The sequence below is a fragment of the Balaenoptera borealis genome (genome assembly GCF_965194805.1).
Source record: "Balaenoptera borealis genome assembly, chromosome: 13".
Taxonomy (NCBI): domain Eukaryota; kingdom Metazoa; phylum Chordata; class Mammalia; order Artiodactyla; family Balaenopteridae; genus Balaenoptera; species Balaenoptera borealis.
The window spans coordinates 41,818,436-41,945,396 of record NC_138870.1 but is presented as its reverse complement, the minus strand read 5'-3'; the positions used below and the strand labels follow the sequence as shown (position 1 = coordinate 41,945,396).

Genomic DNA, 126,961 nt, shown 5'->3' with positions numbered 1-126,961 from the left:
CTTAAAAAAAAAAAAAAAGAGCCAATGTTCAGAATATCTGCTATGCCTGTCATAGCGTCCAACCTGTTTTCTATACAGCAGTCAGAGCGACCTGCTTCTGTTTGTCTTTGCTGGACCTCGAATATGGGGAGGTGCAAGCCACCTCTCTTGTTTTATTCTGTCAATCCCCCTTTACTCCCTGTCTGCTCTCCCCCATAGACACCACTCTAATGTGACTGATGTAAGTTCTTAACTATGCATGTGTGCTTATAAAATATGTAGGGTTGTATATTTGTTTCCTATTGCTGCTGTAACAAATTGCCACGAATTTAGTGGCTTAAAACAATACAAATTTATTCTCTTACAGGTCTGGGGGTCTGAATTCTAAAATTTGGTCTGGTTCCATTCCTTCTGAGGCTTCAGGGGAGAATCTGTTCGCTTGCCTTTTTCAGCTTCGAGAGGCTGCCGGCATTCCTTAGCTTGTGACCCCTTCTTCCATCGCTCTAACTGTAACAGGGAAGAACCTTTTGTATTCTATTACAAGTTAATCACTAAAGGGATGTTGCCTATAAGCTTAAATTATACATAATGGCCCATCTCTGGGAACCCTGCTCCCCAGGTAATGAGCATTAAGCTAAAATACCTTTGTTTAGCTCACAGGAAACATCTTGACCAGGTCCACCTGTGAATGACTGCAGGGAGGAAGAAATGAACACATTCCCTCTGGAGGCAGATGGGAACCAGGAAGCGTTTGACTTTACTCCCTTCCCTTTTAGTATAAAAGGAGCCTGAATTCTAACTCAGGCGAGATGGTTCTTTGGGGGCACAAACCCACCATCTTCTCAGCTTGCCGGCTTTTTGAATAAAGCTGTTATTCCTTGCCCAACAACTCGTCTCTCGATTATTGGCCTGCTGTGTGGCGAGCAGTACGAGCTTAGCCTTGGTAACACAACTTCTTGCTTCTGTTATCACATATACTACACGCTGTGATCTCCTGCCTTCCTCTTATGAAGACCTTGTGATTACATTGGGCCTACCCGTATAATCCCAGATAATCTCCCCATCTCAAAGTCCTTAACCACATCTGCAAATCTTTTTTGCCATATGACGTTAACATTCAGAGGTTCAGGGGCTTAAGATGTGGACATCTTTGGGGGTCCATTATTCTACCTACTACAGGTTGTTTAGTGTATAAGTTTTTAATTTGCATAAATGGCATTGCCATATGATTTTTTTTTTTTTTTTGCCATGCTGAATGGCTTGTGGGATCTTAGTTACCTGACCAGGGATTGAACCAGGGCCGGCAGTAGAAGCGCTGAGTTCTAACCACTGGACCACCAGGGAATTCCCTCCATATGATTTGTTTGTTTGTTTGTTTTTTATTTATTTATGGCTGTGTTGTGTCTTCATTGCTGTGCGCGGGCTTTCTCTAGTTGCGGTGAACGGGGGCTACTCTTTGTCACGGTGCGTGGACTTCTCATTGTCGTGGCTTCTCTTGTTGCAGAGCACGGGCTCTAGGCACGCAGGCTTCAATAGTTGTGGCACGTGGGCTCAGTAGTTGTGGCTTGCGGGCTCTAGAGCTCAGGCTCAGTAGTTGTGGCGCACGGGCTTAGTTGCTCAGCGGCATGTGGGATCTTCCCGGACCAGGGCTCGAACCCATGTCCCCTGCATTGGCAGGCGGATTCTTAACCACTGCGCCACCAGGGAAGCCCCCTCCTCCATATGATTTTATTTTTACTTTTTTTTGTCAACTCTGTTTCTAAAATCCATCCTTATTGCTATATATAATCTAGTTCATTGCTTTTAACAGCTGCATAGGATTCCATGGTAGGCATCCATCATACTTTGCTTATTCATTCCCTACTTCTACAAACAATGCTAGAAAATTATCTTATGTTGCCCCCTGTGAACATGTTCAAGAATTTCTCTGGGACATATATCCAGGAATGGAATTTCTGGATCATGAAGTTTATGCAAACTTAATTTCACTAAGTACCTCCAGATTATTTTTCAGAAAGTCTGAAGCTGTTTGCACTCTTAACAATGTTACTTGAAAGTTATTACCTCTATCCTCTCCAACACTTGATATTATACAACTTTCTAATGTTTACAATTCAATGGGTATTAAGTGGACTCTTGGTTATTTTAAAGTACATTTCTCTGATTACTAGTAAGTTTGACTGTTACTTCATATTCTTATTAGCCCATAGAACTCTCCTTCTGTGAAATGCCTACTTGTATACTTTGTGCATTTTTTCCTATTGGTTTTCCTGTTGACTTATAAGATTCCACTGTATATTCTGCATATTAATTCCACGTCCGCTTTAAACATTGCAAATATATCCTTTAGGTCTGTAGTGAAATATAATTGATTTTCTATCTGACAACCTTAATGAACTCTTGGTTTTCCTAGTTTGTCTACTGATTCTGTTGGGTTTTCTATAGACATAATTAATGTCTTCTGCAAATCAAAACAGTTTTATAAATTCCCTTTCAGTTTCAAACTTTGTTGAGTTTTTCGTTGTTTTGTTTGATTTTGTTGGTTTTTTTCTTACATCATTGTGCAGAACTTCCAACATTATATTAAACAGTCACAGTGCCAGGGGCAACCTTGACTTATGGGAAACCATCTACAGTTTCTCCAAAGACCAGCCTGTTTTTTCTCACTTTTTTGTGTGAAACAATCTCAAACTTACAGAAAAGTTGTATGAGTAGTACGCAAACCCTTTTCTCTTAGCCATTTGAGAGTAAATTGCCAATATGTTGCCTTATCTTCCCCCAGTACTTTAGTGCATATTTCCTGCTAACAAGGACATTCTCTTACATGACCACAACACAACCATCAAAATCAGGAAAAGAGGAACTTCCCTGGTGGTCCAGTGGGTAAGACTCTGCATTCCCAATGCAGGGGGCCCGGGTTCGATCCCTGGTTGGGGAACTAGATCCTGCATGCCACAGCTAAGAGTTCGGATGCCATAACTAAGAAGTCCACATGCTGCAACTAAAGATCCCACATGCTGCAACTAAGACCTGGCACAGCCTAAATAAATAATAAATAAATATTTTTTTTAAATCAGGAAAAGAACACCAATACACTCCTGCCATCTAACCCTCAGACCCCATTCAAGTTCTGCCAGTTTTCTAAGTGATATCCTTTATAGCAAAAGGATCCGGTAAAGAGTCACGTGTTGCATTTAACTGTCATGTCTCTTTAGTCTCCTTCAATGTGGAACAGTTCTTCATTCTTGACTTTTGTGACCTTGACACTTTTGAGGATTACATGTCAGTTATTTGCAGAATGTCCTTCAGATTGGGTTTGTCCTGATGTTTCCTCATAGGGTATGCATCTCTGGCAGGACTGTCACAGAAATGACACTGTTTTCTTTCTACTGCGTCCTATCAGGTGGTGGTGCCTGTTTCCATTTTTCCTGTAACTTTGATTACTTGATTAAAGTGGTATCTGCCAGGTTTCTTCACTGTAAATTACTCTTTCCCCTTTGTAATTAATATTTGGGGCAGAGTACTTTAAAATTATGTAAATATTCCATTCCTCATCAAACTTTCACTTTATTTACTTAATTATATCACCATGGATTCATAAATACCTATTATTGATATATTCAGCGAATTGTTATCCCATTACTAATATTATTCATTCTGATACACAAGTTGTCTCTGGTTTGGTTTTCCACTGTATCCTTTCAGCATGTCTGTATCCTTTAGCATTCATCATTTTTTAGCATTTTTTTTCTTTCTGGCACAGAAACATGTTTCAGGCTCAATTTATACTTGCCCTGCATCAGCTCTGGAATCAGCCGTTTCTCCAAGGAGCTCTGGTTCCTTTAAGAGGAGAATGTATTTTAGAAACCACGAGCTGGACACCAGCTGTGCTCATTGCTATTAGGGTATTTCTGCCCCTCAGGCCCTCTCAGTAGACAGAGCTGGGGCATGTAATCTACACACACACCCACACACATACATGCACAAATTCAGCACATTTACATCCGTATTTCTATATCTAAATGTATTGAAAACCATGAGTTCAAGACTGGCATTTATAAACTATGGCATTTACCTGCTTTAAAATACATCAAAGTCTTTCTATTGTCCTTACCAAATATCTTAGGAACTTGCCAAAATAAGGTAGTCTCTCTTCTCTTTGCCAGACTCCAAGTAATGAATCGAGATTTAAAATTTTGCAATAAAAAGAGACAGAGATCAGCCAAAAAGGATTTTCTATAGTTGCTTTATTTAAAAATTAATATACCCAAGTGTTAAATAATTATCAGACATAACCTACAGTGGTTTCTTAGCCCTCTGGTGGTGAGGTTTAGTCTTTCATTTCAAATATTTGAGACTCCTTTGTCTTAAAAGAGGTAACAAAGAGACGTTCATTTATGGTCACGTTCTATGGACGTGCGTGGCCTGGTAACTGTTTCCTAGAAGAAGGGTGTTAGTATTCCCCTTTTATAATCTTTGCTAGCACAGAAATGACTGACAATGATGACAACCATTTGCAACTTTTCCTTCCTCGTTTAAGAAGCAAGCATTTTCTAAATCAAAACTACAATGAGATACCACCTCACACCAGTCAGAATGGCCATCATTAAAATGTCTACAAATAACAAATGCTGGAGAGGGTGTGGAGAAAAGGGAACCCTCCTAAACACTGTTGGTGGGAATGTAAATTGGTGCAGTCACTATGGAAAACAGTATGGAAGTTCCTTAAAAAACTAAGAATAGATTTGCTAGCTATCCTACTCCTGGGTGTATATCCGGAGAAAACTCTAATTTGAAAAGACACGTGCAAGACAATGTTCATAGCAGCATTATTTACAAAAGCAAGACATGGAAGCAATCTAAATGTCCATCAACAGACGACTGGTTAAAGAAGATGTGGTATATATATACAATGGAATACTATTTGGCCATGACGAAGAATGAAATAATGCCATTTACAGCAACATGGATGGACCTAGAGATTATCGTACTAAGTGAAGTAAGTCAGAGAAAGATATGATATCATTTATGTGTGGAATCTAAAATATGATACAAGTGAACTTATTTACAGAACAGAACAGACTCACAGACATAGAAAACAACCTTATGGTTAACAAAGGGGAAAGGGGGTGGGGGAGGGATAAATTAGGAGTTTGGGATTAACAGATACACATTACTATTTATAAAATAGATAACCAACAAGGTCTTACTGTATAGCACAGGGAACTATATTCAATATCCTGTAATAAACCATAACGGAAAAGAAAGGGGAAAAAAGAAGCAAGCATTTTCTATTCTCTAACAGAAATCTTTAAAAGTAGCAAGTATACTAGTCTGGGCAAGAGATAAAAGAATTCTGTTGTATGTTGTAAAATGTATAAATTATCTTTTGGACTAGACAGACCTTAATCCAGTAAGAGGGGTGATACTTTATCAGTCCATTTCTTCTGCAGAAAAGGAAACATTGTAACACGGTTTATTCTAAAGAGACCTTTGCAGTTGCAGTCAGAATCAACCAGTTTTTTCAGAGTATCATGGTTTACAAGGTCCTGTATTGTCTCCTGCCCTTCCTCCTCTCCAACCGCATCTCACACCTCTCTTCTCTCACTGTGATCCAGCCACACTGGCTGGATCCACTAGGAGAAACTCCATGTAACAGTGGCTTAAATGAGATATACATTTATTTATCTTTCACTTGAAAAATCCAATACTACACTGTGGTGCAGGATGTCGATTGTGGTGGAGGTTGTATTGTGGGGAAAGGGAGTGCTATGGAATGAATTGTGTCCTCCAAAATTCATATGTTGAATACCTAACCCCCCATGTGATGGTATTTGGAGATGGAGCCTTTGGGAGATTAATTAGGTTTACATGAGGGCATAACGGTGGGGCTCTCATGATGAGGTTAGTGTGCTTATAAGAAAACACATTAGAAAACTTGCTCTTTCTTTCCCCCATCCCATGTGAAGCCACAGTGAGAAGGTAGCTGTCTACAAGCCAGAAAAAGAGCCCTAACCAGAAGCTGACCATGCTGACACCTTGATCTTGGACTTCTCACCTCTGGAACTGTGAGAAAATTCATTTCTGTTGTTTATGCCACCCAGTCATAGTATTTTAAAAGGATTTGGCACCTTTGTCAAAAATTAATTGACCATTGATGTATGGGTTTATTTGTGGACTCTCAGTTCTATCCCCCTGGTGTATATGTCTATCCTATGTCAGTATCACACTATTTTGATTACTTTCGTTGTAGTAAGTTTTGAAATCTAGAAGTGTGAGTCCTCCAACTTTGTTTTTCTTTTTTCAAGATTGTTTTGGGACATTTCTGGTGGCGCAGTGGTTAGGAATCCGCCTGCCAATGCAGGGGACACGGGTTCGAGCCCTGGTCTGGGAAGATCCCACATGCCGTGGAGCAACTAAGCCCATGCGCCACAACTTATGAGCCTGTGCTCTAGAGCCCGCGAGCCACAACTACTGAAGCCTGCGCACCTAGAGCCTGTGCTCCGCAACAAGAGAAACCACTGCAATGAGAAGCCCATGCACTGCAACGAAGAGCAGCCCCCGCTCGCCCCAATTAGAGAAAGCCTGTGTGCAGCAATGAAGACCAAACGCAGCCAAAAATAAATAAATTAAATTAAATTTTAAAATTTATTTAAAAAAAAGAGATTGTTTTGGCTATTCAAGGCCCTTGTAATTCCATACAAATTTGAGGATCAGCTTTTCCATCCATTTCTGAAAAAGACTTTTACTAATGCTTTTCCTTCTCCTGTCCTGCCTTCTTCTTCTTCTTTTTTGTTTTTAATTCTTTTGGCCATGCCGCGTGGCATGTGGGATCTTAGTTCCCCAACCAGGGATCGAACCTGCACCCCCTAGCAGTGGACGCGTGGAGTCCTAACCACTGGACCACCAGGGAAATCCCTCTTTTTACTTTTTTTTTTTTTTTAACTTATTTATTTATTTTTGGCTGCGTTGTGTCTTCGTTGCTGCACGCGGGCTTTCCCTAGTTGCGGTGAGTGGAGGCTGCTCTTCATTGCGGTGTGCGGGCTTCTCATTGAAGTGGCTTCTCTTGTTGCGGAACATGGGCTCTAGGCGCGCGGGCTTCAGTAGTTGTGGCACGCGGGCTCAGTAGTTGTGGCACACGGGCTTAGTGGCTCCGTGGCATGTGGGATCTTCCCGGACCAGGGCTCGAACCCGTGTTCCCTGCATTGGCAGGCGGATTCTTAACCACTGCGCCACCAGGGAAGTCCCCCTCTTTTTACTTTTAAAGTCAAGTTTATCTTCTCTCTTTCACAGACTTGGCTTTCTTGAAATATTTAGTGATTCTTAATTGTGTGCTTACCTTTGTAACTGTTATTACTGGTTAGACTGTCTTCCATTTCTCTTAAAGAGCCCACAGGGGGTGAGGAGGGTGCTGCTTCACATGCTAATTTCACTGTTAGCCTATTTTCAGTGAAAACAGGGAAGGAGCAGGACATGGCTTCCATCACTGCTGCAGGGGTCAAGCCAATGGATTCTTGCTGCTTTGATTTAATCATCTTGTTTATTGCTCCTGGTCTGCTGCTTCTAGCATTCACCCTTTTGGGCACGGAACATCCTTTGTGCTACTCCTCATCTCCACAGAAGAACTCTTCTGTCAAGAGCTCTGCACTGTAGTTTACCTTTCCAACTAATCAGTGCCTGTGGCAGAAAGCCTCTAAGATAGGCAACAATTATCCCTGCTACCTGGTGGACGTGCCCTTGTGTAATCCCCTCCCCTTTAGGGTGGCTTGGATGTAGAATATGACGGAAGTGATGGAATGCCACTTCCAAGGCTAGGTCATAGAAAGACTGTTGTTCTGTCTTGGGTGCTCTCTCTTAAATAACTCACCTTTGCAGGGAGATCAGCTGCCAGGACAGGAAGCCGCCCTGTGAATTCTGAACTTGCCTAGCAAGCCCCTGCAACTGTAGAATCTAATTCCTTGCAATAAGTCTCTTAATATCTATCTCTTACTGGTTCTGTTTCTTTGGTTGAACCCTGACTGGTGTAGATTTTCATGCCTGAAAATGGGTGTTATTGTAACAAATACCTAAAAATGTAGAAGTGGCTTTAGAATTTGGTTATGGATAGAGTCTGGAAAAACTGAGGAGCATGATAGAAACTCTGCAACAGGCTTCAATATCAGGGTTGAAACTGCTGGATAAATAAACTATTTATTAAAAATGGGGGGAGTTCCCTGGTGGTCCAGTGGTTGGGACTCTGTGCTTTCATTGCTGAGGGTGTGGGTTCAATCCCTGGTTAGGGAACTGGGATGCCACGCGGTGCCTGGGGGAGAAAAGGCGGGGGTGGTGGGAACCTAGCTTGTCTTGAACAGACTGTTAGTAGAAATATGAATGTTAACTCTCTTAGCTCAGAAGGAAGCGAGGAGCACGATGGAGAATACCTATACTACCTTAGAGAATATGTAAATCATCACAAAGAGACTGTTGGTAGAAATATGAACGTCAAAGGTGCTGCTGGTGTTGAGGGCTCAGAAGAAAATGAGGAACATGCTGTGGAAAATAGAGGAGAGGGGATATTTTTTATTTAGTAGGAGAAAGCTTAGCAGAATTGAGTCTTACATTTATGCGAAAAGCAGAATTTGTAACAATGAACTTGGGTATTTATCTTTGCTGCCAAGTTTTGAAGGTGGCGTCTGGTTTCTTGTGGCTTACAGTAAAATCTGAAAGGAAAGAGATAAATTGAGGGAAGAAATGTTAAGCGAAAAGGAATCAGAACATGGTATTTGGGAATTCTCACCCTACCCATATTGCAAAAGATGCTAAAATTAGGTCATTCACTGTCAGGAAAGTGTGCTCTGAAGAGAAATCCAAGGATGTACCTGGGCAATCTTTTGTTAGTGCCTAGGAAGGATCAAAGGTCAGAGTATTCAATCACACAAAGGGCTATTTGGAGAGATTAGCCCTGCGACTCGTGGACCTCCTTAGCCATCTGAGCAGAAACCAAGCATAGAAATGGGATTATCCAAAAAGATTTATAAAAGATCCTCTTGTCTAATGGAGTAAATCCCAGAGACATACACAGGAAACACACACAGTTCTTAAGGATGTCCTACAAGCAGAGACACTGCCAGCTTGTAGTGAAAGGGACAGAGAGAGAGCAAAATTAAAGAAAGCTGTCAGACTCCCAGAATTATACAACCAGGAAACGAACAGATGAAAACACATGGAAAAGGAAAGATGACTCCAAGGGCAGGGCAGTGAGTCCAGAAGGTGGAGCCAGGAACCAGAAAGGATTATTCCCAGGCCTTGAAACCTAACATTGTTTTCCCAGCTGGATTTTTCATTTTGAATTTTATTTTAGTTTAGTTTTTCATACAGCAGGTTCTTACTAGTTATCTATTTTATACATGTTAGTGTATACATGTCAATCCCAATCTCCCAATTCATCCCACCACCACCCCCGCCCACCCCCGCTTTCCCCCCTTGGTGTCCATACGTTTGTTCTCTACATCTGTGTCTCTATTTCTGCCTTGCAAACCGGTTCATCTGTACTATTTTTCTAGATTCCACATATATGCATTAATATACGATATTTGTTTTTCTCTTTCTGACTTACTTCACTCTGTATGACATTGCTTCAGAAACTTTTTTCTTTCCATTTTCTTCCTTTTTGAGTGGGAATGTCTATAACTGTTATCCTATTCCTGTCTCACCATTGTATTTTAGGAACAAATAACTTGTTTTCTAGTTTCACAAGTCCACAGATGGAGAGTAATTTCCACCCAGGATCAGTTATATCCAGAGCCTCACCCATAACTAATTTAGATGATCAAATGATGAAACCTGGGACTTTTGAGCCAATGAGACCTAGATGAGATTTTTGCTCTTCAGTTGCTCCTGTAACTGAGACTTTCGGGAACCTTGAAATGGGGTACATATATTTTGTATGCGAGACCAACATGAATCTGTGGAGGGCAGAGGGCAGACTATGGTAAAGATAATAATGCCCTCCCCAAGAGGTGTCCACATCCCAATGCCCAGAACCTGTGAATGTTTTATTACATGACAAAAAGGACTCTGATGATGTGGGTAAATTAAAGATTGTGAGATGGCAAGATTATCCTATATTATCTGGGTACATCAATGTAATACAAAGGATTGTTGTAAGAGGGAAGCAGGAGGATCAGTCAGAGAAGATATGCTAACTGAAGCAGAGATCAGAGTGATGTGATTGCTGGCTTTGAACATGGAAGAGGGCCACAGGACAAGGAACTCGGGCAGTCAGTCTTTAGAAGCTGGAAAAGGCTCCTCTAGAGCTTCCAGCAGGAACACAGATCTGTCATCCCATTTTAGACTTCTGACCCCCAGCACTGTAAGATAATAAATTTGTTATTTTAAGCCCCTGAGTTTGTGGTAATTTGTTACAACAGCAATAAGACATCAATACATTATGAGGAAAGTCTGCAACACACGCTCAAGCTGTCCCCTTCAAACAGAAAACACCTTTGATGCTTACACTGTTGAAGGATAACTAGAACTGTGATCCCTGGTTTACAATTCATGATGGGTCCCACACTACCCTGCTGAGGGAAGCAGTTCAGGAGGCCATATTCTGAACCATGTCACCTCATTCTCCTGCCTACAAGATTGCCAAGTCTACCCAACTATGCATGAATCATCTCACTTAATCTTCATAAGCCTAGGAATTAGCTACTATTGTTGTCTCCATTTTACAGATGAAGAAACAGAGGCAAAGAGAGGTGCAGTATCTTTTCCAAGGTCATGCATCTAGTAAGTAGAAGATCAAAGATTTAAATGCAGATTCTTAAAATTGTACTTTTCACATTCTTTCATTAGTTAAAAAAATATTTGCTTCAACACTGGGATTCTATAACGAGTATAAGTGTCAAAGGTTTAGGAACAAATACAACCAACATTTGGTAGGCACCGAACAACATTTATTAACCGTGGGGGCGGAAGTGCACAGGGGACTAAAGCCCATCAGCCTTTGGGTATCTGTCCATGTGTCTCGTAGAGGACGTGGAGAGTGTTGATGAACCTGTCGAGGCCGGTAAAGTGGGCATCTTCTGTGATAGGAAGTGAGAGCAGAGCCAAAGAAAGCTCCAGAAGTCAGTGCGCAATTGCTATCTGGTCATGGAAGCCGTAGGATGATTGAAGCCACGAGTAAGAAGAAACTGTGAGTCAGCAAGAGCCAGGGCAGAGGGTGAGGTCATTTGCTTATTGTGACAGGAGCAGTCGGAGCACCGGTCAGGGAGCCGTGTGCCCCTGCCGTGGAGGGCGCTCCCCGTCACCTGGCATGCTCCGTGAGGCCTGATGGGGCTGCAGAGCCCGTGTCACACAGGTGTCTCTGGGTTCCTGTGAAATGACTCCCACTCCACCCCAGGCAGCTGCAATTCTTGTCCCCCTTATTCCACGTGTAACTTCACAATGAACTCCCGTTCGCTTGAGATATTCATTTAGTCTCTCTTCTTCGCAACTCAGATAACTGAACCCCCTTTTCCACCCACAGCAGATGCCCCCTGAGGAATTATTCCACTACAACAGTGGGCACCTCCCTGGGGTCCAGGATACCCACCACAACTGGTTCACTCTAGGAACTGCTAAGTAAATGTGGTCACATCCTCACTTTTGAGGTGACCTTCTTGCAGATGACATGAAAACTACTTCCCCTCTTCCAACAAGCAGAATACAATAAAATCAATACGGTATAGGCTTTCTTAATCACAATCAAATCCCAGCCCTGTCTTCTTGAGGTTAACATCAGATCCCTTGATTAGAATTGGATTTTGAGTTTTCCTAAAACTCTTCAATCACAGCCACGTCTGAGGTTGTATAATTTCAATAGGTGGCTGGATCCACCCGTGACAAATTGATTCTTTCAATTCTCCCTAGCACTTAAACTCGTTCAAGTCTGGTCTTTTTCAATTTTCCCCCCCCCTGCAATCCAAGATAAAAAAATGTATTTTACATGAAAACCCAGAACACACGTATATACACTGAAAATAAAAGTTTCACCATACCCTAAAGTTTTCTATTCCTTTTATTTTAAAATGTTTGTCTTGACCCAATAATTTTTTATTACAATGTTTCATGACCCGCAGCTTGAAAACGATTGGTGCAGTCTCTCCTTTCTTCAAAATTTCACTTCTCAAACACAGATCTTTCTTGGCTCTGGCTCTTTCTTTTCTTTTAACAATCAAACATCTCATGAGAGTGGTCTGCTCTCCACTTCCCCATCTCTCATTCGCTCTTCAGTTGACCATGTTTTGTCTCTGACCCTACCCTGCCCTGAAGCTGCCCTCACTGAGGTCTAACATCTTCCTTGCTGATAAATCCCACATTTCCCACTTGTTACTTAACCTGGGTTCCCAGCATCCTCTGATGCAGCTAGCCACCCCCTCTGGAAAGCTCTCTCTTGCCCTGGCTTCCTGAGGCCTCCTACCTCTCTGCCAGTTAATTCTCAAGATTCACTTCCTCTGCTCCCCTACGAGTCTCCCCAAGCAAGGCACTTCTCTTTTCTCACTTAATACACTGTTCTTGAGTGGTTTCATTTTTTTCTCATGTGGGACACCTGAGAAACCCAGCTCAAACTCTTCCTTCTATCCAGTACAAATCATAGGCCACAGGCTCTGATGTGAAAGTTTCCAAACGGGAAATTTTGCTCACTTGAAAATCTAAATATTTGAAACTCCAAAGCTTTTGTCTGCTTTTCTTCAGTGATATTTCTCCTCTGAGATAAAAAATGCTATTGAATGAAAAGGAGAGAAGGCAAGGGGTGGAGGGTGAAAATGGTGGGAAGCTTGACTAATATTTGCAGTGGACATTGTGGTTGGTCCCCAATGTCCATTCCATACCAGACAATTAGCCCAAGTCAGTGAGTGGCTTTCCCCTGATGACTGTTACTGCTCCAGGAGCGGACACACCAATGATCCTTGCCAGACAGTCTGAAGGAAAGGATTTATATCTCATACTTGGGAGGAGGGGTTTCTCTTTCTTCCACTGAATATGAAGACAGAAGCATCACGCAGTAGCTACCGGCACCCACCTTCAGACAATGAGAACCATCCCGAGGATGAAACTTCCCTCCAAGGATGAAGGCTGAGCAGAACCATGGACAGAGCCTGGGTCCGTGATATTATTGAGCTGCTGAATCAACCAACTTCAGAGCCCACCTACCTCTGGCTCCTTGTTACATGAGGTAGTTTACTTTCTTTTTTTAAAAAAATGAAGTTGTATGTTACTTGTAGCAGAAAGCATCCTGATAGGTTCAGCATCTCAAAATATTCCATCACACCTGAACTCCAGACCTGTGGACCCAAATGCCTGCCAGCCCTTCCCCCTGGCTGTTCCACAGCATCTCACACTCAGTAAGTCTAAAACTGACTTTGTTGTCTTGGGCCCCCTCGTCCCCCTACACCAATCTTCCCTGTTTCCGTGAAAAGTCCCACCATGTGCCTGGTTATTCAACTCAAAACCTTGGGTAATCTTTGCTATTTCCCTTTCCCTCACACTGACAATCCCAACTTAGGAACTGCAGATTCTACCCCCCGAATAGTTCTCAAATCCATCCACTTCTTTGCCCACCACCGTCTCTTGCATGTTTCACTGCAACAGTCTCTGAACTGGTCCTCCATCTCCTTCCAACTGTGTCTGCACACCACAGCCAGAGTGACCTTTCTAAGACGCAGATCTGAATATTTCACCCATTAAAACCTTTTCTTTCCCTTTTCCTTAGAATAAACTCTAAGTGCCTTAATATGTCATATAAGGCCCTCAGTGACCTGGCCCTCGTTGCATCTTTCCAACCTCAATGCAATTTCTTCCTTTCTAGCCTTCATTCCAGCAACATAGAACTACTTTCACTTTCCAGACATGCTCCCTCTTGTCTTCTGGCTGACGTATCTACCTAGAAAGTCCTCCTCCTCTCCCTGCTTCACCTGAATAACTGCTGTTCATTCTCCAGCGCTCATTGTGATGGTGCCTCCTTTGGGAGGCCATCTCTACCCTAAGGCTGGGTTAGGTGCTCTTCTTCATGTTCCCACAACACCATCTCCTTATCCCAATCACATCACTCGTCAGGAGGTTGGAATTGTATGCTTATTTGTCTATGTCCCCCACCCAGACTGTGAGCTCCTTGAGAGCAGGGACTCTGGCTTACTCCCTGCACTTAGCACTATAATTGAGTGAAGAAGATCATTCTAAATTCAGAAGTAAATTTTGACTTCAAGGCAAGGGTAGGATGGAATGGAGTTGGAGGACAGCATGGAAATAGACATTTTCAAGCAAGGGGAGGGGTGGTGGTAGCAGAATCTGATCTGCTGGCTAAGTGTGCTGAAAAGGTTTAGGTGGGTGGCAGGGCCAGGCCAGGGGAAAAGACCACTGAGGCAGACAATGTAACCCAGGCAAGAGATGACGGTGGCGGGACTTCCTTGGTGGCGCAGTGGTTAAGAATCCGCCCGCCAATGCAGGGGACACGGGTTCGAGCCCTGGTCCGGGAAGATCCCACATGCCACAGAGCAACTAAGCCTGTGCACCACAATTACTGAGCCTCACTCTAGAGCCCACAAGCCACAACTACTGAGCCCGTGTGCCACAACTACTGAAGCCCACGTGCCTAGAGCCCGTGCTCCACAACAAGAGAAGCCACCACAATGAGAAGCCCGTGCACCGCAACAAAGAATAGCCCCTGCTTGCCGCAACTAGAGAAAGCCTGCACGCAGCAACGAAGACCCAACACAGCCAAAAATAAATAAAATTTTTTTAAAAAAAGAGGTGATGGTGGCCTGGACTAGGGTGGTGGGAGTGGAGACGGGGAGAACCAGACAGCCTTGAAAGAGTTATGAAGTAGAATTAACAGAATTGGGGGTAGGTGAAGAAAAGAAAGGAGTATAAGATGAGGTGAGTTCTAATTTGGGCCACAGAAGTTCTAGTGGTGCTTCATCTTAGGGCAGGGAATCCAGAAGGAAGAACATGACTGCAGAAGGCGGAAAGTGAGGTGAGGGGCTCTGCTTCGGACATTTGGGGCTGCAGATGGGGCACAGAAGTTGAGAAGGATTGGACAGAGAGGTAGGAGGAAAACCAGAAGGGTAGACAGGAGTCATAGATGCCGAGATAGTGGGAGTCAGAAGAGAAATGACCTGAGGCAGGGGGGAAATACTGCTGAGCCTCCTTTGCATTGACGCTCCCATGACACAGACACAAGTGCACTAGGGAGGGTCCCCCCCGCCCCGCCCCGCCCCACCCCACCCCGCCCCCATTTACTATTCTATGATCTTTTTTAAATCGAAGTATAATTCACTTACAATATTATATTAGTTTCAGGTGTATAACATAGTGATTCCATATTTTTATACATTACAAAATGATCACCACTGGAGAGGGTTCCCTTGATAGCAGTTTTATTTGATTTAAAAGTGAAACTCAGACCCTGACCCACCCACTAATCTTGGGGTCGTGGCAGGAGTAGACTCATCCTGGGGATGGTCAGCCTCTTACCAGGACAAGAAATGGGGGAACATATAGACTCTTACCAGGACAAGCAATGGGGGAACATATAGACTCTTACCAGGACAAGCAATGGGGGAACATATAGACTCTTACCAAGATAAGAAACGAGAAACATATGGATCATGTCTCTGTGGGCATGGAGAGGCCCCGCTGTGGTGCTGGGTAGGGTTTGGCCACGGCCAGGGAAGGGGTGACTGGAGCCATCTGGTGGACACATGCAGAGGGGGAGGAGACGAATTCGGGACTGGTGTTAGGATGGGGGCTTAGAGGCCTAGGGCAGGGTCAGGGAGCTCTGGACCAACAAGTTCAGTAGCTGTGAGTAGAAGACTTGTCCAGCTCACTGCGCTGCTCCTTGTGAGACTCTGTCACCACCTGCTGGGGGCCGAGGCACGTGAGGGGCACAAACCATTCAGCACCACCCTCCTTCCAGCTCCTTTGTGGCATGGTGTCCCCCCTCCCTGGCATAAGTTGAGGCTCCAGTCTGACCATCCACCTCCATCTCCCTGTCTCACTCCCACCCCAAGAATCACTAACCCACAAACACCCTAAGATTACCTGCAGCCAGGCTGGGCCTCAGAAATACTATGAGAAATGATGAGGTCCTACGCTCAAGTGACCCATCTCACCTCCCCATTCCGGGTCTCAATGGTCTTGATCAGAACCATCTTCCGGCTGTGGCTCTCCTGGGGAGGCTCCACCTCAGGCACTGGAAAAAGCAAGATGAGAGGTGGAAGGGAGGAGGCTTGGGATTTCTCTTCTTTTAAGCCCTCACTCCGTCTGGGAGGTGAGGGAGGGGTGGGGAGGGGCAGATCCTGAGGAGCGAAGGCGAGTGTAGACCAGGACTCAGAAGTTCACGGAGAGAATCAGTCCTTGAGCAGAGCCATAGTAAGAGTCCAGCCAGGGCAGAAATGGACAAGGGGACAGACAGTTGGAAGTCAGACGTGAAAGACTCACCAGTCGTCTTTATACTTAAGGATGCAAAGGAATGGACTGGCACGGAGATCCTGGGGGCGAAGCACTCGGTCAGCTACTCCGCTGAGCCGCTGGCCTCCCCCCCACTCCTCCCCCGCCCAGTCCTGACCACACCCTATCCGACCCGCCCCTCACCGGCTCTCCTCGCCCTCAAGTAGCTTCCGGTAGGTGGCGATCTCGATGTCCAGGGCCATCTTGACGTTGAGGAGCTCCTGGTACTCCCGCAGGTGTCGCGCCATCTCCTCCTTTAGCTGCCGCAGCTCCTCCTCGAGCCGTGCGGTGCCCGCCTGGTACCCGCCAGCTTCCAGGGCAAACTGCTCCTCCAGCTCCCGCAGCTGTCTGAGCAGCGCCTCGTTCTGGGGGTTGGGGGTGAAGGGGGGGCGTCAATGGGGGGAGCAGCCTTCATCCTCCACCCCCTGGGCGGGGGCGCGCAGCCTGGTACTCACCGTGCCGCGAAGCCCGTCCACCTCGCACGTCAGGCTCTGGATCTGGCGTCGCGACTCGTTCATCTCCTGCTTGGCCTGGCGCAGGGCCTCGTGGTTCCGGTTGGCGGCGTCGGACAGGTCCGCGTACTGCGGCCAGGGGGGAAATCCGGACGTGAGTGGACCAGATGCGCCCTGTCCCCAGCTCCCCACTCTTCCAGGTCCTCCCAAACCCTCCCGTGCCCTCGCACCTTGGACTTGTACCACTCTTCTGCTTCCTGCAGGTTCTTCGCCGCGATGCTCTCGTACTGGGCACGGATGTCCCTCAGCGCCGCCGTCAGCTCGGGCTTCACGGTCGCCTCCACCTCGACCTGCTGCACCTGCTGGCTCTCCACGCTCATCTGCAGGTCTCTCAGCTCCTGCCGCCCAGGGCGAGAGGCCGAGTTCATCGCACAGATCCCACGCGGGCCGCGCGGTTGGTGCACAGAAAAGAGAAGAAACACTTGAATGAACAGGAGGGGGCGCCAGAGAGTGCAGCGCGCCTGGTACTGCACGGCCCGCGCCACGCCCGTACTAAGCCTCTGGCCAGGTTACGGGGGTGCAGCTCCGCTGCTTGCCACCAGGCGGCGCAGGGGTGTGAGTCAAACCACCTGTAGAGGGGATTGAGAGCCTGCGTCTACCCTACGAATCTCACTTCTCTTCCTCAGGTCCACTCGCCAGTCTCTTCCAGAGCTTGTACTCCAGCTCCAACGAGACCACCCCCAACCTCCTGACACCCGGGTCCACCCACCTCCTCGTGCAGCTTCTTGAGGAACTCAATCTCATCCATCAGAGACTCAATCTTGCGCTCTAGCTCCAGGCGGGACAGGGTGGCGTCGTCCACGTCCTTCACGGGGTGGCAGTGGGGGTTCGAGAGCAGGGAGGGGTTGCTTAGGTCGACGAAGAGCCTGGCCCTCCCTGTCTGCCTCTGGAGGCTTCTGGTCGCCTCCCTTTGCCCACAGATGCCACCCTGGATACCCAGGCCGGGGGTAGGAATGGGGAGACCGAGCTCACCTTACGGAAAAGCACGAGGCTGTGCTCCGCATCCTCGCGCTTGCGAGTCTCCTCCTCCAACCTGGTGGGAGGAGTGTGCAGAAGCTGAGCTCCGGGGTCACCGCCCAGCCTTAAGACCGCGACCCCCAGGATCTGGGTCAGAGGCTGCTACTGCCCAGGACTCTGAGGAGGGGTCTTCAGGCTGCCTGATGGACTTGCCCCATTTTCCCTTTAACCTGCTGGGAGCTGAGATGCGGCCCTTTTATACACTGGGGAGACATAGTAACTCCCCCTTCCTCCCCTCCCCAGAGACTCAGCAAAGTGGTAGAGGAGGGGTTGGGGGTGTTGCCCGCTGGCGAGGATGCTGTCTGCACACGCCCAGGTGGATAAGGTGGGCCACTCCCTCTGGCGGCCGTCTCGACGGCCGTCGCCCAGCCCCGGCCCTGTCCCCTGACCTCTGCTTGAGCGCCGCCAGGTCCTCCGCCAGCCCGTCGCGCTCCACCTGCACCCGGTCGCGCTCGCGGCCCAGCAGCTCTAGCTCCCTCCGCAGCTCGCGCAGCTCCTGCTGGCACAGCTGGTCGGTGCGCGCCGGCTCCTGGCCCCGGGCCTGGCTCAGCTCCCCGCGCAAGGCCGCGTTCTGCTGCTCCAGGAAGCGCACCTTCTCGATGAAGTTGGCGAAGCGGTCGTTGAGCTCCTGCAGCTCCTGCTTCTCGTTGCTGCGCGTGGCCAGGAACTCCTGGTTGAGGGCCTCGGCCATGGAGAAGTCGAGGCGCTCCGAGGGCAGGCGCAGGAGGGCGCCCGCGCCCGCCCGGGGACTGCGGAAGCTGCCCAGGCGCACGGAGGAGCCGGGGGACGCCGAGCCCAGCAGGCGGCTGCTCGAGAAGCGGGAGCTGGAAGAGTAGGAGAAGGCCCCCGGGGACAGCGAGGGCGGTGGCCCGAAGGCGCGGCGGTAGTAGGTGGAACTGACGCCGGACCGGAGGCCCGACGGGTGGCTCATGGCGGCCGAGGATGGGCAGTCACCGCTGGCAGAGCTTGTCCGGGCGCTGGGAAGGAGCCGCAAACCGCTGCGAGGCGGCTTTATAGCCCTGCGGGCTCGTGGGGGCATGGGCTGCTCCTCCCACTGGCCTGACTGTGGGGCTATGTGGGGAGGGGGACGCCCCACCCCTGCGGTGCAGCGGGAGCGCCGCGCCCTCCCTCCCTGGTTGCCGGCGCCCTGCCTACTTGATTCCCCCAGTTGCTGGTGGGGAAGGAAACAGGGATGGCTACCACAGGCCACAGGCAGGCGGGAGCGGGGGGGTCGGGGTGTTGGGGGGGGTCAGTGCGTTCCAGCAAGCATCCGGAGCTGGAGCCTAGGGTGGGAGGGCCTCACTGGAACTGGGGTCCCTGCCTGAAAGAGCTGGTAAAAGCTGGGGGCTACGTGGACTGAAGGTTAAAGGGCAGGCTTCTGACACATGGGCAGGGAGGAGGTAGCCCAGGTGCAGGGAGAATTGGCCTGGCTTAGGCCCCAGAGGCTGTGCCTCCACATGGCCCCTGAAGGCTAGGCTCTGCTTTCACATGCTGTCAGCTGCCCCCTCTGTCACCACACCCAGGGAGATCTGGGGGACAGGAGTGCAGCGGCAGCTGAGGTGGGTGAGGAAGGGCTGCTCTCCCTGTAATCCCCAGGGCTCTGTGAAGGGTTGCTGCCTGGCGCCAGCCCTGCTGCTAATGGACTTGCTTCTTCCCCTCCCCCTCCCCTGGACACTTGGCCAGGAGGTTGCCTGCTGATGTCTCAGCCTTAAAGACACAGATCCCAAATCTACCCCAGGCCCCAACAAGGTGGGCACATCAGAGGGGGCTGAGGGTGACTAGGCCCAGCTCTGGGTCCCACTTGGGAGGGTCTGTGCCATGCCAGAGGCTGCACTGTGTGAGCTAGCGTGTGCTGTCTGGCTTTACTGGATTCTCCCTTCCCCCAGCCACCGCTGCTCAGTCACGGCCTCACAGGAACCGGGGCGATTCCTGAAGTAGGAAGGGGAGGGGGCTGAAGGGGAGCAGCTGCTGCCAAGGCTGAGAGATAGACACACTGGCAGGAACCGGTTTCCAGTACTGAGGAGCTGCAGGTACCCAGCGATCAGCGGGGCTGGATGGGAAGAGAAGGGGAAAGAGAAAGTGCCCATCCCCAGCGGCTCAGGGACTGAACGAGGAGAACAAGGCCCAGAACAGAGCCACAAGCCTGTGCACACACACAGATGCATATGCGTAATAGCACCGTGTACCTATGTGCACACACATTAGACACACCCAACCACAGGGCCCTTCATACCCTCCCCCACCCCAGAGTTAGCAGGGAGGCTGATGTCTGGCCTTTGCATGTCAAACGGCTTCCAGAACGCAGGCACAGGCTGCCCAGGAGTGGACAGAGGCAGCTTGATGGTCTGCAGGAGTCGAGGTGCTGAGGCCTGTTGGGCTTGCCAGGAGCTAAGGGGCTGCCACCGCTGGGGACTCCGGGGCTCTCCAGTAAGGACAGGTCCGCGTAGGATTGGCCCTGAGGACAAGAGCTGGGCATCTGGGGAAACAGGTCTGGGACTCCGGACTGCACCTCTGGCTGAGGGGATGAGGAGGGCGGCTCCCTGGCTGGCCATCCCCTCAGCACTGCAGGGCAGAGGAGCCGCCCCGCCTTTGTGTGTCCTCTGAGATGGGCCAACGCCCTCACGCTCACATCCCTACTGCCTTTGCCTTCCTCTCCTCTCCAGGCCCCTCCTTCCTTCTGGGCTATTAGTCTCTCCCTGAACAGCTGCCAGGTCCTTCTCCTTGATGAATCTGGTTTGGTTGCCAGGGGAATGGGAAGAGGGAGGATGGGAGAGAGGGGTGGGATGGATAAACCAGGGCGGGTCGCCACTAACTCTTGGAAGTGGGGAGGGGAAGGTCCTGCCTGGGTTAGGGTAGGGGGCTTGATAGGTGTGAGGAGGGGACTGGGGAAGCCTAGGTGCTTTCTGCTGCAGCCCTGGGCTCTGAGCCCCAGCTGCCATTGAAGCCCCATCCACTCCAGCCTAGGCCCTGCCCTGCCCTGCCGGCTGTCCTCCGGGTACAGACTGGGAGTCTGAGCTGGTACTTCACGCAAAGGGACAGGTAAGGCCTGGGGAGGACGAGCTCAGGCTTTATCTTTATAGGAAACTGCTGGCAGACCTGGGCCTTTCAGAGTAGAGGCCTCTAGGGCTGGCCCCGGGCAGTTACCTGTGGGGTTCCCATCCTCTCCCCTGCTTAAGCTCCCAGCTCACCACCCAGAAGCCTCAGAGTAGAGGGAACCAGGACCACCTCGGCAGGGCTCTGGGAGCTGCAAGGCCAGGGTCTGGCCTGGGTTTGGGAACCAGGCCTGCTGGCAATGCAGAGAAGACTCCTCCCCCGTCCTCAGAAAGAGCTGGGCTTGGGAGGTCTTGTGGCCGGAAGAAAAGTAGGAAAGGGTCCCGGTTAAGAGCCAGGGCTCTGGCATCCAACTACCAAGCTTCCCATCTGATTCCAACGCTCTGTTGTACAAATGTAGTCTCATTACTATGTCCTCTCATGTGCTCCAGCAAAAGGGGGAAAATTGTAGTTTCCACCTCATAGTGTTGTTGGGAGGGTTAAATAAATACATGTAAAATACTTAGGACACACATAATAAAAGCTGAAAACTTAAACTAATTTTATTACTACTACTATTACAAATTGTCAGCCCCCAAGTACAGTGAAGAAGGATCTGGACTTCCTTTGGATTGTCCCCACTAAGAGCAGTGATGGACCAGGGTGGCAGGAGCCCAGTACTTCCTGGCTGATGGAAGGAGGGAAGGGTGGCCTCAGTGCACCGGGCAAATAGTATACTGATCAAGACATGGACTCTGGACAGACTGACTGCATGGGTTTGATCATGGCTCCTCAACTTAATTAGCTGTATGCTTTGAGTTTGGTTGAGTGATTTAACCTCTATTCGCTCCATTTTCTTTGTCCATCATTGGGGATGATAATAATAGTACCTAGCCCATAGTGCTGGAGGAGTAATTGAGTTCCAGTATGTGAAGCACTTAGTGCTTGGCACATAACACATGCTATATAAGTATTAGCCAGCGTTATTACTACCCCTCCTCCTTCTGCTGTCCTTGGCTGCTCTGGCGAAGGCTCAAAGAGAAATAACCATTGTATTCAGAGGTTTGCAAGGCAGGTAAGCAATGAAGTTTAGGTTACTGGCAAGAGAGCTGCTAAATGACAGGCCATGGACTCAAAGCTGGATGAGGAGGGGTGTGTAGACAAGAGAGGGTGGGGTATTGGGAGAGTAAAGAGGTCCATAGCTGGACTTCCAGGCAAGGCCAAAGAACAAACAGTCACAGTACAAGGAACTGAAAGAGGCACTGAGAGGGTAGGAAGTTGTTTTCAGAGAGCAGGGTGCATGAATTCGTGATTCTGGAGCTGGGGTATTTATGGATAAGATTCCCAGGGTGGGGCTTCCCTGGTGGTGCAGTTGTTAAGAATCCGCCTGTCAATGCAGAGGACACGGGTTCGAGCCCTGGTCCGGGAAGATCCCACATGCCGCAGAGCAACTAAGCCCGTGCTCCACAACTACTGAGCCTGCGCTCTAGAGCCCGTGCTCCGCCACAAGAGAAGCCACCGAAATGAGAAGCCTGAGCACAGCAACGAAGAGTAGCCCCCGCTCGCCGCCGCTAGAGAAAGCCCATGTGCAGCAACGAGTACCCAACACAGCCAAAAATAATAAATTAAATAAATTAAAAAAAAAAAAAGTATTCCCAGGGTGTTTCTAAGGGAGTGAGCGGCTAAGGTGGAATGGTGGGAAAGGTCATGGGAGAAGAGATCAGGCCATCAGACTGGGCACTTACTAGCTGTGTGACCCTGGGCAAGTTACATATCCTCTCTGAGCTTCAGTTTCTTCATCTGTAAAATAGGAATGATGATACCTTCCTTCCAGAGGTGTCATGAGATCTAAATGAGGTATTATGCATAAAGCGATTAGCATGTTGTGAGGCTCACAGTAGGTGCTCAACACTGTTGATTGCCTTCTTCCCCTCCCATGTGACAGAGAGGAAACAGACACACAGAATCAATGACATAACCCTAATTACTTGTACCTAAGGGTTAGCTGGCATCTCCCTGCCCCTTGAGGTCTAGGATTGGCTCAACCTCCACTCCACATCCTGGGGAAATTCCAATGTCCTCCCCAAGATCTCTTTGCCTTCCTGTTGCTTCCTCTTTGCATACCTAGCTCCAGGTCCCTGCTGCCCCTGAACTGGCTGACTTTACAGCTAACTCTCCACAGCGTCTCAGATGTGGAACTTGGCACCGTCCCTCAGGTCCTGTGATCCCCTTTCCCATCACTTGGGTAGGAACTGAGGCTCAGAGGGACAAAGTTGCCTGTCTGAGGTTGCGCAGTGAGCAAATTACGGCTTCCTCTCCAGGAAGACACGTCCTGGTTGGTCAGAGCCTGCTGGTGTTCTGTGTTCTGGGCCTGCAGGATCCCAGATGAGCCCCAGCCAGAAGGAGTCCAGCTCCATTCGAGGTGGGCTCTCCCAGGCTGGTCTGGCTGCAGGGTCCCTATTGACAGAGTGGCTCCACTGGCGTGGAATCCTTTCCCCATTATCTCCATTTGGGGGCTCCACTCATCCATGTTAGGGAGCACCCTGGGTATCTTCTCCATCTCATCACTTCTCTCACTGTATAATATAGCAATAGCTAACATTTCCTATGTGCCAAGCACTATGCTAAGCATTTTACACGTGTTATCATTTTTAATCCTCACAATAACCCTATGACATAGGTACTACTACTATTCCCATTTTACAGTTGGAGAAACTGAGGCACAGAGAGGTTAGGCAACTTGCCCAACGTCACACAGCTAGTAAACTAGTAATCTGTTTATATGTCTGACTCTCCTGCTCCCTGACAATATGATATTTGAGGGCAGCCATCCGATCTTATTCACTTTTGTGTCTGTGGTGTCTAGCACAGGACCTAAGTCAAACAGCTGTTGGTTAAACTGAAGAGAACCCAGAGGCACCTGAAAAAATTTTTCCCGTGGTTGTCGTGTCAGGAAAATAGAGAGGTGTGTTGCTGCCACCTTCTGGCCAGATGCTAGAATGACATGTCTGCAGTCTGAATCCATGCACGTTTATTGAGTTTAACACTCAAGGCTCAGGAACATTGGAATTTGGGGGATGCTCCAAAACTATTTATTATGACCTCCTTTTTAAAGATGAGGGGACTTCCCTGGTGGTCCAGTGGTTAAGACTCCACGCTCCTGATGCAGGGGGCCCATGTTCGACCCCTGGTCAGGGAAATAGATCGTGCATGCCGCAACTAAGAGCCCGCATGCCGCAACTAAAGATCCTGGGACTTCCCTGGTGGCGCAGTGGTTAAGAATCCGCCTGCCAATGCAGGGGACACGGGTTCGAGCCCTGGCCCGGGAAGATCCCACATGCCGCGGAGCAGCTGCGCCCGTGCGCCGCAACTACTGAGCCTGCGCTCTGGAGCCTGTGAGCCGCAACTACTGAGCCCATGCGCTACAACTACTGAAGCCCGCGCACCTGGAGCCCGTGCTCCGCAATGAGAGAGGCCACCGCAATGAGAGGCCTGCGCATCACAATGAGGAGTGGCCCCCGCTCACCGCAACTAGAGAAAGCCCACACGCAGCAACGAAAACCCAACACTGCCAAAAATAAATAAATAATAAAATAAATAAATTTTAAAGATCCTGGATGCTGGAACAAAGACCCGACACAGCCAAATAAATAAATAGTTTTAAAAAAAGAAGCACTTCCCTATTCTTTAAAATAAATAAATAAATAAAATAAAGAGGAGAATTATCCAAGAGTGTGTAAAATAGAATAGCAGCACTGGTATTAGGACTTCTGAGCCCTGATTTCATTCTTCCCCTGGGCTCTAGGAACCTCCTCTGCACCCCCAGAAGCCCAAAGCCAGGGAAGGAGGCAAAGTCTGTCCTCAACTCCCCCCTTATCCTCTACTCTGTCCACAATCTCCTGTCCTGCCCTCACTGTAAAATTGCATCTCCATCCATCTGCCTGCCTGACCCTTCCAAACAGCTACCGGTCAACTGGAGAACAGGAGAGCAGCTTATGGCCACAGGATGCTAAGTGAACCTTCCTCCTCATGGTGTGGCCTAGAGACCTGACTCAGAATCACCTGGGGGCCCATTAAAAAGCAGATTTCAGTGCTCCACCTAGATCTTCTGAATCCCTAGAATTCTGCATTTTAACAAACTTCCTAGGTGATTATTAATGCACATGAAAATTTGAGCAGGGACGTCCCTGGCGGTGGTTAAGATTTTGCCTTCTGATGCAGGGGGGTACTGGTTTGATCCCTGGTCGGGGAGCTAAGATCCCACATGCCTCGCTGCCAAAAAACCAAAACATAAAACAGAAGCAATATTGTAACAAATTCAATAAAGACTTTAAAAATGGTCCACATCAAAAAAAAATCTTAAAAAAAAAATCTGAGCATACCTGGATTGATTTTTTCTTTAAATTGTCCATTTCCCCCTCCCCCCTGACATTTTATTTTGATTTTCAAACCCAGAGAAAAGTCAAGAGAATATTGGGACTTCCCTGGTGGTGCAGTGGTTAAGAATCTGCCTGCCAATGCAGGGGACACGGGTTCGAGCCCTGGTCCGGGAAGATCCCACATGCCACGGGACAACTAAGCCCGTGCGCCACAACTCCTGAGCCTGAGTGACACAACTACTGAAGCCGGTGCGCTAGAGCCCGTGCTCTGCAACAAGAGAAGCCACCGCAATGAGAAGCCCACGCACCTCAACGAAGAGGGGCCCCCACTCATCGCAACTAGCGAAAGCCCGCGCACAGCAACGAAGACCCGACGCAGCCAAAAATAAATAATAAATAAATTTATTTTTAAAAAAGAGAATATTGCTATCAACACCAATATATCTTTTCCCAGGGTATAACAATTACCAGTTGTTAATATTTTGCCACAGTTCCTTTGAAAGTAATTTCCAGACATTATGTCTTACCCCTAAGTACTTCAGCATGCATCTCATAAGAATAAGGACATTTTCCTATACAACCACAGTACTATTAACCCCCCAAGAAACTTAACATTGATACAACAGTGTTATCTAATATATAGTTTATATTCATATTCCCTAACCCTACAATGATCCCAATAATGTCCTTCATAGCTGTTTTCGCCTGATCCAGGACTCAAAGATAAAGAATTGTATTTGGTTGTCACCTGGGCAGGGATAAGTCTGGGATGAGCTTGGCATGTTTGCGGGACTATAGAAAGGTGAGGCTGGGGTGAGATGGCTGGGAGGAGAGAAGGGAAGGTGACGTGAGAGGAGTGGGGAGGAGTCAGACCACAGGCTTTCTAAATCAGAGGAAAGGGTTTATAGCTTATTTTTTAAATTTATTTTTAAAATAAATGTATTTATTTATTTTTAATATTTATTTATTTATTTATTTATCTAGGCTGTACCAGGTCTTAGCTGTGGTACTCGGGATCTTCGTTGTGGCATGTGGACTCTTAGTTGCGGCACGCGTGCAGGATCTAGTTGCCCGACCAGGGATCGAACCTGGACCCCCTGCATTGGGAGTACGGACCACCAAGGAAGTCCCTATAGCTGATTTTAAATGCAATGAAAAGCCACTGAAGGGTTTTATTTTATTTTTATTTATTTATTTATTTTTAATAAATTTATTTTATTTATTTGTTTTTGGCTGTGTTGAGTCTTCATTTCTGTGCATGGACTTTCTCTAGTTGCGGTGAGCGGGGACTACTCTTCGTTGCAATGCGCAGGCTTCTCATCGCGGTGGCTTCTCTTGTTGCAGAGCACGGGCTCTAGGCATGCAGGCTTCAGTAGTCGTGGCGCATGGGCTCAGTAGTTGTGGCTCGCGGGCTCTAGAGCGCAGGCTCAGTAGTTGCGGCGCATGGGCTTGGTTGCTCCGCGGCATGTGGGATCTTCCCGGACCAGGGCTCGAACCCGTGTCCCCTGCATTGGCAGGCGGATTCTTAACCACTGCGCCACCAGGGAAGCCCCCACTGGAGGGTTTTAAGCAGAGGAATGACTTGATCAGGTTTATGACTTTAAAGGGTCAATCTGAAGACAATTTCAGATTTGGGACATTCTATCAGATGATTCCTAGGCTCTAAGAGGTCAAAGCCATTTTTTTAAAAAGTGAGTGTATTAGTTTTCTAGGGATGTCATAAGAAGTTACCGCAAACGTGGTGGCTTAAAACAACAGAAATTTATTCTTTCACAGTTCTGGAGACTGGAAGTCCAAAATCAAGATATTGGTAAGGCATAGTCCCAAAGCCTCTAGGGGAGAATCCTTCCTTGCCTCTTCCAGCTTCTGGTGGCTCCGGGAGATCCCTGGCTGCAGCTGTATTGTTCTAATCTCTGCCTCTGCCTTCACATGACCTTCTCCTCTTCTGTGTCTATGTCTTCTCTTTCCTTCCTATAAGGAAATTGTCACTGGATTTGGGGACCCTGGTAACCCAGGACGATCTCAAGGTCCTTAACTACATCTTGCAAAGACCCTTTTTCCAAATAAGGTCATATTCACTGGTTCTGGGATATGGACATATCTTTTTGGGAGGGGGCCTCCAGTCAACCCACTACAGTGGGAGATTGTTCTAGACAAGAGACTAAGAGATATAACAACTAAATTCAATGTTCAAACTTAAATTGGATCCTAGATTTGAAGAAGAAAAAGGCTACTGGAGAAATTTGTGTATTATATGCTATGGAATGATTATTACCGCTTTTAGGTGTGAGGACGGGAATGCGGTTGTATAAGAGAAGGTTCTTGTTCTTAGGAGGTGCCTGCAGGAGCATTTAGGGGTGAAGTGTCACATTGTCCACAACCTTCCTTCTAGTGGGTTAGTTCCATTGTCCTCGATATCGTTATGGTGCAAGGCAGTGGTCTGGCTACTGGGTAAGTGTGACCGAGAAGGAGCAGCTGAGTTAGTCACACCGCTTATTAGAATAGAACCCGGGCTTCTCATCCTGGTCTCCACTTGATTCTGCAGGTCTCTTATAAGAGACTGTGCCTGATACGAATCTCTTGAGCGCATGCTCATGCCTGAGATGAGACAGGACAGGGCTCCTGCCCCTCAGACCAGCCACCAGGAGACTCCTTTTTGCAATCGTAACACTCTGCCATCTACGTTCCCCTCACCTCCTGCAGGGAGAGGTCAGGTGGCAGCTGAACAGACAAGTTCAAAGAGTCTGATGCCCTACAAACGGCCCTGTCTGCCCTCTGCCTGCAGGCCGCACAGGTGCTCATCTGACAGCTGGGTCTGGCTGGGCCCGAGCTTTCAGAGCTTTCAGAGCCTGTGGATCTCCCAGCCATTGAGGGCCAATTGTCAGCATCTGTTAGATGTTGTCTCACTCTCCAGGTGAATTCTCTCCGCCACACACTGTTGTGTTGGCACCTGGCCGGAGGGGAAGGAGGTGATGGAGGAAATGAGGATGGGGAAGGAGGAGATGAGTGAGAGAGGGAAGGGAGAAATGGAAGTGGAGGGAGAAGATGAGGGTGGGGAGAGAGGGGAGCAGTGGGGGAGAGTAAAAGAAACCAAATGGGCCAGAGAAGGAGAAAAAGCCGCTCAGGCTTTTTCCTCTCAAGGACCCAAGGGCCCCCCACACAAGAGAATAACTGGTCAAATGACCCCTGTTCATACCCTGGAGCCCCCAGAACCTGGCCTGGTCCCTCTCCCAAGAGTCCCCCAGTGCCACCCCCTTGTCTACAAGGGCAGCTCAAAGCTCCTTAGGCTCTGGAAGATTTGGGACTGCCCCGGGGCTGAGCTCCTTCTGGCTGGTTCTTCCAGAGTGGGCCTCCTTGGTCTTCTGTATCAGAAGGTATCTATGTCTTCTGATCCACAGATCAGGCTATGGCTCCATTCACCGCTGCATGTAAAAGGGAAGAAGGTTTTTCAGGCCTGCAGACGTTTTCTGTGTGCTTTTAATCTGTGGCTTAAGTCCATCCAAGACTCCTGGAAAGACTGAAAGGAAGCAGCAGATCAGTTTGGTTGACCAGGCACTGCAGACAGAGGAAGGCCAAAAACCAAAGAAAGGAAGGGAGGCGTGGAATCTTTACTCTCCCAGGCCAGTGTTTGCACTGGAAAGGGGATTATACAATTTTAAAAGAGTCTTAATATTTTTATTATTTCACTAAACGCTTCTATGAACTATTGCATGAGGCTTTTATATTAGTTAGAATACTTTTGGCAGGAAGCAATAGAAGACCCAACTCAAAATGACCCAACAATAAAAGGATTATTATCTCACATGATGAAAAATCCAGAGGGAGAGAAGTTTCAGGACTAGTTATTGAGGGGCTCAACATCCTATCCAGGACCCAGGTTCTTTGCATCTTTCTGTTCTGTTAGGCTGGGAATGTTAGCTTTTGCCCTCATATCTGTGCAGTTGTGGTCACAAGATAACTGTGGCAACTTCAAGTATCATGTGCTCACAAAATAATGTCAAAGGTTCAAAAGAGAAAATCCTTTCCCTGTGTTTCTTTTTTTTTTTTAATATAAGCAGGCTACTTTTTTTTTTTTTTAACTCTAAGATATTTATTTATTTAGGCTGCACTGGGTCTTAGTTGCTGCACACGGGATCTTTTAGTTGCGGCAGGGATCAAAGGCAGGCCCCCTGTATTGGGAGCAAGAAGTCTTACCCACTGGACTACCAGGGAAGTGCCCCCTGTGTTCCTTTTTTTAAAAAAATAAATTTATTTATTTATTTATTTTTGGCTGCGTTGGGTCCTCATTGCTGCTCGCGGGCTTTCTCTAGCTGCCACGAGCGGGGGCTACTCTTCGCTGTGGTGCGCGGGCTTCTCATTGCGGTGGCTTCTCTTGTTGCGGAGCACGGGCTCTAGGCACGCGGGCTTCAGTAGTTGTGGCTCACGGGCTCTAGAGCTCAGGCTCAGTAGTTGTGGCACACAAGCTCTGTTGCTCCACGGCATGTGGGATCTTCCCGGACCAGGGCTCTAACCAGTGACCCCTACATTGGCAGGCGGATTCTTAACCACTGTCCCATCAGGGAAGCCCCGCTGTGTTCCTTTTTAAGAGCAAGGAAATTCTTCCAAGAATATCTTCCCATCAACCCCCATCCAGAAGACTTTACCGTCCCTCTCATTTGCATAATTGCATCACCTGCTGCTTCCTTAACCAGTCCCAGGCAAGAGAACTGGAATTACCTTGCTGAGCTTAGACCAAGATTTGCCCTGGTGGTGGAGAGGCCCAGAGGGTGTGTTGGCAAATAAAATCACCGGCTGGGAATGGCTTTGGGGTAGATATGCGATAATGGCTGCCACAATTGCCCACCTCTTCTGACATGCGGCATATACTGCCTTGAATTAGGATTGTGCCTATGCGATCTGTCTCTAAAAACTGATGGGGACAAAAAAGCTAAATATATTCCCTATAGAACCCAGCACAGTGACTTGCACCAAACAGGTTCTTCAAAAATAATGAATGAATTAAACTTAAAAACTGCAATAATTGTTATAATAGTATAATTGGACATGATTGCCTTTGTCAAAGACATTTCAGTATTAGTTTACTGTTGGGCTAGACATCTCCAGTGAGCCAAATGAAATACTTAATAAGAAGAGAGTGGAGTGGGGGAAGGGGGTGAAGTGTGACAACAATGAGATTGTACTTATACCCACCTCCCCAATGAATTAAACTAATTTGTGAATGTAAACAAAATTCTCACGTAATCAGGAATGCTTTATATTCTGTTCTCTTTTTTATAAGAGAGAGAAAAAGAAGTCTTCTGGTGGGGAGACCAGTGTTCAAAAGCATTTCCTGTATGATGACTAAAGAAGACATGTCTCTAGTTCTGTAAGACTCTGCTGCTGAATAGTTTTCTCCTGCTGCAGAATCAGAGGGACCATCAGAGGAGGAAATAACAGTTTTTCCAGAACCTGGTCAGGGCTGACAAACTCAGAGACACCAATCTCTTGCAATGAATGGGGCAGTGACAGGCTAGTAAGATGTCAGCAAAGGGGACTTTCTCCACGGGACTGAAGATGGGAACCTTCCCCACCCTAACACACTGGGTGTATTTTCCCTTCACCTTCTGCTGCCCTGTGACTGCCAGACAGATACTGTGGCAGTGGGCTGCAGGAGCCATCTGCCTGGGTCATCTCTGCCAGCTTCACCTTGTGACCTTGGTTGGCAGGAGCTGACCATCCTGGCCCCAGTGCTTAGGGGAGCCATGCTTCAGGTGAGAGCTGTCCTGTCTGCACGAGTCCAGCCAGGTGGTAGCAGCTATCCACCAAGGACAGACTCCGTATCTCTACGATCTGAGAATTGATCCCCTGAGATCAGAAGGAGGCCTGAAATAAAGGCCCCCTCACTAGGAAGCTGCAGCCTGGACAGTGGCGACCAGCTGACTTTGCCCCTCTGGATCAGTGTGCTGCCACCCGGTCCCAGGAATGGGGCTCCTGGGAGGCGATCTGACAATAGCAGAGATCTCCTTTCTCCAACAGCTGTTCCACCTAGAGGTCCACACAAGGGCTGGCCTCCGTGTCCCTTCTCCCTGAGAACTGGACAGGCTGCCAGGCACGGTGACGACTTCCCCTCCGTGTGCTCGGAGGCTGCTCGGCAGAGTGGAGTGCTGCTTTGGAGGCAGAGTTCTGGGCTCAGAGTTCAGTTCGGCCACTTGCTCTGTAGCCTTAAGCTAGATGCTTAATCGCTCCAAGGTTTGATTTCCTCAGCTGTGGAAAGGGGTGTGATGACATCACCTCACGGGTGCTGTGAAGATCATGAAACACCCAAGACGTGAAAGGGTCTTCCTGCCACCCTGACAGAGCCTCCTCCCCTCCCTCCCACAACCCCAGGCAGGGCTGCCACACACCTTCCAGAAGTCAGAGGCCTGAAGACAGGCTCTCTTTAAGCTCTACCCCATCTGGCCACCTCTGGCCTGAGAGCGGGCTGTTTGACAGATTCCTACTGGAGCAGAGACATCTGCCAGCTGTCTCCCAAACACTTGGGATGACAGGTAGACCAGCCAGCACACTGGTCCTCGCAGCTATTCTCTCCTCCTCCTCACCCCAACTTGAACCACAGCTCTGCTGGGGTGCCCACTGGCCTCTCCCAGGGTGGGCAGCCTCCGTGGGGTGGAAGCAGATTGCTCCACGGATCAGGTCAGGTGAGGGCAGCGTATAAGCTGCACAGCCAGAATCTGGGGCCCTAGCCAGTCTTGGAGCTGCACCCTCTTAGGCTTTCTCCATTTATCCCCATCAAGCCTCAGTGGCCTCAGCAATGGCTGCAGTTCTGAGCCCAGACTTTCCATTTGTGCTCAAGGGCAGATCAGATGATTGTCATCCACAAAGCAGTGACCTAGACCTTGGGGTATGTTTGTTCTTGCTGCAGGCTAACTTCTATTCACTCTCTCGCCAGCACAGGAGGGAGAAATCATCACTGCAAGGACAGATCCCTCCCCAATCTCTGGCACTTTGCTCTTTCAATTCTTCAGGCTCTGTTCTACCGGAATATTTTTTCTCAGCTAAACTCTTCTTTCACCTTCTTTCCCTGCCACACCGTAGAGGCTGCTTAAAGGTTTCCAACCCTTTTCACATCTTGGCAGAAGATAATTCACCTGTAAGACTTACAGAGGTCATTGGAGGGGCTCGCTACTGGCCAGGGGTGACCGGCCCAGTGGCTTCAGGCTCTTTAGTTTCCACCAGGCTGTTCTGAAGGCTGAGGGATGATAATCGGCAAGGCCTGAATCCCATTTCAGGGCACCAGCTTGGTACATGTGGGTTCAGAGAATGGACCTTTCAGGTATTGTGGGGTATCATGCCCAGCTGAAGCTGGATGATTTATCTGTTCCTTCTCACACCCGAATGTCCTCTTCCCTCCAGAGCTCGCACTGTGGCAATCAGCAGATACCCCAGGTTGGGAAGGTCTCTGAGTACAGCTGGGGTGACCAGCCACTCCAAGGCTCATTTTCACCCCAGAACTCCCATGCTCAGGCTGCAGAAGGAATGTGGCCCATCATTTTGAGTAGCAATAGCTGACTTTGTACTCAAGGATGGGGCTGGGCTGGGCCTTGCCCTGAAGGGCATAAGACCACGGTTGCTCTCATGATGAATGCTGCAAGACCCTTCCAAGCACAAAGTCGAAACAGCACAGGCTGGAAGCTGTGCTGTGCTCCGAGACAGAATGTGCTTTTCTTTTCTTTTCTTTTTTTTTTCTGGTGTGCTTCATGGCTTGCAGGATCTTCGTTCCCCAACCAGGGATTGAACCCTGGTCCTTGGCAGTGAAAGCGCCAAGTCCTAACCACTGGACTGCCAGGGAATTCCCAGAATGTGCATTTTATTTATTTATTTGTTTGTTTATTTTTGGCTGCGTTGGGTCTTCGTTGCTGTGCCTTCATTGCTGTGCGCAGGCTTTCCCTACTTGTGGAGAGCGGGGGCTGCTCTTCATTCCGGTGCGCAGGCTTCTCATTCCAGTGGCTTCTCTTGTTGCGGAGCACGGGCTCTAGGCGTGCGGGCTTCAGTAGTTGTGGCGCGCGGGCTCTAGAGCGCAGGCCCAGTAGTTGTGGCGCACAGGCTTAGTTGCTCCACAGTATGTGGGATCCTTCCGGACCAGGGATCGAACCTGTGTCCCCTGCATTGGCAGATGGATTCTTAACCACTGCGCCACCAGGGAAGCCCCAGAATGTTCATTTTTAAAATGCTCTCCTTGGCACGGTGGATAGGACCCCGCGCTCCCAATGCAGGGGGGCCTGGGTTCGACCCCTGGTCAGGGAACTAGATCCCACATGCATGCCGCAACTAAGAGTTCACATGCCACAGCTAAGGAGCCCACCTGCCCCAACTAAGACCTAGTGCAACCAAATAAATAAATAAATATTAAAAAAAATAAAATGCTCTCCTTAAAGACTAAGGGGGCAGAGGTGAGCAATGGGTAAGAGGTGAAAACACCAGGAGGAAAAGAAAGATGGTAACGGAGCACCATCGGAATAAGCTCAGGTGAACAGGTCTGCACCCAGCTCCCCCCTCCTGCCACTTGTTTGGCCTCCCCTCTCAGGCCAGGACCTAAGCACCAAAGCTGGCTCCTCCCTTCGGCATGACCTGGCCCTCTGATCATCCTTGTCATTTTTCATTGCTCGGTTCAACATTATAGGCCACACCACTGGTCCCTGAGCACCAATCACCAACTCTCCAGCCACCCGCAAATTCATGTGCATTCTTCCCCCACCCTCATCTTCTCATAGTTGCCTCCTGCCCCCCCCTCAAGAACCACACTGCTTCCAACAGGTTCTCGGAAGAGGGTCCGAAATAGGGAGCTCTCCTCTCCAATCTTTCTTACACACACATTCCTTCAGTTTTCCTTATTATTCCCCTACTTCAAATATTCCCAATGACATACACTGGGTCAAGGACCAACACCATAACAACCTGAAACTATTGTAATTTTGTGTCTCGGCCTGCTCCACTTTCTCCAAGCAGTAACTTCTATTTATTTAGCTGTGCCGGGTCTTCATTGCAGTACTTGGGATCTTAAATTGTGGCATTCGAACTCTTAGTTGTGGCATGTGGGATCTAGTTCCCTGACCAGGGATCGAACCCATGCCCCCTGCATTGGGAGCACAGAGTCTTAGCCACTGGACCACCAGGGAAGTCCCCAAGCAGTAACTTCGTTTTTTTTTTTTTTTTTTTAAGGACTGTAGCATTTTTTTAAAATTAATTAATTAATTTATTTATTTTTGGCTGTGTTGGGTCTTTGTTTCTGTGCGAGGGCTTTCACTAGTTGCGGCAAGCGGGGGCCACTCTTCTTCACGGTGCGCGGGCCTCTCACTATCGCGGCCTCTCTTGTTGCGGAGCACAGGCTCCAGACGCGCAGGCTCAGTAGTTGTGGCTCACGGGCCCAGTTGCTCCGCGGCATGTGGGATCTTCCCAGGCCAGGGCTCGAACCCGTGTCCCCTGCATTGGCAGGCAGATTCTCAACCACTGCGCCACCAGGGAAGCCCCAGCAGTAACTTCTTAAAGCACAATCTTATCTGCCATTGTAGGTTTTGGCTAAGTATGGAATAAATCAGCACAATTCCAAGCCCTCCCCATATGACTCCAATATTTTATGAATAATGACGGCAATAGTTCTGGCAGCCTGGCTGGCGACTTGAATTTTGGCTCCACCATTTATTAGCTATGTTACCTAACCCCTTGCTACTCCACATATGGTCTCAGCCGACCAAGAACACCTGGGAGCTTTAAAAAAAAAAGAAAAAAGGCAGTATCTGAAGCTTCACCTCAGACCTACAGATTCAGATCTGCAGGAGATTCACATCCACATTGAAGTTTGAACACTGGCCCAATGTGAGCCTGTTGCCTCACAAAATGATTTTATAACCAGTCATCAATTCAGGTCTAAGTGAAATAGACAAACCCCTTGGCACAGTACACAGAAGCCACTTGAAACACTGAGCAAATGATAAGATGGAAACTGCCAGCCTCCTCCATCCCAAACTGGCCTTGAATAAGCAGAGCAAATATTTACTGATACAGCTTGACACTGAAAACAGAAATATCACTTTTATTGACAAGATAGGGCCACAATGGGCAGCTCCACAGAACACAAATAAGACAGTCCCAAGACAAAGAGTGTAAAATTACAGCAGACAGGTTAATATTCTTCACCCTCCTCCTCTCCCTCAACACTATCAGCTCCAACCTCCTCATAATCCTTCTCAAGGGCAGCCATGTCCTCACGGGCCTCAGAAAACTCTCCTTCCTCCATGCCCTCACCCACGTACCAGTGAACAAAGGCACGCTTGGCATACATCAGGTCAAACTTGTGGTCCAGGCGAGCCCAGGCCTCAGCGATGGCTGTGGTGTTGCTCAGCATGCACACAGCTCGCTGTACTTTGGCCAGGTCTCCACCAGGTACCGCAGTGGGAGGCTGGTAATTAATGCCAACTTTGAAGCCAGTGGGGCACCAGTCCACAAACTGGATGCTGCGCTTGGTCTTGATGGTGGCAATGGCAGCATTGACATCTTTGGGAACCACGTCGCCACGGTACAACAGGCAGCAAGCCATGTATTTACCATGGCGAGGGTCGCATTTCACCATCTGGTTGGCCGGCTCAAAGCAAGCATTGGTGATCTCTGCTACAGTAAGCTGTTCATGGTAGGCTTTCTCAGCAGAGATAACAGGGGCATATGTGGCCAGAGGGAAGTGGATGCGGGGATAGGGCACCAGATTGGTCTGGAATTCTGTCAGATCAACATTCAGGGCTCCATCAAACCTCAGGGAAGCGGTGATGGAGGACACAATCTGGCTCATGAGGCGGTTAAGATTAGTGTATGTTGGGCGCTCAATATCGAGGTTTCTACGACAGATGTCATAGATGGCCTCATTGTCTACCATGAAGGCACAATCAGAGTGCTCCAGGGTGGTGTGGGTGGTGAGGATGGAATTGTAGGGCTCAACTACAGCTGTGGAAACCTGAGGGGCTGGGTAAATGGAGAACTCCAGCTTGGACTTCTTGCCATAATCAACAGAGAGACGTTCCATCAGCAGGGAGGTGAACCCAGAACCAGTTCCCCCACCAAAGCTGTGGAAAACCAAGAAGCCCTGAAGACCTGTGCACTGGTCAGCCTGCAAAAGAAAGGAGTTTTAATTTTAGCCTTGGTGAAAGGTGCAATGACTTCTTTGAATCCATAATCACATTGACTGAGATCTTTAAAAAAAATCTTCTGAACAATACCTGCTAAGAAAGCAGTCCTAAAGAGCTTCTAAGTGCTAAGTGATTCAGAGAAACTTTTCACAATCAATTCTTGGGAGCTGGAGGGAGGGGATCTGTTAAAAGGCTATTTTAAATGAACTGTTTTCACTTCTGCAGGCAGAGGAATCATGAGGTCTGGAATGAATGCAGGGCTCAAGTTTTGGTGACTGGGAGGGCAACCTCTGGTGCCCTTGCTGTGACCGCAGAACAAAGGCAACCTCTTATCAGTTGGAGAGCTACCAACAGCAGGCCTGGGACCACCAGCCCCGTACAATGCATGTCTTACAGATTTCGGCAGCTGCTTTCTGAGCTGGAACACAACAGAATAGCCAAGATCCAATGCCCCGGTGCTGGAGTAAGGCCGGGTCTGGATCTGGCTCTACCCGTTCCTTGCCGTGTGACTTTGACCAAATTCATTTCTCAATCTCAATTTTCTCGTTTATTAAATGAGGAGAATAGTAACCTACTTCAGGTTGTTGAGAATTAAATGAGTATCTGGAACAGTGCTTGGCACAGCAAGCACTAGTTACCAGAAAGTCTATTCATTCTGGGAAAGGCGATTTACTGTCACAATTCCATGTCCTTGTGTCACTGGGGCTTTCCACCACTTAACTGAGCTATTCTGGCTATTGTATGAAAGGATGATTTTGTCATTTCAAACAAAGTATTCTGTTGACAATCTTCACTTCTCAAGGTGCTCAGAGATTTGTGGACATTCTCTACTGAGCCCCTAGTTCACTTCTCCTGTGGGTCCATACTCTGAATGAGATCAATGCCAGGGTAGACCCTAGTCTACCAATTTCACCCATTAAGCCTCATGTGGACACAGCAATCACACCAAGGACAAATGCAATTGTTTTGGTAGTTAATGAACTTCACTCCAGAACCCTCAATGGCTTTTACTAGGTTTATCTGTCCCTAAAGGCAGGTCCTGATTTCCAAGTCAGTACTTGTAGCTGAAGCTTGATTTGCAAACATAGGAACCATTAGCCCAGTTTTGCTGGGGAGACTATGATAAACATCTGAAAAAGTATGAAGCCATGAATGATGTAAGGCCATTCTTCTTAGAATAGACCAGTTGTTGCTGGGCTTCGCATAATGTGATTTCCCGACAAGCTATTCCACCCAGGCCTTCATTCTTGATTTTTAATCACTTACAAGCTGCCCACATGCCTAAGGAGCAGAGTCATCTGACTGCCAGACTCTTAATTAAAATGATCCGAACAGAACACTTATCAACTTTACCGACGTGAATAGTTGCCTTAGATTTTTCTGCCCCAGGGCCAGTCCACACTGCCCTGAGCCCTAGGAGGAAAACGAGGGTACTGCTTTTTTTGTGATTATATCTTAATACTTTCAAAGTTCCAATGACTTATACTTGCTTCTGTAACAAGGGAGCTCCCTTGACTCCACTTTCAGTGTTGTTGGAAGTTTCCAGGGTCAGCTATTTCTAGTCAGTGTTACACTGGCTTCTTTTGCTATGAACTTTCTGTAATAACATGTCAGCAGTCCAATTTTTATGAGTTTGATCAATTAGTTACATGCCAGTCAGCCACCTACTCACTGTGACTAAGATGACCTAAAAAGGGATGTCTCAGCCTGAAGCCGGGAAGCTGCCTGATTAATATGAACAAGGATGTTTAATGGTCCTTAAATGTCAGTAAAACAGTTAAGGTGTCCTGGTACTCACCTTGACTTCAGGTAAACTGCCCTCACTGAATGAGAAATTGCCCAAATCTGCCTTGTTAAGACACAGAAAGAGGCAAAAGAACACTATCCCCACCCCAAATAGTTGTCCCATAACTCAGGACCATCTGGTTTAGAAGTCCGGTTATTTAGTGGGCAGTATAAAGCTCATTTTAGTGTGCAAAGAATGACTCTTGTAGTTTGGTCTCTCAAAACTGTAAGAGAAAACTCTCATCTACTTTAAATAAAGTACTGTGTTTACCAGTTTCCGAATTCGGTCCAAGACGAGGTCAATGATCTCCTTGCCAATGGTGTAGTGACCGCGGGCATAGTTATTGGCAGCATCTTCCTTGCCTGTGATGAGCTGCTCAGGGTGGAAGAGCTGGCGGTAGGTGCCAGTGCGAACTTCATCTGGAAAAGGAAAACGAAGCAGCCACCCATCACTAACAACCTGCACAAGGCTGCTCGACCCCAGGGCATCAGTGGAGCCCCCAGGACACACCTCCTGTCCCAGACCCCTGGGATCTCATTGGGGTTACTGAGGTCAACTCACCAATGACCGTGGGTTCCAGGTCTACAAACACTGCCCTGGGCACATGCTTGCCAGCGCCTGTCTCACTGAAGAAGGTGTTGAAGGAGTCATCTCCTCCCCCAATAGTCTTGTCACTTGGCATCTGGCCATTGGGCTGGATGCCATGTTCCAGGCAGTAGAGCTCCCAGCAGGCATTGCCGATCTGAACACCAGCCTGGCCAACGTGGATGGAGATGCACTCACGCTGTGAGAGGAAGAAATGAAATGACAGAATATGACACATCAGATGGGACATTTAGGAATGATTCACCGTAAATGACTATTAACCTTCAGAAGAGATCAGCACCTTTCTGGAGGCCACTCCTGCCCAGGGACTATTTCACAAGCAACAGCCTAACTCAGAGAAATAGCTTGGAAAACCATAGATATGTTAATGAACTACTAGGCAAGACCAGGGACCAGACCTTCGCTTTGTAGCCACATTAGATGTTCAAGGTCAGGTCTCTACCTTCAGAATGACACAAGCTGCTCTAGCAATAGATTTTCCCCAACTCCTGGGAAATATGCCTTCTGATTCCTTAAAGGCATGCAAAATTCCTCCTTCCAGCTCTGATTCATTCTCTGTATGACTGTGTAACTAGAGCTCATTCTGGTCCCTCTTTAATCCTATTCTTTAAAGATAAGAGCTTCTGCCTCTCCCTTTAAAACCAGCTTAAACCAGCAAACTACAGCCATATGACTCATGGAGAAAACAACAGATAAGCAGCAGTTACCTGTATTTTAAAAACTGTGGTCAGAGGCAGCCTTTTAACCCTGTGGAAGAATTTAATCTTAAGGAAAAACATTTTCCTTCACTATCAATGCATCTTGAGGGGAGAGTGGTGGGGAAGGTGGGAGGAGGACGGAGACACATGGTAATAAAAGCTAGAAGTGTCACCAAGACTTAATTAATAGTTTAAGAAATTAGCTGTCTTCTAGTAGAATGTACATATATCTCTGGCGATGTGGTGGAAACATGTATAATTTCAAAAATGTAACGATGCTAGGATGTTACCAAACTCATTTCTGCTTAGTAAAATAAGGCAGTGAACATAGAATCTATACCCACAGACTTAAGAGAAAAAATAAAAGGATTTTTATTGTATTTCCATCATAAATCAGATTAGCGGCTTTGGAGACAGAGGTCTTTCAAATATCAACACCAAATAAGAGGGTTTCAAGTTTTTAAAAACTGCTAATAAGAATCTAGTTAAAGAAAATTCAACACCACCTCAGATCTCAAAGGGCCTAGTTTCATAACCCAAGATAAAAACCCCAGTCACTCACAACCTTTGATTTATGGTCCCCTCCTTCTCACCTACACTCCCCATAAAACAATCATGGTCTGCTGACCTCATCAGCAAGCTCACTATTACCTGCCTCTCCTTGCCCAGCTCTAGAGCTGTGGGAGAAAGGGGAGTTGTTTGTTCTAATGAACCCATGACTATTTAAAACTGCATCATGTTTACCTTTAACTGGACTTTGGACAGTCCACAGCCCTAGAAAGCAGGAGAGAACCAGAGATCTGTCCATGACAGCCCCAGGTCCCAAGGAGATAAAGTATCTGAGATGATCCTGTCATTCTAATGAAGCACTTCTACTGAAGCCTTTTGAGTTTCTTTCATTGTGCAACGGTATGGTTTAGACTGTGGCCACTGCTTGCCCTCCACTCTCCCCTGGCCACTCGGGAGATGAAGTGAGACACCGGTGATGGAGTCACTTAGTCTAGCCTTAACTGGATAAGCAGCCCCTGTCCCTTGTTTAAAAAAAAAAAAACCAAAAGAACTATTAATCTAACCAGTGTTTGCCTTAATAGGTCTGCTGCTACTGCTGCTCTCCTGCCCTTTAAACAGTCCCACTTCTTACTTTCTTTTTTTCTTCTTCTTTTTTTAATTGGGGTATAGTTGTCTTACCCCACTACTTTCTGAAACACGTTTTTACCAGTATCTTTTTGGTCTTGTCTGGTAAAAAGCACTCAAGCAAGTTGTTACAGTCAGACATACGTTTGATAACTGTGGTAGTCCCTAAAGAGGTAACTATTTATTCACTGCATTGCTTTTTAAAAAGATATTATTTTGAAACATTTGATACACACGGCCTACTTAAGGTAGACTTCCAACAGATATTTCCTCAGATACTTGTTTCCAATACCTCTGGAAGCTATATAGAAAATACTCAAGTTGTGCGTAATTTGAGGTTTCTTTAAAACTAAGAATACTTTGTCAGTACTAGTTTACTCTGTGACTTTATATAAGAAAATCTCTCTTTATGGACTCTTTTTTTTAAAACCTGTAAGTAGAAAGCTTCAGCTATAAACACCCCACTAAATTAACACGAGAAATGCAGGATTAAACAACGTGACAGTAATTCCCTTAAAAGGAGGAGCCTGCCTACATCCCTCCAGGTGGATTGGTGCGAACGGAAGCGCTCCCCCCCCACCCCACCCCGGCCCGGCCACAGGTGAGGATGGGTGCGAACGGAAGCGCTCCCCAGAGCCCGACAACAGGTGAGGATGGTGCAATTGAAAGCTCTCGCCAGAGTCTGGCCACAGATGACTCAGCAGCGAGTCATAGGGCGCTGGAGAGGCAACGCCTAGAAATGTTTGCAACTACCGTGCGGGAGCACACGAGATGCTCCAGGGTCCTGTGCGTAAGGCAGTGGGAAAGTGAGATCATTTGCGGAAATGGGAGGGATTTTCAGGTTTCACAAGTCCTTGGGAGCCAGTGTGAAGGCTCCCTGGCCTTCCTGGAGCGGTAGCGGGCCCTGGGGGGATGGGTGCCCTCTATCTAGGATCAAATAAATGGGCTTTCCACTTCCACCGAGGGCAGCGCCCAGGCCGCGTCTTCGAGCCGGAAGAGGAGTATCCCGGGTGAACTCGGCTTTCCGCATGGCCACCAGAAGCCAGTTTGCCTGGAGGCGTCCGGAACGTGGCCCCACGTGGACTGGGGTCCCGACGCCCCTTCGGACTCCGCACTCTCCCCGCAACGCCACCGCCCGGGGACCCCACTCACCATGACTGAGACTTGTAGGGTTCTGCGGGGCTGGAGGAGGCGAGGGGACGGTCACGAAGCTCTCCCACTGACGGACTACCAAGGAGTCCGGGGGAGAAGTAGTGAGAGAGGAGGCGGCCCCGAGGGATCCTATATACCCCGACCCTGGCCACGTGTCGGAAGGGCGGTCACCGGACCCGCCCTGGCCTCCGCGGCCCCGCCTCCGAGCCCAAGGTCCCCGGCCGGATGCCCGATTTTACCCTGCCCGCGGAGAGAGGAGGGGCGCGTGGCGCTGATTGGTGGGTTCAAAAGTTCGAAACGAACTCTACGGAACAAGCCACAAGAGCCCGGAAGGGGAGGAGGCATCCTGGGGCCGGAGAATGGGCCGGTGGGGTGGGAAGGAGGGTGGACACGGTGACTAGAAGGAGAAGGGAGGCGAAGCGTCTGCACAGCCCTCAGTGGGTGCGGGAGGCGTCAGAGGGCAACGCCTAAGCGAAAAAAGGCACCGAGTTAAAGGGAGCCCCAGCGGGAGCCCCAGGAGCGTGGCTCCTCCCGCTGCCTGCCCCGCCCCCGGGGCCCCAGACCCCGGACCCTGGAGGGGCGGCCCAGCAGCACAGCTACCCACCGGGCCCGGCCTACGCGGGGCCCCGTCGCCCGCTCCCCTCGCAGCTGAGGGACTTCCAAGAGAGAAGGCCTGGTTCCCCATTCCAGGTCTTAATTACCACGAACCGGCCCGAAGCCCTTTTTCTTACTTTTTTTTTTTTTTTTAATTTTTCAGTGTTATAAAAATATGGAACCCTTCACGAATTTGCGTGTCATCCTTGCGCAGGGGCCATGCTAATCTTCTCTGTATCGTTCCAATTTTAGTATATGTGCTGCCGAAGCGAGCACTTCTCACCTTTTTTTGTTGCTTTTCTTTACTCATTTTCCTACCTTCTTTTATTTATTTATTTATTTATTTATTTACCTACCTTCTTTTAAATGAACCTTTTGGTTCCTAACAGCAACCTCCTTCCACTTGGTGCAAAAGCAGGTTTGTTGTTGTTTTGTTTTTCAGTTCATTATAATATTAGCCTGGGGTCTATGTGCTTGTGGTTGGCTTGTATTTACCATCCTCCACTTTGGTGGGGGTCTTAGTTTCTGTACAACAACTCAAAGATATGCATCAGGCTGTTGTTATCTTTATCCCTTCAGGAGGAACTAGGTGTCCTGTGACTCTAATCAGGCCTAATCAGTAACTGCTTGGGCCTGCTCTTTGGAACTCAGGAAAGGCCTGGGTTTCTTTTTTCTACAGATAAGAAACAGGGGACACGGAGGGGCTTTTGAAGCCGGGAGGGCCCCAAAGGGTGCTGCTCAGTTTCACTCTGACCATCCCTGCAACAGTTCATTCCTCAGAAGCGTCCTTTATTTCATTTGTTTTTCTTTCTCTGCAGCTTCATCATGTTATCCTAGCTCTTAAATTCCGCAGCCATCTCTGGGTGACAGAGTTTATGGAAATACTCAGATGCAGACAAAGAAAACAAATTTATGGTTGCTAAAGGGGAAAGTGGTGGGGGGATAAATTAGGAGGCCGGGATTAATATATACACACGACTATATATAAAATAGATAACCAACAAGGACCTACTGTAGAGCACAGGGAATTGTACTCAGTATTTTGTAATAACCCGTAAGGGAAAAGAATCTGAAAAAAAAAAAATTAGATGTATATGTATGTATAACTGAATCACTTTGCTGTACACCTGAAACACAACATTGTAAGTCAACTATACTTCAATTAAAAAGAAAGAAAGAAAGATAACAAAAGTGACTGAATAGTAGAATATGTTACAGGGCTTTTTCCTGAAGTAGAAAAAGGCAAAATAGGTTTTGGATACTGAATAGGCAGAAGTCAAGATACACTCCAACTCATACACACAAAATGGAGGCTGTGGAAATATGTGCAGAGATTCCTTTTCAAATTACAGTACATAGTTCCTTCATTCATCAAATGCTCATTGAGCACCTATTGTGTGGCAGGATATTCTGAAATTTGGAATAACTAGCATCTTAGTCTGTTGCTAGATATTTTAGTCTTAATTAGTGCTTTCCAACTTTTTAATTCATTCCACAAATATATATTTAGCACAGTTTCTAGGTGCTTGGAAAAAAGTTTATGAACAAAACTGACAGATCTCTGCCTCATGGAGTGAATGTTCTAGAGGAGGATAGGGAAGAAAGACACACAATGAACACAATAAGTAAACTATATAATTTGTTAGAAGGTGATGAGTGCTATAGAAAAACAGAGCAAAGTAAAGTGGAATGAGAGTGTTGGGAGGGGAGAACGTGGGAGGAGGTTGCAATGTAAACAAGATGGTCAAGGTTAGCCTTAATGGTAAGTGAGATTTGAACAAAGACTTGAAGGTCCTGAGGGGCTAGCCAAAGTAGCTACCTGGGAGAAGAGTGGTCCCAGAACATGGAGCAGCTGGAGCAAAGGCCCCCAGGCAAGAGTGTTCCTGGAAGGAAGAGCAGGGAGGCCAGCTTGGCTGGAAGAGATGAATAGTAGGAGATGAGGGTTGGAGAGGCAATGGGAGCCAGATCTTGTAGCTTCATGTAAACCACTACAAAGTCCTGTGGTTTTAACCCTGACACGGGGAGCCTATGTAGGGTTCAAAACATTGTAGGGACATGACCTGACTACCTTTTTTTTTTTTTAAATATCCCTCTTGTGTTGTGTTGAGAATAGATTATAGGAAGGCACAGGTAGAAGCAGGATGATAACTCACTGCAGTAATCCTTTTGAGAGATGATGGAGACTCAGACCAGAGCGGTAGCAGAGGAAGTGGCGAAGAGTGGTTAGAGCTGGCTACATTCTGAAGATAGGGCCAGAATGATTTCCTGAAGGCTCACATGTGAGGGAAAGAGAAGCCAAGGATTACTCCAGGATTTTAGCCTGGATGAGTAAGAGATGGTTTTGCCATCAACAGATGCAAAATGTTGGGAATGGGGTAGGCTTGGAGGGGGATGACATGAGTGGTTTGTCTTTGGTCACGTTAAGTCCAGATGTTGATGTCCACGTAGAGGTGGAGACGCCCAGGACATAGCTAGATATGAAAGTCTGGATCTCAAGGGAGAGAGATCTGGGTAGAGATATACTTCTCAGTGCCATCCTAAAGTCATGACATGGGACAAGATCACTAAGGGAATGAGTATAGAAATTGGAGAGAAGAGGACCAAGGATTGAGTTCTGGGAGAGGAAGCAGACACCATGAAGGACACTGAGAAGGAACAGCCAATGAGTTAGGAGGAAACCTGAGAGTGTGAGGTCCTGGAAACCAAGCAAGGAGTGATCAGCAGTGTCATACGCTACCAGTAGGCCAAGCAAGAGGAGAACTCAAAAATGACTGCTGGATTTAGCCACATAGAAGTCACTAGTAATTTACAGACAGTTCTGGGTGTACTCTGATGCTTTTGCAAAAATGTTCCTATAAAAGAGTTTCATCTTCAAGGAATTCATGGAAAAGACTCTGACAAGTACAGGTTTCTGGGAACTGACTATACTGCTGAACTGAATGAATAAGCATTTTCAGAACTCTAATGGAAAACTGATGAATTCATAAAAGTGCTAACAAAAGATCAAGATGAAAAAAAAATTAATTACATGGGACTGAGTGAACTGATGAGGATGATTATAATTTTTGTGACTTTCTGTTTGAATAAAAAAAACAAATCCCACAAGGACTCAGAGGCAAAAAATATACAAATCAATTTTCACTGCAAAGTAAAGGAACTGTTACAGTGGAGGATTACTGGACTGAATGTCAATATTATGACATAGTATGAGTGTGTTTCGTGTTTGGTAATTGCAATCATTGTTGCTTGTGTTGTGGTCATCCATTTACAATGCTTGGTGTCAGTTTCTTCATCTCTTGTGAAAATAAAATACAGTGTGTGTGTGTGAAAAAAAAAAGTCACTAGTAACCTGGATGGGAATAGTTCAGTGTGGTAATTTTCAAATAATAGGCATTTTATTTTTAGATTATGTTTTCGTATGACTCATTAACGAAGTACCTTTATTTTTCTTCCTCTAACTCCCTACCTCCTCATATTCAAGCAGATTGCCCCTGAGGAAACACACTATGTTTAAGGGCTTTGCAGTCCTGATTACTTCAGTTTGGATTCTGGCTTTTTTTTGTTTTGTTTTCCAGCTGTGGGTCCTTGAGCAAATTTCTTAATGTCTCTAAATCTCCTCCCTTATAAAATGGGGATAATATATAATTCATAGGTGGATACACTGTTGCGAGGGCTAAATGAGATACATAATACAGAATACATACACATAGAAAAGGACTAAGTGGTACTAAGGTGGTGGTGGTAGACAAAATTAGAGATGAAGATTCATCCTCTTGCATTTTAAAATCATTTTGAGGACTTCCCTGGTGGTGCAGTGGTTAAGAATCCGCCTGCCAATGCAGAGGACACGGGTTTGAGCCCTGGTCCGGGAAGATCCCACATGCCGCAGAGCAACCAAGCCCATGCGCCACAACTACTGAGCCTGCACTCTAGAGCCCACAAGCCACAACTACTGAGCCCTCATGCCACAACTACTGAAGCCCACGCTCATAGAGCCTGTGCTCTGCAACTAGAGAAGCCACCGCAATGAGAAGCCCAGGCACCCCAACAAAGAGCAGCCCGCGCTCACCACAACTAGAGAAAGCCCACGTGCAGCAACGAAGACCCAACGCAGCCATAAATAAATAAATTAATTTTAAAAAATCATTTTAAGCATTGGAATCCATATTTAAGTTTTCTTCCCCCTGTTAGATTTTTTTTTGGGGGGGGGGGGTTGGGGAATCTTTTTCCTGGGTGGACAGTTAAAAATTTAACCTCTATGTAAACAGGTCTTTATGGGTCTAAAAATTACTAAGTGAGGAGAGGCTTACTTTCTAGTTGACAGTTTTCAGAATTCACCACAAACATGTTGAGTTATTAACAGAGCTAGTGCTCTACCATTTTTGGCAATATAACTTTGGACAGGCATTTCTCCTCCTTGGACCCCAGGCTTTGTGTGTGCAATATGAGGGGAATGGACAGGGTCATCTCTAAGGCCTCTTCCAGCCCTAATAATCTGTAATACTGTGACTTGAGACTTCTGCTGTACACGTGAACTGTACAAAAATGAGCAAAGTCAAAAACATGCTTCATTCAGTCCGAGTCTTCTAAGAATTACCAGTACATTAGATACATACTTACACATGGGGCTTTTGTTGTGGAGTCTTACAATGCTTTAGGGAAAGAAGTGTTGCATATCTACTCTGGCCCAGGGGAGCTTGGGCTTTAACATTTATTTATTTATTTCATTTATTTATTTTTGGCTGCGTTGGGTCTTCCTTGCTGCGTGCGTGCTTTCTCCAGTTGCGGCGAGTGGGGGCTACTCTTCGTTGCGGTTCATGGGCTTCTCATTGCGTTGGCTTCTCTTGTTGCGGAGCACGGGCTCTAGGCACGCGGAGCTTGGGCTTTAAATCACTGCATATAGGATGTCCACAACATTAGTAAAGAGAAAAGAATTCAGATATAACCAAACCTTAGGTTTTTTTCAGTCTAACTCCTGATTGCTATGCTAGGATTCCAGTAATACTGAAGAATTTATTTCGGTCCAGTTACAAATTACATGTTACAAATAATAATGGTATGGGGATATTTTGTGCTCATATAGCAATTTAGAACCAAATATTTTCTATTCCAATAGTGCCTTGAAAGAGTTTTCAAAAATAAGTTTTTAACAAGGGTATTTATTTGGAACTGTAGGAAATAAGGTCCTGAGACTTGAAATAATTTACCTTGAACCACAAGAGGTGGAACCCAGAACAAACGCCTAAAATGGCAGTTGCCTCTTTTACTTCTTGGCCCTACATTAGCCTGCTACTGGCTCTAGTTCACAAGGAAAGGATGTCCTAGAAAAGCCACTTGTTGAGAATCTGCCTGCTAATGCAGGGGACACGGGTTCGAGCCCTGGTCTGGGAAGATCCCACATGCCGCGGAGCAACTAGGCCCGTGAGCCACAACTATTGAGCCTGCGCGTCTGGAGCGTGTGCTCCGCAACAAGAGAGGCTGCGATAGTGAGAGGCCCCTGCACCGCGATGAAGAGTGGCCCCCGCTCGCCGCAACTAGAGAAAGCCCTCACACAGAAACGAAGACCCAACACAGCCATAAATAAATAAATAAATAAATAAAAAGAGAATTTGTCCTACTTTCAAGACCGTCAAAGGACAGCTAGGACCCCTTGCAGTTATAGTCACCCACCTTCTTTATGACAAGCATTTAAAAAAACTGTATATTTTGAGGCAGTTTTCTTCTTCTTCTTTTTTTTTACCCCTTGTAAATACAGAAGAGCAGGACATTATCTTCTAGGTAATATGTTATTTTCTTTTATGGGAAAAATAATTCTCAGATCCTTTAACTTTCATTTATTGCTCTTTTTCTGCAAATATTTGCAACCTTTATAACTTGCTTACACACTCTTTCGAAGTTCTCCTCCCCCATGACTGGAGCAGTATTTTGGCCTTCTCTTCCATCAGGACTCTTTAGGTGAAATGTGAGCTCCATTCTAGGAGATTACCAGAGAGGACTGGCTTTCATCTCTTAAATTTCACATCTTATTTCCACTGAGATATCCCTTGGCTGGTTCTCATCTGCCTTATAGTCCCTAAAAATACAGTATTTTGGGATCGTTTCCTCACAGTGACCAAATGAAGCAACTGAGTAGGTTGTGTTTCCCCTGTATTCCCACTTTATATTCTACAGCCAATCCTTCTTACCCTAAACTCTTTCTAATCTTTCCTGTAATTAATAACCATTCCCTTGATTCTCCTCCCCTATCCCTTTAGGATAGACAGGTAAAATACTCTTGCAGAAAATTAAAAAGAGCTACTCACATTCCTCAATCATCGACACTATTATTCCAGTAAGTAGACCATATCCTGGAGTCCGGAAATCTTTTCTATTTATAGCAATGTTTATTTAATAATTTTATTTATTCATGTACCTGAAAAGCACCCAGGCAGCCCAAAGTGGAAGGGCCTCTGAGAGTCGTCTTTCCCTGTGACTATAACTTCTTGCCAGCAGCTGAGATGGTGGGAGGTTTACTTAGAGACTGTGAATCTCAGGATAATCTTTCCCATTTCACTTCTCCTGGTATGTCTTTAGCTGCCCCTCCCCCTCCTCCCAGGACACAGAGCCAGCCGTTTTCAAGTACACTAAGTATTTGTTTTTTCCTACCTAATTAGTCCAATAGTACCTCAATACGAGGGAATATCACTGCATAAATTATACACAGTTAGGAAATTTAGAGATGAAAACAGTCTCGTATTACTCAGGAAGTTAGTTTAATTTGGCTGAAAGCATTTGGTCTTTTCCAGTGTCTGTCTGTTTCTCCCACTACAAGTCAGTGGGCTGCTCCCTAATCTGAACCCCTTATGATTCTTTGGTACTAGTCCTCCTACTCATTGGTGTGTTAGAGCCTGCTAGAGCCAACTGTTAGATTTTTAGGAATTTTGTGAGCCAGTTGGACATCACGTTGGTAGCTTGAAATCAACAATGATAGATGTATTTACACCATGGAAATTGGTGAATAGTACACATTAGGCTCTCACCTCCACTCTCAGCTGGTTGTTAAACATTTACCATTGCCCCTACTTCCACACTAGTCTAAGTCAGGACATTTCTCTTAGTTCTTTAGTTCTGGCATAAAAAGGACTTTTTTTTTTTTTTTTTTTTTAAATCTCAGAGCTTGATTCATTCCCTGGCTTCTGGATGAATCCTTTCCTCACAGCCAACCAAAGCCCAAAAGCCCAGCTTGGCTTCTCCTCCCAATTCAGGCTTTCAGGGCTACGAAAGGGTTACCTCCTAGCCCCTCCAATCCCAATCAACGCCTTCTTTTCCAGTCCTTTTATTTCTTGGATTATAGAAGCCCCCAACTCCTTTACTACCCACCCTTCCACCCCAGCATCTCCACCTCTAGTACCAGTGTCACCACTCTGGGCTTTCACCCCCAGACAGAAGAGTTTACATGCTTTCACTTGTTTACTCTTCACAATAACTCTGTGAGGTAGAAACTACTGTTACTTCCATTTTACAGAAGAGGAAATTGAGCTTCGTGGGGTTAAGTAACTTATCTAAAGGCACATGCCGGCCCAGGCTGCCTGTAGTCCAGCCTTCCTCTCTGGGATCCTCACCACTTTCCTCAGGAGTCTGGTTTTAAGGCTCTCATTTCTTAACCACTGTCTTCTCTCCAAAAACATTAATATGAAACCACTTTTATGTCTACAACTTTAATTACATGTTTATTTCCCCAGATCATTCAAACCTGTAATGATCCCATTCAGTTATAAGACACAGTGAAGGAAAGAGGCTGGCACAGAGCTCTAACAGACATGGGCTGTACTCATAGAACTCTATTTTTGTAGCACTTTAATATTTTGATCCTCTAGTCTGTGTTCTTTTTTCCTTACTCTCCAGCGTATTTTGTTCCAATATAGTCAGGAATATAAACCATTTAGAAACCCTGGAAGGTCTTTGCTTGTTTCTGATCGATCAAGAGTTCCTCATTTAAAATTACATACTTCTCTGTTTTGGTAAGTTGTGGTCCCTACTGACGTTGTAAATGGGTTATGTGGAACAGCCTGTAACTACAAAAAGCAACTTGCTTACCCTGTTCCCTCAGCAGCTCCATTTATTTGTTCTGAACCCAAGGGAAAGAGCCAGGTTCACAAACTGTGGGAAAAAGAAAAGGAGAAGGAGGGAATTCTTTGTCTTCAAAACAAAGAAACAAATTTTACATTCAGGCTGCTCTTCCCCTTTATTGTGCCTGAAATGACTGATAGTAAACTAAAGTTGTTTCAAAGGGGAAAAAACACCCTGGAATGTAGGTCACCTAACAAGTTATGAAACCTGTTTCCTTGATGCTGGTTTGCTTGATTGAACTGAGGGGTTTCATGGCCTCTGGTCAGGGCCCAGGGAGCCTGCAATGGACTGAATGTATCCTCCCAAATTCATAAGTTGAAATCATAACCTTCACTGTGATTGTATTTGGAAGTGGGGCTTTGGGGAAGTAACTTGGTCATGAGGTGGAGCTCTCATAAATGGAATTAGTGCCCTTATAAAAGGGACCCCAGAGAGCTCTCTTGCCATTTGAGGATACAACAATAAAATGGCAGTCTGCAACCCGGAAGAGGGTCCTCGCTGGATATTTGACCATGCTGGCACCCTGAACTTGGACTTCCAGCCTCCAGAACTGTGAGAAATAAATTTCTGTTGTTAATAAGCCACCCTGTTTATGGGATTTTGTTATAGCAGCCTGAATGGAGACACAGCCTAACCCCAAGCATGTTGCTATGGAAGCTGAAGAAGACGAAGTCCTGGTATCAGAAAAAGTAGTGGGGGATTCCCTGGTGGCGCAGTGGTTGAGAATCTGCCTGCCAATGCAGGGGACACGGGTTCGAGCCCTGGTCTGAGAAGATCCCACGTGCCGCGGAGCAGCTGGGCCCGTGAGCCACAATTACTGAGCCTGCGCGTCTGGAACGTGTGCTCCGCAACAAGAGAGGCCACGATAGTGAGAGGCCCGCGCACCGTGATGAAGAGTGGCCCCCGCTTGCCACAACTAGAGAAAGCCCTCGCACAGAAACGAAGACCCAACACAGCCATAAATAAATAAATAAATAAACAAATACTTAAAATATATATTAAAAAAAAGAAAAAGTAGTGGTTACTTACTTATCAAGCATAATCATTCTGATCTCTAGAGACAAGGACGGAATAAAACACAAAGGGAAAGACACTTGTGGGTAGGGGAAACAAAGATTAGGATAACAAAATATTGAAGTATGACTTTATTTATTTTTTTAAAATTAATTAATTAATTTATTTATTTGTGGCTGCATTAGGTCTTCGTTGCTGCACGCGGGCTTTCTTTAGTTGCGTCGAGCAGGGGCTACTCTTCCTTGTGGTGTGCGGGCTTCTCATTGTGGTGGCTTCTCTTGTTGTGGAGCACAGGCTCCAGGCACGCGGGCTTCAGTAGTTGCAGCACGTGGGCTCAGTAGTTGTGGCTCACGGTTTCTAGAGCACAGGCTCAGTAGTTGTGGCGCTAGGGCTTAGTTGCTCCGCGGCATGTGGGATCTTCCGAGACCAGGGCTCGAACCCAAGTTCCCCTGCATTGGCAGGCGGATTCTTAACCACTGAGCCACCAGGGAAGCCCCGTAATGACTTTATTGACTCCTCAGTGACAAGAATGTAAACTCTCAGAGCCTTTATAACTACTAGGAACTGGGAATTCTGGTTTCTAGTGTGAGTAGATAACATGACCTTTGGCAAGGTTTCTAGCTGTACTGCATCCGAGTTTCCCCATCTGCAGGATAATACCTGCTTTAAAACAGCCTCGGAAGTAGATCCTTGGATTGGGATTTGGGAGATCTGTATTCTAGTTCTAGCACAACTGACTGAGTGGATTTTAGTTTCATCATTTGTAAAATAAAATATAGCTTCTAAACTTCCTTATACAATTTAGTTACTTTATATAGTGCCCTGAAAACGTTAAGATTGTCTAGAAATGCAAAATTACATTATTCTTTGTTTTATTCAACAAATATTTTCCTGGCCCTTAGTGTGTACTGGGCACTGTACTAGGAACTAAGGACAAGACAAAGCCTCTCGAGGAGTTCATACTGCATTTGGGGAAGAGAAACGATGTAGGAAGAAAAATAAAACCGAGTGAGAAAGCTAGAGAGTAATGAGTGCTGTTTTACCTAATGTAGCAAAGAAGGCCTCTCTGATTTGAAGGAAGAGCTGAGCCATGTGAGTGTCTGGGGGAAGAGCATTCCAGGCAGAGGGAATGGCTGGAGAGTGTGAGTGAGGGAAAAAGCAGTAGAAGACAAGGTTAGAGAAAGTGGGGTCCAGACTGCGTAGGTCCTTAGAGGCCACCATAAGGAATTTGGCTTTTTCTCTGAATGAGATTGGAAGTCATTGGAGTAAAGTCATGACAAAATTAGACTTTTGTTTTAACAGAGTCACTCTGGCCTCTATGCTTAGAATAGACTGTAGGGAGGTAAGAATGGAAGCAAGCGACCAGTTAAGCAGCTACTGTAATAATCTGAGCAGGAACCCGGGGTAGTTACAGAGGAGATGATGAGAAGTGGCCGGATTCTGGATAGGAGTTTTTGATGGATTGGATTTGGGTAGTGAGAAAAAGACCAATCAAGAATGACTCCAAGGGGGGACTTCCCTGGTGGCACAGTGGTTAAGAATCCGCCTGCCAATGCAGGGGACACGGGTTCAAGCCCTAGTCTGGGAAGATTCCCACATGCCGCGGAGCAACTAAGCCCGTGAGCCACAACTACTGAGCCTGCGCTCTAGAGCCTGTGAACCACAACTACTGAGCCCTCGTGCCACAACTACTGAAGCCGCACGCCTAGAGCCTGTGCTCCGCAACAAAGAGAAGCCACCCCAGAAGAGTAGTCCCGGCTTGCCGCAATTAGAGAAAGCCCCTGTGCAGCAACGAAGACCCAACACAGCCAAAAATAAATAAATAAATAAATAAATTTATAAAAAAAAAGGAATGACTCCAAGGGTTTGGGCCTGAACAACTGGAAAAATGGAGTTGATAATAAGATGAGGAATGCTTTGGAAGGAGCGGGTTTAAGGGTTGTAAGGAGCAGGGAGATCAGGGTTTGCTTTGGACATGTTAAGGATGAGATGCCCATTAGGCATCCAAGTGGAGAAGTGAAGTAGGAAATGAATCAATAGCATAAGGATCCTAGGGTGGGAAGGGACCAGAACTTCCAACCCAGATCCTCAAGTGTCTACATTAGGGAATCCAGTCTGGGTAGAACTAGGAGTGCTTGACAATAACCCAGTGGCAGAAAAGGACACTGAGACCCAAAATGAAATCATCTTGAGGAAAGAAGTCTAGGCTAAAGATGCATTTTAAGACAAGGCCCCAAGTATTGATATGGTACCACAGATTGTGCTCCTGTGCAAATTGGAACTGGAGACTATAAGCCCATTAGAGTTTAGCCATCCAAGGGTGTGTGAGAATTTGACTTGGGAGAGCTAGTTCCCACTATGCCTGGAATTAGAACACAACCAATCTGCCTCACTCCCTTATGCCCCAATTTGGAATATGTAAACCTCCTAAGATTTTGGACAATTTCGACAAAAAATTAATCAGTTGATCTAAGAAAGAAATGGAAAATTTTATTCAAGCCAAATTTGAGGATTATAACACAGGAAGAGCATCTCAGAAAGCTCTGAGAACTGTTCTGCCCATTAGAAGTCAAGGCACAGTTATGTAAGTTTTTTGAGACAGAGGGCTATGCATCAAATGAAGTATTATTGACAGTCTACATAATCTATACCTAGGTGTCATTGTGGTGGGTCATGTGACCCCTTGCAAGATCAAGAAGGAATGTTACCGTTTAAGGAGTTGTCTTGCTGATGCCAGGAGAATGTTTCTCTTTATGGTTGAGCAGGTATTCCTGCCTGATTGGGGAGGTTTAGTCAACACATGATGCAGATACACAATGCACAGTGGGGAGAGGGGAGGCCAAAGGGCAGGGAAGAATTTTTTTGTTTAAATTTTTCTTGTCTTGTCATATAATATGAATTTTATTTCACAACAGTCTGTGAGCAATCCTAATAGGAGGGTCAAGATTTGAGAGGTGTTTACAGTGTAGAAATCTGTAGAAATTGGTGTCTAATTGGATTGGAGAGTGAGGGACATGAAAAGGCTCTGAATTTTCTATCTCTGGAGCCTGGGCTGGTAATCATGATAGGAAATAGCAGAGGAGGTGAGGGCGGGGGTTACTTCTGTTTATTTATTTATTTTTTGATGTGAGGCTGAAGTGAGATTGTTTTTGGCCTTCCAGTAGAGAGTGTTTTGGACACCACCAGAACACACAAGTATATCTAGTAAGTAAGGGGATCTGGATCTGGAGCTCAAGAAGGATTTAAAGTACCCATTGTTGTGGTGCTTATCACGACAAACATGAGCAAAATTTCTGTGTGATCAATTTTGTAACCTGTGTAAATTATATTAATTAACCCACATAAGTAGCTCATTGTGTTTTCCACTTTTACAGAGAGACATAGGAAGTTAAACTAATCTATCACCTTCCTCAAAGACTTGAACTTCTCATAATTTTCTTCACCCCACACTACTGTATGACTCTTTCATCCATCTCTTTTACTCATTTCCCAAGAAATGAAATGCTCCCAATTGCTTCTCTATCCTTCAAGCTCCTAATCTACATTTACCTGTTCACTCCTAGCAGATAACCTAGATTCCTAATTTAGTGATAGGATTAAAGGATTTAACCTGAGCTCCAATAGCTTTCATCCTATCCTCCACAAAATGTCTTTCTTTCTTGTACCTGATATTATCCTCCCTCTTATCTCATTAGGGTCCCCTCCAATTTTATTAATACTAATCCCATCCACTTGTGCCCTAGTTTTTATTCCTGCTCACAGCCTCTGAGAACTTGCTTTATTAATTAACCCCTTTGCTTGACCCTTAATTCTCTTTACCTACACAAATTACTACTAAACCACCATAGTGTCATTTCCTGCCTGAGTTACTATCCTGTATCTCTTCCCTTTTATTCACACTTATGGCTTTTCTTTTCATCCTCCCATTTACTTCTTAGCTCTAATAAGTATCCCCACCCCACTGACCCCATCACTTCAAGTTTTCAATTTTAAGCATCCCACTATCCAACCACCACCTCCACCTTTCCAGTAAGAGAAAACCAATCCAACAACCCTTCTGCTTAATAAGACTGACAAGCCATTGATCCTACCACCTTTTTATTGTCCTTTACCCCCTTATGTCCTCACATCTCTCCTTCCATAGTCCATCACTATAATTACACTCTTGCTTACACCTGCAACTCCCTAGTTCCATTTTCCTTGTTGTGCTCACTTAGCGAAACTTCAAACCTGATTAAATCTAACCCCACCTACCCCACGCCTGCAGGCATGGCTGTGGCATGCTGACAGATCCACTTAAAATTCATGACCATTAACCTCCAGTGGGCCTTCCATTGCTCAGCAGTAATAATATATTTCCCTTAATCTCTTCACTTTCCTACTCTCCTAAAAATTTTTTATATCTTCTTCAGGACCCTCAAACCTTCCAAATTTCCTCCATTCTCACTCAGTTCATAACTTTGCATCTTTATTCACTGAGAAAATAGAAGCAATCAGAAGAGACTGTCCACAGCTCCAACTAGTACTATGCCTTCCTTGTTAAAATATAATTTTCAAAAAGTTAAAATCGGGCTTCCCTGGTGGCTCAGTGGTTAACAATCCGCCTGCCAGTGCAGGGGACACGGGTTCGAGCTCTGGTCCAGAAAGATCCCACATGCCGCGGAGCAACTAAGCCCGTGCTCCACAACTACTGAACCTGCGTGCTGCAGCTACTGCAGCCCGCACGCCTAGAGCCCCTGCTCCGCAACAAGAGAAGCCACCGCAATGAGAAGCCCGTGCACCACAACAGTAGCCCCCACTCGCCGCAACTAGAGAAAGCCCACGTGCAGCAACATAGACCCAACACAGCCAAAATTAAATAAAGAAATAAATTTATTAAAGAAAAGAAACTGAATTGTTAAATATCCTAATCAATAATAAGTAGAAAGTCAAGCAAAGGTAGTGGCCCTTAGAAAATGAGATAATCCCCAGAGGGCCTGCTGCATGGAGCACAGCTCTTCACTAAAAAGATACCCAGTAATCCTGTTAGCCTATTTCCAAATTTGGGGTGATATTTGTTAACACTCTACCTATTTGTGACTGTCCCCATGCACTTCTGCCTGTCTTCCAGCTACTGACAATAAACTGCCCATGCTCTTATTCAAGGCCAACCTTTCCACTTGTATATTATATCCCATCCACTTTTGCCTACTCGAGGATATCACTCTAGTGATTCTCTTTTCTGTCTCCTGCATCAATTTTCCCCCTCTATTCTACGTTTACTTTTAGCATTAAGATATGCTCTTCCATCTCCAAAACAACCTCTCTTGATTTCACTTCTGCCTGTGGCTACTATCCCATTTCTCTCTTCATCTTTACAGCAAAGAATTATCTACCACCAATACCTCCAGTTTCCTCCTCCTATTCTTTGAACCTGCTGGAATCAGCCTTTAACCCTCACCACTTCTCCAAAGGTCACCCATGACGTCCACATTACCAAATCCAACGGTCGCTCCCTGTTCTCATTTTATTTAATCTATCAACATCATTTGACACTGTGAAACACTTCACTTAGCACTTTCTTCACTAGGTTTCTGGGACCCTTCTGGTTTTCCTCCTGGCTGCTCTTTCTCAGTTGCCATTGTTGTTTCCTCCTTGGCCTCCTAAACTCTTATAACAATTTATTATTATTATTATTATTTTGGCTGCACCACTTGGCATGTGGAATTTTAGTTCCCTGACCAAAGATCGAACCTGTGCCCCTTGCAGTGGAAGCATGGAATCTTAACTGCTGAACCACCAGGGAAGTCCCTCCTAGACTTTAAAAAATTTTTTAATTTATTTGGCTGCATCGGGTCTTAGTTGCGGCATGCGGGACACTCAATGCAGTGCGAGGGCTTATCTCTAGTTGTGGCGTGGAGGCTCAGTGGTAGTTGCAGTGCGCAGGCTTAGTTGCTCCGCGGCATGTGGGATCTTCCTGGACCAGGAATCGAACCCATGTCCCCTGCATTGGCAGGCAGATTCTTATCCACTGGATTAAAATTAATATTTTAATTCTTGTAGGGTAAACATTGATGTCCCCTTTTTATTTCCAAATATTGGTATTTTATTTTATTTTTAAGTCAACTATTTTATTTATTTATTTTATTTTTGGCTGCATTGGGTCTTCATTGCTGCGTGTGGGCTTTTCTCTAGTTGCAGCGAGCAGGGGCTACTCTTTGTTGTGGAGCACAGGCCCTAGGCACGCAGGTTTCAGTAGTTGTGGCTCACGGGCTCAGTAGTTGTGGCTTGCAGGCTCCAGAGCGCAGGCTCAGTAGTTGGGGCACACGGGCCTAGTTGCTCCGTGGCATGTTGGGATCTTCCCAGACCAGGGCTCGAACCCATGTCCCCTGCATTGGCAGGCGGATTCTTAACCACTGCGCCACCAGGGAAGTCCCTACCATATATTTCAAAATTATTTTCTTAATGGTTACTATAGGGATAATATACATCTTAATTCACTACTATCTATTGCAGATTAATACTAACTTAATTTCAGTAAAATATAGAAACTTTGTTCTGATATAACTCTATCCCAGCCCCTCCTTTGTGCTATAATATAAATCTCAAATATATCCTCGTATTAACAATATTATTTATCATATAGTTATATCTGTATTACATAATAATACATTGTTAAGTGTTATCATATATCTCACATGTGCATGTTATAACCCATCAATATAGTGTTTTTTTAAGCTCTTTTTAAAATATTTTTATTTATTTATTTATTTTTGGCTGCATTAGGTCTTCATTGCGCTGTGCAGGTTTCTCATTGCAGTGGCTTCTGTTGTTGTGGAGCACGGGCTCTAGGTGCGTGGGCTTCAGTAGTTGGGGCTCACAGGCTCTAGAGCGCAGGCTCAGTAGTTGTGGTGCATGGCCTTAGTTGCTCCGCAGCACATGGGATCTTCCCGGACCAGGGATCGAACCCTTGTCCCCTGCATTGGCAGGCAGATTCTTAACCACTGCGTCACAAGGGAAGTCCCATGATGGGGGTTTTCTTTTGATGCTTTAAAGATTTTCTTTCTGTTGTTGGTTTTTAACAATTTGTCTGCTGTGTTTAGGTGTGGATCTCTTTGTAGTTATCCTAGTTGGGTTGGTTGAGCTACTTGGATTTGTAGATTAATGTTTTTAATCAAATTTGTGAAGTTTTCAGACTTTTTTTTTCTGACCTTTTCTTCCCTCTCCCATTACACATATGTTGGTCTGTTGTCCCACAAGTCTCTGAGGCTGTCTTCACTTTTCTTCCATTTTCATTCTTTCTATTCTTTAGTAGGTAATTTCGGTTGATCTCTCTTCAAGTTCACTGATTCTTTTTCTCTGCTATCTTGAATCTTCTTTTCAGCCCCTCTAGTGAATTTTTTGTTTCAAGTATTGCTTATTTCCACCTCTAGAAATTAAATTTTTAAATTATGTGTTTCCTTATTGAGCATCTTTATTTGTTGATATATTATTGTCCTAATTTCTTTTGATTCTTTAAACATTGGTTTCTTTTAGTTCTTTGAACATATTTATAATAACTGCTTTGATGTCTTTGCCTGCTAAATCCAACTTCTCGGAGACAGAGTCTATTGATTTTTTCTTTCCCTCAGAATGAGTCATACTTTCCTATCTCTTTGCATATTTTATTTGAAAGCTAGATTTTTAAATACTATATTGTAGCAACTCTGGATTCTGATTTCTCCCTTAAGGCTGTCTTTTGTGTTTGTGTGTTTAGTAACATGCCTTGGTTAAATCTGAAATCTGTCTCTTCTGAAGGGTGTGGCTGTTGATATCTCTGCTCAGTTGATTTTTTTCTTGTTTTTATTTTTAAGTCTGGTTTCCTAGGGGTCACTCCTGTGTCTAAGTAGCCTAACGGTTAGCCAGTGTTGGGACAGAAATTGGCTTCTGTCCTCTGGTAATGGGTGTGTGGGCAAGGGAACACATTTAAAGTTCAGGCTGTTTTCAATTCTATTTGGGCTTTTACTTTTACTTTTCATTGGGCCCTTTCACAGCTCCTCCATGCTCAAATCCTCAGAGTCAGCTAGGAGTATGTGGCTATCTTAGACCCTCTGTTCTCAGCTGCTAATGTGCACAACCTCAGCCAGGAATACTCTTCCCCCAGCCACAACTGCAATCTCCGGTTAGTAGTACCATTGGCCCTCTCCTGCTCCAATTCAAGTGAGCCCTCTTTGACTGTGGCAGCAAAGCTGCCAGTCCTCACAGCATCCCCCCATCCTGGCAAAATCTCCCTGCTGACAGGGCTGGGGAGAGGGCTGGAAAATGGAAGCATCCTCAAGCAAGGATGCCACAGAGACCCACTGTTATTACTGAACTTCAGCAGTTGTTCAAGCACAAACACTTCTCAGATTATTCTATGCCTTTGGTCAGTCGATTTTCAAGGTGCTAAAATGGTGGTTCTCACCAATTTTTTCCAGGTTTGTAGTTGCTTTTGGGGGGAGTTGATTTGCCCACCTCTTCACTCTGCCACACCTGGAAGTCCCACCCTTGTCAATAAATATTTGATGAATAATAAGTGACTAAACCCTGTTATCTGTCTTCTACCTCTACCACACTTTTGAGACTGTCCCATCAAAAATTATCAGTTGCCTCCCAGGAAGTAAAACAGGCTTTGAGTAAAGCAGACATTGGTTGAATTCCAGCTCTGCCACTTAGCAATTGTGTATTTGGCAAGTATACGTATCTTCTCCAAGTCTTGTGTTTTTTTTTTTTTTTTCCTTTTCTTCTGTTAAATGGCTAAAACAATGCCTATGGAGTTATTGTGAGGAGGGTGGGGTCTGAGTAAGCATCTGGGTGGACACCTCAGGGTTCTTTTCCAGCACAGTTTTTGTCAGGAGGCCTGAGCTTCTGTTCAGACTGAGTCTGGGATACCTCCTGACCTCTTTTATCACCCTTACACTCAATAGAGACATAAATGGTGGGAATGCAAGGATAAGATCATGAAACTCCTTTGAGAGCGGATCTATTATACACAACTATAATGTATCATTATGCCTTATGATGTTCTTTGGGAACTGTTAAAAATCCCTCTCCCTGGGAAATTTTGATCACAGAATTTCTAAAAATAGGGAAGCTACTGAAATTACTCCCCTAACTTCCTTTATCCCTGGACATTTTAACCATTATGTTGATATCTTCTGAAGGACCAGGACTATGGATAAATCCTTTTTAACCTCACATTTTTAGGTATTTCTTCTTCTAAGAACTGAAGAGCATGGTCTCCTGACTCAGAAATAAAACATCAATTTGGTGGTTAAAGATGGAGAAAAAGAAACATGACCAAATAGAATGCTTGGAATTTGAAATGAAAATAGTGTGGCAAGACTATCACCATTTTAGGGCCTTACTGAAAATTCAGCTCTTTCTGCAGGAAATGCATGTTTAAAAACAGAATAAAAAACAATTGCTCTTTCCACATTCTTTTACATTTTTTCCCGTTTGTCCTCCCGTTAGTTAGCCAAGCATTCACTACTGTTACTTGCTTTTTCATGTGTCAGCCGGGCTGCCAGCTCTCGGAAGGCAGGGAATACCTCTTTGTATCTTCCCTGATACCTGGCACTATTCCTTGCTCTCACCTGCAGTCAACAATTACGCTCATTTTATATAAACTGTAAACATCTACCAACATAGGAAGTTTAAGAGGATGACATTTAAAAAGTATAAACAGAATTTGTAATATTTCCTTTCTGTACCTCTTATATATTCCACTCTGGAGACCACTGTTCTGTAGGATAAAATGCAGGTTTTAGTTTTTTTGTGTTTTTTTTTTTGGGCTTCGTTGGGTCTTTGTTGCTGCGCGCAGGCTTTCTCTAGTTGCGGCGAGAGGGGGCTACTCTTCGTTGCGGCGCGCGGGCTTCTCGTTGCGGTGGCTTCTCTTGCTGCGGAGCATAGGCTCTAGGCACGCAGGCATCAGTAGTTGCAGCATGCGAGCTCAGTAGTTGTGGCACATGGGCCCTAGAGAGCGTGGGCTTCAGTAGTTGTGGCGTGCAGGCTCTAGAGTGTGGGCTCAGTAGTTGTGGCACACGGGCTTAGTTGCTCCACGACATGTGGGATCTTCCCGGACCAGGAATCGAACCCGTGTCTCCTGCATTGGCAGGAGGATTCTTAACCACTGCGCCACCAGGGAAGTCCAAGATCCAGGTTCTTTAAAACCACTGTCTTCAAACTGGAATCTAGGTAACTTAAGGGTACATAGCATAGATAGTATTAAGGGGCTCAATTTCCAGATTCTGAAGTATCAAATGTTTCCTTTCCTGAAAGTGATCTGCCTAGGAATGGCTGACATTGAGCTGATTTCTCTTTTCCAGCCTCCTCTTTCCAATTGCTCTGACCCTTCACAACAGAAAGGCACTCCTCAGCCATCCTGAACTGTGTTTTGTCCCCAGAGCAAGGGATGATTTGAGAATGCATTATGCCTGAGGGAGACTCTCTTGAGAGTCAAGTAAGAAACACTGACAGAGCAGCAGCTTCTGTCATCCCCTGAACAAATTCCTGGCAAGCCTCTGTGCCTTGCACAGTGGCTATCTTAGAATTAGAAGTCACAAGTGGGGTGGTGGAAGACCTTGAAGTAATATACTGGGTTCTTTTTTTTTTAATTTTTAAATTATTTGTTTATTTATTTGGCTGTGTCGGGTCTTAGCTGCGGCACGTGGGATCTTCGTTGAGGCATGTGGAATCTTTTGTTGCAGCGCACAGGCTTCTCTCTAGTTGTGGCGCTCGGGCTCTAGAGCATGCAGCCTCAGTAGTTGAGGCACACGGTCTCAGTAGTTGTGGCTTGCAGGCTTAGTTGCCCTGCGGCATGTGGGATCTTAGTTCCCCAACCAGGCATCGAACCCATGTCCCCTGCATTGGAAGGCAGATTCTTAACCACTGGACCACCAGAGAAGTCCCGTAATATGGTGTTTTTAATTTAAAAATGGAGCTAAACTTTTTCTGATAGAAAATAAGTCTATTTAACTGCCCAGTTTGACCATGTACACCAGTTTTGCCAATTCAGTGATATTTTCCTTAAGTGAAAAGGGGTAGATCTGTGACTCCACCTTGTTAATGAAAATATATGCAAAGTACTTATCCGATAAACCATACACCAAAAATGTCACCATTTGCAACTATTTCAACTTCTGATGACCACTGCCTTAAACTAACATTCACAATATTCATAACCACCCCAGACTCTTTCCCATCTTATCTCCTGTGAGTCCCTTTCAGGCTTCAGCCAAACCACACTCATGGCTCCTGGGCACTCTTCCAAGTCTGTACCTGTGTGTGTGCTCATGCCAGTTCCTCCATCAGAAATACCCTTTCTTCCCATCTCTGTAGGTTGAAAACTTAATATCTGCTTGGACTGAAGCACTAATTAGGCATTGAGGATGCAGAATGATAACCTCAGCCTGTTTTCACAGGGTTTAAGAGTCTAGCATGGGAGACAGATAAGCAATGGAATATGGTATGACAGAGCTATGAGGGGGAACCACAGCGTGTTGGGAACTCAGCAGAGACACCCTCCCTTCACCTGGAAAGGTCAAGGAAGTCTTGGAGGAAGTGGCCAGAAAGCCAAGACCCACTGATGAGCAGGAGTTAGTTTGACATTTTGCAGGGAGTGAGGAGAAGAGGACTGATTGGCGTTGAGAGAACAGAAGTGAGCTAATTGACATTGTTAAGGCAAGTCTTCTGTGAAGTCAGGATTTTGACCATGAGAGACACACTTACCTAATTCTAGGGTCCAGATAGAAATTTCTACCAAGTTCAATCTGTTTCATGTTTTTGAAAGAATGGTCACATTTCTCTCTAAAGCCCGATTTAGAACAGGCTGAAAGTCAAGGGAGAGGTCATCTCTAGAAAAAATTTCCCTTGCATTTTGCCAAACGCAAAATATTTGAACCCCAAGCTCAATTGCTGGGGCAATGTGTAGACTTTTTATATTGGGTTCACCAGAAATAGTGCTCAGTGAATACTCTTGAGACATCTGTGAAGAAAGCCACAGGAAGTTTGTACATGGGGCTCTGTTCTGAGGGTGCAGGCACCCTCTAAACAAACAAGCTAATGAAACAAGAAGAACCATAGAAGAGAAAAATTCAGTTTCCAGGGACTGCCTTGTGCCACGCGAAAGAAGAGATCTTGAGGGCTTAAGTTATCTGGCTCTCACTGCTCCACCTCTGATCCCCTCCTGCACTGTCCTAAACCAGAGACCCTGAAAGTACCTTCACCGAGGGATGCTCAATTCCACTGCATGCCACCACTCACACTGCTGATTTGTTATCAAGCTATTTATTTCTATGAAAGACACTCCTCACAAATACATTGGTAGAAGAGAGGTATGAGATGTGGCATCAGCCATCAAATATTTCCTCTACTTGGGCTTCCCTGGTGGCGCAGTGGTTGAGAATCTGCCTGCCAACGCAGGGGACATGGGTTCCATTCCTGGTCCGGGAAGATCCCACATGCCGCGGAGCAACTAAGCCCATGTGCCACAACCACTGTGCCCGCGTGCCACAACTACTGAAGCCTGCACGCCTAGGGCCTGTGCTCTGCAACAGAAGAAGCCACTGCAATGAGAAGCCCGCGCACTGCAACGAAGAGTAGCCCCCGTTCACTGCAACTAGAGAAAGCCCGCGCAGCAACGAAGACCCAATGCAGCCAAAAATAAATTAATTAATTAAAAAATATTTCCTCTACTGGTAACAATTTGGTACCCAATAACTCTTTGCTCATTCAAAACAGAAAATGTACTCAGTCTTCTAGTTCTCTGATACAGTTCATCCATGCATCATCACAATGGATTCTTATTTCTCATCCTGTTTTCCTAGTTTACTTTCTTCAAGCATCCATATGGAGGGTTAACATTTTCTCTATAAAAGTATTCACCGTGGCAGTAGAATCAGGTAGGTCTCATCCATGAAGGCTTAGTTATCGAAGCACCAAAGGATGTCTTTATAAAACACTGACTGTATATGGAAGTCACATGACATGGACCCCAGGAACTACATAACCAGTTAGGTTCCAAAAGGTTATATTGTTGGTAAAGTTACTTCATCTTTTTCAGGAAAACCATTATAACCTCATCCCAAAAAACAAAAACTCATTTTTGTTAGAATGTTATTATCAAGCTCTGGAGGGTCAGTTTGATAACATTTTTCCATTACAAATGTTTCCTATGAGTGATACCATATTTTTCCAGATGGGTGGGCCAACTGTAATTCTGCTCTAAATCCTGCTTTCTTCCAGTTCTCCAAGAGTTTTCTAATTATGGCCTTTAACAAAGTTTCCAGCAATGGTGAATTGAGATTTGTTCTGAAGTATGAATGTAAATGTGTTTGCAAACGGGTTTAGACCCTTGTGTGGAAAGAGCCTGAAGCCTCCTAAACAGAAAAATCATCAAGTAAATCAGAACTGACTTAAGAGTCTGGAAAATGGTAGCAGGGTTTAGTGACCTTATATCAAACCATGGCCAAGGCCACATTTTAACACCTCCCCACTCCCAGATTAATTTTATTTCTGACACCCTCTTCAGCTTTTAAATTTCCTTCCATTCAGCAAAATCGGTTCCATTCAAGAGAACAAATACACTGTGACTTCTGTGCCTGATACTTCTCTGTGTGCACTGGTGGAAAATACACTTTTAGTTTTCAGCTTTGCACCTGAGAATCGTGCGGGAGTAATGAAATGAGTTAAGCCTCCTCTTCTCCTAAAGCCCCAGGTTTTCCTGAGAACACCCATATAACATGCCAGTTCATTTAGGCCGGAAGTCTCCTCAAAACTGAGGCCATTTTCTTGTAGGGTTATTTTAGTCTCTTTTTAGATAAGGGGACTGCATGTAAATGCTACCTTGGTGGCAGAGGCTTTCCTGGGCAAAAGGCCACACCTTCACCTGCAACCCGTTTTCTCCTTCCCCGGCACGGTCTTGCAGCGTCGCGGCGCTTCCAGCAGATGGCGCCGCAGCTGAATTTTCGCGACCCTCTCTCTAAACCTGCAGAAGAGTCTGGAATAAACAGGAAGGGGAATTTGTTTTTTTAACCACTCCAATTTTCAACATATATTGCTTTCTTTGCCGGGTCAGAGGCTCTTTTTACTTAACTAAGTTGAAATGTATTTGAGACGTTTTAAAAAAAAAATCAGTGATTACGCAATCCCAAATACATGTTTTTTTTAAGAATTTCCACTGTCTCAAAGGACTCAAGAAGCAAGTTTTCAAGTAGCATAAACTGTCACAAGAGCACAGTGGTTCAGCAACGTCAGTAGGCAGCTCTGGGTGAAGAAAGACTGCCTCGAAAAAGACCAACAAGGCGTGGCAGGGCATAGCCTCGCGGGGCCGCAGCGGAAGTGACCTTAGAGGCGGGCGGGGCGGCGGCCTTCGGCGCCCGGAAAACAGCGCCGCCTGCTGGTCAAAAGGGAGAAAGCGCGGATCTCGTCGGAGGCTGCGGTATGGCTCTCCCGACACTTGGTCCCGACAGACATTTCAAACACGTTTGCACTCAAGATGCTGCACGTTATGCCCTCTACCCAACAAAACTGAAAGTAATGGGCACAACCAGAGTAGTCTTTCTGTCGAGAAGAGACACCTTAGAGGCCCGTCGTGGTTTGGGGATACAATGTTCCAAAGGGCTTGGCTGTTGTTAATACCTTCCTAAAGCTAAAAAGGGTGGACTTGATTTTTATGGAATAATTGTTATTTAAAGCAATCATACAGGAGAGTGAAAAATAGAACCTGATAGGGGCTCTCTTTCATATTTCCCATCCTGCTTTAAGTTATTTACAAAATAGTAAAAGAGGTTATCAGAAGCAAGTTGGAAAAAAAAGGGCAGAGGGTTGAATTTCAAGGTGATTGTGCTTATCATTTCTTATTATGGCCCCTCATTTTTATTCCAGGGTTGTTGCAGTTCCATTTCTAGAGTCCCTCCTCCTCTCCCCACTTCCTTTTTCTCTTCTCTCATTTGACAGGAGCCTCCGCAATCATCTGCCTAGAAAACGTCATCATCATCCACTGGGAGAGAACTGTGGTACCACCTTTCTCCACCTATGGCTGAATCTCACAGAGAGAAGATGACGGTTGCGCTTCTGCTCTTGAGCCAGCGTGATTGCTGGGAACTGTAACCTGCAAGATGATGCCAAAGCGCAGCTTCCCCCTTTTTATGCGGTGTAGAGCTTTATGTTGCCCTTCATTAAGCTGATGCTTTCTCCTACAGAGCCCTGTCCTTCCCGTGCCCCAGAATGATGCGCTAATAACCTTCTCGTTCCTTCCACTTGCAGAGATTCAGTGCCTTAAGCGGAAGAATTGTACATTTCCATTTTTCTTCTTGTAAGGTAGTGAAGGCCCATAGGTGGACGGTTTCATTTGGACTAGTCATGCTGTTTATCAGGTCCCTGTTCTCTGATATGAAAATTCCCGTCTCCCATCAAGGCATAGCTGTAGGCATTAATTATAGGCTCTAGTTCAAAGCATGCCCTCTCTTTTGAGCAGTAGCACCAGAAATTAGGAACCCAACTGGAAGAGAAGCTTCTTGAGGGTTCTGGAGAAGGAAAGTTGGGCCCCCAAGTCCTGTTCATGACTACTCTAGCCTTCACAATCTGGACCCAACCAGATGAACACTGAGAGCTCAGTGTTCGGAGGACAAAGAAGAGTAATGGATACACAGTAACTTGACTGAGTCAGGGACAGGATCCGAGACATGCCTGACATTTGTTTATCTGCAGAGAAACAGAAGTAAAGGAGGGGAATGTCTCCCTAAGTGTTACTGTGTTATAAAAGTGTCCTTCGGGGAGAGGACGCATGAACAGGGCAGCTGATAACATTAATGCTGTGCAGGCAAGCACACATCTCCCCACATCCCCAGGACTGCTGAACCAAGTGTTATTAAACTATTCGGCAGGGACGCAGCTCTGAACCTCCCCTGCTGCAGTCCTCAGAGGGAGTCGGCTTCGGAGGGGGAGGAGTGCCCGCTTTCTCTTTGTTCTTCCTTGGAAAATGGGCTCTCTCTCAAGTCTAATACAACAGCTGCTTACATCTCTCAGAGGAGGGCAAAATAAGTTAATTCCCAATAAAGATTTGGACAGCATATTTTGGAGCCCTGAACTCTGACTGTGAAATTGCAGGGTCAAACTGTTTTTAGAATTCTAACATGCTGTGAGTTTTATTCTGGGTTTCTAGGCAAAAATTTCAGAAAGGTGCCTCTCTTTATCAAATAAAAATAAAAAGATCACCTTCAGAAAGGGGTGGTAGAGACAGTGTTTTGAATCCTTCTTAACCTAATAATAGATGTCCTGCACCTTACTCTTAAGAATCTCTTCCTCACAGAGGTATATGATTTAATGAGCATACTCTTTTGTCTGCTAGGAAATCCCTTCAGCAGTAAAACGGCTCTCTGAGAAATCACACTTCTTTACACTACAAGTGATTTTTTTCCTCATAAGAATGATTTACTATAGCTCCTTTAAAGGTGAAAACATTCAAAATTGTCTATCCCTGACTTACGTGTGGAATCAAGACAAAGGGTATTTGTTCTTGTGTCCGGAATAGGCCTGCCACTCCCCAGGCACTCAGAGCATCTGCTCCCTGGACTGATTCTTAAACCAAAAGCCACACATGGCTTCTGTGCTTGACAGCTGAGGTGGCCTTTTATATCCAGTTGGAATTTCAATTTGAGCTGGCTGGAATGGGTTTGCACACACAACAGAAAATGGGCTCTGTTGGTCAGAGAAAGCTTACTGGGCTAAGGACTAGGCTGACATTTTGGAAATACTGTAGGTTCATTTCCTGGGAATTTACCCCCCAAAATAAAGTCCCTTCAGTCCCTTCAAGTGGCAACCTCAGGCTCTTCAAGACAATTCTGACTCTTTGGGGATTTTACCTGCCCACTAAATATCAGCTATTTTGTCCAGAGTAACACAATATCTGCACATTTGTACTCAACCAAGCCTTGGGCCCTGTGGAGAGCAGCTCTTCTCTACCAGCTCCTGGGGACCTCATTCTTTCCAGCACTTTAAAGAGGAAGTGAGAGCAACCCCCAGCCAGGAAACCACCCAGCATAAGTGTATGATCTGATGGCTCAAGTCCTACAGGTAAGCTTCTAAAATGATTCTGAAGCCAGACAAGAAACGAATAAGCAGGTGTTAAAGGTTATATATACCTTTGTCATTAACAGAAAATTTTGATAAAATAGCACTGGGCAGGTATAGTCATAATACTACCCTGTGTTTATGTTATTATCTGTTACCTGGAGAGCATATTACAGAATGCCTTTCATCTGACAGGTTCAAAGTTCTTTCCAGTGTTAACCTCATACATTAAGGTACTTCAGTTTAGTAACTAACAAGCACTGTGAGGGCAAGAGCCCTGTCTTGCACTTCCTTTATGCTTCACACCATACCCAGCAGGGTATTAGACATGCAGTAGGTGCTCAGGGAATACTTGCTTAAAAAAAAAAAAAAAATATATATATATATATATATAAAAAAATCTATATAAATATATACATATATATATAAAAGGAACAATGGCTGTGCTTTAATCCTGAAATTAGGCCTGTCTTTATTGTCACATCTGAAGAAAATGGATAGTGATACTCTGTAGACAGAAAATGGAAGTGGGGATATTGCAACTTCTCTGATAATGATGACAGCAGCTGACTTCCCTGTATGCCAGAAACTGTATACTTTATACACATTATCTCATTTAGACCTCACCACAATCTCACAGGCTAAGTTTACTATGATTACTACTCTTATTTTACATATGACAAGATACTACCCAAGTCACACAACTAATAAATAACCACATCAGGACTTGAATCCAGAGATCAGTCTCCAAGGTGCATGCTTTTAGGTACGTCCCTGCTCCAGAATATCTAATAATGACATTCATAGTTCCATTTACTAACTGCCCTTCTTTGAGGGATTGCCTCACAGCATAATGTCTGAAGTGGGAGGGAAAGAGGGAAGACGGTAAGGAAACACAGTTCATAACGTACACATTTCAGTTTGCGTGGTTTTGATGTTCTTTCCTATATGTTATCTCATTTAATCCTCACAGCATGCTGCCAAGTATGTTACTATTATCTCTTATATATAAGGAATAGATTTCTGGAGAATGGGTGGGTTTTTTTAAAAAGTAAATGCTAAAATTCAGAAGCTGAGAGGCAACAAATCTTCTGATAACACTGTGCCTACCCTAGGCCTCTTAGCTCAGAGTGTTGGTACGCACTTCCTATGTTTCCTTCCTTTCTTACTTATTAACACTCCAGTGAGTCATAAAGCTTATGCTTGTCTCTACCTGCCCCATAAATACGAATATGATTAAATGTTGACTTGTCATGCCACCAAGCCACTTCCAAAGCAGAGGCAAGGTAGAGAGGAAACAGTAAAAGTGAGAGTACATGGAATGCTAAGTGATGTAACAATTAAAAAGAATGAATTGGGGCTTCCCTGGTGGCGCAGTGGTTGGGAGTCTGCCTGCCAATGCAGGGGACACGGGTTCGAGCCCTGGTCTGGGAAGATCCCACATGCTTCGGAGCAACTGAGCCCGTGAGCCACAACTACTGAGCCTGCGCATCTGGAGCCTGTGCTCCGCAACAAGAGAGGCCGCGATGGTGAGAGGCCCGTGCACCGCGATGAAGGGTGGCCCCCGCTCGCCGCAACTAGAGAAAGCCCTCGCACAGAAACGAAGACACAACACAGCCAAAAATAAATAAAAATTAAAAAAAAAAAAAAAAAGAATGAATTAGATTTAAATGTACTGCCATGAAAAGATCTCCACAAGGCATAGTAAGTTAAAAAAAAAAAAAAGAAAGAAAGAAAAGCAAGTTGCAGAGTAAAAAGTACAACAATGGTACCATTTATGTTTTGGAAAGATACAAAACAGTATAATACAAACACACACACCTATGCAAACACACATATAAACAGTTGGTTACACCCCAAATTGATAACTGATTTCTCTGGGGAGAGGATTGGGTCCGGGGTGAGGTACATAACATTGGTAGACTTTATCTTTCTATGAGATAATTTATTCAAATAACGTGTATGTAAGAAAAAAGAAAGGACAGGAAAGAAACAAGTGATGGTGTTTTAGAACATAAAAGGTTAGCAATATGCGGTAAAATAAGTGGTACAAATACACAAACTAAAATCCACTGCCACGTTCATGTCCATAAAAGACCGATAGATTAGAAGAGAGTCCTCATGTTGGCATTATTATTATCAATTGGACGATTTTTAACATGTAATGTCTGACTCTACCAGAAATACAGAGCTGTGAAGTACATTAGGCTTCGAGCCACATGACCTGGGTTCAAGGCATGACTCTGCATTTCTCTGTAACCTTGGGCTAATCTCTCAGGGTTCCTTAACGATCAAGATAATAGAAACATACTTCAGAGGGTGCTTTGAGCATTAAACGAAATAATGCTCAGGAAAGAACAGCAAAATCATGCAGACTGAGACTTATAAATTGTGTTTGTGTTTCCTCTCTTCCCATTTTCTCTCCTCCACTTCAGAGAATTATTTATTTACACACCTTTAAGATGTCTGAATGTCCCACAATGAGGCAGAGTTAAATTAACAAGCCATTAGTCTTCAGTATAATATTTGCTGATAATAGATGGGCCTCCATTATTTGAAGCTTTAGATTATGCACATGCATAGTTTTTAGGCTTCAATAACCTGTATTCATGTATTTATTTTAAGGAATATATCTATTTGATTCTATTTATAAAATATACTCTTTTCTTGTAAAACTTACTTTTGATGCAAGAACTAAAATATACAAATCGGAGGGGCCATTTAAAGTATAAGCCAAAAATGCATTAAATATTTTTGCATCTTAAAATGTATTTATTTGTGGTCCTACTAAAATTTCAGGCTGTTCTGAAATTTGAGAATCTAATTATAAACTTTACGATAAAAAGGGTTGCCAAAATAATAAGAGAAATACTATCACCAATATAATTAAACACAAAAGAGAAATATGAACAAATTAAAAAAATATCAGTTGCCTACACGCAGCACCATGTCCACACTGCATGATGTAACTGTTTTCAATTACAGCCTCACCTTTGAAACAGAGCCGGGTTCTCATCTGCTTTTGCTGGATGTGCCTGTGTTAAAAGGCGCAGGGACGTGAAGATTTCTGGTGAACTAAATAAGAATCCAGTTTAAGTTGTTTTGCAGTTTGAGTTCAGAAAGGATTCATTTAAAGGAACCTATTCCAAGCACACAAAGCACACATCCCTCCCAGGCTCCTCCACACCATTAAACTGGGCTGTCATTTTAGAGCTGGGTGCCCATTGTTCACTTTCTTCTACACTAATTAGACTTGACAGATTGCTCTTTCTAGCTAGACTGGCCCTTGCCAAGAACAGAGAGAAGAGATGAGGCTGACCTTGTCTTTATGCCCTTGGGATTAGTGCCCCACCCCCCATCCTAGTCCACAAACACAGAAAGGTATCCCCAGCAGCTCAAATCTGTTCCCCTTCTCCTCCAGCCTCTTTTGTACTTAACCCCTGGCAGTCTCAGCACCACTGACTTTTCTTACTTTCAATACCGTGAGATTCAAACCCCAGTAGGCTGTGGGAGTGGAATAAGCGTATGGTAAAATTTTTCATACTAATATTCTGACCTTTGTTTTTTTTCTTTCTGCAGGCCTGGGGGGAAAAACAGACCACCTTTTCTAAAGGGAAAGATACTGCAGTTCCACCCAGGAGCAGGAAATATCGATTGCTTCATAAAACAGAGCACAGGAAGGATTCAGGCCCTGGCACTGCCTGCACGTTTCTGAAGCAGATCCCTCGCCCCGCTGCCCTCAGTTTCCATGTCTGTGAAATTCCACCAATAATTCTTGAAACTTTATCATATCAAAAACATGTTATACTGGTATTATGTAAGAATTAGAGAATAAAATTATAGAGCTGGAAACGATCTTAGAGATCATCTAGTCCAGTATCTTTGTTTGGAAGACTGAAAAACACAGGCCAAAAGAAGGAAGTGACATGCAGTGTTATGAAATTAGTTCATAGACTTTAAACACACGGTGCTGAACAACAGCTTGCTAATCAGCTTTTTCACTAACATGCCCTTTCCTAGTTTATCCTATGCCTGATAATAAGCCTTACTGGCCAGGAAAGCAACTTTCTTTCTCCAAGGAAGGAATTCCCCTCACCCAAGGACTATGTTTTCAGAAATGCTTCCCTTTACTAAGAATCCAATGGTCTTGTAATAGAACCTGAGTCACCCAATGCCACATGCCTCTCGTAGGGGCACAGGATGAAATTCAACAGGCTGAAGGTCTGGGGCCCTGCTCTCAAATATGAGTGGGCCTGTCTTTGACCTAAGCCTGGCTGTTCTCACAGCTTCAAGAGCCGTGAGCAGTAGAGATTGTTAGGAATTTCTTCTTTGAACAAATCTAGTGTTTCCCAGGTTGGAATGTAAACCCATTCATTTGTCATTCATTCACTTACTCACAAGCACTTAATAAAAGCCCATTTTTTGCTAAGCTCCCTGAGAGCTGATAAGACTCCTACAACGAGTAGGACCGAGCCTCAAGGAGCCTCAGAAGGAACCAGCAGTGTAAACATTTATGTGCAGTAGAGCACTGTGGGGACTAGGATGGAAGGAGGAGATGGTCAATTGGCCTTGGTTGGGGTTTAAGGAATCAGGAAAATGTCATAGAGGAGGTGATACTTGAGCTGAGCTTTGGGAAATGAAGGTTATTTTCCAGGTTGAAGTGAGGCAAGTACAGGGCATTCAGATAGCCTGGCGTTTGGGGGGAAAAAAAAGAAAATTTTGGTCTGCATTGTATGAGTAAGCATCATACTAAACTGGAAATTTAGTATGATGTGAAACATTATATGACAAAGGAAGAAGTTTAGATTTTATTGTGGCAGCTCATGGGAACCTTTGAAGAGTTTCAAGCAGGGAAGTAACGTGATCCAAACTGCATTTTTGAAAGATGGCTGCAATGTCGGTGTAGAAGATAGAATGGGGAAGAGGTAGGAAGAAGCAAGACCCAAGGCAAATAGACAATACAAAAATTTAGGTGAGACAAGACAGCTGACTCAGTCTCTTCAAAAAGTCAGTGGAGGGGGGCTTCCCTGGTGGCGCAGTGGTTGAGAATCTGCCTGCCAATGCAGGGGACACAGGTTCGATCCCTGGTCTGGGAAGATCCCACATGCCGCAGAGCGACTAGGCCCGTGAGCCACAATTACTGAGCCTGCGCGTCTGGAGCCTGTGCTCCACAACGGGAGAGGCTGCGACAGTGAGAGGCCCGCGCACCGTGATGAAGAGTGGCCCCCACTCACCGCAACTAGAGAAAGCCCTCGCACAGAAATGAAGACCCAACACAGCCATAAATAAATAAATAAATAAATAAATAAATAAATAAATAAATAAAATTAAAAAAAAAAAAAAGTCAGTGGAGGGAATTCCCTGGTGGTCCAGTGGTTAAGACTGCACTTCCACTACAGGGGGTCTGGGTTCAATCCCTGGTCGAGGAAGTAAGATCTTGCAAGCTGCACAGTGTGGCCAAAAAATTAATTAATTAATTAAATTTTAAAAATTTCAATGGGAAGGATCAAAGAGAGGGAACTGTTTTACTTTCCAAGAGGATTCAACTACATGAAATGTGTGGACCTTGTTTGGATCCTGATTCAAACAGGCCAGCTGTAAAGAGAAAATTTGGAAGAAAAACAGAGTATTAGATAATATTAAGGCATTCCTGCTAATATTGTTAGGTGTGAAAATGCTACTGTGGTAACATAATAAAACAGCATACTGAAGTGTTTATGGGTGAGTTGTCATGATGTCTGGATTTGCTCTAAAACATTGTAGAAATAATAGATGAAGTAGCTATGGCAAAAAGTTAATAGTTATTCAATCCAGATGATGGATATGTAGGAGTTTGTTATACTCTATGTATATTTGAAAATCTTCAAAATAAAAAGCTAACATTTTAGGCAAAGGATAATGAGATCCTAAATTAAAGAAGTTATACTGAAAATGGGGACTTCCTGGTGGTCCAGTGGTAAAGAATCCTCATTCCAATGCAGGGGACTCGGGTTCAATCCCTGTTCAGGGAACTAATATCCCACATGCAGGTGGGGCAACTATGCCCGCGGAACACAACTGCTGAGCTTGCACGCCTCAACTAGAGAAGCCCGTGTGCCACAACTAGAGTGAGGCCCGTATGCCACAATGACGAACCCGCATGCCTCAATGAAGATCCTGCGTGCCGCAACTAAGACCTGATGCAGCCAATAAATAAATAAATAAGAAGTTATACTGAAAACGGAGAGGAGAAGAGAGCTATGAGAGACAGTAAAAAGGCAGAATTAACAATACTCAGTGACTGATTATAAGTGGTTAGTGAAATTGAAGAGTTGAAGTGACTTCTAGGTTTTGCTTGGGTGCCTGGGGAGATGGGAAAGAGTTTACTCTTTCAGGCATGTGGAATTGGACTTTCAGTGAAACATTGACTTAGTGCTGCTTAGTAGGCAGTTGGACACGTAAATTTTTAAAGCTCAGGAGAGAGCCTGGGGCTGGTGGTGTGGATTTGTGAGCTGTCAGCTCACCAACACTTGGGTGGTGATTCAAACCGTTAGAGGAGCATGGCAGGTGAGAAGGGAAGATGGCTGAGGAAGAAGCCCAAGGCACACTTACATTTAAGAAGTGGGGATAGGAAGAACTTGCAAAAGAGATTAAGAAGAATGGCCAGTGGGGTATGAGGAGAAACAGGAAAAAATAATTTCTAGAGAATCTGTCAAGAAACAGTAGTCAATAGAATCAAATGCCCCAAGTTAAAATATGAAACCCATTGGATTTAGCGTCTAAATGACAATTGCCAAAGAACTTTCAGTAGAGTATAACGTAAGAGGGGAGAGTACGTGAAGCCTGGAAGATGAGGGAGGGCTGGATGGTCCTCACAGGAGGAGCGAGGTGGCTAGAAATGGTTTGCAAATGGGCAAGCTCTGGTCCAATGGGATGATCAATTACCTCTGCTCAAGGGGGCTCATTAGAAGTGAATTCCTGAGAGAAAAAAAAAAGTTTCAGTTAGGGCAAGGAGGAGAAGGGTATACTCTGTAGAGATTAAGAATATAAGGTTGGTCCAATGAAGCAAAGATTCCAGAGGGCATTGTGGAGAGAGTTTACAAGAAGGTCAGCAGTGTCTGAGAGTCAGGAGGATAGAAGGGGACTCTTGTCCTCTGGCTGGAATATTTTAGCAACCTCTTCAATAGTCTTCCAAACACAATTTTCTCCATTCTCTGCCATCTTGCAGGTATCAAATCTGGAAAATGTTTATAAAGTACGGCCTTGATCATGTCAAACCCTTGCCCTAAAACTTTCATTAGCTCCTAATACCTACTGAGTTAGGTATAATATAGATATTGAAAGCCCTTCCATAATCTGATTCCAACCAGCTTTTATCAGCCTGATCTTTCTGGGTTTATTTGTTTGTTTTTGTTATGTTTTGTTTTATTTCGTTTTCCTTTTCATGAACCTTCCTTCCAGGATGCCAGGTATTCACTCTTCTCTGAACATATTAATTATATGAAACATCAATATTATAGGAAAAGGGCATATAGTAGTGTCTAGCATATAGTAGCATTCAACAGATGTTAGTTTTTGCATACTGAACTATTTATAATTCCCCTCCAACCATTTCATGAAGTTCTCTTTACCCTGAAGTCTCTTTCTACCTTTCTTCATGTCATACGGCAAGATTCAGCTCAGGTGTCATCTGTTCCAGGAAGTCTTTCCTGGGTTCTCAGGCTGGACTGTGGGTGCCCTTGTCCGGGCTTCTGCAGCACCCCCATCTCTCCTAACACTCAGCCTATTAGATCTGTTTATATGTCTGTTTCCTCATTAGAGTATAAATTTCCTGAAGGCCATGGCTGAATTTTTTTTTTTGACATATTTATAGCATCAGTACCTAGTACAGTACATGGCACTATATATGCTTAAAAAAAAAAAAAGATATATTGAACAAAACTTCACTTCCTTTCTTCTTTAACTGCATTTTTATAGATGTGTGATATGGTTTCTTATATGATACCCTCACTCTACTCCTGAATGGAAGTGGACATTGTTTTTGTCACCACAGTGTCCCTTCCTGTTCTTCTGGCAACAGGCCTGATTTTCTCTGTGAATTCTCTGCTCTTGGTCTTTGTGATCTGGATGGGGCTTCCCCCAACACCTTGCCCCAGGGTGGAGGACAAGACACAGGCCTAAATCAGCCAGTTATTGTTCCGTTTCCTGTGGCCTCACTGGGTTAGGTGAGCCACGTGCTCTAAGCCTTTCCAATCATAGTAAATCTCAGGACTGACTTCAGTTACTGGAAGAGAGATTCTTCTCTCTCTCTCTCTCTCTTTCTTCCGCACATGGTCATTAGGCGCAGGGCTATTTTCATACCACAAGAGACAAATATGTTTGAAAATGAAGGCAATAGTTGGAGAGAACACAACCAGGAGAGAGAGAGAAACAGAGTCCTGGTGATGGAAAAAGAACTGAATTCAGCCATACTTGGAAAGAAAACTATTGCTTGTCAGTTTGTGTTGGATTTTCTGTCATTTGCAACAAAACCATCTTAACTAATATAATATTTATGGGTATCTAGTACATTGCTCGACACATGAGACTAGTCAACAAATGTATTTAATAGATAAATAAGTTGTTGTGAGGAACAGCAATTATTTACTTCTACAGGGCAATTTGGCAATATATAGCCTTAAAAAAGATCATCCTTCTGGAGATGGATGATGGTGATGTTTGTACAACAATGTGAATATAATTAATGCCACTGAACTGTACACTTAAAGATAGTTAAAATGGTAAACTTTATGTTATATGTTTTACTACACTAAAAAAATGAATAAGAGAAAGGAAATGATCATCATTAGACCAGAAATAAAGGTTTATAGCCCAGTTAACACATGAAAACATAGTGTCAGGAAAGCTTGCTGCACTCGTATTACTATTAATACTAGTAATCATTCTCTACTTTTAGAAATGTATCTTAGGGAAATAATTAGGTAAGTATACAAAGTATGTTTATCTGAACATTATTTATAACATCCGTAGGGATTGGCTAATAAAATTATGATATATTCAAATAATGGAATATCATATAATCATTAAAATAAGGTAGATTTATGTGCCACTTCTTATGAATATATACATCAGAGTGCTATTGGAATTATATTAATATCAAATCATTTCAGAAAAATCAGGCAAGACTTTTATGAGATTTATGAATTAGAACCAAATGATTGGAAGGAAGAACATCATTCAGTGGCTGGTAGGAGGTAAAAAAGCTCACTCAGAAAGAACTTAACGATATTTCACTGACTTTCAGATACCCTTGGTTGTGAGATGCTTCCTGATTTCAGAGATATCAAAATGTGAAAAACTATACAGCAGAAAATTGTGCATAGAGATAAATGGGATGAAGGGAAATAGGACATGAAAATCATCAGACACAGTAAACTCAAAAGGAAAAGTGTTATAAGGTTTATAGAATAAAATTATTTTATACCTAGTGAAAGGAAGCTTTGAGGAGGGATGTAAGATGGCCACAAAAACATGCACTGAAGGTTGATTTTGTAACTAAGCTAAATTCGGAAGCAAGTAACTCTCCCTGATAATTTGAACACTTCATATTAGGTAATAGTGAGTGTTAATTCATTTACATTTGTGAGGTTTTTTTCTCTATTTTTTCTTAAGTGGAGGCCAGGCTTGTAATTTTAGCTTCCCCTTCTCCTGCTTTAAGAAGGGGTTTGGCAGCTGAAGAGAGATAAAAAAGAATGGGAACAACAAATTGCTAATACTCAAGGAGAAGGTCAAATGTCTACATTTTTCATGTAAACAGAATATAGGGAACTCAAGACTTCCCCTTAAGAGTGTTCAGTATCTCTTCCCATCTTTTTTAAAGTAGCCTCACAGGTTAGGAATTTGACCAGCTGTCTATCGGGAAATGGGCTTTTAAAATGTCAAGCATTCTCTCTCTCTTTCCCCTCCCCCCGCCTCTCTCTCTCTCTCTCTCTCTCTCTCACACACACACACACACACACACACGCGTGCGCGCGCACACGCACATTCACATTCACAGAGTTCAGTGCTTAGCAATACACTCTACGTATGCTATTTACTCACATAGCTTGTTCCTTATTTTCAGTTATTTCTGTCCTTGGTAAAGTGGGAAGCATTCGGGAAGGCAAATTGCTCTTAGTTTTACTATGACTCACAATGAGCTCAAGTCAGGCGCCCAGGACCACTGCCACCAGCAACTGCTGCATCCAGAGCATCATCATAAGGACCTTCCATTTGATGTAATTACTGACCACGGAGAGAGGGACTTGACCAAAAGCCACAGGTATGGGTCTAGGCAAAATGCATTGGTAAATAAATTTAACCTCATAGGTAAACAAATTTTCAGATCTAGAAGGAAACCTAAAGAACATGTAAGCCCTGAAATTCTTAACTTTTGTCAAGCAACAAACTTACCTCAGGACTCTTGAAACATCTTGGGATGAGGTCCCAGGGTTGTACATTTTTCAAAAAGCTTCACATGCAATTCTGCTATACATTAAAGGCTAAGAATCACTGTTCTAATCCCATTCCTCTTATTTTACAGATGGTGACCTGGGGCCCAGAGAGGTGCTGCCTTGCCCAAGATCACACACCTGGTTAGAAGCAGAAACAAGTCTAGAACTCAAACCTCCTGATTCCTGGCCCAGGGTCTTTATTCTTACACTACCATCCTGCCCCACTGACTGTTTTCCAAATATTTACTATTATTCCTTCCTAATACAATTGAAAATGTATAACCATTGGTTATTTAATGACAAATCATAGAGTTGCAAAATCTAGCATTCACGAAAGGAGCCAGTCACAAAAGACCACATATCATATGATTCCATTTATATGAAATGTCCAGAATAGGCAACTCCATAGTGATAGAAGTAGATTAGTAAATTACCAGGAGCTGGGGCAAAGGGTGGAAATGGGTACGGGTTTCTTTTGGGGGGTGATGAAATGTTCTAAAATTAATTGTGGTAATGGTTGCACAACTCTGTAAATATTTAAAAACCACTGAGGGGACTTCCCTGGTGGTGCAGTTGTTAAGAATCCACCTGCCAATGCAGGGGACATGGGTTCGAGCCCTGGTCTGGGAAGATCTCACATTCCGAGGAGCAACTAAGTCCATGTGCCACAATTACTGAGCCCGCATGCGTAGAGCCGGTGCTCTGCAACTAGAAAAGCTGCCGCAAGGAGAAGACCGCGCACCACAACAAAGAGTAGCCCCCGCTCGCTGCAACTAAAGAAAGCCCGTGCACACCAATGAGGACCCAACGCAGCCAAAATAAATAAATAAGTTTATAAAAAATAAAAATATATAAAAATAAAAATAAAAACCATTGAACTGTACACTTTCAAAAGATGAATTGTATGGTATATGAATTATATCCCAATAAGATTGTTTAAAAGAGTCTAGGACTAACTTCTCACTGGACTCTGAAGGATAATTTAAAAGTTTTACTTACTTCATTCTTCAACATATCTCTAAAATAATAGTTTCCAAATGGGTCTCATCCTTAAATGTAGTTTATCCCTACTTAGGCGCATTTCCCAGTGCCCTATACCCCCCAAACAGATTAATCTTCCCAGAGCTTAGTCTGGCATTTAGGATTTTTGTCCTTCATGCCACCAGACTTTGTGCCTTTGCCAAGACTGTTCCCTCCACTGAGGAGGCCAAATTGTGTGTTCAAGGCCTGGCTCATATGTCATCTCTTCAAGGGCCTTTTGTCTCCACCACACTGGAGGTGGTCTGCCTTCCAGGGTATAAGAGGTGACATTTTTTTTTTTAGAAACAGACTGTATTAAAAATTTTAATTAATTAATTAATTTATTTATTTTTGGCTGTGTTGGGTCTTCTTTGCTGCGCGCAGGCTTTCTCTAGTTGTGGCGAGCGGGGGCTACCCTTTGTTGCAGTGCACGGGCTTCTCATTGTGGTGGCTTCTCTTGTTGCGGAGCACATGCTCTAGGCACGCGGGCTTCAGCAGTTGCAGCACGCGGGCTCAGTAGTTGCGGCTCGCGGGCTCTAGAGCGTGGACTCAGTAGTTGTGGTGCACGGGCTTAGTTGCTCCACAGCATGTGGGATCTTCCCAGACCAGGGCTTGAACCCGTGTCCCCTGCATTGGCAGGCGGATTCCTAACCACTGCACCACCAGGAAAGTTTCTGTTTTTAATATATTTATTTTTGACTAATACATCAAAAATAAACAAAAAATAAATAAATCTATTAAAAGAAAAGAAAAAAAAAGTCTGTTTCTAAAAAAAAAAAGTCACCTCTTATACCCTGGAAGGCAGACCACCTCCAGCGTGGTGGAGACAAAAGGCCCTTAGATGACATATGAGCCAGGCCTTGAACACACAATTTGGCCTCCTCAGTGGAGGGAACAGTCTTGGCAAAGGCACAATACACATGTGGTATACATTTTTGGTGTATTAGTCATGTTTCTCCCAACTAGACTATAAATTTACTTAGGGTAGGAACCATGATTTATAGTTCCTTAAAATCATAAGTTCTGGAATCAAAATATACTCAAATCCTGGCTCTCCTACTTGCCAGCTGTATGACATTGGGCAAATGGCTAACTCCTCTGTGCCTTAGTTCCTAATATTTAAGACAGACATAGTAAAAGTACCTATCTCATAGGAGTGGCTATAAGGCGAAATGAGGCGGCTCATGTACAATGCTCAGCAGATACCTGGCACGTTGTAAGAACTCAATAAACATTAGCTATTACTATTACCCTCCACATTGCTCAGCATATCACTGAACACTGAGTAGATGCCTAAAAATTAATTGTTGCTGATTTATTAGGTTACATATAAATTTCTTTTAGATGCCTAAAAGAATCAGAAACTCTTGTATTAAGACAAAAAGGGTGTATTTGTATAGACACTAATTATTTTTAAACATTTATCTGGACAATTTTACTTCCCCATTTTTGAGGAGCATCTCACCATTGCCCCCATATATGCTCTCACCTGGTCTTGGAGACCAGGTGAGGAAAGCAAGAGGATTATCTCCCTCACTTCATAAGGAAATAGGGAATGAGCATTAGATGACAAGATAAAACTCAGATGCTTGGAGTATTCTGGGTGCCAAGTACCAGCCATCTGCTAAGAATTCATACTAAAGAGTCCATATTTGCATAGTTTTTTTGTTTTTGATTGTGTGTACCTCAAAGAAATAAACATAAATTACTGTATTGGCCTGTTGGTAGTTGAGGGGACAGTATGTCTAGTAGAGTACAAGACAATAATAAAGGTGAGAAGAAGGTAATTAAAGACCCAAGGCTGAGCTCTAGACACACACTATTATTATATTTTATATTATACCAATTACCATGCATGCCCCTCCCCCCAATACTCTACAAGCTAAATGGCTTCAATCAGCTTATCTGGAAGAGCCAACACCTTAAGTCCCATGTGGTCCCTGGACTGCATCCTGGTAAAATCCTTGGGACTCAGGTTGCTACAGAGAAAAAAATTATTGTTGGAGGGGGAGGGGATATGAGACTGCAGCAGATGATACTATCTAGACAGTTGTGGGATGTGTGTGTGATCCATACCATTAAAAAAAGATCATAGAATGTGAATTGTTTTGTAAAAGAATTCTTTGGGGCTATTCCTCTTCCTTTACACTTAAGTGTCATATTTTCCAAACGAAAGATTAAAAAAATAAGAGTTGGTTGAAAATCAGAATTGATTTATTTATTTTAGGATGTGATGATACAAGACAAGGCTAGAAGGCAATTGCACTGAATCACAATCCCATCTGCTGACTGTTCCCTTTGTCCAAAACCTCTGATGGATGAGGGGCCAGAGCTGTCAGGCAAGGTGGGAATCAAATGCAGATGTGATGGGAGGTCAGGATGCCGTGAGAAGAGTGAGCACACCTGGCTTCCAGCCCAGTTCTGCCACCACTTGGCTCTGCCTCTTTGGACAGGTCACTCCACTTTTCCTCATCAGTAAGATGACCAGTGAGGGACAGGAAAATCATCGCTAAAACTCTTTCCAGCCCTGACATTTTATGATTCTGTTGAGTCTGAGAAAATCTATGCATTATCCTGCAATGTAGATTACTATTTACCTAAAAAGTTGATCTTTCTCTCTCCCCTCCTCCTCCCTCTCCCTTCTCCCCAAAACCTCCCAGCATGCACACACTGTCCCTTTCTCCCTCTGACTTTCACTTCAGAATCTGAAAAATACTCCCAAACCTAAAATTATTGGTTACAACAATGTTTTCCCCTGGATGTGTCTAGGAGGCATTTGTTGAAAGCTTGAATTTAAATTTGTAGTTTCAAAGGAGCAGGAAGGATGATGATACTGAATGCCTGGCCATGTAGAGCTGTCTCAAGGCAGTTTCGCTACACAAGCTGAACAGTAGTTCCACATAAAGCAAATGATTATATTGCTTCTCTATTTCCCTTCAAATGGTTCCTTAGAATTAGGATTGCTCTAAAGTCTCCATAATTGTTTTAAATGACTGGGTCTTTCAATACCGTTCTCTAATATAATTTCTGGGTAGGCAGCCAGCATAAAAAAGGACTAGGTCAGCTCTCTCTGTGTCAGCGCTTGGCAGCACAGCTCCTCTGGGATGTGTCTCCTGGCATCCACCCAGCCTAGCTATCAACAATAAAAGCTTCTGTTTGTGCTTCCAGTAAGTCATAAATAAATCTCCTCAATACCACCTGTTTTCTGAGAAGAGCTTCAACAGTGTCCTTTATCTTGGGTTAAAAAAAAAAAGAGACATGATTGTTGCTTTAGGAAAATAGGTTTTAAATGTCCATTAAGCAATTGTTCCTTTTCATTGTTCCCTACTCCCAACATTTAGATGTGTAATTTGAGTTGCAGTCCCTCTGGTTGCCAAGTTTCTGAGACCGGACTGCTTTCCCACTTTATGTTAATTGCCTTTTTGAAGCTGCTCAGCCTTAAGCGACCCTCCTGGGTATGGAAAGTGTTAGTTGTGGAAGAAGGGCTCTTGACCTGAGCAGCAGGGAAGGTATACCCTCCGGTAAGGCAACCACACAAGGAGCAGAGGCAGTGACCTACCTGGCTATGGCTTCAGGAACCCTAATTATCATCCTCAAAAGGTGAGAGGTCCCGGACTGTTGGCCCCTGGGGGAGTACCAGGCACCCAGGCTGGTACTAAAGGAAGAACAAAATAGGGTTCCTGTTTAGCTAAACAAGAAAACAGGCAATCTCAGTTGCTGCCCAAACAGGTTGGATATCTTAAACACTACTCGTCACAAACCTCCTCTGAAACATTAAGCCTCATATTACTGTTCTGAGGTAAACATTAATCTTATTTTCCGGCAAGATGTAGAATGAGGTCAAGCACATTGTTTCCTACTGCAGTCAACATTGGAATTAAAGAAATCAGAATCTCTTCTCAATACTACATAAATGAGTCATTTCAGGTGATTCATCACTGAGTTCATACGAGCAACATGTTTCCTGAAGCATTAAAAATGGAAGCAGGGATTTTTTCCCCCTCTGTCACATTCCACTGGCCATGAAAGAAACCCAGAAGGACCAGAAGTGAATGTTACCAAAGAAAGTCTCCTATCTGTACTTTGGTCCTTATGAAGGGACATAGATTTCTGTGCTTGTGCATACTTCCTTCTCTTGTTATTATCTTTTTTTTTTTTTTCTTTTTCTTTCCCCCGCGCTGTGTGACATGCGGGATTTTAGTTCCCCAGTTCCCGGACCAGGGATTGAACCTGCGCCCTCAGCAGTGAAAGCACAGAGTCTTAATCACTGGACTGCCAGGGAAGTCCTCCATACTTCCCTCACTTGTAATGCCAAACTCTGCAAGAGAACTTTGCACATGTTCCCACAATTCAGATATGTACAAGTTTCCCTTTTTATAAAAATACCAGGGGATTAGGGCCCACCCTAATGACCTCACCTTAACTCGATTACCTCCTTAGAGACTCTATCTCTAAATAAGATCACCTTCTGAGGTATTGGAGGTTAGAACTTCAACATATGAATTTTAGGGGGGGATACAGTTCAACCCATTAGACTGTCACAAGTAGGATTCCCAGGGAAACAGACTCTGAGATGGAATTTAGCATGCACAGTGTTTTTTCTGTTTTTTAATTTTAAATTTATTTTATTGAAGTATAGTTGATTTACAATGTTGTGTTAGTTTCTGCTGTACAGCAAAGTGATTCAGTTATACACACACACACACACACATTCTTTTTCATATTCTTTTCCATTATGCTTTATTACAGGATATTGAATATAGTTCCCTGTACGATATACAGTAGGACCTTGTTTATCCATTCTATATATAATAGTTTGCATCTGCTAATCCCAAACTCCCAATCCATTCCTCCTCCACTCTTCCTCCCCCTTGACAACCACAAGTCTGTTTTCTATGTCTGTGAGTCTGTTTCTGTTTCGTGGATAAGTTCATTTGGGTCATATTTTAGATTCCACATATAAATGATATCATATCGTATTTGTCTTTCTCTGTCTTACTTAGTATGATAATCTCTAGGTCCATCCATGTTGCTGCAAATGGCATTATTTCATTCTTTTTTTATGGCTGAGTAGTATTCCATTGTATATACATATACCACATCTTTTTTATCCATTCATCTGTCGACGGACATTGAGGTTGCTTCCATGTCTTGACTATTATAAATAGTGCATGCACAGTGTTTATTGAAGCTTGTCCTTGGGATCAACATCTGGGGAAGTGGGGGAAAGAAAGCAGGCAGGATTAGACAGAGGGATGTCAAGTTGTCATGCAGGTCCCACAGCTGCCTTAGCCGACCCCACAGAGCTCTCTGGAGCAAGAATGGCCCTTCCAAGTTGTACTAAGTTGCTCTGAGATGGTCAGGGCTTTATACTGCCACATCAGTCAGTCATTGGACCTAGCCACCTCAGGAAGTGGCATGACTTTGGGCGAGGCAGTTCTCTATAGCTGAGGCAGTCTCTGAAGGGGCTGACAGCTGAGAGCATCTGCCAACAGCACGCCCAGCAGCTGGGGCAACAAGCCCTCAGTAAAGGGAGATCTGGTCAGTGTATCATAGAGCCCACCACACTGGCTACAAAAATGGAATATGGTGTAGGTCTTCTGCAACTTGCTTTTCAAAAATGTTAATGATTATTTTCAAACAATTCCAAAGTAGAGAGAATAGTATAATTAACTGCTATATACCCATCATCTAGATACTTCAATTATCAAGATTTTGCAACACTTGCTTCATCTATCCCTTTCTCATTTTTGATTTATTACTTTAAAGTTGACTTCATGTCATTTCACCCCTGAATACGTCAACATCCATCTCTAACAAATATGAACATTTTCTTACATAACCTCAATGCCATTTTCATACCTAATAAATTAATAACAATTCCTTGGTCCATTTTTAGATTTCCTTAATTATCTAAAAAAATTCATTTTTATAATCAGCATGTTTCAACTAGAATCTAAATAAGGGGAACACATTATTTTGGTTATGTCTCATTTCTTTTCATCTAAAGCCATTCCTTTTCCCCTTTATCTCCATGCCATTTTCTTGTTGAATAATTAAAAGAATGTGGGCCATTCTTGTTTATTTGCTTCTTAATGGTTCTTTTAACTTGTCCCTCTATCCTCCATGTTTCCTGTAAATCATAAGCTAGCGCTAATGCTTGCTTAGATCCAGGTTCAAAGATCATAGGTAGTGCTGTGTGCTTCATACCGCACCACATCAGAAAGCACACAATTTCTGGTTATTCAACTGTTAGTGATACTAAGACTCATCAGTAGGTTCAGGTTGTGACTATCTGAGCCCTCCATTGTAAAATTCTCCATCAATCTTTCTTGTAATTGTATCATCCTTTGGTGATCTTTGCCTGAATCAATGATTTGACATTGAGTTGCAAGAGTGATTTTCTAATCCTGGACTTTCCCCTACATTTATCAGCTAAAATTATTTTGTAAAGAAGTGCTATTTGGTTGCCTGAAACATAGTTTATATGGAAAAGATAGGATAAAGCTTAATTCTTTCCCTTTATATTGCCAATTCTCAGAATATAGCGATGAATGTTTTTCACTTTCTCTCTGTAAAATCTCTTCATGAAATCATGATTTTAAAAATATGATCAGTGTGTTTCCATCAATTGCAGTAATTGTTCTTTTGAATGCTATGGTGTCCCATTTTTTACCAAGAAGAGTCTCTTCGTGTTAGCTCTTGTGTCCTTTTGACACAATCCAACTAATTTTTTGAGAACTTACTTGCTTTCTGGAATAACAAGATATCTCAGGCTCATACTGTACATTTTATTCCCCAGACAAGGAATTAGCCATTTCTCCAAAAAGCTCTGCTTCCTTTATTAGGAAATTGTTTTTTTTTCAAATAAACTTTTTGTTATGGAATAGTTTTAGATTACAGAAAAAATTGTAGCGATAGTACAGAGAAAAATCTCAGATACACCATACAGTTTCCCCTATTATTAGCATCTTACATTAGTATGGTATATTTGTTACAATTAATGAACCAATATTGCTGCATTATTATTAACTGAAGTCCATACTTTACTCAGATTTCCTTAGCTTTTATGTAATGTCTTTTTCTGTTCCAGGATCCCATCCATGATACCACATTACATTTAGTCAACATGTCTCCTCAGACTTTTCTTGGCTATGACAGTTTCTCAGACTTTCTTTGTGATGACCTTGACAGTTTTGAGGAGTTATGGTCAGATATTTATAGACTGTCCAACAATTGGGATTTGTCTGATGTTTTTCTCATGATTACCCTGGGACTGTGGGGCTTGAGGAGGAAGACCACAGCGGTAAAATGCAGTTCTCATCACATCGTAACAGAAGTTCATGCTGTCAGCATGACTTATCACCGATGATGTTAACGTTGATCACTAGGCTGAGGTAATGTTTGTCAGGTTTTTCCACTGTAAAGGTACTCCTCTCCTCCCTCTTCATACTGTACTCTTTGGAAGGAAGTTATTATGCACAACCCACACTTAAGGAGTGGTAAGGTATGTTCCATCTCCTTAAGGGGGAAGTATCTACATAAATTCTTTGGAATTCTTCTGCATAGGAACTTTGTCTATTCTCCTCCATTTATTTATTCATTCAATTATCAGATATTGATTTTATATCCTGGGTGGTTTTTTTTTTTTTAATTAATTAATTTATTTATTTTTGGCTGTGTTGGGTCTTCGTTTCTGTGCAAGGGCTTTCTCTAGTTGCGACGAGCGGGGGCCACTCTTCATCACGGCGCACGGGCCTCTCACTGTCGCGGCCTCTCTTGTTGCGGAGCACAGGCCCCAGACGCGCAGGCTCAGTAGTTGTGGCTCACGGGCCCAGTTGCTCCGCGGCATGTGGGATCCTCCCAGACCAGGGCTCGAACCCGCGTCCCCTGCATTGGCAGGCAGATTCTCAACAACTGCGCCACCAGGGAAGCCCTATCCTGGGTTTTAATCCAATATTACTTTATTTATTTGTGCTCAGATTGCTCCAGCTTTGGCCATTGGGCTCTTTCAGTCCACTCCTATGTCCCTTTGACATAACCCCATCATTGTGGGGTTTCTTGAGCACTTTATTACTTTCTGGCACTACAAGATGCTCCAGGATCATCTTGTATATTTCTTGCCCTAGTCTTTTTTTTTTTTTTTTTTTTGGCTGTGTTGGATCTTTGTTGCTGCGCGTGGGCTTCCTCTGGTTGCGGTGAGCGGGGGCTACTCTTCCTTGCGGTGCGCAGGCTTCTCATTGCAGAGGCTTCTCTTGTTGCGGCGGAGCATGGGCTCTAGGCACGTGGGCTTCAGTAGTTGTGGCGCACGGGCTTAGTTGCTCTGCGGCATGTGGGATCTTCCCGGACCAGGGCTCGAACCCGTGTCCCCTGCATTGGCAGGCGGATTCTTAACCACTGCACCATCAGGGAAGCCCTCTTGCCCTAGTCTTAGAATCAGCCATTTCTCCAAGGAGCTCTGGTTCCTTTTACCAGAGAATGTTATTAGAAATACAAGATAGGTGTGCTTGTTCATATTGGGGTGTGTCATTGCTTCTAGGCACTCTCAGCTGACAGAGAAAGGAAATATATGTATGTATACTAATCTGTATATATACACACATATTTATTAATATTTCTATATGTAACCATTGTATCTATATCAAGCTAAAAATGGGTTCACACTGATGTCTCGAACTCTAATCCATTATCACATGGATCATTTTAGCTTTCTCCTCTTGCTGTCTGTAACCTCCAACTCCAGCACTAAGGAAGAAATCTGGCTCTCACCATTCTCCATCCATTTACCTGATTGTTCAGTTCCAGTATGGATGTATACTGGTTTCGGAATTGTTAACCTGTACCCTTGTGGGAAACAACTTTATTGACTAGAGTACAGTACTTATGTACGACTCCTTTCACTTTTGGTCATACAGACTACACTCATTTCCAAAGTTACTTAGATCAGCACCTTTTCTCCCCATGCTTTTCAAAGAGGTTGGCTCATCCATTTGTCATACAGCTAGATCCTTTTATCACATTCTATTCTAGGATTCTCTGACCTCCTAAATGTTCTGAAATGGTTTTTCCAACTTACAATCTTGGTGCTAAGGGAGCTGTTTGCTACTAGCATGTAATTATTTCTAGACCTATTCAGTGAGAACCAGGAAATAATTTTTTTCATGGCTATCATCTTTCTTTTTATTTTTTTGTTTTTGTTTTTTAATTAATTTATTTATATTTATTTTTGGCTGTGTTGGGTCTTCGTTTCTGTGCGAGGGCTTTCTCCAGTTGCGGCGAACGGGGGCCACTCTTCATCGCGGTGCGTGGGCCTCTCACTGTCGCGGCCTCTCCCGTTGCAGAGCACAGGCTCCAGACGCGCAGGCTCAGTAGTTGTGGCTCACGGGCCTAGTTGCTCCGCAGCATGTGGGATCTTCCCAGACCAGGGCTCGAACCCGTGTCCCCTGCATTGGCAGGCAGATTCTTAACCACTGCGCCACCAGGGAAGCCCCATCTTTCTTTTTTAAAAAAGCTTTATTTAGATATAATCAACCCATTCAATTATATCTAACCCATAAAATTCACCCATTTAAAGTGCACAATTTAATGGTTTTACGTATATTCACAGAGTTGTGCAACCACTGTCACATCAATTTTAGATTATTTTCATCACCCTGCAAAGAAATTCTGTATTCATTAGAAGTCACTCTCCATTTCCCCTAACCACTTCCCATACCCCCTCTCCCTACCAGTCCCAGGCAACCATCAATCTGCTTTATGTATGGATGGATTTGTCCATTCTGGACATTTTATACAAATGAAATCACACAATATGTGGCTCTTTATGTCTGGTTTCTTTCACTTAGCATAATGTTTTCAAAGTTCATCTATGTTGTAGCATGTATAAGTACTTCATTCCTTTTTATTGTTGAATAATACTCCATAGTAAGGATATACTGCAATTTATTTATTCATTCATCAGTTGATTAACATTTGGGTTGTTTCCACTTTTTGGCTATTACAAATAATGCTGCTATGAACATTTGTGAACTAGCTTTTGCGTGGCCATTTGTTTTCTTTTCTCTTGGGTATATAGCTAGGAGTGGAACTGCTGGGTTATATGGTAACTCTGTGTTTAACATTTTGAGGAACTGCAAAACTGTTTTCCAAAGTGGCTGCACCATTTTACAATCCCACCAGCAATGTATGAGGTTCCAGTTTCTCCACATCCTCAATAGCACTTGTTATTATCTGTGTTTTTTATTATAGCCATCCTAATGTGTGTGATATGGTATCAGACATTTGTTTTTAATCATAGAATCTTCTAGCAACTACGCTCTTTTCCCAACACATATTATATGGTAGGAAAGTTTATCAGGTAGATTTCATTTAATGGTTACAGTTTATTGTTGATAAGCAGCTCTGAATTAGTAGAAAGAGAATGAAACCTAAATTTAGATATACTTAAGCTCAAGACCTAAGTTTCTGTCTTCTTGTGTGTATAAAATGAAGATAATAAGAATATCTATCTCACAAGGTTGTTGAATGGATTAAATAAGATAACTTGTGAAAGCTCTCTGTAAACTATAAGGCACTACACAAATTCATTATTCCTAGTGTTGTGGGATGGTAAAAAAGTAAAAGTTTTTCCTTAATGATGCTCCTTTATAAGATGCTGCACTAGACTTTGAGCTCCTAAAGGAGTGAAACCATGTATTAATCTTTGAGTCCCAGACAGTGTCCAGCACATCTTGAGCCTACCACCTTCTCCTTTACTTAAACTCTCAGGGAACACTCAGACCCATAGATAGGAATCATCTGCTTGCTTTTTCCTCAAGATTCACTTTTCTGTTGTCTTCTCAGATCATTAGAATTTCTGCAGGCAGGGGTTCTTCTGGGTTTCCATCTTGTTTGTTTCAGGTCTTGCCTCCCCTCTTGTTTCACCCATTTGGATTTAGCAATTCAGCTTTAGAATGTGGTAACCTAAGCTCTACTTGCCTGGAAACTTGATGGGTCACTGCGTCTGGCTATTGCCCCATGACTCCATACCCTATATCTCACCTCCCTGCCCCGCCTCGACACTTAGGACATTATGAGTTGTACCATCTGGGGAGGGACACTAGACACTCAAGTCCTATCAGTTACCAAATCCTGAAAAATCTGCTTCTAAATCTCTCACGTTGGATTCTTCCTCTCCATTTTCACTGCCATCAGCCTCATTTAGGTTTCATTACCTCTTAGATCTTTTAAAATCATGTCCATCTTCAAGGGACTTTGCTACTAGAACATAGGGTAACTGGAAAGGAAATAAGAGTACTGTAAATTCTGTTTTAAAATAAGATACCAGTAGTAAACTGAGCCATGGCATGGAGCCACATATACAAAAATCTGGTACAGTGAATTTCAAACAGTAGGTTTACTACTCATTAGTAGGCCGAGAAATCAATTTAGTGAATTGTGGCCAGCATTTAAAAGGTGAAATAGAATAGAATTTTAGGTAGAAAATACCAGATGATATTATGCATAGTAAGAGTATTATTCTGTTTCAGATATATAATATGAATGCAAAATGTATTTTTTACAATGGGTCGATGGTCAAAGGTTGAAAACACTGAACTAGTGGTATTCTATATATTATGTTAAACCTAAATGTTAATCTTGATCTACATTTAACATAAAAAATATATCAGAGGGCTTCCCTGGTGGCGCAGTGGTTCAGAATCTGCCTGCCGATGAAGGGGACACGGGTTCAAGCCCTGGTCTGGGAGGATCCCACATGCCGCGGAACATCTAGGCCCGTGAGCCACAATTACTGAGCCTGCGCGTCTGAAGCCTGTGCTCCGCAGCAAGAGAGGCCGCGATAATGAGAGGCCCGCACACCGCGATGAAGAGTGGCCCCCACTTGCCGCAACTAGAGAAAGCCCTCGCTCAGAAACGAAGACCCAACACAGCCATAAATAAATAAATAAATAAATAAATATTTTTAAAAAAATATATATATATACCAGAAGGCCTATAAAGGATTAGAACTCAGATTTCTTGGGTTTGAACTCTCGCTCTAATATATACTTGGTGTCTTTCAGCAACTTACTTATAAACATTTTGTGCCTCAATTTTGTCATCTGTAAAATGTGCATATTTGGCACATAGTAATAAATTAAGAAATAAATATTCTCACATCATTTAGCAATAGAAAATTCCATTTTTCTGACAGTTACCATTCTAAGTTGGGTCATAGGCTTCTCACACATAGGCCCATCGTCTATAGACTAGGCCTATCATCTATAGATTTCAATAAAGACTCTTTGGGCTATCATCTCAGAATCCAAAAGCTACCTACAGATGTTGTTATGAGAAATTATGCTGTCCCTGCAACCTGCTTTTACTTTCACTCTTAGACATTCCCAGATACACCCAACATTCTGACAAGATGTGGATTGTACCATAGCCTGTTCTGTGTCAAATATCGAACATAATTTCTACCAAGTCTTATGCTTGAAAGGTATAAGCTGTATGTCCTCATTTAATACTTGTACTAGTACACATCACTGAGCTGAGGACTTCATTTATACAATACAGGAGAAGTTCAGCAACATTATGCCAGTAACACAAGGATTGACTATGTTTCACTGAAGTTAAACAGTTGATGCATTGCTTTTTGAGAACTCCTCTCTTAGTGGTTTTCTAGTAAATGTTTAACAACTAGCTCTCAGAGAGGGAAAAAAGCCCTGATTTGTAGCACTGGCCAGTTTCCATGGTGTAAATTCTTCCCTCATGACCAATTTCAAGCTACCAGTGTGATTCTGATCACTAAATACAGAACTGGGAAGAGGTACATACAATCAATTCTCACGAGCCCTTACAAGCAGACCACCGCACACCACCTGCATGTAACTATTTCAAGCTTTTTGCCCAGTGCGTGTGGAAGAATGAAAGCTTTTTTAAATAAAATATTTTTTAATCATCAAATATTTCTTTGCTTTGAAATATCAATTCAATGGAGTTGGTTATGCAAAGAGAAACATTTATTCTGGAATGAAGATTTTTAAAAATATTTTCTTTTTCTTTAAAAAATTTTTGGCCACACCATGTGGCATGTGGGATCTTAGTTCCCCAACCAGGGATTGAACCCATGCCCCCTGCATTGGGAGCACAGAGTCTTAACCACTAGACTGCCAGGGAGGTCCCTGGAATGAAGATTTTGAGACAATGTGGCTCCAAGGCACTAAACCACTCTGGATAATGTAAAATGTTACAGCTCTCCAGATTGTTCTTTTAAAAGGCTTTCTTTTCTAAATTAGAATTCAGACCAAACAGCCCCTAAAAATGATCTCCTGTTCTTATTAGATAAGGAAATGAGAAGAAGAGATCAGGTGAGTACAGGAAGGCTCTAGAGGCAAGCCTTCCTCACACTGAAAAAGAACTGCCAGGTTGACTGGACTGGGACTGCAGAGCCCAATCTGAACCATCCATCTAAAGACTCCACTAGGTGTTATTACATATGGAATAACCTAGATTTGGGGAAATGCAAGGATGGGGAATTGCAGGGTTCTGGAGGACTGTCCTGGTAGGGCCATTATGGCAAAGCCAACCACACAGAGAGCAGACATTCTGAGTTTCAACTACCCTACAAGGGAACAGAGGAACACCAGAGCCTATACTCTTCACCTTGACACAGTGATGTACTACACAATTTATTCCCACATGAAAAGCATTCTCTAATAAATGGAATACATAGAATAGTAGTTCAGAGTCAAAAGCTGGAGCAGGATAGGTCCAGGTTTAAACTATCATTTTGCCACTTATTAGCTGTGAGAGACCTTGGGCATATTATTTAACTTATCTGAACCTCAGTTTCCTCAACTGAGGAAAAAAGTGAATATAACTGTACCTACCTCCTAGAATTATTTTAAGGATTAAGTTAGATAATACATACAAAGTCCTTAGCCTTGATTAGGTGCTCAAAAATTAGTAATAATGACAATAATAAATAACTCTCAGTCCTACTTTTGGAGGCTAGATACCTGATTTTAAGTAGATATCATGTCTTAGCATTATAATAAATCTCACCCCAGATTTATAATTGTTTCCAGGTAAATTCAGAGCTAAAACTGTCTATGACTGGGCAGGTGTTACACAGGAAACAAAATTTAAACCCTGCATCTGTACAGGATGGCTTAAGTAAGTGGGCTGTATTGATTGTTAGGTTCATCTAAGAGCTGATGTTTAATTTCAAGAAACAATGTCCGTTATTCTGGGGATGATGCTGACATGGATCTTTTTTTTTAATTGAAGTATAGTTGATTTACAATGTTTCAGTTGTACAGCGAAGTGATTCAGATATATATATATATTTACAAGATACTGAATATAGCTGACATGGATCTTTAACAGAATCTTCTGGATTCCTATTTGAAATGGTGCCATCATTTGCACCACGGCTTCTGTGGTCACTACGGTGTCATGCTGTCAGCAAACATTAAGGGGACCACCCTACCTCAGAATAGGAAGTCATCTAAATCTAACAAAATCTTTCTTGTCTGTGTTCCCTATCTCAGACTCTTTGCTGTGTATTTAGTCAAAGCTGGTGACACCAGAATATAAACCTTATTTTATTAAACCATCCCCCCAGGGTCCTCTTAGTGCTCTGCACTGAGAGCACTGGCATTCATGAAGAGGAAGCTGAGGATGAACTCTTTGCGTGAAGTCTCCATTTTACACTGATTTTCACTGAACACAAGATGGACTGTTTGCAGCAGGACCACTGGGGACAACAGGCTCTGGATTTTGCGCAACGATTTCTATCTCTTGTCTTTCTGGCATTGATTAAGGTTTCAGGCAAACAGAGGCACTGAGGACCTAGCAACAATCGCTAGGGAGCTTCCTGGTTGCCAGCAACAGTAAATACCACAGAGACACAAAGACTCAACCTTTCACATGCACACAATGAAACCTAGAGCCTGGTTTCTTATTTCAGATACCAGAGTCCTCTAGGTAGAGCACAATAGCTTCTTCTTTCCCTTCTTTATTTAGATTTGTTAAATTTTGTACAGAAATACATACCGCCCAGGAGCCTATATAACCACCTTGTTTCTAAATTTGTCCAAGAACATTTATATTATAACCTCCCTCTTAGTACTATCTTTTTTTTACTATTTTGAGGGAGAAATGGAAGGAAATAGTGTTGTATATCTGACTTTGGAATTTTAAATAATGTATGACTTGTTTAATGTGTTTGTAATTGGCAGTCTTCTGTAAGAGTTACAATTGATTTCCACCCTTCTGAAAATATTCAGGAATATTATCGGAAAGCTCTTCTCCAAGTTTACTGTCTAATATGCTTTTAGAAAAGATAGAAGCATACAGAATATGAAATAGAGCACTGGCAATTTAAGGTTTTTTCATGACTCATTTAAGGAAATTGCATAATAGCCTTCCTCGGCCAACCTCACACACTCTTCTCAAATACCTTGCTGTTTTCCTTATTCTATTCCCTCATCCTGGTCTCTTTTTCCAGCCTTTCTATGGGCCATTAACTTTTCTCTCTTTTCTCTAAGGCTGTAAACCTCTCTAGGGTACAGTCATGTGGTATGCAAAGTGATGAGGGAAAACTGAACTACCCCCTAGCTTGCTAGTCTGTCTCCTGGCAACTGTATGATATGTTGCTTAGTAACACGAAGGGTGAGAGTGAAGTCTCTCTTACATACCTAAAAATACTGAATTCATTTAAAAATATTAATACTGGGCTTATTTAGTAAAGTATGCTAAATCCAGAGACAATCTTACCATGAGGAGGGACTTATTTCAAGGCATGCTACCTTGAGTAAACCTCTACATCTCTTATAATCTGTATACTAAATAACAGGATGCTGTTCTTATAAATAGACGAAGAAAAAAACCCGCAGCCTTTTCTAATCCTTTCTCTTCAACACATGCATAATCAATGTTTAAGGGGAATAGAGAAATGATCTTTTAGGCTGAGCAGCCTTTCCTCTCTTCTGCACATGCATAATTGATTTTTAAATCTAAAGGAAGATGGAGAAATGTTTCTCAAAACCTTTTGCAGCTGGACATCACTGGGAGTTGCGCCTTTCAGGATTACGACTGTCTGGAGAGCAATTCTCTGTCAACTTATCCAGGGGTTATCAGAATTTAGAAGTAACTGAATCACACTACTCCAAAGCATTAAAACTCTTTAGTTCCAAGCAGTAAATTATTAATTCTAAGAGAATACTATTTACTGAATTAGACCTACTGCATCAGACTTCAATGCAGGAAATGGAATCAGTATTTTTAACTAGCACCCTAGTTACTTCAGCACAGTTAGGAAACACTGGTGTAGTGGATGATTCCAATATGTTACAAAGGGTTATCTTCTACTATTTTGGCTCATGGATTTATACATGTAATGCTTAAAGAGGAAGCTTCAAAGACCAATTCCTAAATATTCTGCCACATCCTCCCCTTGAGCTAAGCCCTTTGGCTAATAAAATTGGTCAAGCTTTAGATGATTAGTCATTTGTTCATCCTGCAAATATTTATTAAGATAATTTTGAAATATAATTGACAGAATTTAGTGATTAGTTGGGATTAACTTAAATCAGTTAATAATACATATAAAGTGCTAAGAATAGCGCCTGGCACATAGTAAATATTATATGAAGTTATTATTATTTTAATCTCACTTGATAGACTAGAAAGATGGTGACAATGAACTGATATTGAGAATAGAATAATTGAGAGTATAGAATACTGAGGAGAGTAATGGAGAAAAATAACTAATTTCACTTAGATATATTGAATTTGAGATGCCTGCAGGTCATCCAGGGGGATAAAAACCAGTAAGAAATATAAGTCTCAAAGATGGGGGCATGTTGTATAAGACTTTTAAAAAATAAATTCTTACTTTTTGTGTGGTTAGCTCTACATAAAAATGGACCAGTTATAATTCATCAGTATTTTACTTCTAACAATATCAATGCATCTATAAACAATTTTGGAGGCAGTAAACATTTTTTCTCACTAGTAAATCAATCTCACCCTGATTTCTCTATAACATGGAATTAATTAAGACAAGGACTTGAGAGAAAAAAAGAGAAACGCACATTTGGATGGTTGGGGGAAGGGACTCTGGAGCTTTTTTTGATTGCTATTAAATCCCTGTAGACAGTACACCATGGCAACCTTCCCAGTCTGACACCTAATTTCCATCTGCTTTGAGGTAGAGGGGCAGGACTGAGGCAGTTCAATGTGCATTCTTGTGAGTGTATGTAATTTGGGTTAATGAAATGCAACTAAATTATAAATTGTGTTTCATGGAAAACTGAGATTACCTACTGTCTTTTACACTTCTTTCTCTTTCTTCTCTTCTCAGGATGCCTTTGAGCCTCTTCAAGTTTTGTCCCCTTTTTCCAAATGTCAGATTCCATCAGTAGACTTGGGCAAAGCACCTCCTCAATGTACCAGAGCAAAATTACAAATTAAAATGTGTATCTCAGTACATAAATATTTTGTTAAAAACAGTGGTTCAGTAAATGACTGAACATCAATGAGTGACCTCAAAACACTGCACTACAATACCAGAGATATATTTTTCATATTACAGAGTACAGGTGTTTAATGTGTAATTTTATAAGTCTTACTTCTGGAACAGAAATTCATTAATATTTACCTCTGCTATACTACATATAAACGTCCTTCCCAAAACAGATGAAACTCAGGTACCAGAATCACCACAGATAATTTTCTTAACCACCATTATCCAGAAAAAAACTATTATTTAGTAATAGTGCATTTGTTGCCCAGAGGTTGAAAAAGTGAATGTTAAGCTTTAAATAAAACTCTGAATTCAGGTGTAGGGTCATATTCTTACCTAGACCTTACCATTGAAATTTTGCCAAGGGGAATGCAGCAGATAGTTTTTAAAGGCCATACTTAGTGAGAGCCAATTCACTCAATACCTTGATCAGTGCTGAACCCTAAAATAAAGATAAATGTAAAAAAAAAAAGATAAATGTAAATTCAGCATGTCAGCATAATCATATTCATCTCCTTGCTTAAGTTTAGAATTTGAGGTGTGTTTTTGTCGTGGAATTCAAGGGAAACTTAGTTGTTTGAATTTATCCATTTACAATCAAACCTACATGAGGAAGGCAGCATGAGGTGGACAGGTATGGTCATTTCAAAAGGATGCAGAGGCAGTGTACACCATAGTGGGATGAAGTGGGGAAATGTGACACAATTCTTTGTGTGTGAAAGCTCCTGCACTGACCTCTCTCTCACAGCACTCAACACAGTTTCCATTCTCGGGACCTTGAACTCCTCTGGGCCAGAAAACATGTTTTATGTCTTTTGGCCAAGCCCTTGCTGTATACTTATTTCCTTGTAGCTAAATCCAACGAACACTCTACTGTCCTTATTAACAACCCCTCTACAGTATTTGTTGTTACTCAGCACTCTATCCTGACACCGTCCTTCCTTTGTTTCTATAACATCAATGTCTTCTGCTTTTTCTCCTCCTTCTTGGCCAGTGCATCTGTGTGTCCTTTTCTGACACTGCTTTCTCTTGAAGTCCTTTACTGTTTTTTATTTATTTATTTATTTATTTATTTATTTATTTATTTAATTTTTTGGCTGTGTTGGGTCTTTGTTGCTGCACGCGGGCTTCCTCTAGTTGCGGCGAGTGGGGACTACTCTTCATTGCGGTGCGCGGGCTTCTCATTGCGGTGGCTTCTCATGTTGCAGAGCACGGGCTCTAGGCGCTTGGGCTCAGTAGTTGTGGCGCACAGACTTAGTTACTTAGCTGCTCCACAGCATGTAGGATCTTCCCGGACCAGGGCTCAAACCCGTGTCCCCTGCACTGACAGGCGAATTCCTAACCACTGCGCCACCAGGAAAGTTTCTGTTTTTAATTTACTAAGTCTATTCCCAAATCGGGTAAGTCAAACTCCAAAATATCCACCAAATCCATCACTTTCCTTCCAACCACTCTCTTTCCCTCTATCCCCATGACTTTCATCATAAAGCCTGGATGATTGCAATAGCCTCCTAATTAGTCTCCTTGTCTTCCATCTCAAACGCTTCCAATTCATTCTTTAAATCCATAATGGTCTTTCTAATCTGGTCTAAATTATGACAAAAAGGAGAATTAAGCCCAAGGCTGCCTGGTTCTGGAGGCAGTAGCCCCATGCTTCATTCCTTGCTGCTCCTCATTCCTACATATCACCAGCTCCTCTAGATTCAACCTTCCATATATTTCCCAAATATATCCACTGTTTTCCATCGCCACTACCACTTCCTTAAATTAGTGTTATCATCAACTAACCAGCCATCTTCTAACCAGTCTCCCTGCCTCGTGTTCCTCCATCCCCAACTTTGTTCTATCTATTCTCTCTGCACAGAGCAGTCAGGATCTTGCTGAAATGCAAAGTTCATTATTCCTCTTTCCTTTAATGGCTCTCATTGAGTTTGGAATTAGGTCCTTTCATAATCAATTCTTTGCATAATCCTCCAGACTAGTACTCCCCAATCCCCTTATACTTTATGTAACAAACCACTTCCAGTTTCCGAAACTCACCCAGTTGTCTGCGTATTTCCATGTGGACTCTCCTCCGCATTTGTACCTACTAGTCCTATTCATTTTTCAAGACAGCCCCAAGTATCACCTCTTCCAGGAAGCCTTCCTGCATCCTCTACACCACACCACCCCCCAAAGACCTGGAGATTATAAGTAATACATATCTCTTTGCACAGGATCATGCCATGCCTCTTCCTTGGGACTTATCAGAATGCATTATGTCCAGTTAAATCTTAGCCACACAAGCACCTATTAATACCCTAGACTATGCTTGGCCCAATATATGCACCTTAGAAGGCAATCAATATGTTTCCAGAAAGAAAACAAATGAATAAACATGTGAAGCCTACAGGGTTGTTCATCCATATGAGTTAATCACTTGGGTTAAAAAAAGATTTTGATAATTTAGAAAATGATTAAGTTGGAATACATATGAGCTAGAAAGAAAGGAGGCTTTCCATATATATATGGTACCTTGATTTATGACAAAGGTGTCACTGCAGTCTAGTGGGAAAAGGATGGTCTTCTACATAAATAGTGCTGGGTCAACCGTTATCCATATGGAGAAAAAAATAAATCTTAATCCCTACATTGCACCATACACACATAAAAATATCAATTTCCATGTGTATTGTGGAACTATATAAAAGGTTGAACAATAAATCCTTTAGGAGAGTATGTTAATGACCTTGTGGGTAGGCAAAGATTTCTTAATTATAACTCAAAAAATGCTAACAATAAAGAAAAAATGGTAAATTGAACTACATTAAAATTAAGAACATCTGCTCATCAAATGACATCATTAAGAGAGTGAAAAGGCAAGGTACAGAGTGGGAAAAGATTTTCTTTTTCAATCTGTAAATCCAACAAAGGACTCTTATTCATAATATATAATGTATTCCTACCAACACTTAAGATTGGTAAAAACAGGCAATCCATGAGAAAACATGAGAAAGACTTGAACAGGCATTTCAGCAAAGAGGATATCCAGATAAAAAAATAAATAAACTAATGAAAAGGTGTCAACCTCGTTAGTTAAAAATTAAAGTCACGGGACTTCCTTGGTGGTCCAGTGGCTGAGAATACATCTTGCAATGCAGGGGACCCCAGTTTGATCCCTGGTTGGGGAACTAAGATCCCACGTGCCGTGGGGCAACTAAGCCCACGCGCCACAACTAGAGAGAAGCCCATGCACCGTGACGAAGAGCCCGTGTGCCGCAACTAAGACCCAATGCAGCCAAAAAATAAATAAATAAATATTAAAAAAAAATTTAAGTCACAATGTGATAGATATACTATAAACTCTCCTAGTGGCTACAGTGAAGGAGGATGAGGAATAACCAGAACTCTCCCATACTACTAGTGGGAGTGTACATAACCACAACCACTCTGGAAAAATTAACATTTTTTTCTACTAAACTGAATATATACATGCCTTATTACCCTACAATTCCACTCCTAGGAATTGAAATTCCTAGCAGCAGAAATGCAAACAGCAGAAATTTGTAAATATATTCACCCAAACACATGTACAAGAATGCTAATAGCAATGCCATTTGTAATAGCAAAAAACAATGCAGATATCCATTAACATTGGGAAATAGATAAATAAATTATAGTATATTCATACAATGGGGTACTACATAGAAATGAGAACAATTTACAATTGCATTCAATGGTATGAGTAAATTTCACAAACATAACATTGAATAAAAGAACCCACATATAAAAGAGTATATTCCACTTATACAAACTTCAAAAACAGGCAAAACAAATCCATTGTGCTAAAAGTCAGTGGGGATTACTGAGAGTAGATAGTGACAGGGTAGGGGAACCAGAGGGAGGCCTCTCAGATAGTTCTGTTACTTGATCTGCATACTGGTTACACTAGTAATCATAAGTTTGCAAAACTGTACATTTATGATTGGTGAAAATTTATGTACGTACGTTATCCTTCAATAAAAAGTTTTCAAAATAAAGAAAAAAAAGAAAGAAAGGCTCTTCACTTGGTGAACATAACTGTACCTGTGTTGCCCATTCAACAGCATAACTCGAAATTCTGGGTTACACTTGGAGAATTCTATTCTTATACCACACCACTGGCACATAATGCTGTTGTCATTAGGTTCCAAATATACATTGTCACACCTCTGATGCTGACCTCTCTCTGAGCAGTGCCAATCTCAGATTCCCAGTGGCCTCTACGACTTCTCCACTCAATCCACCTATCACCTCAAACAGTATAACATTGAACTTGTAAGATCACATTGACTGATGGGTCCTGCGCTTAACACCCTCCCCAAAACACACACACAAACGCATTTCCTGCTTAGACATGTATCCCTTCTCAACTTCCCTATTTCTGTAAAAAGCAGCACTACCATTTCATTCTCTTAGTTCTCCAGGCTCAAAACTTTCAGGGTTAATTTTGACTCTTTCCTTTTTACCTCATGTCTAACCAATCACCAGTGGGATTCTTCCTTTGGATGGTCTCTTCTATTATTACCTTCTACCCATTCCTACTGTAATTACAATGGTTTGACACCTTCTGCTTAGATTATTACCATAACCTCCTTATTGATCCACTTATCCCCAGTCTCTTTCCCTGCTCCACTTACCTGTCAGATTAATTTTACAAAAATGCTGTTCCTTTCCCTCCACTCTTTTCTATAAGAATATAAAGGCTTCACACAGTCTATGTGTGTGAACTCAGCCCAAACTCCTTCTTCAGACTGGGGTTCAAAATGCTCCACTCTCCTCATATAACACATCACCCACAATTCTCTTGCATGCCCTAATCAAGTCAATTTCTTTGCCCTCCCTTATACAGGCACCATATCATCATCATACTATGTCTTTGCTAATATTATTTTCCCTATTTAAAGTACTCACTCTGGGCTTCCCTAGTGGTGCAGTGGTTAAGAATCCACCTGCCAACGCAGAGGACACGGGTTTGAGCCCTGGGCCGGGAAGATCCCACATGCCGTGGAGCAACTAAGCCCATGCGCCACAACTACTGAGCCTGCACTCTAGAGCCCATTAGCCACAACTACTGAGCCTGCGTGCCACAACTACTGAAGCCCGCACACCTAGAGCTCGTGCTCCACAGCAAGAGAAGCCACTGCAATGAGAAGCCCACACACCGCAACGAAGAGTAGCCCCCACTCACCACAACTAGAGAAAGCCTGTGCGCAGCAATGAAGACCCAAGGCAGTCAAAAATAAATAAATAAAATAAATAAAGTTTTAAAATAAAATAAAATAATAAAGTACTCACTCTACTCCCAACCCATTCAGTTAAAAGCCACCATTCCCAATAAAGGTTTTCACGATAAACCATAGATCATAATATAAAGACTTTTTCCTCCCTCTTAAATGTCTATAACTTTCCACTTAAGGCAGTACAGAATAAATTGCGAAGTAGATAAAATTTGTCTTCAGCATTCACAATTTCTTCTTTTTATATCTTTTAAAATTTTATTAAGAAATTTTCAAACATACTCAGAAATAGAGAAAAAAGTATAATGAACTCCATATACTCATTATTAAAACTCAACAACTATCAAGATTTTTGCCACAATCTTTTATCTATCATCGTTTCCCTTTTTCTTTGCTGAAGTACTTTAAAGCAAATCTTAGACCTTATTTCATTTAACCTACCACTTTTGCATGCAACTCTAAAAATTATGGAAAATTTCTTACATAACCACACTACCATTATCACACTTAATAAAATTAATAATAATTTATTGGTATTATCTAATAACTAGTCCATATTCAAATTTCCCTGGTTATCTTCAAAATGTTTTACATTGGTTTGTTTGAATCAGGATCCAAACAACATCTGCTGTTATATTTAGTAGTTAGTCTCCAAAATCTCTTCTAACCTAGAGCTGTCCCCCTTTCCCACCTTTTCCACCCATCCCACCATTGACTTGTTGCAGAAACAAGATAATTTGTGCTGTAGAATGTCCTACACTCTGCAGTTGTCTGTTTTCCTCCTCGTGATGTCATCTGACTTCACGGAAGTTGAAGTTGTCAGACTAAACGGAAGTTGGCTCTAAAGGCTTAATTAGATTCAGCACAACTGTTTCTGCTAGATCACTTCATAGGTGATGCTGTGTACTTCTTACTGAATCACATCTTAGGTTCACAGGGTGTGATTGTCCCACTTTCAGTGATGCTATGATTGACTAGTGAGTTCAGACGGCAACAGCCTATCCTTCCATTAAAACATTCCCCATCAATATTTTATCTGAGTTTTCATCCACTGATAATCTTTGCCTTAATAAATTATTTCATTAGAGGATATAAAGGGTGATTTTTCTAACTCTATTATTACTTCCACATTTACAAGCTGGCATTACTCTGTAAAGAACGATATTCTCTGGTTAACTAGGGCCATTTGGTCACCTTGAAATACAATTTGTACAGGAAATGCAGGACAAATGCTCAATTCTTTATTTGACTGTATGATTGCCAGTGTATAGAATATGCAGTTGGTGCCCTAGTTATTTCCAATGGTGCAATGGTATCACATGATTATTTTTAATTCACTTTTATCTTTTTTTAAATTTTCTTTTGCTTTGTGGGGATAACTTTATGAACTCATGAGTTTATACTGTTAAAATTAACATATTATAACTGTATTACGACATGATCAGTGATATGTATTACAATAAGATCACTCCAGCTGTTGTATGGAGACTGAACTGGACAGGGGTAAGAGTGAGTGAATGTAGAGGAAATCTAGAAGGGCACTGAGGTTTTCTGGGCAAGGGATGATGTACTTATTAGAGTGGAGGCAATAGAGATGAAGAGAAAAGAATAATATTTGAGAGATATTTAGGAGGTAGACTTGACAGTACTTAATAATTAATTCTATGGTGTTCAGAAAAGGAGATGGAGATGTCAAGAGTAATTCTTGTTTCTGATTTAAGAAAACAGATGTGTGCTGCTCTATTTACTGAGCAAGAGAATCTTGTAGGAGGTGCATATTTGTGAGACGATAACTAGTTCAATTTGGGATACATGTGAGAAACCCAGCCAGAGATTGGAAGTTTACTATAAGATCTGGATCTAAAAGATGTCAAGCAAGACAGGAATAAAGACACAGATGTAGAGAATGGACCTGAGGACACAGGAGCGGGAAGGGTAAGCTGGGACGAAGTGAGAGAGTAGCACTGACATATATACACTACCAAATGTAAAATAGATAGCTAGTGGGAAGCAGCTGCATAGCACAGGGAGATCAGCTCGGTGCTTTGTGACCACCTAGAGGGGTGGGATAGGGAGGGTGGAAGGGAGACGCAAGAGGGAGGGGATATGGGGATACATGTCTACATACAGCTGATTCACTTTGTTATACAGCAGAAACTAACACAACATTGTAAAGCAATTACACTCCAATAAAGATGTTTTAAAAAATTAAAAAAAAAAAAAAAGAAGATGTCAAGGAGCCATTGGCATACAGAAAGGATCTGCAGTGTTGGGAATGAACACGCTTACTAGACACTAGGGTAAGATCCATAGAATAAAATTAGGAAAAAGTCTAGGACCGAACCTTGAGGAACTCCAACATTTAAAGATTAGGAGAAGAGGAAGAACCAGCAGAAGCTGAGAAGAAACAAAAAAAGTAGGAGTGAAACACAGAAAGTAGAGAATTTTTGAAGCCAAGGGCACAAAACGTCTCAAGAAAGAGATAACAGTCAACTGTGACAAAGCTTATCACAGGTCAACAAGAACCAAAAAGTGTCCAATGGATTTAGCAACAAATGGAGAGGGCATTTGGTTTCAAGAAGTGGTAGGAGCAGAATCCAGACTGAAATGTATTTAGGGATAAATAGGAGGTGAAGAAGTAGAAAAATTGTTAGACAACTCCCTTGTTTCCTACATAAGTTATGATACATGGGGTCATGCAATGGATTCTACAAGGCTCCTCCCCATACACACACAGAAACACATGCCATTCTCAAAACTATGTACTTGTACTTCTTTTATTTCTTCGATTGGACCAGAAGATTCTAGAGAAAAGAGACCACGTTACTACCTCTGAATTCTCCATGCTACACTGGATGGTCCAGGGCTTATTGCAGACAGCAAGTAAATGCTTATTGAATAAGCAAGGTAAGATACTTTATTAAATACCTTTAAATTATTAACCATGATAATAGTTATGAAAATATGCACAGACAGAAATCATTCATTTAATTCAACAAACATGTATATGATGTCTACAATATGCTAGGCAATCTGTGACTAGGATTCACATTTTAATGGAGAGGAGATGTAGACACCCAAATAAATAATTTAAATTCCACAAATACTATGAAAGAAAAAATGTTTTATCCTAATTTTACTATGGACAAGAAAGAATACATTAGTAGAATATTTATACATGTATACTGATGTAAGTTAAAGAATTTGGCAGTAAATATAAAAAAATGATCTAGTAGGACTTCCCTGGCGGTGCAGTGGTTAAGAATCCGCCTGCCAATACAGGGGACACAGGTTCGATCCCTGGTCCAGGAAGATCCCACAGGCTGCAGAGCAACTAAGCCCGTGCGACACAACTACTGAGCCTGCACTCTAGAGCCCGCGAGCCACAACTACTGAAGCTCACCTGCCTATAGCCCGTGCTCCACAACAAGAGAAGCCACTGCAATGAGAAGCCTTTGTACCTCAACGAAAAGTAACCCCTGCTCTCTGCAACTAGAGAAAGGCCGCACACAGCAACGAAGACCCAACGCAGCCAAAAATAAATAAAATTAAAAAAAAAAAAGATCTAGTAAAAAAATTTTTTTTTGCTTCCCATAGCTTGTATGCTATTAAGTCAGATAATCAGGAACAAAAAGAATAGATTATTATTTTCCCTCCTCTCCCACTTATATATTTAAGATTAACAGTGCTCACATAGTCTATTTCTGACCTAGATCTTATTGTTACTTATGTCCAAGAGGAGGGAAAAAAATCCTAATTTTCATGAATGCTTCTGAGATAGAATTACAAAGAATCAATTGCATGAACCCTCCTCTCTTTTATTTAATCCTCTGTAAATTGCAATAAAGAACTGAGACTATTGGGGAAATGACATATTGCTTTCAAATTGTAAAGAAAATAAAATTCAAGACTGTGCCTCTCATTCCAGAAAAGGAGATTTGTACACTTTACCATGGTCCAGTTGTGTGTAATTTATTTCTTTATTAAACTTTTGAAAAAAGTATTTTCAATGAGCTACTTATTAATCCTTATATTTCCCTATGCCATTTAATTCTTACTTTTGTTAAGTGTATTTCCTGGTTCAGTAAAAAGTATTCAAGTCATCCTTAACCCTTCTGTCTCTTTACTGAAATATACTTTTATTTGCTAAAGGGATAGACACAAGATAATGAAGATTATTTTTCCTGTAAAATATGCAAGAAATAGATAAAATTATTTGTGTGTCGGGTCTCATTTTTTTGTAGGGATGACTACTGCAGCAAATTTGAACAAGTAAAGCAGAGCTGTGGCTGGCAGGCTAGAAAAATCCATGGTCGCCACTGTCACACCACAACCTGCAGCAGCTGTCTCAAGTCCCTCCCTCCCACGCCCAAGCACTGCCTGCCAGCCCAGCAGGAATGAATGGGCTCTGCAGAGCACTATAAATGGTGCTGTAGACGCTGAAAATCTGTTGCTAAAAACCAAAAGGAAAAATTATCCACCAAAGTACAAATTTTCAACTTCGGTGGCAATAACCAACTTCTTTACCTATGAAATTTCATTAGCAACGTCAAATGGTACCCAGTCAGAGTCATATTCTGCATACCACATCTTTGTTGGTAATGGAACCTTTCTAAATAGCAAAAGAATGTTACTGCAATCCATTTCCTAGGGCTGAAAGCAAAGCCTTTTGTCCCAAGAGGCAATTGAGCAACCACCAGAGTCTCTAGTTGAATAGCAACAGTATGAGGCTGGCTACAATTCCCACAGTTAAAAGCCCAATCTTAGAGGAGGAGAATTTACTGAATTCACATAAGAGCTACATAAAAAAGAAATGCAGTTATTGAGCTGACATCTACACGGTCATCTGTGGAAGGAGACAATATTACAAAACGGTTTTCTTGTTTACACTATACAGCTTTCCTCCTTTTTAACTTTCTCTTTCCGGAAGAGAGAACAATGCAGAATATAACTGCATGCACAGGTAGTACTAGCTTCTGAACTCAGTTCTTTCTCTTTGTATTTTCTCAGTTCTTTATTAGGAAAGATGATTCATTTTAAGGAACAATACGTTACATAAAATATATTACATAGACTTCTGGTAAAGGAATATTTCTAGCAGACTAAGTATGGTATGTTCATTAGATCTTAATTATCTTCATGTTAGAACTACTTGTGTGCTTCCATATTTAGTATGATTATTCTTTCCATCTTCTGTTTTTGTTTAACTATTAGGGAGAGGGTTGCAAAAGGTCTGAAAATAAATTACTTGAACCTGAGAAACCATTTTGGATGGTCCTATTATTGAATCTTATTTAATTAAAAAAAAATTACATTTACCCAAGCCATTTTAAGCAACATTCCCATCTTCTCTTCTACTTTATTTTAAAAGCAATTAGAGATGTTGAATCTTCACCGAATGCAGTTTAGTATACTTTGAGGGAGAGGCTGGGAATAATTTTCCATTAAATATCTCATCGCAAATTCTGCGATTACATGTTGGGGAAAAAAACTCTTACATTGGTAATTTTAACTGTAGTTTGAGGTTTAAACAATATAAAATCACCCAACTCCAGTTCTCTTTCTTCCCTCCCCTCACCCCTTCCCAACCCCACCCCATAATGGATGTTCGGCTGACTGTATTTGCACGGTCTCTTTGTCTGAGGGATGCAAACAGTCTATGGATGCTAGGGAAAAAGGGGTGGGTGAGAGATTACCTCATCCCATGTCGCTTGCACCAATCACCACTCTTCTGTCGTGGCTTCTCTGGGCAGATTGAGGGGTCTGGACCAACAGGAAAAGGCCCCAGCCCATCCCCATGGTGACCGAGTTGTATATAGGGAGCCGCATCCGCCCATGTGCCGCAGGTTCTCTTACATCGACCGCCTAAGAGTCGCGCTGTAAGAAGCAACAACCTCTCCTCCTCCTCTCCGCCATCTGCTCGGCAGCCACAAAACAGCAACTATGGTAAGAATGTTTTCTCCGGCTCTTTGTGACCGTTGGGTGGGGTCAGCCTCCCAGGGTCTACTTGGAAAATCTTAAGCCCGTCTTCCTTTACAACTCGTTTGGATCAGTGGAGCTTTACGCTTTATTTGCGAGGTGGAGATTTGCCCCAAATCCTTGAGCCCGGCCGCCGCCGCAGTGCGGGGTGCAGGAGCCCAGCCAGAACCGCGTCCAGGGCGCAGCGGAACAGTGAGGGGAGAACAAAGGCGGCGCGGAGGGAGTTTTTGTTATCCGAGCCCTTCGTGGCAGCAAGCAGCTCATCTGTCGGTGATGAAAGCGTCTGGGGCAGGGAAGGCGATATTGGCGGCGCCTGCTCGGCCCCTGTGTGTGCGCACGGTATTCGTGTGACTCGAAGAGCCCTTCCTCGCGTTGTTCCCCAGGGACAGGGAGAGGCGGAGTCGACCAAAAAGTCGGGGGTCGGGGGGTGTTGCTGGGAAGAAGAGGTGGAGGGAAGGAAAGGAACAAAGCGTAGTTTCGGGTTAATATAAAAAGATCCCTCGCCACTTCGTTGGCATTTTAGAAAGATACCCATGTATTAACGGGGAAGATGGTTAGTTTCTGTTGGAACCCGTGGCGGCTGGCGTCACGGCGGCGCAGGGGCGGAGTTGTTTGTTTTTTGCTTCTCTGGCCTTGGAACCACAGGGCGGGGTTCGCCCTCACTAAGCCTCCTCTGTCAGGAGAAGACGTTTAATAAGCCTTTCATCTTTGCAGAACCGTAGGCGTTAAAAGGTTTTTCATTCACTGTTAAAACTTAGATGAAATTTTTTTTTCTTGAGGAGCAAAATCACAATTCACTTGACAAGCCCTTTAATGTCTGGTCTGGGGCCGCCCAGCCCTGACTGACTCGTGTGTGTCCGTCTTCGCCGCACGTTCAGCGAGAGAGAAAGTCGATTTTGTGAGCCAGGGTGCTGTATTGCGGAGGACCCAGGGAAACGCCCTTCCCTCCCCCCACCCCTCCCCGCCCCCATTTGTCAGTGAATAGACAACGGATAGACAAAGGAAGCTGTAGCCATAGAAGCCATAGAGAAGACACTCTCTGTTGAAGGTAATGAGTACGAATATTCTGTATTCTGTGATGGTTACAGAATCTCAGAATGAAAATACTATTTTTTGTTTTAAATAATATTTCATTATCCCTTCACTGGGCTTTTATTCCTTGTTTGGTAGCTTCTCATGTGCTATTTATTTGTAATTTAGGAACCGTTGTTTTAAAGATACTAATAATTTTTCAGTTTTTTGCAGTGGAGAAGATTCTGGGAAAACTTTTTTTTTTTTTAAGTAATGAAAATGCTGCAGACAAAGAAGACATACTCTTGTGCAGCTGTCTTTTGTTCTAGTGCATCTTCATTAATTCATTTCAATGTAGGCATATGGTCCCAGGCTGGGTCAGAGGAGGAAAACTGGCAGAATAGCACAATGAGATCATGCAGGCAGTTGCTGGAAATCGAGCTTGTTCTGTTAAATAATGTAGCAGACAGTACAGGCTGGCACCAGGCACAGCAAATGCAGCAATGCAGCAATGCAGGAGGCATTCCTTGTTTAGCTTCTAACCCGCTAGTACTGATGGATTCTGCAGAAAGACTGCAAAAGGGTGTGGCTTCCAGCCTCAGCTGCAGTACAGATGTCCATGTTGGAATACCAAGTCCTATTTAGCAGAAATGCTCATCTTTATTTAAAGGGAAAGGAGGCAGTAATATTGATTACAGTTAATTACTGATTGAATTTACTTCATTTTACAAATTCTGTGCTTTGAATATTTTTTAAATATGAGAAATCTTCTATTCAATCATGGCTTTTGGAACAATGGTCTTGCACCATGTGCTAAACAGTGCAACATTATTATTCGGACCACACGCATCTGCAGCATTCACAGCAGGTGGTTTTCCTTAACTGTTTCTATTGTGTTATGGATATGACCTCAAATAAATTTGAAGAATACTTCTACATTACTTAGTTTTAGAAATTTACTGAAAACTGAAAATGCTAATATAACTAATTTTACAGTTTTTCTCTGTTCCTTCCCACAGCGTGAGTGCATCTCCATCCACGTTGGCCAGGCTGGTGTCCAGATCGGCAATGCCTGCTGGGAGCTCTACTGCCTGGAACACGGCATCCAGCCCGATGGCCAGATGCCAAGTGACAAGACTATTGGGGGAGGAGATGACTCCTTCAACACCTTCTTCAGTGAGACAGGCGCTGGCAAGCATGTGCCCAGGGCAGTGTTTGTAGACCTGGAACCCACGGTCATTGGTGAGTTGACCTCAGTAACCCCAATGAGATCCCAGGGGTCTGGGACAGGAGGTGTGTCCTGGGGGCTCCACTGATGCCCTGGGGTCGAGCAGCCTTGTGCAGGTTGTTAGTGATGGGTGGCTGCTTCGTTTTCCTTTTCCAGATGAAGTTCGCACTGGCACCTACCGCCAGCTCTTCCACCCTGAGCAGCTCATCACAGGCAAGGAAGATGCTGCCAATAACTATGCCCGAGGTCACTACACCATTGGCAAGGAGATCATTGACCTCGTCTTGGACCGAATTCGGAAACTGGTATGTTTATTCTCAAGAATAAAGTAAATTAATGAACCTAAGGGAGATATTTGGAATATGCTCTTTTTTTCACACAGAATTGAAATGTAATAGTGAGGTTAATTATTCCTTTAAAGTTTTTTTTAAAGTTCAATTAAAATATGAACTATTTGATGTCATTTTATAAATATTAATAAAGATATTTTTGATAAAGAAATGCTGAGTAAGGAAGGTCTACAGTTTTAAAAAAACTGTTTCTTGTCAAAATATGATCTAAATCTTTGGAATTAATATGAAAAGTGAAAATATTTACTATGATTACTATGATGGTATCACAAAGAGCAATAACTATGTTTTTTCTATTCCTCTTTTCTAACAGGCTGACCAGTGCACAGGTCTTCAGGGCTTCTTGGTTTTCCACAGCTTTGGCGGGGGAACTGGTTCCGGGTTCACCTCCCTGCTGATGGAACGTCTCTCTGTCGATTATGGCAAGAAGTCCAAGCTGGAGTTCTCCATTTACCCAGCCCCTCAGGTTTCCACAGCTGTAGTTGAGCCCTACAACTCCATCCTCACCACCCACACCACCCTGGAGCACTCTGATTGTGCCTTCATGGTAGACAATGAGGCCATCTATGACATCTGTCGTAGAAACCTTGATATTGAGCGCCCAACATATACTAACCTGAATAGGCTGATAGGTCAAATTGTGTCCTCCATCACTGCTTCCCTGCGATTTGATGGAGCCCTGAATGTTGATCTGACAGAATTCCAGACCAATCTGGTGCCCTATCCCCGCATCCACTTCCCTCTGGCCACATATGCCCCTGTCATCTCTGCTGAGAAAGCCTACCATGAACAGCTTTCTGTAGCAGAGATCACCAATGCTTGCTTTGAGCCAGCCAACCAGATGGTGAAATGCGACCCTCGCCATGGTAAATATATGGCTTGCTGCCTGTTGTACCGTGGTGACGTGGTTCCCAAAGATGTCAATGCTGCCATTGCCACCATCAAGACCAAGCGTACCATCCAGTTTGTGGACTGGTGCCCCACTGGCTTCAAAGTTGGCATTAATTACCAGCCTCCCACTGTGGTACCTGGTGGAGACCTGGCCAAAGTACAGCGAGCTGTGTGCATGCTGAGCAACACCACAGCCATCGCTGAGGCCTGGGCTCGCCTGGACCACAAGTTTGACCTGATGTATGCCAAGCGTGCCTTTGTTCACTGGTACGTGGGTGAGGGCATGGAGGAAGGAGAGTTTTCTGAGGCCCGTGAGGACATGGCTGCCCTTGAGAAGGATTATGAGGAGGTTGGTGTGGATTCTGTTGAAGGAGAGGGAGAGGAAGAAGGAGAGGAATACTAAAGTTAAAATGTCACAAAGGTGCTGCTTTTACAGGGAAACTTATTCTGTTTTAAACATTGAAAAGTTGTGGTCTGATCAGTTAATTTGTATGTAGCAGTGTATACTCATGTACAATTACTGACTTATGCTTTAAAACACGATGCTTTGTTATAGTTCCAAGCTATCCATTTCTCTGGTGGGTTTGAATAAAGTATTCCCTGTCTTAAATGAGCTCAGTCTTGTGCTTTCTATTTGGGTGTCTGAAAATTTTCGTCTATTCAGTAGATTGAGAAGAAAGAATAACTATTGACTGTGGTTTATACATATTCTATGCAATGATTTATTTTTTAATTTTAAATTGTCTTAGTATATTATAAAACTTATGTATAAAATATAACATGCATATCTAAAGATTACTATTAGATGTAAATCAACCGTACTTCAATTTTAAAAATCGATTAAAAAAAAAAGGCGGTAAAGATTACCATTAGATAACATCCATGCTACTGTTAAGTTTTGACTCCATTATAATAGTTACTTAAATTGCTAGTACTTTGAGAATTGATATTTGCTAATGCACAACCAAAATCTGGTTGACTGCTGAGTCTCATACAACTAACAGATAAAATGGTGAATATTCCAAATGCATCATCCGGCCTTTATAAGCTTATTTTCATGCCCCTCATCTCCTTGGCAAGTGTCTAGTGCCATCATGCTTCCTCTGCCCTGGGTTCTCAAAAGTAGTCTGTTCTCTCCAAGCAATTTCCTACTATGCTAGACCTAGTTCTTTACTTTCTTCTCTCCAAACTTATTTTCAGCTGAATATCACACTGGAAAAGCCTGATACACTTATTCACTCTAATGTGTTAGTTATATGTCTGAACTTTAACTCTCCAAGGATATTCTTATTTTAATATGGGCCAATAACTTCAAAAAACAAAACTCTAACAGTGTAATAGTAGGCATCAACAACCAACACAGTGAATGAAACAGTTTTGGACCAAGGGGTTTTGTCAGCAATAGAGTTCAGCTGCCAGTCCAAATGACCAGAAGGCTAAGAACCCAAGGACAGCAAGTTGTTTTGTGCCATCACATTATCTTGTTCTGGGATAATACCCAGTGATGATGAAAAGATTTTTTTGGTATTAACCACCTATTTAATGTGTTTTTTCCTTGGCACTGCCAACTAAGGGGTGTAATAGAATTGTAGTACTGGAATCTGAGTTTAATGTAAGTTAATGGAGATAATGAAGAAGAAGAAATAAGCCAAGATCAGCTAATTTGAGGAACTTGCCTGGTGGTGCAGTGGATGAGACTCCACGCTCCCAATGCAGGAACCTGGGTTCGATCCCTGGTCAGGGAACTAGATTCCCCCATGCATGCTGCAACTAAGAGTTCACATGCCACAACTAAGGAGCTGGTGAACCACAACTAAGGAGCCCACCTGCCGCAACTAAGACCAGGTGCAACCAAATAAATTTTTTTTTAAAAAAAAGATCAACTAATTTGAAAGCCAATTCAGAATTGCTCAGTTTTAATTAAAGCTAATGCAAACAGATCTGATGCACAAGAGTAAAAGGTCTTGCTCATTCAGATAAAAAACAATGTGGAGGGACTTCCCTGGTGGTCCAGTGGTTAAGACTCCACGCTTCCACTGCAGAGGGCATGGGTTCAATCCCTGGTTGGGGAACCAAGATCCCACATGCTGCACGGCAGGGACCCCCAAAAAATTTGGCAACTAGATCAAATGTCAGTTTTTAATGTACATTCCCAGCACACAGCAAAATATAAGGGATATGGTAGATGTACAATGGTTATTGGTTGAATGAATAAAATGTAGGATAAAAGAGATACAAATATAAAAATCATAGAAGTTAAATAAAAGCCCTATGATCCTAATCTCAATTGTAAATATCAGTATGAATTTGTTATACATTCTCTATTATGAAAGAAAAAAAAAACATTTTATAGCTTTGTCCACTGAAAATGCCTAGAACCAATGTAACAGTAGTATCCCCAGCACTCAGATGGTGGTCGCTAAATATCATTTCTCACTGAAAGGAAGCAGGACATTTTAGAGAAATGACTAATTCCAAGCCTGGAGCAGGAAATATACAAGTTCAGCCCAAGTATTTTCTCATTCCAGAAAGCAAGGAAGATATAAAAGACTAAAGTCAAATCAAAGGGACACAGGAGTCAGGTTGAAGGGGCTCTCACTGACGGTACAACGTAAGTATTGAAAACAATACTGACTGCAATGTATTGAACCATACAAAATTTGTTAAAATCCATGAGATCATAATGGCTTTTGTTTAGTTAAAAAAAGAATGTAAAAATTACTAAAAACATTAAATAGAATGACCATATGATCCAGAAATTCCATTTCTGGGTAAATACCCAAAAGAATTGAAAGTAGGGACTCAGATATTTGTACACCCATGCTCATAGCAGCATTATTCACAATAGCCAAAAGGTGGAAGCAACCCTAATGTCCATCAATTAATGAATGAATAAAATGTAATATACATACAATGGAATATTATTCAGCCTTAAAGAAGGAAATTTTGACACATGCTATAACATGGATGAACTTTGAGGACATCATTCATAAGCCAGACACAAAAGGACAAATAGTGTCTCATTCCACTTATGAGGTAACTAGAATAGTCAAATTCATAGAGACAGAAAATAGAATAGGAGTTCCCAGGGGCTGGGGGGAAGCATATAATGGGAAGTTATTGTTTACTGGATACAGTGTTTCATCTGTTTGGAATGATGAATAGTGGTGATGGTTGCACAATGATGTGAATATACTTAATGCTACTGAATTGAACCTAGGGGCAGGACAGGAATAAAGACGCACACGTAGAGAATGGACTTGAGGACACGGGGAGGGGGAAGGATTAGCTGGGATGAAGTGAGAGAGTGGCATTGACATATATACACTACCAAATGTAAAATAGATAGCTAGTGGGAAGCAGCCACATAGCACAGGGAGATCAGCTCGGTGCTTTGTGACCACCTAGAGGGGAGGGATAAGGGAGGGTGGGAGGGAGACGCAAGAGGGAGGGGATATGGGGATATATGTATATGTATAGCTGATTCAATTTGTTATACAGCAGAAACTAACACAACAATGTAAAGCAATTATACTCCAATAAAGATGTTAAATAAATAAATAAAATGATGATAATAATAATAAAAAATGGGTTAAAATGGAAGCAACAGGGATATATTGTACAGCACAGGGAAATATAGCCATTATTTTGTAATAACTTTTTAATTTTTATTTTTTAAGTATAGTTAATTTACAATATTTTGTAATAACTTTAAATGAAGTATAATCTATAAAAATATTGAATCACTATGTTATACACCTGAAACGTGTATAATATTGTAAATCAACTATACTTCAGTTTTTTAAAAAGGTTAAAATGGTAAATTTTATGTTTGCATATCTTACTACAATTAAATAAACAATGGAAGCATAAACCAAAAATTTTTTAAAAAATTACCTGCAGGGGAAGGGAATATGGTCTAACCAGACTTCTTTGAATGTATTTGTTGTATCATTTGACTGTAGAAACATGTGACTGTATTATGTATCATACAAAAGAATTAAATCAAGGTGGAAAAAATATCTAATAATTAAAAGCAAAATGAAACCAGTGAATCTAACCAAGTATGAAGTTGGTGGCTTAACTACAAACTGGAAAATTATTTCACGTGACTTAAAAACAAAGTAATTTGGGAATTCCCTGGTGGTTCAGTGGCTGGGACTCTGTGCTCTCACTGCCGAGGGCCCAGGTTCGATCCCCGGTCGGGGACCTAAAATCCCACAAGCTGTGGGGGGGGACAGCCAAAAAAAAAGAAAGTAATTTGGTTGTATATCCATAGTAAGTATATAGCCTAAGGAAGAAAAGGAACTCCAAAAAACCAAGCTGTTTTCAGTAATCATATAGTTATTAATAATACTGATAATGTTATTTTGAAACTATTACATATTAGAATAAATGAAATAATTCATTAATGTTATTAGTAAACAAAAACCTTAAAAGTTATTATAATTATATGATATATGTTCAAGAAAGTAGAGATATGAGGAACAATCCAAATCAAAATTCTAGAGATGAAAAATATATCTGAGGTTTAAAAAAAAATACTAAATGGGATGAACAGGGGACTTACCTAGCAGTCCAATGGTTAAGACTCCATGTTTCCACTGCAGGGGGCACAGGTTTGATCCCTGGGCAGGGAGTTGGGGAACTAAGATCCCGCATGCCACACAGTGAGGCCAGAAAAAAAAAGGGATGAACAGTAGATTAGACCACCTAAGAAAAGATTAATGAATTGAAGACATAACAATAAAAAGTATCCAAAATGAAAAAAATGAAACACAGAACAACAAAAACTGAGGAAAAAAATGAACAAATATATGGATACTAAATAGAAGGTAAGCAGGAGCACATTGATGATGACACAGCATTTTTAAACAGTTTATAAACCTTCAAGAATGAGATTTTAAACTTCTGGCTTTTATATTTTCTCAATTACAAACTACTTTCACATAAAATACACTGCTACAAATAAATTTAAAATAAATTTTATAAATTTATAAGGAAATATTTTTAGGATTAGAATTTAAATAACTTTAAAACACTTTTTTAATATATCATTTATTTTACTTTATTTTTTATTTTTTTAATTTTAATTTAATTTTATTTTATTTTTTGCCACACAGCTTATGGGATCTTAGTTCCCCAACCAGGATTGAACCACCAGGGAATTCCCTGTTTTACTTTATTTTTAATTGTGGTAAAATACACATAGAATAAAATTTACTGTCTATCTTAACCATTATTTAAGTGTACAGTTCAGTAGTGTTAAGTGCATTCACATTGTTGTGCGACCAATCTCCTAAATTCTTTTCACCTTGAAAAACTAAAACTCTATACCCATTGAACAATAATTCCCCACTCCACTCTCCCCTAGCCTCTGGCAACCACTGTAATAGAGAAGAACAAATCTGACTCCATATTGGATCTGTTTCTTTTACTTTAACCTTTGTATTCTATTACTTTTTCTGTAAGTTAAGAATGTTGGGGGCTTCCCTGGTGGCACAGTGGTTGGGAGTCTGCCTGCTAATGCAGGGGACATGGGTTCGAGCCCTGGCCTGGGAGGATCCCGCATGCCACGGAGCAACTGGGCCCGTGCGCTACAACTGCTGAGCCTGAGCTCTGGAGCCTGCAAGCCACAACTACGGACCCCACGTGCCACAACTACTGAAGTCTGCGTGCCTAGAGCCCGTGCTCCACAACGAGAAGCCACGACAATGAGAGGCCCACGCACCGCAGTGAAGAGTGGCCCCCACTCACCACAACTAAAGAAAGCTTGTGCACAGCAGCGAAGACCCAACACAGCCAGAAATAAATTAATTAATTAATTAATTTAAAAAAAAAAAAAAAAGAAAGAATGTTGGGCTTCCCTGGTGGCACAGTGGTTAAGAATCCGCCTGCCATTGCAGGGGACCCGGGTTCGATCCCTGGTCTGGGAAGATCCCGCATGCCGCGGAGCAACTAAGCCTGTGTGCCACAACTACTGAGCCTGCACTCTAGAGCCCACGAGCCACAACTACTGAAGCCTGCATGCCTAGAGCCCGTGCTCTGCAACAAGAGAAGCCACCCAATGAGAAGCTTGCACACCACTATGAAGAGTAGCCCCCGCTCGCCGCAACTAGAGAAAAGCCCATGTGCAGCAACAAAGACCCAACGCAGCCAAAAAAAAAAAAAAAAATGTTGCGGGAATTCCCTGGCTGTCCAGTGGTTAGGACTCTGCACTTTCACTGCCAAGGGCACGGGTTCGATCCCTAGTCAGAGAACAAAGATCCCACAAGCAAAAAAAAAAAAAAAAAAAGAATGTTGCCTATAGCATGAAATATACAGGATAGCCCATTCTCAATGTTCTTACTTTCAAAGGTATAAATCTTTTCTATTCCTATAGAGATAAAAAGTTTCAGAACAAAATATACAAATAGTTCATACAGCTCAATAACAAAAATCAAAAACAATCCAATCAAAAAATGGGCAGAAGACCTAAATAGACATTTCTCCAAAGAAGACATACAGACGGTCAATAGGCACATGAAAAGATGCTCAACATCACTAATTATTAGAGAAATGCAAGTCAAAACTACAATGAGGTACCACCTCACACCAGTCAGAAGGGCCATTGTTAAAAAGGTTACAAATAACAAATGCTGGAGAGGACGTGGAGAAAAGGGAACCCTCCTACACTGTTGGTGGGAATGTAAATTGGTACAGTCACTATGGAAAACAGTATGGAGGGTCCTTAAAAAACTGAAAATAGAGGTGCCATACAATACAGCAATCCCACTCCTGAGCATATATTTGGAGAAAACTCCAATTCGAAAAGACATACTCACTGCAATGTTCATAGCCGCACTATTTACAATAGCCAAGGCATGGAAGCAAGCTAACTGTCCATCGACAGATGAATGGATAAAGAAGATATGGTGTATATATACACAGTGGAATACTACTCAGCCATAAAAAAAGAATGAAATAGTGCCATTTGCAGCAACATGGATGGACCTAGAGATTATCATACTAAGTGATGTAAGTCAGAAAGAGAAAGACAGGGGAATTCCCTGACCGTCCAGTGGTTAGGACTCTGCGCTTCCACGGCCAAGGGCCCAGGTTTGATCCCTAGTCAGGGAACTAAGATCCCACAAGCCATGTGGCATGGCCAAAAATAAAAAAAATAAAAACAGTCTTAAAAAACAGTGAAAAAAAATAATAAAGAGAAAGACAAAAACCATATGATGTCACTTATATGTGGAATCTAAAATATGATGCAAATGAAGTTATTTATGAAACAGAAACAGACTCACAGACATAGAAAACAAACTGATGGTTACCAAAGAGGAAAGGAGGTGGGGTAGTGATAAATTAGGAGTTTGGGGTTAGCAGATACAAACTATTACATATAAAATAGATAAACAACGAGGTCCTACTCTATATAGCACAGGGAACTATATTCAGTATCCCATAATAAACCATAATGAAAAAGAATATGAAAAAGAATATATACATATAACTGAATTACTTGCTGTACACCAGAAACTAACACAACATTGTAAATCACCTATACTTCAATTAAAAACTTAAAAAGTTGCATAACAGAGAATAACATTTGTCTTGTCAGAGGTTTATAGGAAAATTCTGACCAGACCTATGTGGACAGTTGCAACAACAAAGGATTCTGGCACCAAGAAGTTTGCAGCAACCAACCACCACCCCTCCCCTTTTAGTATAAAAGAAGCTTGAATTCTAACTCGGGGAAAGTGGTTCTTTGGGACACTCGTCCACCATCTTCTCAGTCTGCTGGCTTTCTGAATAAAGTCGCTATTCCTTGCGCCAAAGTGTCTCTTGATATATTGGCCTGTGGTATGGCAAGCAGTACAAGCTTAGACTCAGTAACACCATTTATTCCACTTTCTGTCTCTTAATTTGTCTATTCTAAGTACCTCAAATAATAGAATCAGACAATATTTGTCTTTTTGTGAATAGCTTATTTCACTTAGCATAACAACCTCACGGTTTGTCCATGTTATAATATAGTCAACATTTCTTTCCTTTTCAAAATTTCCTTCCTTTTTAAGGCTGAATAATATTCCATTATATGTATATACTACATTTTGTTTATCCATTCATCCATTGATAGACATTAGGGTTGCTTCCACATTTTGGCTATTGTGAATAATGCTGTCATGAACATGGGTATAAAATATCTCTTCCAGACCCTGCTTTCAATTTTTTGAGTTTTATACCCAGAAGTGGATTTGCTGGATCATAATATATGGTAATTCTATGTTTAATTTTTTTTGAGGAATTGCCACAATATTTTCCATGTAGACTAAACCATTTTACATTCCTACCAACAGTGTATAAAAGTTCCATTTTCTATATATATCCTTGCTAACACTTGTTATTTTCTGTTTTGTTTTTCTTTCCTTTTCTTTCTTTCTTTCTTTTTTTTTTTATTTTTGGTTGCATTGCACGGCATGCAGAATCTCAGTTCCCCGATCAGGGATTGAACCTGGGCCACAGCAGTGAAAGTCGGAATCCTAACCACTAGACCACCAGAGAACTCCTCTTGTTTTTCTTTTTTTTTTTTTTACAGTAGCCATTCTAGTGGGTGTTAGGTGGTATCTCATTGTGGTTTTGATTTGCATTTCCCAAATGATTACTGATGTTTAGTATCCCTTAATATTCTTATTGGCCATTTGGATATCTTCTTTGGAGAAATGTCTATTCAAGTCCTTTGCTCACTTTTAAATTGGGTTGTTAGTATTAAAACACATTTATTGGGACTTCCCTGGTGGCTCAGTGGTTAAGAATCCTCTGGCCATTGCAAGGGATACGGGTTCAAGCCCTAGTCAGGGAAGATTCCCACATGCCACGGAGCAACTAAGCTTGTGTGCCACAACTACTGAGCCTGCACTCTAGAGCCCATGAGCCACAACTACTGAGCCCGCATGCCACAGCTACTGAAGCCCGCACGCCTAGACCCTGTGCTACACAGCAAGAGAAGCCACTGCAATGAGAAGCCCGTGCACCACAGCAAAGAGTAGCCCCCGCTCACTGCAACTGGAGAAAGCCTTGGTGCGGCAGCAAAAACCCAACACAGTCAAAAATAAATAAATAAATAAATAAATTTATTTTAAAAAAAATAAAACACATTTATCTTGGGACTTCCCTGATGGTGCAGTGGTTAAGACTCTGAGCTCCCAATGCAGGGGGCTCAGGTTCGATCCCTGGTCAGGGAACTAGATCCAACATGCACGCCTCAACTAAGAGTTCGCATGCCACAACTAAGGAGCCCCCCTGACGCAGTGCCACCAAATAGATAAATAAATATTTTTTAAAAACCACATTTGGGCTTCCCTGGTGGCACAGTGGTTGAGAATCTGCCTGCCAATGCAGGCGACACAGGTTCGAACCCTGGTCTGGGAAGATCCCACATGCTGTGGAGCGGCTGGGCCCGTGAGCCACAATTACTGAGCCTGCGCGTCTGGAGCCTGTGCTCCGCAACAAGAGAGGCCGCAATAATGAGAGGCCCGCGCACCGCGATGAAGAGTGGCCCCCGCTTGCCACAACTAGAGAAAGCCCTCGCACAGAAACGAAGACCCAACACAGCCATAAATAAATTAATTAATTAATTAATTTAAAAAAAAACCCACATTTATCTTGCTATTTAATCTATGAGGTTATAATAATCTTGAGAAAATCAAAATGTAAAAAATTGACAGCAAAAAGAATATTTTGAGACAATTATATAAATTTTATAATTATCTTGTATGTAACAATTTCTTCATATTAAAAAGTATGGTGCTCATCCTATCCTTTTCTCTATCTTTAATTGGAATGTAACTCTTGGCCTTGAGACAACATATGTTTTGTAATTTTTTTAATCAAATGTATGGAAAGGATATATCTCAATGTAAGAATTTCTATCTTATTTATATAATGTTAAGAATTTTTATCAGAATGGATATTGAATTTTATTAAATGTGTTTCCAGTAATGTTTGGAGGCTGACATGATTTTTCTCCTTCAGCACATTATAATGAATTATTCTAAAAGCTTTTCTAATGCTGAGTCATCACAGCATTTCCAATACAAAAAACTTGGTCATGGTGATTACTCATTCTTCTAATGTGCTACCAGATTCTATCTGATGATGTGAATTTTCACTCCCACCAGCAATGTTTTGGAGTCTTATATTATTTTTAATATAAGTTCAGTAGTGTCCTGAGAATGGGCTGAAGGTGAAATATTTTCTCCCTAGGTTTTTACCAGTCTCACATGTTTCCAACTATCACCTTGTGCCGCCAAACCTTGATTGGTGTTTCTAATTGTCCTCCTTCCAGGGAGGGATTTTGCAGCTTTTTAGCTAAAAGGAAGGTCTGTGTGTGAGTATCTCTCACACTCATACATTGTCCTCTACTATCTTTTTATTTAGGTTGGGAGTGTGGGAGGTTGTGGGCAGGGGGAAGGAGGAATGGGAAGGCTTCACTGTCTTTGAAATGAGAGTTTCCTTTTACTTTCTTCTATTGTCTCTGAGAGCTTTGGGTCTGGAGGCCTGACCACGAGGCCATCAGCTGCCTGAGTCTAAAGCCTGGAGATGGTGGATGATTCCCAAGCCACAGAATTTTTGTCTCTGGAGAACTGCCTTCTTCAAAGAGGAGGTAGGGGGATGTGAATTGGTTATTAGTTTCCGAGTTTTGCCAAATAAAGTACAATCTAAGAAGAAAAAATACCCCATATGAGTCATATTATGTATTTTTCAATATAGACTGTACATCACACTAGAGTACATTCCAGAAAAAAAAATGTGATTCCACCAGAAGCATATATCTTGCAGTCCAGGTAAGTAGGCCTTTGATGACCTAGCTTAATTCAGAGATAGAACTTAGAGTATCTAAAGCAGGAGGTCATTCTCAATGACTACAGGTAGTGAGAGCCGATATCCTCGTCTTGTTTCCAATCTTAGAGAATGTTTACTATTTCACCATTAGGCATGAAGTTAGCTGTCAGTTTTTCATATATGCTCTTTATCAGGTTAAACTTTCTTTCTATTCCTAATTTGCTGAGAATTTTTTTTTAATAAGTGGATATTGGATTTTGTCAAAAATTTTTTCTGAAATGATCACATGGGTTTTTTTCCTTTGTCCTACTAATATGGTGAACTGGGTTCATTGCCTTTTGAATATGAAACCAACCTTGCATTTCTGGGATACACTATACTTGGTTTATATTTTAAAGCTGAGATTCTTAACCTAGGACTCTGGAAAACATAGATACTTTAGGGACTTGCCTGATGGTCCTGTGGCTAAGACTCCGTGCTCCCAATGCAGGGGGCCTGAGTTCAATCCCTGGTCAAGGAACTAGATCCCACATGCCTCAACTAAGAGTTCGCATGCCGCAACTAAAGATTCTGCACGCGGCAATGAAGACCCTGTGTGTCACAACTAAGACCCATCGCAGCCAAATAAATAAATAAATATTTTAAAAACAAACAAACAAACAAAACATAGGTACTTCATAAAGGATTCTCATGGGTTGGTGAACTCCCTGATGTTGTATGCAAAATTCTGTGTGAATACACTCATGGTAGACCATTGCCAAAGATAGCCACTAACTATTTCCCTCATCCCTGTAGGTACATGCTATGTCTCCCATCAAGAGGTGGAGTCTAGGGGCTTCCCTGGTGGTGCAGTGGTTGAGAATCTGCCTGCCAGTGCAGGGTACATGGGTTCAAGCCCTGGTCTGGGAAGATCCCACATGCTGCGGAGCAACTAGGCCCGTAAGCCACAACTACTGAGTCTGCGCGTCTGGAGCCTGTGCTCTGCAACAAGAGAGGCTGCGATAGTGAGAGGCCCACGCACGGCGATGAAGAGTGGCTCCTACTTGCCGCAACTAGAGAAAGCCCTCGCACAGAAACGAAGACCCAACACAGCCAAAAATAAATGAAAATTAAAAAAAAAAAAAAAAAAGAGGTGGAGTCTATTCCTCTCTCCTTAAAACTCAGTTGGCCTTATGACTGCTTTGACTAATAGGATGTGACAGAAGAGAAGCTACACCAGATCTAGGTCAAGCCCTTAAGAAGTCTGGCAGCTTATTTTCATTCAGAGAGGTCATGTGGAAAAAAACCAGGACACTCCATCCAACAGCGAGCACAAAGACCCCAAACATGGGAATGTGACTGTCCTAGGCATTCCAGCGCCAGCTGAAATCCTAGCTGAATGCAATTACATGAGTTAGCCAGATGACACCACATGGAACAGAACTGTCCATAACCCACATAATCATAAAAAATAATAATTGTTGTTTTAAGTCAATAAGTTTTGGGGTAGTTTGTTACACAGCAATAGATATCTGATACAGGGCTTACCCACACATCTGGAGAGAAAATATACAGTTTGTTTTTATTTGTTTGTTTTTTAAAATTTCTTTTTGGCTGTGTTGGGTCTTCGTTGCTGCATGCAGGCTTTTTTTAGTTGCAGCAAGCGGGGCCTACTCTTCGTTGTGGTGCACGGGCTTCTCATCGCGGTGGCTTCTCTTGTTGCAGAGCACGGGCTGTAGGCTCACGGGCTTCAGTAGTTGTGGCATGTGGGCTCAGTAGTTGTGACTTGTGGGCTCTAGAGCACAGGCTCAGTAGTTGTGGTGCATGGGCTTAGTTGCTCTGCGGCATGTGGGATCTTCCCAGACCAGGGCTCGAACCCGTGTCCCCTGCATTGGTAGGCGGATTCTCAACCACTGCACCACCAGGGAAGCCCCTAATTATTCTTTTTTTTCAGTGTTTTTGATAGATATTAGCAGTAATGTGCTTAAGATTATAATCTTTTGCCCTATGTAAGTAGACTATAGCTACTGAATTTGGCAATTGAATGAAAGGTCATATGCTTTAGCAATCTAATACAACTGACAACCTAAGGTGAAAAATGAGAAAACTTACTGGACCATCCCTCCTCTACTCTGAAGCAAGTTTAGGTAGTGCTTGAAGGTTCTTCAAAACCCTTCACAAAAAAAATATACATATGAACATGTGAAAGTATACACACAAAAATTATATGCAGAGGAATGAACAAAAACAAACCCAAAGTTCTATACCATAAAATGTCATAAAAATATAGTTGCATACATAAACCAGCTGAATGTATTCAACTGTAATCATAAATAGTGCACCCATGGTGGGAAGTGAGTGTGATGTGAACCTGAGCTACAATCTACCTGGGTAGAGTCTGGATAAAAAATGACTGAGACATAGGGCATGGCTTCCATCTGATAAATGGGGTGGGGTAGAGAAGAGGGTTGGAAGGATAATGATAATACTGTAGACAACTAGTTCTTATCGAGTAACAGGCATAATGAATCAGAAGGGTCCAAGATAGTACGGCAAAGAGAAGCTAACCCTGGAAAAAGGAGCTTGAAGAGATCAGGTGAGGTACCCAGATAGTTCAAAGAGAATATATCAGGGACCCAGGCAAGGCCTGCTAGGCAGATTGGCTCCCATGTTAGGCATTATTTAGGGAAACAACAGCTAAATGTTCCTTTAAGTGTCCAGGATGTTGAAGGCCAAGATATCCAAGGTCTGACCTACAGAGGAAGGACAAACCCAGGATTCTGGGTGGCATTCATAGAAATCCTTGCTGCAGCATATCACAGAAGGAATGACCCAGCCCAGTGACAATATACAAGAAAGCATACCAAATGAGTTACATACTGGAACTCATGGGGAAACCCTTGATGAAGGAAACACAAGAAAACATGGTGAGAACCAAGGAAGCTGATCAGTTGTAATGCCGTAATGGAAAGATTAGAGCAGCAAGCAGTTGAAGAGATGAAGTGAGGGTCAGGAATATGGGTGCAGCCAAGATGGCTTCTACTAGAAAAGATCTCTCGTGAGGTTTCAGTCATGCTGTTGGCCAGGGCTGCAGTCTAATCTGAAGACTCAACTGAGGGAGAATTCTATTCCAAGCTCACTCCCATGGTTGTTGGCAGAATTTAGTATCTGGACAGCTGTTCAATCGAGGGCCTCAGTTCCTTGCTGCCTGTTAGCTGGAGACCTCCTGCATGCAGTTCCTTGACACATGGGCCTCTTTAAAGGGCAGCACAACCTGGCAATTGGCTTCCCTCAGAGCAAGTGAGCAAGAGAGAAAAAGAGAGCCCTCAAAACAGAACCCACAGTCTTTTTCCAACCTAACCTCAGAAACAACATCTTATTATTTTTGCTGTAGTCTGTTAGAAGTGACTCACTAGGCCCAGCCTACTGTCAAGGGGAGAACACAGGACATGAATACTAGAAGAAGGGGTACAATGGAGGCCCCATCTTAGAGGCTGTGTATCATATTACTCAGATCTAAAAACTCTATCCCTATATTTAATTGTCACAAATATCAAATTTCTGGCAGTGATGATCTGACTGGCCCATTTTGGGTTAGAATTTCTCCTGTGGGTCTGTTAGCCTTGGCTAGATGGGGCAAGATCATGTAATACATTTTATTATTTTTAGACACTTCTAGAGGATAGGAAATTGTTGTAGGCTTGTTAGTCACATGAAAATTTGTT

At 43.2% G+C, this 126,961-nt stretch overlaps 3 protein-coding genes, 3 long non-coding RNA genes and 1 pseudogene across 13 annotated transcripts in view; 3 read left to right on the top strand and 4 right to left on the bottom strand.

The window, feature by feature from the left end:
• Positions 1 to 8,542: 8,542 nt before the first annotated feature.
• On the bottom strand, positions 8,543 to 19,068 carry PRPH (peripherin). Of its 7 annotated transcripts, none has more exons than XM_082352463.1 (9): positions 18,368 to 19,037; positions 17,934 to 17,994; positions 17,671 to 17,766; positions 17,132 to 17,299; positions 16,905 to 17,030; positions 16,594 to 16,814; positions 16,441 to 16,490; positions 16,113 to 16,192; positions 15,361 to 15,690 (listed from the first exon to the last, which is right to left on the bottom strand). In XM_082352463.1, the coding sequence occupies exons 1-9, from the start codon at positions 19,015 to 19,017 to the stop codon at positions 15,607 to 15,609; spliced, it is 1,536 nt and encodes a 511-aa protein (XP_082208589.1). In that variant the 5' UTR covers positions 19,018 to 19,037; the 3' UTR covers positions 15,361 to 15,606. The 7 variants fall into 7 exon arrangements, with proteins under 7 accessions (XP_082208592.1, XP_082208589.1, XP_082208590.1 ...); XM_082352464.1 differs by having other exon boundaries at positions 15,361 to 15,861; positions 18,368 to 19,032; XM_082352465.1 differs by having other exon boundaries at positions 15,361 to 15,858; positions 18,368 to 19,032.
• Positions 19,069 to 35,429: 16,361 nt separating this feature from the next.
• On the bottom strand, positions 35,430 to 42,075 carry LOC309610061 (tubulin alpha-1C chain). The gene is made up of 4 exons (XM_082352494.1): positions 41,917 to 42,075; positions 38,888 to 39,110; positions 38,597 to 38,745; positions 35,430 to 36,521 (listed from the first exon to the last, which is right to left on the bottom strand). Exons 1-4 carry the CDS (start codon positions 41,917 to 41,919, stop codon positions 35,547 to 35,549), a joined length of 1,350 nt encoding a protein of 449 aa, XP_082208620.1. The 5' UTR covers positions 41,920 to 42,075; the 3' UTR covers positions 35,430 to 35,546.
• Positions 42,076 to 47,847: 5,772 nt separating this feature from the next.
• LOC309610117 lies at positions 47,848 to 78,636 on the bottom strand. Its single transcript, XR_014233722.1, has 3 exons — positions 71,695 to 78,636; positions 65,476 to 65,629; positions 47,848 to 50,649 (listed from the first exon to the last, which is right to left on the bottom strand). It is a non-coding gene; the product is annotated as an uncharacterized lncRNA (long non-coding RNA).
• Positions 67,572 to 80,008, top strand: LOC309610125. Its single transcript, XR_014233730.1, has 2 exons — positions 67,572 to 68,706; positions 79,265 to 80,008. It is a non-coding gene; the product is annotated as an uncharacterized lncRNA (long non-coding RNA).
• A 2,341-nt stretch (positions 80,009 to 82,349) lies between these two features.
• On the bottom strand, positions 82,350 to 108,798 carry LOC309610112. The gene is made up of 3 exons (XR_014233713.1): positions 108,665 to 108,798; positions 97,508 to 98,152; positions 82,350 to 85,406 (listed from the first exon to the last, which is right to left on the bottom strand). It is a non-coding gene; the product is annotated as an uncharacterized lncRNA (long non-coding RNA).
• On the top strand, positions 108,770 to 113,040 carry LOC309610060 (tubulin alpha-1A chain). Its single transcript, XM_082352493.1, has 4 exons — positions 108,770 to 108,914; positions 110,978 to 111,200; positions 111,343 to 111,491; positions 111,850 to 113,040. Exons 1-4 carry the CDS (start codon positions 108,912 to 108,914, stop codon positions 112,828 to 112,830), a joined length of 1,356 nt encoding a protein of 451 aa, XP_082208619.1. The 5' UTR covers positions 108,770 to 108,911; the 3' UTR covers positions 112,831 to 113,040.
• A 3,959-nt stretch (positions 113,041 to 116,999) lies between these two features.
• Positions 117,000 to 126,961, top strand: part of LOC309610057 (kelch-like protein 8 pseudogene) — a 20,163-nt pseudogene continuing 10,201 nt past the window's right edge. The window contains exon 1 of the transcript in view: positions 117,000 to 126,961. This exon is cut by the window's right edge and continues 10,201 nt beyond it. The product of the transcript in view is annotated as a kelch-like protein 8 pseudogene (transcript).

Excerpts from the sequence above, each read along its gene's own strand:
- LOC309610061 (XM_082352494.1), bottom strand. Across the intron at positions 38,746-38,887 it reads CCTGGAACCCACGGTCATTG|ATGAAGTTCGCACTGGCACC; the intron begins GTGAGTTGACCT and ends TTCCTTTTCCAG. Across the intron at positions 36,522-38,596 it reads TGGACCGAATTCGGAAACTG|GCTGACCAGTGCACAGGTCT; the intron begins GTAAACACAGTA and ends TTTCTTTTGCAG.
- LOC309610060 (XM_082352493.1), top strand. Across the intron at positions 111,201-111,342 it reads CCTGGAACCCACGGTCATTG|ATGAAGTTCGCACTGGCACC; the intron begins GTGAGTTGACCT and ends TTCCTTTTCCAG. Across the intron at positions 111,492-111,849 it reads TGGACCGAATTCGGAAACTG|GCTGACCAGTGCACAGGTCT; the intron begins GTATGTTTATTC and ends CTTTTCTAACAG.
- PRPH (XM_082352462.1), bottom strand. The coding sequence starts at position 19,017 with ATGCCCCCACGAGCCCGCAGGGCTATAAAGCCGCCTCGCAGCGGTTTG. Across the intron at positions 17,031-17,131 it reads AAGAGTGGTACAAGTCCAAG|TACGCGGACCTGTCCGACGC; the intron begins GTGCGAGGGCAC and ends CCCTGGCCGCAG. Across the intron at positions 16,491-16,593 it reads CTTGAGGGCGAGGAGAGCCG|GATCTCCGTGCCAGTCCATT; the intron begins GTGAGGGGCGGG and ends CTTCGCCCCCAG.